This window comes from Carassius auratus, chromosome 35, assembly GCF_003368295.1.
Source record: "Carassius auratus strain Wakin chromosome 35, ASM336829v1, whole genome shotgun sequence".
NCBI classification, from domain to species: domain Eukaryota; kingdom Metazoa; phylum Chordata; class Actinopteri; order Cypriniformes; family Cyprinidae; genus Carassius; species Carassius auratus.
In genome coordinates, this window is record NC_039277.1 from 2501248 (window position 1) to 2645426 (window position 144179).

The 144179-nt window shown below is 36.6% G+C and overlaps 1 protein-coding gene across 2 annotated transcripts; it reads left to right on the forward strand.

Annotated features, from left to right (window-relative positions):
* The first annotated feature begins 8098 nt into the window (after window positions 1-8098).
* LOC113054027 (ephrin type-A receptor 5-like) lies at window positions 8099-110732 on the forward strand. Of its 2 annotated transcripts, none has more exons than XM_026219294.1 (17): window positions 8099-8601; window positions 12227-12291; window positions 35618-36281; window positions 61194-61349; window positions 62386-62721; window positions 76070-76194; window positions 78246-78405; window positions 79289-79394; window positions 92602-92669; window positions 95014-95139; window positions 96815-97000; window positions 97326-97387; window positions 98892-99101; window positions 99580-99729; window positions 107413-107606; window positions 109412-109567; window positions 109814-110732. In XM_026219294.1, exons 1-17 carry the CDS (start codon window positions 8517-8519, stop codon window positions 109917-109919), a joined length of 2955 nt encoding a protein of 984 aa, XP_026075079.1. In that variant the 5' UTR covers window positions 8099-8516; the 3' UTR covers window positions 109920-110732. The 2 variants fall into 2 exon arrangements, with proteins under 2 accessions (XP_026075079.1, XP_026075080.1); XM_026219295.1 differs by having other exon boundaries at window positions 8100-8601; window positions 79292-79394.
* The last annotated feature ends 33447 nt before the right edge of the window (window positions 110733-144179 follow it).

Sequence of the window (144179 nt, forward strand, 5' to 3'; positions counted from 1 at the left end):
GATGCCTAATCATAAATCAGCTGTCCAATTCTTTTTGGGTTGTGGAATTGATGTAAACCTCTTTTATGTACAATATCTTAGTACTTAATAAATATCATGAATATTATGTACAATATAATAGTACTAAAACAATAACCTTCCATTTAGTATGATCTCTTTTATTTTGTTAAAATTATTCACATTTTCACAGATTCTGCAAGGGTTTTCCAAACTTTCGCATGACACTATATATACACACACGCACATTTCAGATTGCATTAGATAACAAAATGTCATACCATGTTACGTAATTAATTAAGTTAATTAAGTTTCTGACTCTACTAAAGAATAAAAATACCATAATATGTTTGCAGATATTAAAGAAACATGCTAAGTCAACATACTTTAGAATTTGGACTGCAATACCTAGTATATGACGCGCTTCTTCCGAACCTTGTCGATAAAACATAATTTCATGTGTTCATACTTATATATAGTTAGCTGAAGTGTTATAATGCATATTTGGCATGCTGTCCGGGGAAGGGCTCAGCTCTTGAATGGCCCGAACCTGGATTACCCCCAAAAAGCAATAGCAAAAGAATAGCATTGAGATCTGGCTGGGGCTGTTATTTGGGAAGTCAGCTAGTTGGCAGGCTGGAAAAGCCTGCATACTCCAGTGGTAGAGACTTATGCATTGGAAGGGTAGGCCCTACCAGCTGCTGTCATTGGACTACGTGGTTTGGGGCACCCGTTTGGGAGGGCTCGAGTCGAACATTGAAATGGGTGAGCCCTACCGGCTGATGAGGGAAGAGCCGCATGATTGATTAGCCCAACTGGTAGGGCCCGAGTTGCCTTGACTGCAATAGGTCACGTTATTGGCGTATGGGACCTACTGGCTGATGAGCCAACTACTAATCAGTGGGCAAAGGGCAGATGACTGACTGAGAGGGCCCATGAAGCCTCCGACTGGAGATCAAGTCTCAGGACGATGGACGTTTGGGTCCTCTTGGTTGAGCAGATAAACAGGCTTTGGGGCGCCGACAAAGAGGACACCAAAGGGAGAACAATACTCAAGGCATCAGATGGATAAGACCTGCTTGTGGGCGGCAAATAAAGAAACCCAACCAGGAGTACTCTCACCAACATCTGATGGGAGATCAATACTCGCAGCATTGAACGGGTAAGCCTCGCTGACCGGAGAAAGGAAAAGGTAAGATTGTGTGGCCGAGAGACTCTTGCCGAAGGCCGATGGGAGCTCAATACCCATGGCATCGAAATGGTAAGATACATACATATATTTATTTATTTATTTATTTATTTATTTATTTATTTATTTATTTATTTATTTATTTATTTACCCGGAATGATTACTTTAAGTGGTTTGATGAATGATGAAGGATGATAGTTTGGTGGGCTTCTTTATTGTGAAACTGATTAGTTCTGATGTAGCTTTGATAAGCTTCTGAAGATCATCTTCCTAGAGTTTGATCTGCTGTTTGGAGAGGCCTTTTTGGGTGCTGATGTTGCTGCCCTGATGCAGAAAGAGTAGCTAGAGAAATTTTCTGATGGGATGCCCGATATTTGCAGGACGGATTTGAGATGTTTTGTAACCAGAAGTGAGTGACGGTGGCAGTGTCTGGCAGAGAAGGAGTGACCCTGGGGCCAGCAAATTGGCCAGAGTAACCGAAAAATTCCCAGTATAGACCTCGTCATCTAAATGGGAGAAGCTGACTCTGAGATAGAATGGAAGGTGCAAAAAAGATGCAATTCGAATGCTGATAAACCGTCAATCATCAATATTGTTTAATTTTCTTGTGCCAAATAACTCATCTCATGGACAATAAAGTTGATCACATTTTTCAAGGCCTGCAGCTGAACTTCATATGTGTGTAACAGGATTCGGCCTTATGCTGCAGGCTAATCACTTCAATGTGAAACCCGGCGGTCGCACGGGGGATGAACTGCCTTTGATGTCCTGTGTGTGCATTGGGGTCAATTGGCATCACACTCCCACAATTATCTGCTAGTCCAATGGCAAAGCTGGTGAACACACAGCAATTCAGTCCTTTGCCTTTAATAAAGCTGTCAGCGATGACACAGCGAGCCGGGGTCTGTGTGCGTGCGCATAACTTCTTTTTCTCTTTCATCCTGCTTTTAGGACAAGTGGGATTATGGAGATGAGGCTGTGTATTGTTATAGACTGGGGAACATTGTCTCTTTTATTATTATTATTATTATTTTTTCTCACAGAGCAGTCAGCAGCTTCCCCCCCAGTTTATAAATGCCTGCACTGATGAGCTGTATCTTTGGGGTAAAAAAAAAAAAAAAAACCTTACAAGGCTATTTTAGCTCAGCTGTTAAGTAGATGTGGCAGGCTATGGCAGCAGGAAACCATTGCAATTTTTTTCCATCTTTATTTCTGTCTGCCCTTTCAAGTTTTAATTTCAAGTGCAGCCAGATCCTTTGCCAGTGCCAGAAAAATAGCAATTACGCAGCATGCACACGACATGTTGCATATCATTTGAAACAATCTTTATTTTAGTAATATATATATATATATATATATATATATATATATATATATATATATATATATATATATATATATATATATATATGTGTGTGTGTGTGTGTGTGTGTGTGTGTGTGTGTGTGTGTGATTTGCAGTTGGCAGTGGTATCATACAGAAATGCAGTGTAGCAGACGTCTGGTCTGTTTCTCCTTTGTAGCAGCTCATATGCAGCTCACACACTTACCATATGCTGGAGTTTCACAGTGGTACCTCAGGATCCTCCAACATGCTCATGTAAAAGCATACTGCCATACAATACACTTAATACATCGGTCCCACTTTATATTAGGTGGCCTTAACTACTATGTACTTACATAAAAAAATAAGTACAATGTACTTATTGTGGTCATGTGGTATTGTAAACACTTTTGCTGCTATTGAGGTGGAATAGGGGTAAGGTTAGGGAGAGGGTTGGAGGTATGGTTAAGTTTAAGGGTGGGTTAAGGTGTAAAGTATGGGTCAACAGTGTAATTATAAATGTATGTTTTGTGTGGGTGTTTTTGTATATATGTGCAGGGATTGGCTGTCGCCGGTGGAGTCTGATTGGTGGATCTACTGATTGGCCGCTTTTAAAAAGGTGGCACCTGCTGAAGAGAGCGAGCTCATTCTGGCGTTGGCTTGTTGGCGTGAAGAGCTCTGGATTCATCCTCCCGTCAGCAGATCCCATAATCTTCTGTTTATTGTGTTTGTTTGTTTATGATGATTTAATTTGGTTCTGTTTTAGGGGCGTAGGGGTGTCCTGCCATTTACTTTGGTTTGGTTTGTGATTTGTTTATTTATAGGGAGTTAGAGAAGTTACTTTGTAATTTTGTTTATTCCCTGATTAGGTAATTTATATATGTTTGGTTATAAGTTTATTTTGTTTATTATTTTGGCCATGTGGCACCCTGAAGTCGTTGCTCCTTAATTTAATTATTCTTTCCACTTTAAATAAATACTTTTGTGGAACTTAGTTATGTGTTGTTGGTGATCTGTCGGCTGGGGTTGGTTTCCTGTTAGTATTAATAAAACGCTTGCCAAGCGCGTCCTGATAATAGGGGACGTAACAATGTAATTACAGAAATTAAATACAGATGTAACTACATGTAGTTTTTTTTATATATATAAGTACAATGTAAAAACATGTATGTACACAATAAGTACATTGTACTAAATTATTAATTAAAATGTAAGTTAAGGCCACTTAATATAAAGTGGGTCCAATGTATCTTTCATTTTATATTGAGAGACAAAACTGTGGCTTGTGCTTATAATAAACATAATTGTATTGTCTGTTGGTGCTAATATAGTTTTCATTATACTTATCTATAAAGTTATTGTTTATGCTGTGAATGAGCCTTTAGACCAGAAAGCAATCCCTCAGCAACTACCCAGAATGCCAAAGCAACTACAGTACCAAGCAACTTCATAGCAATGCTTTATAAACCGGTCATAACACCCTAGCAAACGCATAGCAAATTTCTAATAATAAAAAAAAAAAAACACTCAGTACACTTCCCAACTTCTTAGCAACACCCTGGAAACCAAGGACACACCAGCCAGTGACTTTTACATGGACAAACACCATTCAAATAGTAACTGTCTCATTTCAAAGTAATTTCATTAAGTAATCCTCTCGGTTTCATTGAAAGACCAAATCACCCTTGGAAATGGAATGTTTTTTGAAAGCTTCCAAACTGCTTTTGTTTTCAGTGTTAATGAAATCATGTTTAACAATGAGGTAATCAATCACTGTTGTTCTTCACTGTCACACTGTCAAGCTCTTTGAATAGAAAAATCTGTCTCTGTGAGCTCAATGTTCGTAGAATATCGACACAAAGGAAGTGAACCACACAATTAGCAACTTCAGCGCCACTTGCCAAGTTTACAAAAGTAAGGAGAACATAAGATGATGAAAACATTAAGATTTCTGTATGCGTTCGAGGCATGTTACTAAGAGCTGAGCAAAAATAGTTTGTAAGTAGCTTTAGAGTTGATAAAACAAAATATGTGAGTGAACCTGGACCACAAAACCAGTCTTAAGTGTACATTTTTCGAAATTTAGATTTATGCAAATAAGCTTTCCAGTGATGTAAGTTTTTTTATGATGGGATAATATTTGGCCGAGATACAACTATAAAATATGGAATCTGGGTACAAAAAAAATCTAAATATTGAAAAATATTGCGTTTAAATTTGTCTAAATGAAGTCTTTAGCAATGCATTTTACTAATCAAAAATGAAGTTTTTATATATTTATGGTAGGAAATTTGCTAAATATCTTCATGGGACATGATCTTTAATTTATATCCTAATGATTTTTGGCATAAAAGAAAACTCATTAATTTTTACCCATACAATGTATTTTGGGCTATTGCTACAAACATACCCCAGAGACTTAAGCTTGGTTTTGTGCTCCAAGGTCACATATAACCAGCCCGGTTTATATCAGGTTCAGCAGGTCCACAACACTCACTATAAACATTCAGGGATTGATGTAGAGTTTATTAATTGAGCACATGCATCTGAAAGTGTGACAACTACAGCAAACACCAAATTACATAAAACATGGAGAAAATCCGTTTTGATTCACTTCTTGCAAGACACACTATTATTATAATTGCTTGTTAGCCTGCATATTACCAGCATATTGGCTGTTTATTAGTTCTTATAAAGCACAAATTAATGTCTTCTGCATGAGCATATTTTAGATCCCTTAACTCTGCCCCATAACTAAACTAACAACTACCTTGCTAACTATTAATAAGAAGCAAATAAGTAGTGTATTGTAAATAGTCAGTTAATAGGGAGAGCTGGTCCCCACACTAATGTCAGGTAGATTTTCTACCTGATCTCTCATTTGAAAACTACTTTTGCTGATGTTACCCAGCACTGTCAGGTTAAATATGTAAAATAATTTTGAATCAGCCAGGTATTGTTGGAAATAAACCCTGATCAGCAGCCAGACATGAAGTACTTATACATTATATACTTAACTGCATAATATATGACTACTGACCAAATTACTGGGTATGAGTTGAAATTGTTGTATGGCATACATAATATTATAAAACATATATTGTCTGCATTGGAGTGATTGCATCATATAATTGCTTTTAATAGTGTTTCATTGTCTGGCTGACTACGTCTTGCATTCATTTTTTCTGAACATTTCTGTCATATGCACATAAACTGACAATCACCACTGATAAGCTACTACTAAATATTGTAGAAACGTAATTTTCTGTAAAGTTGCTTTGCAGTGATTTGTATCATAAAAAAAGCGCTGTATACATAAACTTGAATTGAATTGAATTGGACAAAAATATTTAAATAACAAAATCACTGCATAATGCACCACATTGCAGAATTCCATATTCCAGAAAATGTTTTCACAAGACATTTTTAATGTGTAAATGGTAATGTGAAGTGTCCTCTTATGCCTAACTGTATTATAGTTTGTATTTTGTCAGTCATGACTACCCACTGGCTTCTGAGTCACCCCCTGCATCCCACATTTCTCTGAGAATTTGTGTGCTGACTCTCAAATTGTTCTTCTTCCTGTACTTTTGTCCAAGTCCTCTCTCTCTTTAATGCCAGGACGTGATTATCAGCAGTGACAGCTCAGCTGTGTCTGCCCAAACTGAGCCTCCCCTCTGAGTGCGATGGCAAAGACCCTGCTGCTTCCCGATCACACAGGACTGGGATCCACTGTAGTCCATGACAAGTCCAGTTCACCCTTTCATTTAGTCACAGCCTGTTCATTTTAAAGTAGACATAACCAGGCCTGCATGAAATCTGTGCATAAAGTACTCCAATATATATATATATATATATATATATATATATATATATATATATATATATATATATATATATATATATATATATGTATATATATATATATATATATATATATATATATAACAAAACAGGCTTTTTTTTCATAAGTTTTGTTGCTTGTTAAGTCAAGCATCACTGACATCATTGGTCATGCTTCAAGCAATTAAACTAAGTCCAGCAGACCAAAAAAAATATATATATATATTGTCAGCTTTTTCAAATTCATGTTCGGTGGATTTATTCCAACATCACGACAGATGCAGACTTAACTGAAGGAAGGGCCTAAGACTCTGAAGTGACTTTCAGCAGCTCGTACAGCAGCAACCACCCATCAATGACTCAGCAATGGATAGGTGTACTCAGAAATCCACTGTGAACTCCTTAGATTAGATAGATTAAGTCTTTAATGCATTAAATCAGATTTAAAGACTTTTGCAGGGAGTTTGCTCTGTTCTTTACCTAGACAATTAGCATCAGGACCTGACCATGATTTTGTGACGGATGTTGTTATAAGTTTGTGTATCCCTCTTTTCTTCCGTTTTTCCCTGAAGACGAAGCCATCGATGTTGTTCTTTGTCATGTTGAACTCAGTAAGGCTTGGTCTGATGTCTGTGACTGGTGAATGAGGACAAGCGCTGAGGAGCGTGGGATGTGTCGGGAGGGCACGGCACAGGAGTATGTATAATCATGCAGATGAAAGAGATTGAGCTGCAGTCATTGAGCCACATTTATCTTGTGGGCGGAAGTGCTGCTTCGGCTTAAATTTGGATTTTAGAAATGCAGTGAAAAATAGAGCCACAGAATAAAAGGCCATGCGATCTTAAAATCACATTTGTTCTGTGAATACAGACCTGTTTTTGGAAACCTTTACATTTTTATGTTGCAAAAGCTTGTTGCTTTAGGAAGTAGTTATAGTTTTGTGTATGTCATATAGTGCACAATACTAGAGATATGTATTAAGTATTAAGTAAGTATTAATATATTAAGTATGTTTATGAAGTAATATATATATATATATATATATATATATATATATATATATATATATATATATATATATATATATATATATATATATACCTCAATAAATAAGGTATATAACTGATGCAACATACTGACATTTTTGACCAATATTCCAACTGTTATAGATGGATGGAAGGATGGATGGATGGACAGATTAATACACTGATTGAATGAAAGATGAATGGGAGGGAGGGTGGCCAGATTGATACATTGAAGGGGAAATGGATGATGGAAGGATGGACAGATTAAAAAAATGATTGAAGCAAAGAAGGATGGATGGATGGATGGACAGATTAATACATTGACTAAAGGAAAGAAGGATTGATGGATGGACAGATTTATAGATTGATTTCAGGAAAAATGGATGGATGGATGGATGGATGGACAGACTGATACACTGAATGGAATTTGTATGGATGGATGGACGTATGATAGATAGATGAAATGATGAATTAAAGGATGGAAGGATGAACAGACAGACAGACAGACAGACAGACAGACAGACAGACAGACAGACAGACAGACAGACAGACAGATAGATAGATAGATAGATAGATAGATAGATAGATAGATAGATAGATAGAATATGATTATTTGTAATGCTACTGTACAATGTTTATGAACAGAGTTACCGAATTTATCATCTTCACTTTAATACATATGATATTATATAGCATTTTTTTTTTTTTCACACGCAGGCTTAATAGAAAGTGTTTTCTGTAAATTGCAGTGTAATATTAGCCCTAACACAAATCAATATTATACGACGGACACAATGCTCGTAGCTGTTATTTCTTCTGATTACACCTTCATTAGTTTAGACGAGTGTCGTGTCATGAGCAGTCATTGATGTCTATTGGAGAGCTAATCGTTTACTCCTCCTCCTCCTCCTCTTCATGCTGTCGGCTGTGTGGGTGTCTGACAGCTCCGTGAGTCTCAAACCGGAGCGCTTCAACCCCACCGCGACGCGCGCGCCGCCGCTCTCCGCTCAAATGTGTTTTTCTTCTGCGTACCACCGTTCCGCGCTCCTCATGTCCCCCGTGACTCCCTCAGGATCGTTTTGGTGTTGATGTTAGTCCAGTAGATTCATTCATTTGACACATTTCTTCAGTCGGAGAGTATGCGGTCACGGTGGAGTTACATCGCCTGGATTTGCGTCTTCAGTCTCGGCGCGTTCAGGACTTTCTGCATTCCCAGTAATGAAGGTAAGACGCGGGATCCGGGAACGCTGTCATTTGCAGGAATTGATAGTTGACAGTCACTGGATTGCTTAAAGAGAAAATACAGTTCTGGAAATAAAGGTTCAGCAAAGAGCCCTCTTTTAATCAAGAACCATTTTAGGCTCCATTGGGTTCCTGGGTTGCCATGGTTGTTTGGAGACTAAAACAAAAGTTCTTATTGATAAATTAAAGGTTCCTCCAATCCATGCGCTGGTTTCTGAATTTGCTACAATATCAGGATACAGTGTTTTTATTTTATTTATTATTATTATTTTTTTTTTTTATGACCACAAAACATATATTGTTAAAAGTTGTGGGAAGAATGTAAAACGGTTCTCCAATGGCATTAGTCCCTTTGATTTAAATGCATCCATTAATTTATATCAAAAGCATATGTGAAGCATATTTTTAAGGTCATCAAAATGTACCACATATATTACAATGAATACATAAACAGTGTACATGCAGTATACACTTGGAGAAGTATCAATGCGTAATAACTCATCAGATCTTCTCCAGAACATTTTGTAGGTCTTTCAGTAAATTGTGTGGGTTATGACATATATGTCCAAATGGTTCTCCAACACAAATGTTCTCTACATGATGTGAAATGTCATGTCAAAAGTGAAGCATTATGTAATATATCTTCCATCAAGCCAACAGTGATTTCACACCAGACTGTTTAATGGAGCAGAAGTTCCTGAACATCAGTGATTAAAGTGCAACCAAACTCCCAGCCAGCTGGTTTTTAAACACGCTACTTCACTATTGCACATTGACTGAAAACGTGAATTCATAAAGTAGATTGTGAATTGCTTCATTGCCTTTGAACATGTTCAATGGGTCCCTTTAAAGATTTTATGAATTGTATTGTATTGTTCACTAAGAACATCCATTCACAGACGGCTCAGAAATCACAGCTCAGATCAGAATGAAATAACTATTCAACCGCCAAGCTTTACAAGAGTTATTCATGTTGATTCAATGGTTTATTTAAAGACCTGTTTTAGCTTATTCTTTCAAGACACAAATATTAAGCGGTAGATTATTGCAGGGAAATAATGAATGGCTATGATACAGCTTCTACAGACACAGATATAGATGATGCAGTTCAAATGAATATTTCATTTTCAAAGGTTAAATTGACTAAAATATCTGATAACTAAAATACATCTGTTGCATTGGACCCCAATGGCGCTTTTGGTAAAAATATGACATGTCTTTTTTTGTGAGAGCTGATGTGTATACACGTGGAGTCATGCATTTGCATTAGAGGCGTAAAGACAAAGGAAACACACACACACACACACACACACACACACACACACAGACACGTCTTCATCAAAGTTCCCTACATTTGCTTTGTAGTGGTCAGAGAACAGCAGGCACTGACTACAAATCATATTCCATATTTTACAGCTTTATTTCCCAGGGTACAAATCTGCATTCCTATGGAACCCTTTCAAGTTACGGGACGTTTTAACTAGCGTACATTAAAATGGATTTCATCCGGCATTACCTTGGGAAATGTCAACAAATTATCTACAAGTGAAATTGATGTGTTTATCTTTTGGGCTGAAGTGTGCAGACTATGGAATATGTAAATATTCTAATGAGCAGAAGTCAGCATATGGTTAGTGCAGTGACAAGTGTGGGGATGAGTTGATTGATTGTACGCTGATAATGGCACAATAAAAATGAGAGCAGGATGGGGGAGGGCGCTCGGGTGCCTACACAGACTGGCACAATGGCCCAGCAGACGACAAGGACAACGGGCCACTCCAAAACCACAAGAGCGGCAAGTCTAGAATTCGAACAAACCTGTCGATTCGGAGAGGTGCGACAAGCAGTGAACTGTGATCTGTAGGGAAATGCGCTTCCAAATTAACATTAACAATTTTTGCAGTTATGTTTGGAGAGCTTAACCTTGAGTATAAAAGGCAAAAACCCAAACAAATCAGAATATTTACTAATCTTCCAAACAGAAATGAATATCTTTGAGAATATTACTTCAATGTTTTCCTTTTTGCAGTTTTAAAATGTATTTGCGCCCCTCTTGAAGTTAGTTTTCCACATATTTATCCGGATGGACACAACCTCTCTTTTATCTATAGTTCAGAACTGTACTTCTGTGTGCTAATTAGATTTATGTGTTTCTCCCCAGGATATATATATATATATATATATATATATATATATATATATATATATATATATATATATATATATATATATATATATATATATATATATAAGCAAGACAATGTACATCAATTTCTGTCATTCAAAAGAAACACATTTAGATCTCATTTAGAGATTAAATAGGACACAAGGAGGTTAAAATGTATTTTTCTTCTCCTCTGCATATTTGTTCTGTTCTCACGAATCAGTATCACATTTGGGTTACATAACATTACAGATCAATAACCATCATTCACATCCAGCGTGTGGCCTTATTTATTAGGGCATGGCGTTTTTAATTTCAGGAGTTCTGATGAACTTACCTGTTTACATCTTCTTTTTGTAGCACCACTGGGATATTTGGATTGGTTTCTTATTCATTAGCTTGTTGTTGTGATTCCCAAAATGGTTTTGCTATTGTGAGTCATCTCACACATGCTAAACAGTCTCACCACACAACCTTTGATCAACACAAGGTCAAATTAAAATTCAGCTCTGATCGGACTGTGATGGTAAAGGTCATCTAATTAGCCGCGGCGGTACTCATTCGTAAAAGGTTCCAGCAGATAGAAAAGAACCTGTGCCCTACTCTGGGTATCAAATACTAGCGCAACAATCTAAACAAGACTGGATTGTTTAATAGACATCTCACATAGAATGTGCAAGGAGAAGGATTAAGCAATAGATATTAGTCCATGCTCTTTCATTATTTCTGTAGGGTACAGTTTCAGATGATCACCCTCTTTGTTCACAATAAGACAACGTGATCTCATTTGTTTTTGCAGGAATTCATATGTGAATTGACTGGGTGCGTAATATTTAATATAATTGGTTTTCAGCCAATTTTAGATGTGCATGTGTGTACTTTACTTATGAATGCCTGTGAAAAACAAAGACTCAATATGACCTATATTGTTATTAAAGGGAAAAAGGGACAAAAACTAGGTATATAGGACATATAGGATATAGGACAATTAATTTGATCATAATTGCAATTTAAGTAAATGTATTTAAAATGTAGAAAAAAAATCTGTACAATTTATGTATAGAAATTTATCTGCACTTTTTTGATGTCATAGTAATTAATCACAGTGTTATTAAAGTGTAGTTACAGTGTAATTACTGAGTAATATTGTTAACAACATGTACTTACTATATAGTTCGCATTTGGTTTAACAATAGTTGTTTGTAATTATGCATAATGTACTGTAATTACTACAGTAAGTGCATGTATTGTGTAACAAGGACACTGTCAAATAAAGTGTGACTGAAAACTACACTACAGATATGAATGAGATCAATTCTAAGCAAGCCAATACTGTGATAAAGAACATCTAATGTGATCTGTGTTCTGCACATAAATGCTTTTTCTGTATTGCTTTTACAACTCCAGATCATTGATTTGTCCCCGTTTCTCGTTCTCCCGCAGTGAACTTGCTTGACTCTCGCTCTGTAATTGGTGACCTGGGGTGGGTCGCCTACCCAAAGAACGGGGTAAGTTCCACACATCTTCCTGTCTCTCAGCACTTTGAGTTAAGAGCCGGCTTAGGAGAACATCTCAAGGTCTCTGATTCCCTAGACGGCAGGAAAAGACAGTTTCAAAGTGAAAATAACAGAATGGGGAGAGCGCAGCACAGAGAGAGAGGCACTAGAGAGGTCAGAGACAAACAGAGAAGAAGGGAAAGCCCTTCTTTGAGCTAAAAGAGGCACACAGACACACTAAACCTGCTGGTATCATTTGTTTGTGACACTCAGAATGTAAATCATTTCAGTCATGCCAGCTGATTGGTAAACCTGCTGAACAATGTGTTTAATTTTTTATGACAAACGGAGAAGTTTATTTATGTATCTGTTTTTCTATTTCCTATTTCCACTGAGAATAAAGTGAAGTGAAGAAAGCCATAGTGAAGAAAGCTGGAGCTACAGTACATGAAATGGTTTGTCAGCAGAAAAGGAATATGTGTTGAGTGTCTTGGTTGTTTTTGACAGGCTGACAGGAATAAGCAGCTTCAAACTTGAACAAAACATGAAAATAAATATTCCAGTATTGCTTCAGGTCTGTCACTATCAGGTTGTTTTCATACCCCTTAAAAACAAATACCACTATAATGTTATCTTCTTATCATGACATGCACCGACTAGGGCTGTGTAATATGGACAACAAATCTCCATATTTATTCAGGTTTAAAAATAATAATAATAATAATAATAATAATAATAATAATAATAATAATAATAAACAATATTTAGCTGAGTGTGTTTTTGGTTCCCTAGCTCTGTATATGGAAGGCCGTTTCTGACAATAAAAAAAAAAAAAAGCTTTTTATGCTTTATATATAAAGGGGATTTTTTTTTTAGCCTGAATGCACTGTAAGTCTGAATGTGCTCTGAATGCATGTAAAAGCGTCTGCTAAATGCATACATGTAAATATAATTGTATATATATTTGTTTTTCACTTCCGACTTCCACTACTGTTCAGACATTCTTGCTAACTGCTCTGCGCTTTGCTCCAGGGTTTCTGCAGGGTTTAATCAGTCAAATTTAAGACTTTTTAAGACCTTTTTATGACCATTAGGATTTGAATTTATCACCTACACAAATTACGATAAATAACTTCATTCTTTGAATGAAATGACTTTCATTGAAAGCAACAAGTCTTATTATTTAAAGAGTTATTCTATTATTTCTTAGGATTAAGAAACTCAAGCTTTCGCTTTCTTTGAGTATCAAGAACACAGGAGCACTTAACAATTTTAACATTGTAAAGTAACATTGTAAATTAACAATTATTTTATAGCATTACTTTCCAAAATAACAAGTGTTATTGGTGTTTGGTCCCAGTATTCAACACCCACACCCAGGGCCGTAGCTGGGGTTTGCAGGGCCCCGGTGAAGGTTGTACCAGTGGGCCCTGTTTGAAATTGTTTAATTTGTATTTTTATTTATTTTTGCTATTTACACAATCTTTAAGTTTTTTAAGTTTGTAGGTGTCCAGGTATAGAAACCGAATAATTAAATGTAAAATAGCACTGGATAGTCTTCAATGTAAAAATTAAATATACAATCAAACCAAAATTTATTCAGACACCTTGAACATGTCTCACATTATTACAGTTTATTTGCTATTGCTTCTAAAATGGTTATAAAATATGACAAGAACTTAAGAGTTAAACTGTGTCAGAACAAATTTGTCTTGATGACATAACTTTGATAGAAATGTACGTAATGGATTACAATCAACCAAAACTACAGAAAACTGTAATTATGACAATATTTACACTACCATCAATACTTTGTTGACCAATTACCAAGCAATGCCTCATTTTGTTTAGACTGTGGTGTGAAAAGGTTGCATTAGCAATTCAGAAAAAAAAAAAAAAAAAAAAAAAAAAAATATATATATATATATATATAGATAGATAGATAGATAGATAGATAGATAGATAAAATATTTATATCTATCTATAACTGGTACTCGATTGTGCCGCACATGGCTGCTTCAGTGCTTGGCTCTCCAGTGTTTGTGCTGTTTTTGTTCGTTTTTCCTGTTTTTTGTTTAACAAACATGATCAGTTTCACCACCAGAACACACCACAAAATATTTTAACGGATTTAAATTATTCAGATGTTTTACTGAACGTTGTTATCGGAGGAGCGGCAGCGATGATCAAGCGCTTCAGGTCGCGCAGACGGGGGAAGCGAGCGGGAGCGCTCATCAGACTCAGGAAGCGCGGATTTCGAACGCCGTTGCCTAGCATCCATCTCGCAAATCTCCGCTCTCTACCCAACAAAACAGACAAAATCCTTCTGCTCTCTCGGACAAATAAGGATTTCTCTCACTCTGCTGCTCTGTGTTTCACGGAAACCTGGCTGAATGACGCCATACCGGACAGCGCGCTCCATCTGCCGGGCTTTCAGCTGTTCAGAGCGGATCGCGAATCAGAATCAACTGGGAAATCGCGCGGCGGCGGGACATGCTTTTACATCAATGAACGGTGGTGTACAGATGTAACTGTGTTAAAGAATATGTACTGTCCTGATCTAGAAATGCAGTTTGTCAACTGCAAGCCGTTCTATTCGCCACGGGAGTTTCATTAGTTCATTCTGGTCAGTGTTTACGTCCATCCTCAAGCACATGTGAGCTCAGCTTTACAGAAACTCGCTGATCAGATTACAGAGACAGAACAACAACACCCGGACTCTGTTTTAATCATTCTTGGGGACTTTAACCAAGCCAATCTCTCCCGTGAACTGCCAAAATACAGACAGCATGTTACTTGTCCCACAAGAGACAGTAATATATTGGATCACTGTTACACCACAATAAAGGATGCATATCACTCTGTTCTACGAGCAGCTTTGGGACGTTCTGATCACTGTCTGTTTCATCTTATACCGTCCTACAAGCAACAACTTAAATCTGCTAAACCTGTAGTAAGGACTGTGAAGAGATGGACCAGTGAAACAGAGCAGAATTTACAATCTTGTTTTGACCTCACTGATTGGAGTGTTTTTGAAGCTGCTACCACCGATCTGGACGAACTCACAGAGACCGTAACATCCTATATTAGTTTCTGTGAGGATATATGCATTCCTACCAGGACTTATTTAACATTCAACAATGATAAGCCATGGTTTACAGTAAAACTCAGACATCTTCGTCAGGCCAAAGAGGATGCCTACAGAAATGGGGACAAGGTCTTGTACAATCAGGCCAGGAACAGACTGAACAAAGAGATTAGAGCAGCTAAAAAGACCTACGCTAAAAAGTTGGAAGACCAGTTTACTTCCAACGACTCAGCTTCATTGTGGAAGAGGTCTAAGAGCCATCACGAACTACAAGACACCATCCCCTTGCACTGAGGCTAATCAACGACTTGCTAATGACCTGAATGAGTTTAATTGCAGATTTGAAACCCCCAACACCCATTCTGACCATCTCCCTACACAACCATTAACAAATCCTGCAATCCCACCCTCCACACCTCCTGCTCTTCAAATCTGTGAAGATGATGTGCGCCAGGTCTTCAAGAAGAACAAAAGAAGAAAAGCACCAGCCCCAGATGGTGTTACACCAGCCTGTCTGAAAATCTTTGCTGACCAGCTGGCCCCCATCTTTTCAAAGATCTTCAACAGATCCCTGGAGTTGTGTGAAGTGCCTTCCTGCTTCAAACGCTCCACCATCATCCCCATGCCAAAGAAACCCAAGATAGCAGAACTTAACGACTACAGACCTGTGGCTCTAACGTCTGTCGTCATGAAGTCGTTCGAAAAACTGGTTCTGGCTTATCTGAAGGACATCACTGGACCCTTACTGGACCCCCTGCAGTTTGCTTACCGAGCAAACAGGTCCGTGGATGATGCAATCAACATGGGATTGCACTTCATCCTGCAACATCTGGACAAAACAGGGACTTATGTGAAGATCCTATTTGTGGACTTTAGTTCGGCTTTCAACACCATCATCCCAACAATCCTTCACACCAAACTGACCCAGCTCTCTGTTCCTAGCTCTATCTGTCAGTGGATCACCAGCTTTCTGACAGATAGGCAACAGTTAGTGAGACTGGGGAAATTAACATCAAACAGCTGCTCTACCAACACTGGTGCCCCTCAGGGATGTGTTCTCTCCTCTCTGCTTTTCTCCCTGTACACCAACGACTGCACCTCTAAAGACCCCTCTATCAAGCTCCTGAAGTTCGCAGACGACACCACACTCATTGGCCTCATTCAGGACGGTGACGAGTCTGCTTACAGACTGAAGGTAAAAGAGCTGGCTGTCTGGTGCACTCTCAACAACCTGGAGCTTAACACACTCAAAACAGTGGAGATGATCGTGGACTTCAGGAGAAACCCCCTGCACTCCCCCCACTCACCATCATGAACAGCACTGTGACTGCAGTGGAGTCATTCAGATTCCTGGGCACCACCATCTCTCAGGACCTGAAGTGGGACAATCACATTGAGTCCATTGTGAAAAAGGCCCAGCAAAGGTTGTATTTCCTTCGCCAGCTGAAGTTTAACTTGCCACGGGAGCTGCTGAAACAGTTCTACTCAGCCGTCATTGAGTCTGTCCTGTGTACTTCAATAACTGTCTGGTTTGGTTCAGCAACAAAATCAGACATCAGAAGACTACAGAGAACGGTTCGGACTGCTGAAAGGATTATTGGTGCTCCCCTGCCCACCCTTCAAGAACTGTATACGTCCAGATTGAGGAAAAGGGCTCAGAAAATCACTCTGGATCCCTCACATCCAAGTCATCCCATCTTTGAACTTTTGCCATCTGGCCGGCGCCTCAGAGCCGGAAATACCAGAACAGCAAGGCACAAGAACAGTTTCTTCCCCCAGGCAATCTACCTCATGAACAGTTAAATGTTCCCTACTTATGCTTATAAATGTGCAATATCCTTATATTTATTTGTTAACCCTCCATCCTAGAACATTCCTGCATCTCACTCAATCCTATTCCATTATCATTTATAGCACAATTGTTTATACACTTATTTATTTGCCAATTTGTAAATCTCTTTCTTTTTTTTCTTTTTTTTTTTGTCTGTGTGTTGTTGTCGTCCCTGTGTACTGGAAGCTTATGTCACTAAAACAAATTCCTTGTATGCGTAAGCATACTTGGCAATAAAGCTCTTTCTGATTCTGATTTCACTAGTAGTTCACTGTATGAAGAATCTTTGGGTATAATATGTCACAGTTTGCTTATACTCACTTACATACATTTATTAGTGTCCTGTACCTATTAGTAAAATATGTATATCAAAAATTATATCTGGAGTCTGGATAATTTTTGGTTTGACTGTGCATAAATTCTTGTTAAAACTACAAAGTAATGTAGTCAAGAGCAGTGAGTGATTTTTCTTTCATTTTCTTGGATTAACATTAATTTACAGCAGCCAGTAGCTAAATTAGGCGCGGTCACTTTAAGAGACCTCGAACGCATCTTTTTCCTCAACTGTTTACCTTTACTTAAGAAATAACTGACAAATAACTTAAAAATTTTTTTTTTTTTTGTCGGCACAAGAGCAAAAAGAAGCAAACTCGGTGTACAAACGTTTTGACGCCTTTCCTGAACAGCAGAACACCGCGTACTGAATTGGGCTCTTTCACATCCTTTTGTTTGTTCAAAACTGCGATTAGTATTTGTTCGTTCATGTGCAGGAGGGACTGTCCGTGATACGCGACTCTCTCTCCGCACCGAACACAGAGCGCGCGAGGAACCAGCAACTCAGTTCAGCTTTTCCGCGTCTTGTGTTTGGATGCTTGATACCGAGTGTTAGCGACGGGCTTGAGCCAGCTACTAAACGCACCGTTTTCGAGCCATAGATCGTTAAAGGTACACTTTCCCATTGTGATAGCCAGGATGATTTCAATTAAGCTAGTAAGCAGCGACTCAGTATGATACAGTATGTTCGGAGTTCACGCGGGTTTCTGTGAAAGTCCTTCTGACAAAGCTGTATGCTGCCGCATGGACCTTGTAGTTCTGGAACGCTGTGGTACCAGTGTGATACCACGCAGATTCCTCATACAGAACTACAACAGGCGAAACAAATGAATGCCATTGCCACTGCGAGCGCATTTTGATGGAAGAACAAATTAATAATGGACTAGCATATCAATTTAAGACATGGTTAAATGTTTTTTTATGACCTTGTATGGAAAATCCGGACGTTTTTATGACTTTTTATGGCCTTAAATTCTTATTGTTAAATTTATGACTTTTTATGACCCCGCGGAAACCCTGCGCTCCCTTTTTCTGTACCTTTCTCAGATTTTTTCCTCAGTACTTTGAGATATAATCTAGCAATTGCTAGGTATAAAGTCATAACTGCGGGAAATAAAGTCGCATTTTCATGTAATAAAGTTAGAACTGCAAGATATAAACTCCCCCCAAAATAGTGACTGACTATTTTCTTACAGTATCGAGTTTATATCGCACTATTCTGACTTTATAACTAACAACTGCATGTTGTTATAAAATTGTGGGACATAAACTCGTAATTCTGAGAAAAAAAAGTCACAAATGTGACTTAATTTTCTCAGTATCGTGGGTAAAAATTTCTCGCAATTACAAGTTTATCTCGCAATTCTGACTTTTTTCCTCGCAATTGCGTGTTTCTGTCACGTAATTATGATCTGGGACTCATAGTTGTGAGTTTTGAGATAAAAGGCAGAGAGCTCTGCTCATATTTTTGTATAATGATTATGATAATGTTTGAAAGCAAGGCCTGTCTTTATGAATGGCTCATTGAATCACTGACTCAAATGACTTGTTCAAACAGATTAATTCAGGAACAAGACACTGCAGTGTGCAGATTTGTTTGGAACTATCTTCATTGGTGAAAAATTGTCTAAAATGTAACCCATTCAACATTAATTTCTTGAACTGTTGTATAAAATTAATATCACATTTGCGTGCAAACGTTGTTATTTCTCCATTCTCAGTATCATCTTGCTTGTTCCAGCTGCTGTGTAGAGGCCTTTATTGTTATCTAGCGTGGCCTGCGTCCAGTGTTGACAGTGTGCAGTTATAGCTTAATTCATTTTCCTGTTGTGATGGTAAAAAAAGAGCGCTTGCATTGTGCCTACCTACACCTGCCCTCCAATGCAACAATACAGGCCGACAATAGATGCTAAAGTCTCCAGGCACGCTGGACAACACCTGCTATGGGAGATGATTATTTCTCCTTTCAGATGGAAATACAAATATCTTTGCGTGATATCCTGAATATGACGTGAAATCGGGGGCGCGCTAAATCAATGTCAGATATAGCATAGGGCTTTTTACATCCTCCTCGGTCATGAGTTATGAGCGTGCACATCCTAGACACTTGAGTAAAATGTTGATAAATAACTATACTAAATAACTAACTCTAAAAGCTTGTGCCGGTTGTCTGTGGTAGATTACCAGGTTCATATTTCTGAAATAAACAAGGTCCAACAGTCCAACAGATTTGTTTTTGTGGCATCATTCATTAATTTATTCAAGTCCATTAAATACATCTTTTCCAAAACAATTTCCATGGAAATGAAGGCAGTAGTAGGAAAATGTTAACAATCACAGACTAGATCACCAGATCACCATCCATATTGTTTTTAAACATTAAAAAAACAGACAAAAGAAAAAACAGAAAGTGATACTATGTATATGACCATACGCATTTCAGTGAGACAGAGAGAGAAAGAGAGTACCCACGTGAAATAAAAATAAAAAAACAACCGTTATATAATCCAATAGTTTAACTACGCAGTAAAGGTTTGAAAATTCCCAGGAGATTTGGGACTGATTATGTGAGTAAGGAGGAGAGACTCGGGATGTTGTTATGCTGTTAGAGTTTAACTACACTCACAATCATATTAATTCAACAGAGCGTCTGGAGTGTGAGATTTAGCAACAGCTCAGCAGTTTCAAGAGACTCAGTAAAGCCAGTCACATACACTGCAAATGTGAAATATGGCAGATAAACCCTCTTTATGTATCTAGGTATTGGTTAACAGTTATTTAAGGTTTTAACATATCAAGAGAAACCTCCACCTTCTAAGGATTAATATGCAGTCTTATATTATAACTCAAAAAAATGTCAGATATTTCCTTTGCTTTTTTTCTGCTATAATAATTTCTGTTAAATGTAAAAAAAGTATTTTGATGGCAGAATGCAATCAAGAAAATGTATATGAAAGACATTAAACATGAAAGAAATTATATTCTATAAATGTGCTTCTGAATACAGATGTGAAACACAAACAGTTCGTTGGGAGCATAGTTTGCTTTTTGGGTTAAAATAATTTCTTAATATGAAATTCGGATGATGTTACAATTAGAGATTAGACTGTACAGAAATTTAAATCTACATGCTAATACACTCTATACTCATATTTATGCAATGCTGATGTTGTTAACATTAATAGTTTGAGAATAAAGTTTACCAATAATAATAATTTGCAGGGTTTGATGTGATATGAGCTAATCGATCATTAGATTAAACCACCATTGGCAGTGTAATTTATTGTAATGATTTTTTCCTCAGTTGGTCAGAACAAAGCGTTGGCAGACCTGTTACTTGTTCAGATGACAATATATGGTAAAAATTCTTATTTGGGTGATATATTCCAAGATGTAGGCTAGAATCTGTTATTACTATGTACAGTGAACTGGTGTGGTGATTGACAGCTACACATTCACCTCGAAACAGATTCATCCACGCATGGAACATAATTCTGCAAGAAACTGCAATTCCAGGTTTTCAAGCATAGATGGTGACAATGAGGCAAAGCTTACGGACTGCAGCTTTAAGTAGGAAGTTCACTCGATTTTGGAGCAGAGCTGTTTAATAAGGACAGTTTAAATTCTTGTTTGCATGATTCATGAAGGTAATGCAATTAGGTCAAATGCTCGTTTTTGTAGACTCATAGGCTTTTGGATCTACAATCAGCAATCTGCACTGGCAGGCACATCACAAAACACCAGTGCTTTTCTTTTCTCCCCGGTTTGTTTGTTTTCAGCCCTGGCTTCATGCTGCTTTAACCGCTGTCAGAGCGGCCCAGATTTGCCAAGTCAACGAAGCGGTTTACAGGAGCTCAGCTAAATCCAGGCTTTGAGCAGGCCTAGGGCACCACTGGCTCACACCGTTGTCCTTTATTTCTGTCTCCTACCGAAAGGGAAGAAATGCATTGACATGATGCTCAACAGAGGAACCGATCCACCCACCCTGAAAACCCACATTCACGCGTGCCACCACACTCTCATGCAAAGACATTTAGCCAGAATCATAGCAGGGAGTTGTTTTCAACCCTGCTTGTCAGTCATGTCCGGCTCCGCCCCCTGTAGACCTTGGGCGGCAATGACAGGGATGGCTGGGTGATGGTGATTGGTGGGTAATGAGGGGTTACTGTTTGAAAGGCAGTGGGTCATTTTTGCTTGTTCTCTGTGGTGTAGCGCCGGTAATCAGCCGAGGAGGAAGGGCTCTGGAAGCTAGGGTTTGTGGGTAAATGTATGCTTGTAGCACACGCTTACTCACACTGGGACAATTGAGGGTTTTAGGGGCGGGAAACATGGTTAAATAAGTGTGCCAGGATAGTGGAAGGAAGGATTTAGATGGAGAGAATGAGGAAATAGAGAGGATCTCAGTAGGGAACGGTAGGAAAGAGAGTTTGAATGATGATTGTTCACAGAAATTTTGAATGAGCCAAGATAAAAATAAGTTGTGTGTGTGTGTGTGTGTGTGTGTGTGTGTGTGTGTATATATATATATATATATATATATATATATATATATATATATATATATATATATATATATATATATAGATTGTTTGATAGACTGTTTCTGACAGATAATAATATATAAGTAAAAGTAGATCTGACTGCTGTTGTTAAAGGGATAGTGCAACCAAAAATAATTTTTACCCATGTCGTTTTAAACACCTATGCCTTTTGTTCATCTTCTTCTTCTTTTTTTATTTCTTTTTTTTTTTAAACAAGCTAATGAGTTTCGTTGTGCATGTCAAGGAAGCACATTTGAGCCTCTGTTTACCATATTTGATGTGCTCTGTCTATGTGTGTTGATTAATGTTTATGTGAATAAATGTATAAATGAAACCTGTTTATTATACTGTATAAAGTCATTATTTCTCTTCAGAAGACTTGGATTAAATCATTAGATTCATATGCATTACATTTACAATCTCCTTTTTGGTTACCTAGACACTTTAATGTAGGGACAGATATCTTAATTTGTGTTTTCGAAGATGAATAAAAATCTTACGGGTATGGAATGACATAAGGGTAAAAGAGTAAATCATGACAGAATTTAGATTTTTGAATGAAGTGTACATTTAAAGTTCATAGAAAAAATCACCCTCATTCAGTACTTTCTTTTACAAAACACAAGAGGTGTTAAGTATGCTATTAATGCCACTCTTTTCTTTATAATAAAGGGATTCATTGACCAGAGAACTTTAAACAAAAGTTAAATATTGAGGTTAAATAACTCTATTATTATATAAGAATAACTCTGATCTGTTTCCTCACCGGAGAACGTCTTGGTTATGTATGTTATGTAGGGAACGGAGACGTTACGAATGGGGATCTCGCCCGAGAGCCCAATCACCTTCGAGTGGTACAAAACGAGCCAATGGTACACAAAGTACCTTGGTCTGCGGAATTTGCATCGCGAGCTCCGCCCCGCAGAGCGGGTATATAAGGAGCAACGCGAGCAACTCGCATTCAAGTCTTCACTGAGGAGCAGTGACCCGGCCGTTCAGCGGAACAGCGATGAGGCAAGGGGACGTAACGTCTCCGTTCCCTCCTTCAGGGAACGAGGGTTACATACGTAATTAAGACGTTCCCTTTCAGTCAGTCACGTTCGACGTTACGAATGGGTCCCTTACAAAACGCCACATGGCTGTCTTCCAGCGACCCGTGTGAGTGATGGCACCCTGTCGTGAGGCCAGTACGAGTGAGGGCCTATAGCTCGCACAGAATACACTGGGCAGCATATTCCAGCTGGACATATGCTATCAGGCTGCCTGCCCGTGGGAGGACTTACAGAAGGCAGGTATCTACCAAGGTGGTGATACATAAGAACTCTGAGGTACCCAGCCCGCAGGGTGGAAGTTTCAACGACAGAGCTGGCAAGGGGCTTGCCAAGGGAAAGACACATGCTGCTGAGAGACTTACTGTGGACATACACACGTGGGATTACCCAGAAGGGGAATCACGACACATGGAGACACCTAGTCCCACACATGGCTGACCAAGGGGCATGTACGCAAGTGTTGGACATCAACAGTGCTGGAGGAACCCAGGGTTCTGACTGAGGAACTCACCTGAGGGGAATAGCGCACGCATCCAGTCCGCTGTAAAAGCCAGACTTCATGTTGGCTGGAGGGACCGGCTCTATCGTGCCCTTTGCCAGCAGGGTCGTGACCTCCGCGCGCATGACAGGGGCATCTTTGCCCACCATCATCGTGTGGACACCCCGAATCCTGGGGGGATGCTGGGCGAACTGAATCGCGTAGCCGAGCCTGAGCGTCCGGATGAGCCAGCGGGAAGGCCTGGGGAGCTCTAGCCAGGCTCCCAGGAACCGAACCAGCGGGGTCAAGGGGACTACAGGCATACCCACAGTGGGGCAGCGTGGTGGAGCAGACAGCCTCGGCATGGGAGGCATAGCGTCCCTTAGCGGGGGCGGAGTGCGGGCACTCGTCTGACTCTGAGTAGCAAAGAGGGCATGAGAAGGCAAAGCGTTCTTGAGCCGTCTTTGCATGGAAACTGGCAAGGGGAGAGGAGAATGATAGCGGCGAGGAAGCACTCGGCCTGGCGTTTGGCAGGTTTAGGGGCAGAAACGGGTTGCGCCGCCCTTCTGCGGCCATCTCCTCGCTGCGGCCGGGGTGAAGGCTGCTGCTGTGGCCGAGTGGGAGTGGAGGAGGCCGCAGGGGGGCGCCCTCTGCGACGAGCAGGCTGAGGCGGTTGCGCCGGCGGCAGGGTGGAAGCAGCAGTGGGCCGCCAGGGCAGGATGTGTCTGATGGCCTCAGACTGCTTCTGGGCAGCAGAGAACTGCTGGGCAAAGCTCTCTACTGCGTCATCCTGGGAGACCGGGGAGTTGAGGAGCTGAGCCCGATCAGACTCCCTCATGTCTGCCAGGTTCAGCCATAGTCCGCTGTGCCCCGGACTATGGCTCCTGGACCACCAAAATGGACATCACCTGACCCAAGGAGCGCGCAGTGACCTTTCTTTGCCCGGAGAGCGAGGTCGGTAGCAGTGCACGCCTCCTGCAAAACCCCTGGGTCAGCACTGCCCTCGTGCAGCTGCCGGAGCAGCTTGGCCTGATAGACCTGAAGTATGGCCATGGCATGCAGGGCAGAAGCGGCCTGGCCCGCAGCTCTGTAAGCCTTGGCCACAAGCTTGGATGAGAACTTATAGGCCTTGGAGGGCAGCTTGGGACCACATTGCATTGCAACAGAACGCTCCACCGGGGGAATCCCAGCATACCCCTTGGCCGCCCCGCCATCGAGGGCAGTGAAGGCGGAGGAAGAACCAGAACGGTTTCGGGCAGTTAAAGGTGCCTTCCATGAACTAGTTACTTCCTGGTGCACTTCCGGGAAGAAAGGAACCAGAGGGGGGTGCTGGCGATCCGCATGAGCAGCCCCCAGGAACCAATCATCCAGCCTCGAGCGCTCGGGACAGGGTGGAGGATTTCACTCAAGCCCGATGCTCTCCGCTGCCCGGGAAAGCACGGCCGCCAGCTCGGGATCGGACTCGGACAATGCTGGCACTCCCGAGGGAGGCAATGCAGCCGAACCCTCATCTCCCGAGGACTCAAGCCCGCCTTGGGATGCGCCGATCGACAAACGGTCCTCTTCGCTAGCCCCGAATGAGATGTCAGGAGCCTGAGAGGGTCCAGCAAACTCATCCGGGAACTCCACCGGCTGCGGCGTATGTGAGGGGGGTGTGGCCCGAGAAGGTTCGCTCGTCCGGGAAGCCCACACATTAACCCTCAGATCACCCTGGCCACCAGCCGAAGTAGCCCTCTCACGAGAAGAAGAGCTAGAACGGGGTGTGGCAGAGGGGACTCTATACCTTTTAAGGTAATCGAGTCTCGATCTCAACGCCAAGATGGTCATGGTCAAGCATGCTGGAAGCCAAGACACGTGACACAGCGATTGTGACCATCACGAGGAGCGATATATCGACCGCACCCAGAAACACATGGGCAAAATGACATCTTTAAAAAGACGCAAATCGGCCCGTATCTCTTTTGTGAGAGAAATTGCTTTTAGGGGTGTTGAAGCACTCAGGGGAAAGCGGGAGCTGTCGCAGGAAACCCAGACGAACCGCTGAATCACGCCGTCACACCAACACCAGCTCTTGCTTGTAAACACTCCGGTGATTGCAGCAAGCGATGTGCTCGGCTCCGAAGCGAAAGCTTGAATTCGAGTTGCTCACGTTGCTCCTTATATACCCGCTCCTTTCCGCAGACCAAGTTACTTTGTGTACCATTGGCTCGTTTTGTACCACTCGAAGGTGATTGGTCTCTCGGGCGAGATCCCCATTCGTAACGTCGAACGTGACCGACTGAAAGGGAACTGGATCAGTGACAGACCCTAACGTCTCATACAATTACTCTGTTTTTACACAAGCAGCATTTGAGAAGGTGTTAAGGTGGAACTCTAGCAAACTAATTATCCATATAATTTTAAACGTAAGAGCCCACATGACCATTTTTACCTATAAAATTCAAGGCTTCTGGTTTCATTCGAGTTTTATTGAAAAAATAATATACTTAAGCACAATTTATTCATATGTACTTTAGGATATCTAAATGTATTTGTGGCACACTATAAATTGGTATACTTAAAGTCTGTTAAAATGGAACAACAAACATTGTACTAAATACATTTTAGCAGTCCTGAAGTTCAACTAAAGTTGTATTAAATCTACTTGCTTGTTCTAAAGTACACTTTCAATATCCACTCTTATATTTAAGTTTTGAAATGCATAATTCACTCAAGTGTAAACTTCAACATAGCCAGTGTACTTTCTTAAAGATGAATACATATTTAATCTTTCCCCACTGCACTTGTAAAGGTATACTATTTTTAAAATGATTTTGTAGTGCACTTCAAACTTGTGCTTGATGCAAGCATGAAATAATTACATTTAACAGTGCACTTTCAGTTAGTAGACATGTCAGTCTATTTTCATGAAATATATATTTTAAATACAGTTCTGTATCAGGGTAGTTATTTCACCTGCATGAAAATAGCTTCTGTGTAGAAAACAACAACAACAAAAGAGACTGCATTGTACAGTATGTGTCCTTCATAGAGAAGGTATTCACTTAATGCATCACAACAATTTATTATAACACAAACTGATTATAAACAGCTGCCGAAACATACTGTTAAAATAGTTCAGTGCAGATACAAATGTATTATGTTCTTAAGATTTGTGTGTGTTGTCATGCTGTTTGGAGCATTACTGTAATTTAGCATCATGCTAACCCAAACTGTTGAAATCAATGAGTGGATTCTTTGTGTGAATTGTTGTATTTGTATATTATAAATCAGTCACAAGGAATTCTTTAAATTTTCATATTTGTTTTTATGTAACAAGCAATGGCTTTATGGATTTACAGAATTGTAAGAAATGATCTGCATTAGCATGCACTAGAATACTAGTGCCAGCAAATATAGCAGGCTGATGCCCAGGTGTGCTATTTCAATCTTTGGCTTGATATGATTCATGTCATCACTACACAGATGTGACACACATCTCCCTTCTCAGTTTGCTTTTGTAATGAAAGCCTTTTCAAATTATCTATTCGTCTTCATCCATGTGTCAGAAATGTTGTCGCCCCAGAGTGCCTGGTATGAGAGGTTAAAACGAATATCCAAATGCCCTTGGATAACTGCATGATCCAAATTCGCACAGGTGCATTTTCATTTCAAATGTCCCCTTTCCCTAAATTGCAGTTTTGCCAATGCATTTTCCCAGATCGTGGCCATACTGACTTATATTCGAGAAATCTGTGACGCACACATTTGATGAAATTTTATGAAAGACACAAAATTTATGTTAATTTCATGACAATATGATACCTTAGTGACACATTGAACAAAAGAAGCAGTCCATAAGCTGCAAAACGATGTTGAACCCATTTCAGAGAATTCATACTCAACTAAAGGTGCTTTAAATGAATATTCAATGGAAACTGAATGGGTAACCATAGCATAGATAGGGATTTCTTAGTTACAATCTTGTTAATACAGTATTTACCTGTAACTGAAGAATATTCAGGGTGCTCTGTTGTGTACTGCATATTTTGACAAATTGAGTAACTTATGTAAGTTACTTATGAGCTTTATAAGCTTATGAAAAAGCTGTATTAAATTATATATTTTTTGTATTAAATTAACTACTGTATTACAATTGTAGTGTGCTTCAAATTTAAAAAGCATAAATAAATAAATAAGGCTTCATAAGTGTACTTAGAATACATACTTTCACGACTATTGCTTATCACACTTAAGAACATTTTTAAAAAGTAAACTTTGTAATAATGTCAAATTAAAAGTTTTTATCTTTAAAGTAGTACACTTATTTTAATGTGTTGATTAAAGGGGGGGGGGGGGGGGGGGGTGAAATGCTATTTCATGCATACTGAGTTTTTTACACTGTTAAAGAGTTGGATTCCCATGCTAAACATGGACAAAGTTTCAAAAATTAAGTTGTACATTTGAAGCAGTATATCTGTTCCAAAAATACTCCTTCCGGTTTGTCAAAAGTTTCGGAAAGTTTTTTCCGAGTATGGCTCTGTGTGACGTTAGATGGAGTGGAATTTCCTTATATGGGTCCAAAGGGCACGTCTGCCAGAAGAGCGCGAGCTCCCGTATAGCAGAGCACTGAGAGCACAACAGACTTCACTGATCAGAGCGAGAGCGTCGCGAAATGTCACAAAAGGAGTGTGTTTTGGTTGCCAGAGCAAGACAACCCTGCACAGATTACCAAAAGAAAAACAGCATTAAGGGACCAGTGGATGGAGTTTATATTTACAGAGCATCAACGGAGTTGTGCAAGTGTTTTTGTTTGTTCTCTGCATTTCGAAGATGCTTGTTTTACAAACAAGGCCCAGTTTGACGCCGGATTTGCACATCGTATATTTCTTAAGGATGATGCAGTCCCAACGAAAAAGGGTCACGATCGTGTGTTGGAACCGCAGGCGGTGAGTAAAACTGCTTCAAATATCTCTGTGTTGTTAACTTAGCTATCGGCGCGTAAGCACATCAAGTAAACAACATGCGATGTTGTCATCAAACTGCACTTCCCACATGTACAGCTTAAAAAAAAATATATAAATAAAAAGACGACAAAGTGGAACTTAGTCATTTTTTCAAAACCGCTAAGCAAATATATACAGTTTCAGTACATACCACATAGAGACATCGTTGCTGATGCTGCTCTTGTTAAATTTCAGCCTCTGGATCTGATTCTGGATCATAAATATATGCTGAATCTGACTGTTAGCCATGGTTTGTTTTGGTTGGTTTTGTCCTCACGGTAATGTCACAGCTTCCAAACGCTCTCAACGCAAAAGCCTACTGGCGCTCGTGATTCTTTAGCTCCGCCCACACGTCACACCTCCAGCCGGTCGCGTTTTTCCGGGAAAAATTGGTACAGACTATCTTTCTCTTATAAATATAATAAAACTAAAGACTTTTTGGAGTTATGAAGGATGCAGTACTACTCTATAGGTACTCAAGATTAACAGGATATTGAGTGAAAACGAGCATTTCACTCCCCCTTTAACATACTGAAGCTAGCATATGTAAAATACTTATTATAATTTTACCTGTAGTGTGTTTTTTTCAGTATTACATTGAAAGTAAATATATTTTAAATGTAATGAATTGCGGCTTCATCTTTACAAATGTGTACTTACAGATGCATTTAAAAAATATCACACACAAGTTTCAGTAGAAATTACAACAACGTATATTTAAGTTCACCATAAATGTTTGTAAGTACATTCAGGAGTAACACTTTAACCCTTTTGCAAAAGACAATAGAAGTAATTATAAAATTACATAATCAATTAATTACATCCTATAGTGGCTCAAAAAAGCACTCTAAAGTTCATCTAATTACATTTAATATTTATTTAAATTATAATACATTTAATTGCTATTAACATGCAGTTAAGTTATTGAAACATTATATTCAGTTCACACTTATGTATATTTTTATAAAGTATATAATTCAAAATAAAGATATACTATTTTTAAAAGCATATAAAGTGTACTGTTATTATTTTTCACAGGGTGTACAGTCCATTCAAACAAATACTGTGACAGAGCCGTATGAAATAAAGGCCATGTGTCTGATGTATTTAGTACATTGTATTCAGTACAAGTAGTTGTGACATTTCCAAAATGACTTTAAATTTATTAAATTAGAAACCATTTACTAACAGAATAACACTTCATCATAATTTGTTCACCTTCTAACAGTAAAGCTGCGGTGCATGCAAAATTTCGTCTGACACTGCAGCGGTTGCGATATTCCTTTCAACATCATTTCAATTCAACACATAACAAATGATCATAAACCCAAAATGTAAAAATCATTTAGTCCACTACACTTTCCTGCAGCACTGCAGTTTTAAATTCAGGTTCTTTTAATTCAGCAATGAGGTCATGCCGTGACGTATCGATCTTCTGTTGGTCACAAGAAATGCAAAACTTGTTCACATGAGCTTGCATTTCACTCTCTTTCATTCGCATGTGTATGGAAGTCAATTAAATCAAAAGTGCAGTGTGACCACACCTTAAGTTATACTAAATATAGACAATAGCTTTTTCAGTGTGTGAACTGCGAGACTCACACTGTTAGCACACACTGAATGACTCTCGGCAGTCCAGACTTCAGTTCTTTACTGTCCACGCAGCTCACAATCGCTCACATTCAGAGAGCATCAGGCAGAGGTAATACGAGGCCTCGGGAGGGTCTCTGTGGTCATTGACTGTGCGTTTGAAGAATGCTGAAGGGCCACTCGGGCCCTCAGGGTGCATTCTCAGGTCTTGCTTTGTTAACTGCCATGTTACAAGCCTCCTGACTGCATAGATTATAGCTTTCAGATTGTTTTTCCAATCTCTCTGCCACCTGATGTATTGATATTAAGCATCTCTATGGACAGCAAAACATTCAGCCATATTTTGATAGATGTGGCGGTTGTGGTGTTTGAATGGTCCCACAATGTGCTTCATGGGTTACCGTGCTATTATGTTACAGTACACATGCATAACGTTCCCTAACATGATTATATAAGTATATATGTATAAGTATTCAGTACGGTGTTCAGTGGAATTTTACTGGCAGAATGTTTATTGTTGTGTAAATGTTAACCTGTATTTGGGATGGGGCCCTCTTCTTCAGTGGTTCCCTACCCTGGTCCTGCAGTATCCTCAACAGTAGGTCTTTAGGATGTCACTTTTATCTGTCACATCCATTTTAAGATCAAAAATCTGAACTTGTAGTTTACACAGAGAATTTTACAAAGCATTGTTTTTAAAAACTTTGCACTTTGAAACCCATTTTCAAACATTTTTGTGCTCCCAAAATGATATTGTTGTCAATGAAAGGCCAAGACATAAAAAGTTTTCTGTTCTTGGTTGAAAATGGTGTCTCGTAAATCCCCCCTTGCAGGGCCTGAGTGGGTCTTTGCGAGGCCCTAGTGCAGGTTGTTTCCATGTTCCCAAATTTTGTAAATAGCACAAATAAACAAATAGAACACTTGCAGATGTTAAAGGTTTCACAGAATGCAAAAATCACTTTTATAAGGTGTTTGAACACAGTTGTGTGGCTACAGTGTGTGAAAACATCCAGCCTATAATGGTAAAAGTCCACCTACTCATTGTTTTATTATCCCAATAATTCATAAACAGTCTCCCCACACTAGCAGTACTAGGTTTCTCACTATTCAATTCAGTTCAGTTCAATTCAAATTTATTTGTATAGCACTTTTTACAAATAAAAATCATTGCCAAGCAACTTTACAGAAAATTCATGATTCTATAGTATTTAGTAGTAGTTTATCAGTGGTGATTCAGTTTATGTACATATGGCAGAAATGTACGGAAAATAAATTACACTATTAACAGCAATTATTATTGTTTCAGGGTTGGCATCATCTGAGGTCCTCTGAGTGGTTGGCATCATCTCTTCTCGGGTGTTCTGGATCCATACTTGAGCTTGTGTAAATCCTAGTTACAAAACAGAGAAACAAATAGAGACATAATTAGTGTAGCTGCTGTTCCAACCAAGTATAGATTTATTTAACCCAAGCTAAATAATAATAATGCGCATTTGATCAGATATAACTGCAGTACAAGATTATGAGATGCATTGTTTGAATGCTTGGCCAAAGAGATTTGTTTTCAATCCAGATTTAAACAGAGAGAGTGTGTCTGAACTCCGAACATTATCAGGAAGGCTATTCCAGAGTTTGGGAGCCAAATGTGAAAAGCTCTACCTCTTTTAGTGGACTTTGCTATCCTAGGTACTACCAAAAGTCCAGCGTTTTTTGACCTTAGGGAGCATGGTGGATTATAGCGTGGTAGAAGACTGGTTAGGTATGCAGGAGCTAAACCATTTAGGGCCTTATAGATAAGTAATAATATTTGTAACTGATATGGAACTTAATAGGTAGCCAGTGCAGAGACTGTTAAATTGGGGTAATATGAATATATTTGACTCTAGCAACTGCATTTTGGACTACCTGTAGCTTGTTTATTGAAGATGCAGGGCAACCACTTAGCAGTGCATTACAATAGTCCAGTCTAGAGGTCATGAATGCATGAATTAGCTTTTCTGCATCAGAAAAAAAGGTAAAAAGTTTCAATGCTTGGCAATTTTTAGAAGATGGAAAAATGCTGTTTTTGTAATATGGCAAATATGATCTTCAAAAGATAAGTTGCTGTATAATATAACACCCAGATGTTTGACTGTAGATGAAGTAACAGTACTTCCGACTAGTTGCAAATTTAATCTATGAGATTGTGTGTACTGTTTTTTGGTCCAATAAACTTTTTTTTTTTAACACTCCGTATCTCTTAGATAATAAAAAGTTTTATCTGGTCTGGATGAGATATATAGTAGAGTATCGTTAGCACAACAGTGGAAACTAATCCCGCATTTTCTAAGAATATTACCAAGGGGCAACATGTATATTGAAAATATCAGAGGACCTAGAGCAGATCCTTGTGCCACTCCATATTTCACTGGTGATAAATGAGATGACTCCCCATTTAAATAAACAAAGTTGTAGAAATCGGACAAGTAGGATCTAAAGCATCTTAGAGCCTGCCCTTGAATACATGTATAGTTTTGGAATTGATCTGTGAGTATATGATGACCTATGGTGTTGAATGTGGCACTAAGATCAAGTAAAACTAGCAATGAGATGCAGTCTTGGTCTGATGCAAGAAGCAAGTCATTTGTAATTTTAACAAGTGCAGTTTCTGTGCTATGATGGGGCCTGAAACCGATGACTAAAATTCTTCAAACAGATCTTTTTTTTGTTAACACTCCGTATCTCTTAGATAATAAAAAGTTTTATCTGGTCTGGATGAGATATATAGTAGAGTATCGTTAGCACAACAGTGGAAACTAATCCCGCATTTTCTAAGAATATTACCAAGGGGCAACATGTATATTGAAAATAGCAGAGGACCTAGAGCAGATCCTTGTGCCACTCCATATTTCACTGGTGATAAATGAGATGACTCCCCATTTAAATAAACAAAGTTGTAGAAATCGGACAAGTAGGATCTAAAGCATCTTAGAGCCTGCCCTTGAATACATGTATAGTTTTGGAATTGATCTGTGAGTATATGATGACCTATGGTGTTGAATGTGGCACTAAGATCAAGTAAAACTAGCAATGAGATGCAGTCTTGGTCTGATGCAAGAAGCAAGTCATTTGTAATTTTAACAAGTGCAGTTTCTGTGCTATGATGGGGCCTGAAACCGATGACTAAAATTCCTCAAACAGATCTTTTTTTTTATTTTTTTTTTTTTATTATTTTTTTTGCAGGAAAGAGCACAATTTTCCAGACACAACATTTTCTAAAATTTTAGACATAAATGAAATTCTGTAATTTGGAATGGGTCTGTAATTAACCAGTTCACTAGGATCTAGCTTTGGTTTCCTTAATAAGAGGCTTAATAGTCCCCAGCTTGAATGGTTTTTGGATGTGACCTACAGATAACGACGATTTAATAATATTGAGAAGCGGTTCTTCTGCTACAGGTAACAATTCTTTCAGTAATTTCGTGGATACAGGATGTAATAAACATGTTATTGGTTTAGATGCAGTGATAAGTTTATTTAGCTCTTCCTGCCCTATAGCTGTAAAGCACTGCAGTTTATACTGCAGGTGCAATGATTGAATTTGAAGTATAAGATGCTGTAGAATCTACATTTGTTATTGTATTTCTGATGTTATCTATTTTATCAGTGAATAAAAATATCAGAGTTATTACTATTAAACTGTGAGGGAATATTTAGATTGGGTGGCGTCTGGTTATTTGTTAATTTAGCCACTACTACAACGACATAGTCGGTGAAAGTCCAGCCCATTTGTGACACTCTCTGGCCTATTAGTATATACACAGCCCTAAGTGAGAAGCTGCCATCCACCATTACTGTTCTCTTGCTGTAGCTGCTGGAGGTACAATGTCAGTATCAAAGAGCCATTAAAAGTGTTGTGTGTTGGGATGCACGTAGGAGTCAAACGAATTAACATAGGTGTCTCCATAGACTGCTAAAGACCCCCCCCCTCCCCCCAAAAAAAACACCAAAAAAAAAAAACAAACTAAAAAGTCCTATACATTTGTGCTAACATTTTAGACCAGACTGCCTCACAAAGGAGGCTTTGTTCAGCGCTGGAGTTGTGCAAAGATTGGTTCTGAAAGAGGGATCGATACCAGTACTTTGTGCAGAAATGTAAAGACTAAACACAAAGTAAGCATCATGAAACAATTTTTTTTTTTTTTCCAGAAGAGCCTCTTGGCTCTCTGAAAGGCTAATTTAGCTAAAGCTACTATTGTCTCTGCCTGTTTTCACTAATGCTGCCTTCATGTGCTACCAGAATGCTCGTAAATAGGAATGTGGTAGTTAAAAATTGCATTTGGAAGCAATATGAAGTCAGTTACATGGTCACCATCAGTTACACTTTAACCTTGGTATGCCCCAAGAATGAGTTCTTGAAGCTCTGGCCAGGGTTGCCAGGTTTTCATAGCAAAACCTGCCTAGCTGCTAGTAAAAACTAGCCCAATCACATTTTGAGGGGGATCCCCTGGTAAAAATTGTATTCCGGTGGGGGAAAATACTTTTTTTTTGTGGGGTTCACCTGGTCAAATTTGCATTTTAGGGGCTAAATACCACGCTATTGGGGTCGCTTAAACCCTATGGGAAAACCATGGTCTTGGCAATACTGATGCTCCACACTCAGTAACTCATTTAGAGAGCAGTAACTCATTTTCATTTAAAGGGGACAAACACATATAACAATGTGTTTTGGCTCATACCCTAAAAGTGGCAATTTCAACAAGCTATAAGTATGAGTATTTTTAGATAAAACTTTGCATACACATTCTGGGGATATCAGAGAACAATTTGTATCAATGCATTCTATGGGACCTCTAAGCTTTTGTGACAATGCACAGCAGTGGCTTGTAAACTGTCCTGGGGTGCATGTCCCAAAAGCATAGTTGCAAGTTCTGTCATTAACAATAGAGTTTAATAGAATTAACAACTAAAGTTAGCTAACGATGCTTTTTGGAAACGTACCCCTGAGCATTTTTCATGATGGTCTCAGGCAGTCAGTTGAAATCACAGGCCCCTCCCCCCTATCTGTGGGCTCCATTAATAGTCACTACCTTTCTTACGACTAACAACGGATCTGCCCGCTTGGAGTCTTTACTAATGAGCTGATACATAGATTCAGTTGAGTAAGATTAAGAAAACATACAAAATATTGGAGTTACTCAAGGTCCAGGGTTGTGAACCACTGCTCTTCTACACAGAGATTCAATGAGGTTCTATCACAACTACTTTTGTCAGAGCAACAGCCTTGTGAAAAGTGCTCCAAAATATAATGTAACAGCGCTTTGACCAATTAGCGTTTGACTCCTTACTCCTGACAAAGTTTCCTGTCTTTGCTTGACTGTCCTCTCATAAAAACCTCCAAACATGAATGAAAAATTGACTCTTTTTGATCTGTTTTATTTTTTTTCTCCTTGTATTTCAGTGGGAAGAAATCGGAGAGGTGGACGAGAACTATGCACCCATCCACACGTACCAGGTGTGTAAGGTAATGGAGCAAAACCAGAACAATTGGTTGCAAACAAACTTTATATTAAACCAAGGTTCCCAGCGAGTGTTCGTGGAGCTCAAGTTCACTCTACGGGACTGCAACAGTCTCCCTGGAGGTCTGGGCACATGCAAGGAGACATTCAACGTCTACTATTATGAAACCAATGATGAGGAGAGGGGAAATATTCGGGAAAGCCAATACATGAAGATTGACACCATCGCGGCCGACGAGAGTTTCACAGAGCTCGATCTCGGAGACAGAGTCATGAAGCTGAACACGGAAGTTCGGGATTTGGGTCCGCTGACCATGAAAGGCTTCTATCTGGCCTTTCAAGACCTGGGTGCATGTATTGCACTCGTGTCCGTCCGTGTCTTCTACAAAAAGTGTCCTTTTGTGGTCAGGAATTTGGCCCTCTTCCCAGATACTATAACTGGGGGAGAATCCTCCCAGCTTCTGGAGGTGCCAGGGACCTGTGTCAACAACTCGGAAGCTGATGAACTTCCCAGAATGCACTGCAGCACGGAGGGGGAGTGGCTGGTGCCCATTGGGAGGTGCATGTGCCAGGCGGGCCATGAGGAAGTTAATGGCTCCTGTCAAGGTTGGTGACCATCTTCATTATTATGCAAATGCAAGCGCTGCCGATGCCACACATGTGTAACGTATCCCCTTGACCTGCATCTCTGAATGTCACACACACTGTTGAGAACCTGACCTCTTTGTTTGGTATGTGCAGACTGTGACATTCATTTCACAATCTAGTGATTTTACAATTTCATCTCTTATGTATTATGGCAGACAGAGTTTCTGTTTAAGATGTTTATAATAGTTGTGTGTATATTTAAGGCACTTAGCGCACTCGGCAGGTATTTAGGATGGATACTGGTTAGAAGGATATACATAACTCAAAGCTGACAGGCGGTGTTAATCATGGAGGAAATGGTAGAAGTGGATTGGTAGCGTAACAGCTTATAGAAAGTGTAAGAATGACAGGCAGATGATTCAATGAGTTGAGTTGAATGAGTTGAACAATACAGTGGACTAGGGGTGACCCCAGATAGTCGACGATTCGATGCTTTGATTGGAGGAACCTGATTTGACTACCAATCTAACAGTCGAATATTCGAGGGGTGTTATTGATTATGCCATTTTGACTATGGGGGAGCTCAAATGTCTGATTTCACATAAAACTACTGGTTTTCTCCCAATAAGTTAATATGAAGCCTATTATTATAAAGCTGTAAGAATCTGAAAAGAAAGTAGATTAAAATTTATATTTTAAAGTGCGTGAATAAATCCAACCACCCCTATAGATTTATGTTTCACGTTCCATAATCCGTGACACTGACAGAGGAGCATTTTAGCGGCAGGGATTTAAAACTTTACCAAGACTCAAACTGACACAGGCAGAGGCTGGATTTTTTCGAACAAGTAGGGTACAAGTGATTTCAGAAAATTTCAGCCGGTGTATATATATCAGGGATATATTATTTACCTGATATAAGATGCATTTGGTTTTGATTCAAGGGCATCAATATAGCGCTATGGTGATATCTCTTCAGTGCACAGCGCGAGCAGCTCAAACTACAATGCAGAATATTAATAACTATGACCGAGACTGTTATATACATACTATTATAATGAGAAGACCTTTATACTAAAATCATATGAATTTTTAGAGTTTAGCTGCTGTGTTTCTGCACATTATTTTGTGAAGAACGCGTCCACAAAAGGAGTTTGCATTCTGAGCCATGCAGATATGTTCAAGTGCATTCGGGCCCTTTTTGGTAAATAGCCTTTAAGTCTTAATATTAACGTTATGTTGTATAAATATCGAAGCGTATTCTATATGAAATCAAATGCATCCCTCTAACGTTACTGGTCATCTTCAGCGTGCGCAGCTCAAAACAGAAATGCAGAACATTAACTGCTAACTTTTTAGGCTAACGTAATAATGAGAGCACTATTGTTAAATAAAATAACATTGTTAATTGTTATGGTTTCACCGACTTTATCTGTCCTATCTGTTCATCAAAACATAAAACATTATTTACCCCGTTTATATCTGCAAGGTGTCCGTTACAAATTTTCAGTAATTTTGTTAAATGTCTGACTTGACTCTTGTTAATGTATTTTGCCCCACACCCAAACATATGATTCGACTATCAGTCGAATATCGGCGATATTCGAAAATTCTGATTCGACTATGAAAATCCTTAGTCAGGGATAGCAGCCCACTTCATGCCGGATATTGTAGAGTCTGTTGTTTTAAATGACTCCACTTATTTACACTGCAGCAAACTTGCATTGTTTCACAAATAATAACTTGACAAAGCTTTCATTTAGTTACTGTAGGTGGGATCAGTGTGTCTCTCAGAAAACGTATATATATATATATATATATATATATATATATATATATATATATATATATATATATATAATATGTATGTCTGTGTGTGTATATGTAAATATTAATGGCATTCTTTTTGTAAATGAAAAATTGTTGCCATGCTGAAATGGCAAGGAAACTCAAATTTGAAAGCTCACATACTGTACAGTACCCACAAATCAATGAAATAGTTACAAACAGAATAAATAAATCAAATTAACAAAATTAAATAAAAAGGAAAATTTTTGAAAATTGGATTTTTCAAGAAACAAAAATACAACTGAAACTCTACATGTGCTCTGCAATATAAATGAAAACAAAATATAATTATGAATTAATCATAATTATTAGTCATTATTATCATTAAATAAATAGTCCCGATTATTTGATCCAAGTGGCCTCAAATAAATTGTTGCTATAGGGTGCCATATAGTTTATGGCCATGCCAATATCTTTACAGAAGATTGACCAGTGACTTATATAATGTCAGTATGAGCATGACAATTTTATAATAGCTAGTAAAATATACATAAAAATGCTGAATTTACAACAAATAAGTGTCTACTCAAAAATGAAACCGCCAATCAAACGAACTGAGGGTAGGATGTCCATTTTTTTATTTTATTTTATTCTCTGTCTCTTTAGTAGAAGTTTTCTACATTTTTTGGATGCCATGCTTAAAAAAAAAAAAAAAAAAAAGAAAAGAAAAAAGGAACGTTTCCCTCAAATCCTTCTTCTTTTAAACACTTTAACCTTTCTGATTTTGCTTGTCAGCATCAAGTAAAGTTGAATCAGCAGGACAATGAAAGTATTGTTGATATGTATATTTTTTTTAATTCCCTTTGAACGATTTGCTTTTGAAATGCACATGGCTAGCAGATTGTTCCATCTCAGAAACTGAAATTTTACAGGAGTTGTTTCACATTACCCTACCAGTTTTAAATGAGGTGCCATTTTCTTTTTCATCTTTTTGAGTTTGTCTTAGTTTTGATGACTTTACCCAACCCCCATCCACACCACTGGAGCCCAAATGATATAATGATGGTTTGGATAGAGGAGACAGGAAGTGATTGAGGGGTCCACGCTCCATTGCTGGAGGAGGGCAGTGTGTCCTGTGAATGAAACAGTGCCTTCATCCTCACCCTCCTCACATCAGATTGCTTCCTTTGTCTGCTGCCTGAGTTGGCGCTTTGCGATAAGAATTATTTTTGAGTGCATTGTGAGATTTCTGTAAGAATTAATTTCCAGTGTCCTGTGCAATGGAAGCTTTACAGGGAGTTGGTTTGTGCAGTTGGCCAGGATTTCAAACAGACCAGGTGACAAAGGGTCAAATGCTTTCAGGGCTTTTGTTTGGTGGAGGAGCTGCAGCTGAGTTGGCAAAATGGTACTATGAGTAGTCGGAGCCATGGGTGTACAATGCTGTTCCTATTCAGATGTTTCATGTAGGCAATTATAAAATTAATATAAACATAACAGCCACCTGAGATAAAGAGGAAAGGGGCAGCCTGGCTGCTCTTTGGGGAGACATGCTGAATACATTCAGTTTGTCACACAAACAAGGACATTTTATCAGAGCAGAATAGAAATAATGCAGAGGTTGTTGGCTTAGATGAGAGTTTATACCTCTTGCAATTAGAATTGAATAAATCGTATGAGTTAATCTATGACAACTTGTGCAATTACCCAGCAGGAAAGGCCTTAAGGCCCATTCACACCAAGAACATAAACTGTACTGATAACTATATTAGCCTTCACACCAACAGACAATCTGAAAATGCTTTGAACATTATTCCAATCATATCTTTAATGTTTTAGTGTCTGCTCCTCTATTAAATTGTGGTCACATTAGTCAAATTTGGAGGGGAAAAAAGGCTAATCATCTGTGGTCGAAATTCAGATCGCTTTCAAACATGTGAAGGGAAATTTTTGAGCAGTTAACCAGATAATATGGATTCCAAGACTGCATTTCACCTGCAAAAATATTCACCAAATGGTGTTAAACGTGACTGCACCTTTAAATTTAGAAAAGTTTTACAACTTTGTGGTTGTATTTATTGTTCTTGGCGTGAATATGCTTTTAGACAATTACATTTCAATTAATGAACTTTAATTTGTGCTCATAGCTGTGACTAGTGTAGAGTCAAGCGTCCTTTTGTCTTCATCAATTTGTCTCACATAGCCAGACTTTTGACTTGTGGCATGAAGTCTGATCGGCACTGTGTCAAATTCCGGCCAATAACCACCCACTTGGACAGGAAATCCTGACTGACATGTAAAGTGACAAATTAAAAAATATGTATATTTATAAATTAATATTAAAGAGATTGAACCAAATCAATAGACCAGCATGGGGAAATGAATTCATACGATGCAGCAATGGTTACATAAAACATACTTATAAAAGTTGTGAATTTAGTCAATAAAGGGAATGTTTCTCCTGTTATGGTCAAAAGTTCCATCATTACTAAACATTTCAAAGACTTTAGATTTCCTAAATCCACAGTTCCAATGAATATTCAGAACTACAGCTCTCAACCGGTTAGAAGCAGTTTCTTTTTAAAATGACTTTAATAGATCATGCACTTGAGCCAAATCAGCAAATTAATCAATCAATCAATCACCTTTATTTATATAGTGCTTTAAACAAAATACATTGCGGCAAAGCACTGAACAACATTCATTTGGAAAACAGTGTCTCAATAATGCAAAATGATAGTTAAAGGCAGTTCATCATTGAATTTAGTTATGTCATCTCTGTTCAGTTGAAATAGTGTCTGTTTTAATTTGTAATCAAGTCAATGATATCGCTGTAGATGAAGTGACCCCAACTAAGCAAGCCAGAGGCGACAGCGGCAAGGAACCGAAACTCCATCGGTGACAGAATGGAGAAAAAAAACCTTGGGAGAAACCAGGCTCAGTTGGGGGGCCAGTTCTCCTCTGACCAGACGAAACCAGTAGTTCAATTCCAGGCTGCAGCAAAGTCAGATTGTGCAGAAGAATCATCTGTTTCCTGTGGTCTTGTCCTGGTGGTCCTCTGAGACAAGGTCTTTACAGGGGATCTGTATCTGGGGCTCTAGTTGTCCTGGTCTCCGCTGTCTTTCAGGGCAGTAGAGGTCCTTTCTAGGTGCTGATCGACCATCTGGTCTGGATACGTACTGGATCCGGGTGACTGCAGTGACCCTCTGATCTGGACACAGACTGGATCTGGTGGCCACGGTGACCTCGGAACAAGAGAGAAACAGACAAATATTAGCGTAGATGCCATTCTTCTAATGATGTAGAAAGTACGGTGTTATGTGAAGTGTTCCGGTTCCAGTTTACCTAATTAATGCAGCCTAAAAATCCTTTAACGGATTTGGATATTAAAAGCATATTAGTATGTTATGTGTATGCCAGGTTAAAGAGATGGGTCTTTAATCTAGATTTAAACTGCAAGAGTGTGTCTGCCTCCCGAACAATGTTAGGTAGGTTATTCCAGAGTTTAGGCGCCAAATAGGAAAAGGATCTGCCGCCCGCAGTTGATTTTGATATTCTAGGTATTATCAAATTGCCTGAGTTTTGAGAACGTAGCGGACGTAGAGGAGTATAATGTAAAAGGAGCTCATTCAAATACTGAGGTGCTAAACCATTCAGGGCTTTATCAGTAATAAGCAATATTTTAAAATCTATACGATGTTTGATAGGGAGCCAGTGCAGTGTGGACAGGACCGGGCTAATATGGTCATACTTCCTGGTTCTAGTAAGAACTCTTGCTGCTGCATTTTGGACTAGCTGTAGTTTGTTTACCAAGCGTGCAGAACAACCACCCAATAAAGCATTACAATAGTCTAACCTTGAAGTCATAAATGCATGGATTAACATTTCTGCATTTGACATTGAGAGCATAGGCCGTAATTTAGATATATTTTTGAGATGGAAAAATGCAGTTTTACAAATGCTAGAAACGTGGCTTTCTAAAGAAAAATTGCGATCAAGTAGCACACCTAGGTTCCTAACTGATGACGAAGAATTGACAGAGCAACCATCAAGTCTTAGACAGTGTTCTAGGTTATTACAAGTAGAGTTTTTAGGCCCTATGATTAATACCTCTGTTTTTTCTGAATTTAGCAGTAAGAAATTACTCGTCATCCAATTTTTTATATCGACTATGTATTCCATTAGTTTTTCAAATTGGTGTGTTTCACCGGGCTGCGAGGAAATATAGAGCTGCGTATCATCAGCATAACAGTGAAAGCTAACACCATGTTTCCTGATGATATCTCCCAAGGGTAACATATAAAGCGTGAAGAGTAGCGGCCCTAGAACTGAGCCTTGAGGTACTCCATACTGCACTTGTGATCGATATGATACATCTTCATTCACTGCTACGAACTGATGGCGGTCATATAAGTACGATTTAAACCATGCTAATGCACTTCCACTGATGCCAACAAAGTGTTCAAGTCTATGCAAAAGAATGTTGTGGTCAATTGTGTCAAACGCAGCACTAAGATCCAATAAAACTAATAGAGAGATACACCCACGATCAGATGATAAGAGCAGATCATTTGTAACTCTAAGGAGAGCAGTTTCAGTACTATGATACGGTCTAAATCCTGACTGGAAATCCTCACATATACCATTTTTCTCTAAGAAGGAATTTAATTGTGAGGATACCACCTTTTCTAGTATCTTGGACAGAAAAGGGAGATTCGAGATTGGTCTATAATTAACTAGTTCTCTGGGGTCAAGTTGTGGCTTTTTTATGAGAGGCTTAATAACAGCCAGTTTGAAGGTTTTGGGGACATATCCTAATGACAATGAGGAATTAATAATAGTCAGAAGAGGACCTATGACTTCAGGAAGCACCTCTTTTAAGAGCTTAGATGGTATAGGGTCTAACATACATGTTGTAAGTTTAGATGATTTAACAAGTTTATACAATTCTTCCTCTCCTATAGTAGAGAATGAGTGGAACTGTTCCTCAGGGGGTCTATAGTGCACTGTCTGATGCGAAACTGTAGCTGACGGCTGAATGGTTGCAATTTTATCTCTAATAGTATCGATTTTAGAAGTAAAGTAGTTCATAAAGTCATTACTGCTGTGGTGTTGGGAAATGTCAACACTTGTTGAGGCTTTATTTTTCGTTAATTTAGCCACTGTATTGAATAAATACCTGGGGTTATGTATGTTTTCTTCTAAAAGAGAAGAAAAGTAATCAGATCTAGCAGTTTTTAATGCTTTTCGGTAGGATATGCTACTTTCCCGCCAAGCAATACGAAATACCTCTAGTTTTGTTTTCCTCCAGCTGCGCTCCATTTTTCGGGCTGCTCTCTTTAGGGTGCGAGTATGCTCATTATACCATGGTGTCAAACTGTTTTCCTTAACCTTTCTTAAGCGTAAAGGAGCAACTGTATTTAAAGTGCTAGAAAAGAGAGAGTCCATAGTTTCTGTTACATCATCAAGTTGTTCTGAGGTTTTGGATATGCTAATGAATTCGGATACATCAGGAAGATAACTTAAAAAGCAGTCTTTTGTGGTAGAAGTGATGGTTCTTCGATACTTGTAACAAGAAGTAGAATTTACAATTTTGTCTATATGAAGTTTACACAGAACTAAATAATGATCTGAGATATCATCACTTGGCTGAATAATTTCAGAATGTCTATAAATGCTGATCCCAATGCATCTTTTTCATTATCGACATGGATATTAAAATCACCAACTATTAAGACTTTATCTGCAGCCAGAACTAACTCGGATGTAAAATCACCAAACTCTTTAATAAAGTCTGTATGGTGCCCTGGTGGCCTGTATACAGTAGCCAGTACAAACATAACAGGGGATTTATCATTAACATTGGTTTCTCTGGATAATGTTATATGAAGCACCATTACTTCAAACGAGTTATACTTGAAGCCTGCCCTCTGAGAAATCCTGAAAACGTTATTATAAATTGAAGCAACTCCTCCCCCTTTGCCTTTTAGACGCGGCTCGTGTTTATAACAATAATCTTGGGGGGTGGACTCATTTAAAATAATGTAATCATCAGGTTTTAGCCAGGTTTCTGTCAAGCAGAGCACATCTATATTATGATCAGTTATCATATTATTTACAAAAAGTGTTTTCGTAGAAATGGATCTGATATTCAATAAGCCAAGCTTTATCATTTGTTTATCCATATTGCATTTGTTTTTTATTTGTTGAACCTCAATTAAATTGTTAACCTTAACTTGGTTTGGACGTTTTTTGTATTTTCTAGTTCGGGGAACAGACACAGTCTCTATAGTGTGATATCTAGGTGAAAGAGTCTCTATGTGCTGAGAATTAACTGACCTCTGTGACGGGAGGCAGCCAGCAGACGGTCGGTTAAGCCAGTCTGTCTGCTTCCTGACCTGGGCCCCAGTTAGTCAAGTATAAACACTAAGACTATTTGCCATATTTCTAGACAGAAGAGTGGCGCCACCCCAGGAGGGATGAAGACCATCTCTTTTAAACAGGTCAGGTCTGCCCCAAAAGCTCGTCCAATTGTCTATGAAACCTATGTTATTCTGTGGGCACCACTTAGACATCCAGCCATTGAGTGATGACAATCTGCTATGCATCTCGTCACCACGGTAAGCAGGGAGGGGACCAGAGCATATTACAGTGTCTGACATCGTGCTTGCAAGTTCACAAATTAATGTAGTGCCTTGTTTGGGATCACTTCATCTACAGCGATATCGTTGACTTGATTGCAAATAAATGCACAGACACTATTTAAACTGAACAGAAATGACATCACTGAATTCAATGATGAACTGCCTTTAACTGTCATTTTGCATTATTGACACACTGTTTTCCAAATGAATGTTGTTCAGTGCTTTGACGCAATGTATTTTGTTTAAAGCACTATATAAATAAAGGTGACTTGACTTGAAGGGACTTAGGGGCTTCTCATCATTCTTATTCACATATCATTTCCCTCTGATTTAAAGTTAAATTATGGGTAGGGCTAGTTTTAGGGGTAGAGATAGGGTTAGGACTATGATTTTGGACAGGAATGTTGTTCTAGGATCAATAAAACATGTTGATCCAGGAACGTCTTAAGCTTTGTGTCCACCAAAGCTTTTTTAGCCAGTTGAAAATGCCAAACTCTGATCGCTTGAGAACTCTTCTGATGGACAGCATTTTTTATTTTATTTTTCATTTAAGATGCTTTGGCTGCTACCATACGGGATATCTGCAGAAGGGTAACTAGTATCTGATTTTGCATTTAGTTAATATATGAATATAAAAATGTTGACACAATATGAAATACTTGCTCTGGCCCTTGGTTTCTATGATTTTGTTCCATTGTTGTGCTTCTTGTTGTCATCTGTTGCGGTCGTACAAGACGGAAGTGGTGGTTGGTAGGAAAGGGCGTATCAGTCCTGAAGTATCAATATATTGGTATATATTGATATTTTGATATATCAATATGGAATTATCAATACTTAGATTAAAAAAATAAAATAAAAAATATAGTTTTTTTTTTTTTTTTTTTTTTTTTTACCTGTGATTTTTTTGTTTATTTAACAAAACATTTAATGTGTGCAATATGCATTGAACTGGACAAATAGCCTGTATTAGCGAACAATTGTGTAGGATATAACTATTTTCCAGCTCATCTGAACACACTCAAATGATGCAAGACAGAACCAATCAAAGCGTTCACTCCCTTCTTTTTATTATTATTATTTTTTATTATAATTTATTTGTTTATTTTTGTTCAACAAGCAAAATTTCATTTGCATCATTTTGCACAGGAAAGCATGAGACTTACAGGTACATACATACAATTGTACATATGCATGTACATACATAACCATACAAAATAAAATAATTACAAGATCAAAAAAAAAAAAAAAAAAAAAAGTATTACTTGCAATACTTCTGATACTGCATTCAAACAGGGCTCCATTAGCCAAAAGTATCATAAGAAAGCGATGATGCTTCTGGGAACAGCAGCATATAACAATACTATCAGAGGACAGGAAAAAAAGAAAAAAAAAAACTTTTGTGTTTCAGTTATATCACAATATATAAATAATAATAATAATAATAATAATAATAATAATAATAATAATAATAAATGAAGCTGTAGCCTATAGTTTGTATTTTTGTATTTATTTAAATTGAATGTTAGAAGTTCATATTGATCATGTTCTATTCTGTAGTGTTAATATAAATAATACACTGTCAGAAAAGGTTGCTTTTTATGTGTGCAACAGTCTATTTTTTTATGAAAATTAACCATGGTTTTGCTAAAGCGAATTCAACTATAGTATTTGTAGGTTCCATGGTTACTACTATGGTAAATATATTTTAACCATGAGTAAACAAAAATATAAACTGATAAATTGCAAATAAGGCATATTGAATTTTAAATTGTGTTTCAAATATAAAGTGGGTATCATTACCAATTTTACACATTAATTTAACAATACTAATAAAAAGTTAAGTTATCAGTATCTGTATCAATATCGGCGATACTGGCCTTTAAAAGTATCAGTATCGTATCGAAGTGGTATCCCTAGCAGTTGGTCGGTGTGGAATTAACTGGCAAAATCATTGTGCCTGGTGGCACCCATCATCTGTTATAGATCAAATAACATTGTCATTATGACACATGATGAGCACGACGTTACCATGGAAACAATAATGCGATACATGCTAAAATAACAGTTGCCTAAAAAACTCAGGCTGGGTGATCAGCTAGAACATTTTAAACTTGCATGAAGAACTAAAACAGCATTTTTAAAGAGCGTGCATGTGCGTACTTGCTCTAATACCATGGGGAAGCCTGGAGTGACGTGATGAAACCTGTGCAAATAAAGCGAAATGAAAGAACAAAAATAGCAATGCTGTTTTTTACAGAAATAATCTGACATAAATTTGATCTTAAGCTGATTAATTAGCAGAAGTCATCAACCCACCACCTCCTTGAAATCATAAACAGTTGTAACCAATATGGTTCGAACAACAGAATTTTCAGCATTTTTAGGAAACAGTCTTGCTAGTGGGTTAAGTGTGTTTTTGCACAGACTAAAAGCAGTTCATTTAATCTGAATGGAGTGTCTATAACACCTTGTTTGTGATTAATGTAAATATTTAACTCCTCTAGAATAATAAAACACATACTGGTTACTATTACTTAAAGTACAGTATCTCATTTGTGTTATGTTAAATGATATAGATTTTATTCCAGTAGATTCAGATAAATATAATTAATAAACCAAGAGCGACAAAGTATTTAGACTGTAAATGTACAGTCTCAATGTAATTTTTTATTGCCATGCCTTCTTAAAATCCTCAATGATTGTCAGACAAAAGATTAATAAAGTAGTGGAGACGGAATGGAAAGGAATCTGGTGTCTCGTGGTACTCAAATCACACGAGGCTGAACTGAAAATTCATGTAATTTGCACCAAAATGAACTGTTTGGCAAGGGCTGTCCTGCCAGGCCTGTGGAGGTGTGCGTGCGGGACAGAAGCACAGACAGAGATGGACTGAAATACAGGAGGGTGGTGGATGGGATTGTGTTCGTCTCTCTGTGGGATTGAGTTCGCTCTCCGGGCCGGAAGTCTTCTGAAAGAGCTGGATCTCCTCTGATCTCTCTCTATTTTCATTCCTGTCAGCCGTAACTGCTGCAGATGTCAAACTCCATTCAGTCACTCGCTACATACCAGGGGACTGATCTACTGTGGAGATATCTATCTATCTATCTATCTATCTATCTATCTATCTATCTATCTATCTATCTATCTATCTATCTATCTATCTATCTTTAATGGAAAAGAACAGCATTGACTGCATAAACAAACTATTTTTTAATAGAAGCCGAGTGAAAATAGCACCGCCTGAGCCGTCCACACTCTCTGCTGCATGTGAAGACGCCCGGGCTGTGTTTAATTCAGCATTTCCTCCTGCACACCATGTGTGGTTCATCCCATTCTACAGTGACTACAAGCATTTCACAGGTCAGACGTGTCTAACATGTCCCCGGTTTGCTTCGTGTTCCTTTGGAGATGGCAGTCGTGTATGGGATTAAGTGTGGGTGATGTGATTGTGTGGGTGAACACTGATCTGAGCAGACTGAAGTGTGGTATGTAGGTTGTTCTTGAGCAAACTAGGTCTGCATTGACACTAAAGAAATGCGAGGTCTTCGGAGGTTATTTTGGAGTTGCAGTCAAATGCAAATCAAGCACAGGGTTTGCCTTATTCAAACACACTGAGAAGCTATTGCTGTTTACATATAAGTTACAATGGCATTTGTTCATCTTTATATTTTTTTTCAAAAACATCAGAAAATAATTGTATTGGTTATTATTATTAGTAGTAGTAGTCAGGGGCGTAGATTAGGCGGGGGACGCGGGGGACGTGTCCCCCCCACTTTTAATATCATGGAAATTCGTCCCCCGCACTTTTTCAGTCTAATGTGTTCGCATAGATGTTTTCAAGAGCTGGTGTGAATAAATATAGATTTAAACTTAAAGAGACAGGATAGTCTGCGCATGACCTGATATTTTATTCGGACCCAGAAGCGCTAAACACTCCTGCAGTGTGTGTTTCATTCATCCTTGAAGCCTGAGTGCGCTCTCGCGCAGAAAGTCATTTCAGGAAACTCCTAATATGGGCAACAGCGTCCAGCTATCGCTATATGAAAACTTTTGGAAAACATGAAGACATTAATATACGATTGCGACAATAGATGTTTTTTCATGTCATCTCCAGCAGGTGATAAATACAGTATATCAACAAAACAGTGATAACTCACATAGATTTATTACAGTACCTATAGAAACTATTCTGCCTTATTATGTGATAAATAAGTTTTTGTAGAATATTTAAAACATCATTATTATTCGTTATTGTCAAGCAGTTATAGATTTCTAAGCAAATTAAAATCTAGAAATCAGAGAATTAAAGTTGCCTATAGAATACACTACCAGTCAAGTCTCTTCTGTTCACCAAGCCTGCATTTATTTGATCCAAAGTACAGCAAAACAGTAAACAGGGGTGTTTTTACTAGACTATTTAAAATAACTGTTTTTTATTTGAATATATCTCAAGATGTGAGATTTTAAAGCTTGCTAAATAAAAGTATTCATTTATATAATTTATTTTCCAAAAAATATATATATATTTTTGAATGATATACCGTATAATGTTGCAAAGGATTTTTATTTCACATAAATGCTGATCTTTGGATCCTTCTTTTCATCAAATAATGCTGAATTTTTTTACTCATATTTTAAATATAGATAATCAGCAAATCAGCCTATTAAAATGATTTGATTTCTTAAGGATGTGACACTACTGGAGTAATGATGCTGAACATAGACCTTTGATCACAGAAATAAATTACATTTTAAAATATATTCAAATAGAAAATATATTTCAAATAGTAAAACTTTTGCTGTACTTTGGATCAAATAAATAAAAAAATTGAGCAGAAGAGGCTGCTTTAAAAACATAAAAATCTTACTGTTCAAAAACTGTTGACTGGCAGGCTATAGATTGCAGAAGTGTTCTATTATAATGTTTTATATTATATTGTAATGTGTGTGTGTGTGTGTGTGTGTGTGTGTGTGTGTGTGTGTGTGTGTATGTATATATATATATATATATATATATATATATATATATATATATATATATATATATATATATATATATATATATATATATATAAATTTCTGTCCCCCTCACTTCTGAAAAGATGGCTACGCCCCTGGTAGTAGTAGTAGTAGTAGTACCGTAGTAGTACAAGCAACCAGTTTTTTTTTTTTTTTTTTTCAATAGATTTATAATTAAAAAATATATATATTTAGCTTTAAACTAAATGTAACTATATGTAAAAAAAAAAAAAAATTATATACTATATATAATTATATACTATATATACTATATATAATTATATATAGTAAAAATAGTTGCATGTTGTTATTTGTACTTAGCTTTTTATTTAATATTTTCTGTTCTTGATCACATTTGATCTACAGCCTGTATTTATTTATTAATTTTTTTGGGTGGTGACCCACCAGTTGACAATGAAATGCTGCAATTATGCGTAATTATGTCCAATTTTTGTTTCTATTGTATCCCCTGTGAATACCTGCAGCACCTGCACACACTTCCTTTATTCCTTTTACCAGCAGCACACTACAGTTTCTGAATACTAATCACTGCTTTTTAACATGTGTTTGGGGGATGCAATCAAAATGAATGATGAAAACCTTTATGAAAAGCTAACAATTGGTTAAATCATCTAAATGTTGGTGAAACACTGATATTTAATCTTTTACAGGCTAATTATGTAGATCAACATACATGATCCTTATGCTGCGTTTCATTCAAGACAGATTTGGAATATCCCCAATTTGAAGCAGATTCCATATGAACAAATGGCAATGCATTTGTTTCACAGGCATAAAATTATCAGAGGAGATCATTCATCATGTTTTCAGCAGACTCTCTGCAAACATCTGCTGAACAGGTTTCGCTGTCGTGTAAATGTGGGAACTTTGACTTCTTAATACATGTTATTTGCTTAAGCTGCAGTGTAGTGTGATTTCAAACACGGTTTCTTTGAGATTTCACGTGTTCCCTTGTTGAAATTTCAGTGAAAGTGAAGTGAAGTGACATTCAGCCAAGTATGTGACCCATTCTCCAAATTTGTGCTCTGCATTTTACCCATCCAAAGTGCACACACACATCAGTGAACACACACACACACACTGTGAACACACACCCGGAGCAGTGGGCATCATTTATGCTGCGGTGCCCGGGGAGCAGTTTGGGGTTCAGTGCCTTGCTCAAGGGCACTTCAGTCGTGGTATTGCCAGACCGAGACTCGAACCCACAACCCTATGTTTAGGAGTCAAACTCTCTAACCAATAGGCCACAACTTCCACGAACATTTCATTGTTTTGTTTTGTTTTTATTGTAATTCATACATCATCTGAAAGCTGAGTAAATATGTTTTCCATTGATGTATGGACAATATTTAAATTTTTTCGAAAATCGGATGATATCGAATGATAATACATTTGATATATTCACGGTAGTAAATTTACAAAATATCTTCATGGAACATGAGCTTTGGTTAATTTTCGAAAGATTTTTGGCATACAAGAAAAATTGATAATTTTGACCCATACAATGTTTTTTTGGCTATTGCTTCAAATATATCTGTGCTACTTATGACAGGTCCAGAATCACATTTTATGATGAGTAATTTTGCGGGTTGTGATGGACTTCTTAGTGCAAATGGTGCAAATGAAGCTTTGGTGCACAGTTTGCACCAAAAAATGGAGACAATCTAATTGATTATTCCTAGTTTTGTTCAGTAAATAGTGGAGCATTGCATCCCTTCTAAGTGCTTTTCATATCTCACCAACAATGGCATTTCTGATGTGTTTCCAGGCTTGCCTATAGCGGGCATCAGCTAGAGATGACATGCTGTGGGTATTAGCAGACGTCCAACTAGATGTCATTGATATAATGGAATTTAGACAGCAGATTTGCTATTCTATAAATCAGCTTCAGTCCGGCCCGCAGTTCGAACACAGCATTGAAGAAAAATACACAATTTGGCCTCAACAATAGCCGAGCACAAAGACCAACACTAGACGCTGCCAATCACATGTTTGCGTATTGTCATTTGAATGTATTGGTTTATAGTTGCATGTACTCACAGGACGTTAAACACAGGAAAAGGATGTTTATTGGCGGCGCTCAATAGCCTTCTGGGGTACCATTGTTACCGTTTACTTTGCTGTCTGTTTCTGTTTTAAAATACATTCTTGGAAAAGCAAGTTTATGTTTTCTCACTGGTTTTTGTTTGACATAGCGATGTTATCCTGGCTATGTTGAATAATATATCATAGATTTCAGCGAGATATATTATCCTTCCAGAATCTTTCCAGAATGTTTGCTAAAGTTCTGAGAACATTCCTTGTGAACTTACAAGTTCGAGAATATGTTTGACTGGAAATAGCTAGGTTATAATATCCATGCATTCATCAATCAGTCTTCAGTGTTGCACTGTATTTTGCTATTAACAGAAGCCAAGTGAGAAAAAAAACAAACATATCTAGACATCTATTTTGTTGTGTACTTAAAAGTATGCATATAAAATCAAAATCAAAACTGCTTTAATAGTATCTGTAGATTAATATTATATTATACAGAAACATAATATTAAAGAAATAAAAGGGGAAATATATTAAAGAAAATTCACTCTCATGACTGTTATCTCTTATAACACTTAAGTATACTTTAAAAAAAGTTCACTTTGATGTGTTAAATTGACACATTTATTTTAAAGTATATTTTAAATTGTTGATTCATTATACTTTACACTTATATTGACCTATTGGCAAAATATTAAAGCTAACACTCTGAAATATGTAACTGAATATCATTTTAATTGAATTGTTTATTCAGTGTCACATTTAAATATAATACTGTATATTTTAAATGCACTAAATGATTGAAAATGTATAATTATAAATATATTTAAAAACAAGACATTCAAGTTTCAATAGAAATAACTTTAAAGTATATATGTTAATTTACAATTAATGTTTGTTAGTACATTCAGAAGTTACATTTTAACCGTATTTCAACAGACAATAGAAGTAATTATGAAATTATATTACCTACTGAAAAAAATTATTCTAAAATTAATTTATTGCACTTTAACTGCAGTTAACATACACATAATTGTCCAAAAAATTACAATCAATTCACACTTGAGTAAATTCATTATTATTTCCGTAATTAGTGCTTTTGTTCACATACTCTCCCTCTTATAATGAACATCATGGTTTCCATTATTGGACATATCTGCTATCAACGCTTGTTTGAAACACTTTTTCTCTGGTAAATACAAAGGCTTGTTAATCATCAATTCTTGTCTCAGAATGTTTAAAGGCACACATATTGGGATTCTTGCTACTCTTTAATTGCCAGGCCCACCTATTATTATTGTAATAACTACAACTAAAGCACTGAAACAAATGAATACAAAGGATAAATAAAAACTGTATATATATATATATATATATATATATATATATATATATATATATATATATATATATATATATATATAATATTTATTCTATACTAAAAATACAAATCATTAAATGCAGACACACACACACACACACACACACACATAATATTTATCATATCAATTATTGTTTTGTAATTTATTATCATTTATTATGTATTAATTCATTTATTATATAATTTTATTTATTAACTTCATGTAAACTTTATTTTTTTTTATTTTTTAGTACTTTTGTCATTCTACAATCTATTCCTCAAAACATATTCAACATAATATATCTTCTTATGTGTCATATTCAATGTTCCAATGCAATTACAATTCCATGTAAAAATAATTCATTGAAAATTAAGATGTTCACGTTATCTTAAAAAATAAATAAATAAATAAATACCAGAAACAGGCTGTCCCATTACAAATATTGATACAATATTGATTACTTTAATTTGATTAAGTAATGAGCACATATTGTAATTAGTTTGATTCAAATGTTTAAATGATTGACAGCTCTATTTTAGATATAAATTTTAACCAAGTTCTTGGCTTACGTTTCTGCTGTCATTGTCAGCTCAACATGTGAACAAACGACAACAATGAAGTCATGTTTCTGGTTTCACAGGCAAAGAAAAACTGATTGGCTGAGACATCTTTGGCTCTCTTGTGTTGGAGAGACACAGAGGTGATGATTGAGTTACCACCCAGCTGAAGTGCGATAAGTGTGTGTGTGTGTGTGTGTGTGTGTGTGTGTGTGTGTGTGTGAGCATTGAAAGAGGCGGGTGACAGTGATGAATCGAGCTTGTGACCAGTTCTTACAAAAGACTGAGCTATTGAGAGGTGTTAAACAGAGCAGCTGGCTATCAGGTGTGTGTGTGTGTGTGTGTGTGTAAAGGTACTTGTTGGCTAACAAGCTTAGACTAGAATCCTTTCTAAAAGATCAGGAGAGCTCCTCATAGAACATAACTGTGTTAACTTTCATAGAAACTATACGGGAATCAGAATTTAGGGTTTTGTTTCAATTAATATTTAAAAACTTAATTGAAAGACTGGTAACATTTGTCCCTTATATATATATATATATATATATATATATATATATAAATATATATATATATATATATATATATATATATATATATATATATATATATATATATATATATATATATATATACCATGCTCTAACTACCATGCAGTCAGCTCCATTTGAAACATGATTGATGATTTTCTTTTCATTTTTTAACAATATATATATATATATATATATATATATATATATATATATATATATATATATATATATATATATATATATATATATATATTTATACATGTTGAGATAATGAGATTTATCGATTAAAATGCCAAGCCTATGACAGCAATCAGAGAGGAATATCCATTAGAAAGTGATTGTTATCTAAGCCTAGCGATGCGTTTCTCTATCTAACGATAAAATGATGCAGCTCATATAATGTCTGTGTGTGACCCAGTTTCATTCTTTAATTCTGATGTTATATCATCGACTGCGTTATGTTTCTGTTATCCTGGGGTACATCTGGGAATGCTTTCATTTCTGCTTTGTTATTTCCTCGCCGCTGTTAATAGGCTTGTCAAAAATGCAAAAACAAATCGATAAAGTCATGGTGTGATAAAAATATGATTATATTCAGTTTACAAATCAATACAAAGACTTCCATATGCTTTCAGAGCTAGACATCTATGCTAATCACTAAGTAGAATGAAAACAGCCAAAGAAAGAAAGAAAGAGAGAAGATTTCAGTGTTGTTTCCTAGTCTAATGTTGCATGCATAGAGACTGAGTTTCTGTTGGTAAATCAGTCGAAGAAAAAGCCCAGTTTGCAAAGGGAAAAGGTCTTTGGAAATTAAATAAAAACTTAACATACGACTACAAAATCCTTCCTTTTGGAGCTGTGGGATTATATCTTCAAGCACTTTTGTAAACAGAATGCATTTTTTCCTTATTCTTCATGGAGGCATCTGCACGGTTCATGAAACAATTTCATGAAATATGCATTTTTAGATATTTTTAAGAATCTGTTTGTGCAGAGCTTGTCAGAAAAGATATATACTTGTCTTGTGACTTCATTATGCAGATAAACTGTTGAATAATCTTGTCACCTGAGCTGTTCATTTAATAAAGACGTGTGTCCGATCGAATGCACACTAACTCTGTGTGTAATGCAAACAAGCTCCATTAGTGCAGCCCAGCACCGATGCTTTATTTAATCAAAACTCCTCTGGTTTCCATTAACATGGGCTTTTAGATCATAATGCTGCGTGTCATTTTTCGGGATTGTGTTGTATGGAGTTGAGAGAAGAGTGGAAAAATGTATTTGGCCACGTGGTGATCTGTATCTGTCAGCTTGCCATCTCATCTCATCTCATCGACAGGCTGAATCTAATGCCCCCTATTCTGGTCTAAACTCATTATGATTACATTCAGTTATGTAATATAAATATTTTTTGGAAAATAAAGGGTTGGTAAAAAAAAAAAAAAAAAAATATATATATATATATATATATATATATATATATATATATATATATATATATATATATATATATGTTATTTTATTTTGAAAATTCTTACAAAAGGCTGCATTTGTTTAATTAAATATACAATCTGTAGAGAAATCTATGAAGAATAAGAAATCTGTGAAATTATGAATAACAAAAGTCTTTATTGTCACTTTTAACAAAATAATACGTGCTATTTTGTAATATTTGTTAAATTTGTATCATTTTATATGATTAGAAACAGATTTATAAAAAATATTCTAGATTTAAAAAAATATATATATTTATTTTTATATTTCTATTTATTTATTTTTTCATGTGTACAAATAAACTTGAGCCCAAGTTTATTTGTACAGTGCATTACACACTTTAAATAGGATATTAGTTTAGGTATTTCTAATAAACTAAATTTTATTATGAATGGCACTTTACTTTGTTTATATATATATATATATATATATATATTAGGGGTGTAACGATACGCGTATTCGTATTGAACCGTTCGGTACGACGCTTTCGGTTCGGTACGCGGTACGCATTATGTATACCGAACGGTTCGTTGGAGTAATTAATTATATTTGAAAAAAAAAAAAGAGAGAGAAAGAAATATAATGATATGCGTTCAACAAGGTAGCCCAATAACCCAAACAACGTAACAGGCAACGCCCCTGACACTCCCGAAGAAGAAAAAAACACCATCTTATATGTTTATGTTAGGCTACTCAGCAGGCGCTCGCTCACTCAGTACGCGCTGAAGGCTCGTTGCAAAATAGCCAATGCGTTTAACAGACTAGAAATGAGAAGATCCTCCAATAACCAACAGGTCTGGTGTTTGGGTGCACTTTGGATTCCCTTTAAGCTATAATGGTGATGGCAAGAGAGTGGTGGATAAAAAAACAACGGTATGTCGCATCTGCAACATGACAGGGTACACCAGCGGGAATACAAAAAAAAAACAAAAAAAAAAAAAACAGCGGGAATATCTGGGATATATGCGTCAGTACTATCTGGGAAAAGACGAAAAAAAAGGAGAAACATGCACGCAGCAAACTATCCCTGCAGCATTTAGACACTATAGCTTACAGGGAATCCAACCCAAACACCAGACCTGTTGGTTATTTTAGGATCTTATATTTCTGGTCTGTTAAATGCATTCGACATTTTGCAACGAGCCTTCAGCGCGTGCTGAGTGAGCGAGCGCCTTAGGGGCCGTTCACATATCGTGCCTAAAAACGCATGGAAAACGCTAAGCGCGTCTTTCTCCTCCTTTCCAAAGCGCTCGGGCAGAAGCGCTCATGAGGCGTCTGTCTTTGCTAAGCAACAATGACGTGCTCTCTCCATGAGACGCGGAAATTTCAGCGAAGGATAAATGGATTTGCAGCTCTAAAAATCGCTTGCAGTAGCTCTGCTACTGAATTTATTTCAAAATTGCAATCCATATACAACTATGATCAGCTGTTCCTTCATCTTGGCTGAGCTCTCAACGTTGTTACGGGAAAGGATGAAGCTGATTGGTTGGTTCTTGTCACATGACCCGCGGTGCGCTTGCGGCATTCTGAAAAGTTGAGATGTTTTTACATTTTGCTGTATCTAAAACGTATCGAACCGAACCGAACCGAACCGTGACATCAGTGTATCGTATCGAACCGAACCGTGAATTTTGTGAACCGTTACACCCCTAAATATGTATATATATATATATATATATATGTATATATATATATATATATATATATATATATATATATATATATATATATGTATATATGTATATATATATATATATATATATATATATATATATATATATATATATATATATATATGTATATATGTATATATATATATATATATATATATATATATATATATATATATATATATATATATATTCATGTCTATTTTTTATGAAAAATTTTAAAATTAACCTTTTTTTTTTTCTTACAATATCCAGTGACACTAGTGTCTTAGGGTTCAGTTCATTTCAAAATTAGTTTTATGTTATTATTTATTTGAACAGTGGGTTTCACAATACATATTGTTTTATATAAATGTCATATATTATACGAATGACACATAATCTCACTAAAACACATGCTGTTGGAAAACTGTTAACTCTTTCATGGCCATTTAGATAATAAAAAGACTTTGAGCTTTAGAAAGCGTCAGTATTTTCCAGCCGTATGTAGGTAAATTGTATAATTGCAAGGTCACTTAGAGTTGTGTGTTATTAAGAGTCGATCTCTGTTCTCTAAAAGAACATCAGGGCAAGTAAACAGGGGATTTTAAAGTTATAGTTACCTAAAAATGAAAATTATGTTATTAACTCAACCTCGGAACATATATGCATCTTTATTCTGTGAAACACAATCTTTCACCATATTAACCTGAAACAAGCAATCCATTTAGCTCATGCAAGGAAAGTCTCATCTAAACGCTGCCAATGTGGCAAAGATGATCTATTTACGGCCTCAGACAGACGGCTACAGCTGAGCAAATCTCGTCTGGAGGCCACAGCAGCGCAACTCTGAAAAAGATGGATATGTTGCTCATGCAGAAGAGAAAGACATACTTGCCATACATTAGTTCAGGTGATGTGGCAACAGATGAAGAGAGAATTGAGCACAGAGATAATTAGGCTACAGAATATCATATCAACCTAATGCACAATAACCTAACAATAACTTAACTGCAATACGCATTTCCTTTTTGATAATATTTTAAAACATTTACTTCATGTTTTTGTCCATTTTGGCAAAACACATTTGCCAGTCACTCTGAAAGATTAGAATTGCAATTCAGTCTAATATTTTACAGAGTATCAGTGTAAGGGGTCGTTTACACCAAACACGATAACTATAATGAAAACTATAACTATAAAGGTATAAAAATCTATCTAGTTATATGAGAACAGGGAAGACCACATCATAACTATAACAATAACAATGCAGCGGAACATAATGGTTCACTTACAAAATGTTTTTTATTTATTTTTTATTTTTTATTTTTTATTTTTTACTGCTGATGAACAATAAAAGCACTGACAATCAGAATCCACTTGACTTTAGACTTTTAAACACGTGTTATTTCTTGGGTTGGACACTACAGTAGCATAGTTATTGTTGTAGTTATCTTTAGATGCATCATTGTTTGCGTGTATGGGCCATAGAGCGGTTGGCATAATATTATAGTAATCTGACACATTTTCAAGTAAAATGGGTTAATTCAATAATAAGAAGAAGAAAGTAATGAATTTATCAATCCAATATTGATTAGATTGTAACAAGTAAGGCTACTTTCACATTAATCCAGATGCTTTAACTTACTACGTTTACTACTTGAACTTCTCTACATTTTTGGCATTTTGTCCTCCCTGAGATTTAATTTTTGCTCAGAGCAAAATGTTTTATGATGTGGATGAATCCGCAAATACCAAAAACCTAGATACCAAATACCAAAAGTACTAGAAACAATAGCATGTGTTTAGTCATGTGATGCATGTAGGAACCATATGCATATATATGCATATATGACTGCAGAAAAAATAAATAAATAAAATAAAATAAAATAAATAAATACATTCAAACCTTTTCCTATTTTATTCCACCCCCTTTTGGAAACAACCGAGGTATACTAAATGATTTTAAACATGATTTCTAGACTCATATGATTAAAAAATAAAAATAAATACCTCAAAAATAACAATATACACACACACACACACACACGCTCATATATATATATATATATATATATATATATATATATATATATATATATATATATATATATATATATATATATTTTAAGTCATGTTGACTTTTATGGCAAAGTAGCAAAACTACATCTCTTCTCCTGAACTTCAGGGAAAAGCACAAATACTACAGAAGTGCTGAATATGGTGCATTAATAATAGTTAAATGCTGAATGATATTATATATCATATTATTCTGCATGAGCTGCCTCTTTCAGCTTGTTCTGGCCGTGGCTCAGAGTTGGGTTGAATTCACAGCGCACCTCTGCTGTCTGTCTTTTAATGCACACCAGGGAGGCTTTTAATTAATGTCTTTGTGTGCACTTTGGACTGCCAAGGCCATTGATAATCTATCTCCCTCTTTCTCTCCTTGGCAATACATTATCTAAATGTGTTTTGCGCTGACAGGATGTCTGCTGTGCATAAGCACCTGTCCTGAATGGAGAAGCATTTAAGTAGTTACAAAAAAAACAGATCTAGTGAATCCATTTGTCCCGCTTGTGGGTGTAACATTGTGAATTGTGGTTTTCATTCGTTGTGGGCATGTTGTTGTGTAAGAGGTTGGATGAGTGTGATGTTTGAGTGAATGTGAAGATTTATACATGAAATTGTTTTTAAAGGAGTAGTTCACCTAAACAATACAACTCATGTTAGTGTTTATTTACCCTTGTGTCAATCAGAAACCAAATGAGGAAGTTTAGTGAAATGTTCAGGCTGCTCTTTCACAGACAATGAAAGCATATTGACGAAAGTCTGTTAAGCTCCTAAAATGACACCTGTATACTATTATAGTAACTTTGACTGAGGAACGGACTAAAAAATAAGCCAATTGCCCTTCACCATACAATAACTTTCAAATGTTATTTATCATAATTGATGCCAAACCTGTTACATACATTTTAATGTTCCATATGCAAATTAGATTTCAGAGATGCATCTCACCCATAGAGTAAGATTTTTAGCAATATTGAATTATTATTATTATTATTATTATTATTATTATTATTATTATTATTATTATTATTATTCATTTAATTTGCTTGACAGCCCTGTCCAAGCATGAAGAGCAGCATGAACATTTTGCTAACTGTCTTTATTCATGAATGTATATTACCATTTAATTGTTTTTATCAGTTTTAATTAAATGAATGCTTTATTCAGTAAAAAATGCATTACATTTATCAAAAGTTACAGTAAAGATATTCACAATTTTACAAAGATTAGTCGCATCCGAATTTGAAGACTGGAGTAATGATGCAGAATTTTTTTTTTTTTTTTTTTTTTTTTTTTTTCACAAAGTATTGTTTTTACTGTATTGTTGATCAAATAAATGCAGCCTTGGTGAGCAAAAGGGACTCTTGAATACTTCTGTACACATATATTTTCTTTCTACCTGTTTGCCTTGCACATCAACAAGAATGACATTTAAAATAAACAGATGCTAATTATTAGTAATTCAGAAACATAAAAAATGGAATGTTTCCCATCATTTATAAATCCAGTAAAATACTAATGTTGGCCTGATAGCCAAGGAAATGAATATAGACTCCACTTCATTAACCTATTCATTAAACCCTGTGTCTTCAAAGCATCATCTCTCTATTGAAATAAGCACCTGTTCTTTCTAATGAAGTTGCTGAATGTTTGACTTTAACGACTGAATTTTCTCATCAGCTCTTAACAAGCAGTACGCCAGCACTGATCGATGGCATCAGTAATGTAATCACCTCCCTTTGTGCTTTACATCTCTGCAGTGTGCAAGCCGGGCTTTTACCGATCAGCTCTTCAGACCAAAAGCTGCAGTAAATGTCCTCCCAGAAGTTTCACCAGAGCTGAGGCCTCCACCTCCTGTCAGTGTGAGCAGGGATACTACCGGACCCAATCAGACCCCGCCAACATGGCCTGCACAAGTAAGAGCTAAAGGCATAATTAACCCAGAAATGAAGATTTACTCTTAATATACTCACCTTCAGGCCGTCCAAGATGTAAGTGACTTTTTTCTTCAGTAGATTTTTGGCTGTGACCATGGTCCTTGGTGATTCATAAAAAGTCAATGGCTACCGTCGCTTTGAGAGTAAAAAAAAAAAAAAGAAAAAACCTTTACAGGCAAGACAAAATTAATAGCCGTGGCTGTTGATGATATATTGAGGTCTTAAGAAGCAAAATGAAACTGTGCAAGAAACTGAACATTATTTACAACATTAATGAGTGATGTCCAGTTCACAAACCATCACAAATCATTTGAACTGGTTCTTTTTGGTGAACTAGTTGAACCAGTTCATTAAAACAGTTCACTGCTGGAGCAGCACGGAAGTTACTCAATCAAAACTCACTTGCAGACGCCTGATCAGCAGCGTATCTGATCCTGGGATGAATGAACTCATTCAGTGCTCCAGTTCCTCCAGGCATCACTGAACTGAACTGACTCGATGAGCTGCGTCCATTATTGGGTGCTTCAATATATTATGTCATCGCGGGATTATGAAAACAAACCGGTGAATCGGTTATTTGAACCAGTTTAAGGAAACAAGCTGTCTGAAAGAACCAGTTCACAGAAAAGAATCAGAAATCCCTGATGGCCTAAGGCAGGCAGTGGTGTTGAAAATCATATTCAGACCAATCATTTTGATTTTTCTTAGACCTTATAAGATCATCAGGAGCCACTGGTATTAATTTATGTGTTGCCTGAGTTGTTTTTGTTTTCTTTTGCTTCTGAAAGTACTGGTACCCATTGACTTGCATCGGGTATGTATGAATCACCAGGGTCCACAGTTACTGCTAAAAATCTGTACTGTTCTACTGAAGATAAAAAGTCACCTACATCTTGGATGACCTGCAAATGTACATTTTTGTCTGTACTGCTGAACTATTGCTTTAAGTGTATTCTCATGCTGTATTTTTGCTACAATATTTAGAATTTCCTCTTCATAATGTATTGTCTTGCAGAGGCACCTTCGGCCCCACGTAATGCTATTTCCAATGTGAATGAGACCAGCGTCTTCTTGGAGTGGAGCGCCCCGGAGGAGACAGGCGGTCGGAAAGATGTTCGATACAACATTGTGTGCAGTAAGATCAGCACAGATTCGGGCCAGTACGAACCGTGTGGAAGTCATGTGCGATATCTGCCTCAACAGACGGGTCTGAAGAACACCTCCATCATGGTCATGGATCTCCTGGCTCACACCAACTACACCTTTGAGGTGGAGGCTGTGAACGGGGTGTCAGAACTAACTGCCCCTTCACGCCAGTACGTCTCGCTCAATGTCACCACCAACCAGGCCGGTGAGTAGATTCATCCCTCGGGAATATTTGCCCATTACATGCTAAAGATTTACATGACTGTCCATACTCTCTGCAAGAGCTTAAAATGGCATTTGCAATTTATTTAACTTATGTAATGAGAAACATTTAAGAGAGAAACTGAATATTTGGCTTGAAATAATTATTTTATATATATACAAACCCGATTCCAAAAAAGTTGGGACACTGTACAAATTGTGAATAAAAACAGAATGCAATGATGTGGAAGTTTCAAATTTCAGTATTTTATTCAGAATACAACATATGTTGATGACATCAAATATTTAAACTGAGGAAATGTATAATTTTAAGGGAAACGTACGTTTATTTTAGATTTCATGGCATCAACATGTCCCTCTTCTTTTTCTAACAGTCTGCAAACGACTGGGGACTGAGGAGACAAGTTGCTCAAGTTTAGGAATAGGAATGTTGTCCCATTCTTGTCTAATACAGGCTTCTAGTTGCTCAACTGTCTTAGGTCTTTGTCGCATCTTCTTCTTTATGATGCACCAAATGTTTTCTATGGGTGAAAGATCTGGACTGCAGGCTGGTCATTTCAGTACCCGGATCCTTCTTCTACGCAGCCATGATGTTGTAATTGATGCAGTATGTGATCTGGGATTGTCATGTTGGAAAATGCAAGGTCTTCCCTGAAAGAGACGACGTCTGGATGGGAGCATATGTTGTTCTAGAACTTGGAAATACCTTTCAGCATTGATGTTGTCTTTCCAGATGTGTAAGCTGCCCATGCCACACACACTCATGCAACCCCATACCATCAGAGATGCAAGCTTCTGAACTGAGCGCTGATAACAACTTGGGTTGTCCTTGTCCTCTTTAGCCCAGATGACATGGCGTCCCAGTTTTCCAAAAAGAACTTCAAATTTTGATTCGTCTGACCAGTTTTCCTCTTTGCAACAGTCCATTTTAAATGACCCGTGGTCCAGAGAAAACGGCTGCACTTCTGGATCATGTTTAGATATGGCTTCTTTTTTGACCTATAGATTTTTAGCAGGCAACAGCGAATGGTTCGGTGGATTTTGTTCATCGACAATGTTTTCTGGAAGTATTCCTGATTCCTGTTGTGATTTCCATCACAGTAGCATTCCTGTATGTGATGCATTGCTGTCACAGGCATCCAGTATGGTTTTCCGGCCTTGACGCTAACTCAGAGAGATTGTTCCAGATTCTCTGAATCTTTGGATGATATTATGCATTGTAGATAATGATAACTTCAAACTCTTTGCAGTTTTTCTCTGAGAATCTCCTTTCTGATATTGCTCCACTATTTTTCTTCGCAGCATTTGGGGGAATTGGTGATCCTCTGCCCATCTTGACTTCTGAGAGACACTGCCACTCTGAGAGGCTCTTTTTACACCCAATCATGTTGCCAATTGACCTAATAAGTTGCAAATTGGTTCTCCAGTGGTTCCTTATATGTACATTTAACTTTTCCGGCCTCTTATTGCTACCTGTGGCAACTTTTTTGGAATATGTAGCTCTCATGAAATCCAAAATGAGCCAATATTTGGCACAACATTTCACAATGTCTCACCTTCAACATTTGATATGTTATCTATATTCTATTGTGAATAAAATATAAGTTTGATATTTGTAAATTATATGTATATTATTTTACTCACAATTTGTACAGTGTCACAACTTGGAATCGGGTTTATATATATATATATATATATATATATATATATATATATATATATATATATATATATATAATAAGCTGGACATGAACGTTATATATTAATGAAATAAAAAGCCACACAGATTTATAGTATACTAATTTATTTATTGACATGTTGAGTAATACATTAATGCACATGTGAAATACTTGGTTATTCAGTACATTTAGGTTCAGCTTCATCTTTAAAAATTTGTATTTATGAATATATTTATATAAAAATATATGCTTGTCAGTACATTCAAAAGTATGTTAACCATATTTCAAAATACAATAGAATAAATTATGAAATTACGTTTAATAATGAAGTCTTACTTCTTAAACTCTTCATTTAATTAAGTGTCAGAAAAAAACTGTATTTAGTTTGAACTAAATTTCTAAATTATTTAACATTTAATGATTTCAGACATATTAAATTAATATTCTGTTATATTATAATATTTTGGGCTTTCTAATAATAATAATAATAATAATAATAATAATAATAATAATAATAATAATAATAATAATAATAATAATAATAATAGAAAAGGAAAATCACTTCAGGGATGGTGGAAGTCATCAGATTTTAGGAAAGCACAAGAAAACAAACATTTTAATTTGGAATAATGTGCATAATAATACTACAATTAAATAAGGACAATTCTTATAAAGTAAAATTATATTGTTTTGATTTTTTTTTTTTTTTTTTTTTTGCGCTCTCTGACCAGTCAATTTGTGGAATTTATGCCATTTCTCATGTTTGTTGTGTGACATCTTTATCACATATGTAAGTTCAGGGGTGTGTGGATAACAGGGGTAACCAGCCCTAAACCCTTTTCAATACAAAGGCACCTTTTCTGACTGCTATTGACTTTACATTAAGCTAATGATGACCCTAATGGACACTGAAGTGTAATCTGCTTTACCTGAAAGAGAGCCTGTAATAGCTTTGAATTGGCAGAGATGGCGGGGAGGGACTCCTCTGTCTGTGTGTGTGTGTGTGTGTGTGTGTGTGTGTGTGTGTCGAGTCTGTTGTGTGTATCATGAAGGTTTTAGTGTTGATAAGGCTTCTTTGAAATGAAAGGTTTTCCGTAAGGCGAGTGCAGGTTGCAGCAGAATATAAGCGCTCTGCCGCTGCGGTCAGGATAATCGGTTTGGTCTGTGTGTCGAGAAGCCGTCATGTTTTATATGATCTGGATGGCTGGAGGCTAAACGAGAGGTTTGGCTGGAGTTCTGAGACCAGATGTGCTCACAAAGGTGCTCGACTGTCTGAACGGGAATTGCTATTGAAATATTGAGGGGGAATACAGGCTTTTATGTGTTTTCTGACTGAAAATCACTTTCCTATTATCTTGCTTTTGTCTTCCCTCGTTTGAAGCACAGCTCTATTTGAGGATCTTTTGTAGGCCAGAATTCAAAGCAAACGCATTATGGGACATTCCAACAATGCAGTGCATTGCGTTTATGTCTTAATATATTGTATAAAATATTAAACTGACAACCTTTCATTGCCATGGTATCGTAATTAAATCGGTGTTGTTGTTGTTTAAAAAAAAAAAAAAAGTTAAATACCATAGATTCAAAATAACTAGTTTCTTATTAGCGTGCTTATTACTAGTATATTGTCTGTTTATTAGTACTTATAAAGCACATGCTACATCAACTAGTTTATTGAGGGAAAACTCTGAATAGTGAATATATGTTACGTATTTTTTTTTTTTCGGTAATCAAACTAGAACAGATAGTCAAGAAAATGTTTTTTTTTTTTTTTTTATTAGAAATGTGGCATTGGGATCTAACTGAAAAAAAAATGTTTAAGTTGACATAATAAAACTACTACTACTATTGCTAAACACATAAATACAAAGTAAATATAAATATAAACATAATAAAAATATCAAAAGCACATAACATTTCTAAGAAAAAAATTGTAATGTAAAATGTCTATGTAACTTTTACATGTATTAAAATGAAAACTAAAAATATAAAAAAAAAGCTTATTCAAAATATTAAGAAATATTAAGTAGCCTACATTAATTTAAAAATAAATGTTAAAATATTTATACATAGAATAGTATACAAACCATATAAAAATATCAATGAATTAAAATAAGATATGTTTATTATATTATATGCAGTTTATTAAGCAATACTCTAGCTTTCTATTATTTTTATTATTATTTAAATATTTCAAATCTAATTGTTAAAAGCAAAACAGTTGTCTTGGGAATTTAGTTTAATTTTTGGAGGGAAAACAAACATCAGTATTAGCAATGCGTTTGATGGATTTATTTTTTTTATTTTTATTTATTTATTTATTTTTTTGGTCCAGTAGTTGATTGTATCACACTCTGTAATGTTTGATATGATCACACAGTTTGGTATTATAATAACATTGTGATGACAATGCAATAATAATGGTAAAATAACCAATATGACTCAGAAATACCTTCTCAAACATTTGCAATGTGTTCTTTAAGTTACAAAAGAGAGACAAAAGGATCTTGATAACATAAAAGAAATACTCCTGGCTGTGTTGCATTGGTCTGTCAGATTCTTATAGTCATTATTGAATGCTTTGACGATCAAAGCAATGTTAAACACCATGAAAACTTCACACCGCTAGTGACCTATAAATCAATATTAGAAAAAGGGAAGAGTCGCTCCAGCTTACACACCCACAGTGCTGCAACACAATAACAGACGCAGGTGCCGTCAGCCTTAAACATTTATTTTCACTTTGCCCAATCCATTATCCTAAACTCTCAGGTCTTTCTTGCAAACATTTACGCACAGCCACTGCATTCTAATTTAGGGAGAAATATTTTACATCATATTTGTGCCTATTTCTGTGCCGATGCATCTCTTTCACAAAGCGCAGCAGATGCGTTTACAAGGCGTACAGAAACAGTCTTAAGGTGCTAATTTATTTCACTGGGCTCGTGAGGCTCCATATTTCCCCTCTGAAGAGGCGACTTCAACATCTGCTCAGCTCATTAAGTTACTCTCAAATCAACAGAGGAATTATGCTCTTTAAAACACTATTAATTATGACAAGCAAAATGATAATTTTTGCAGCACAAGGCGAGCTGCCACGCATAGTCAACAAAGCTTGTGTGCGGAACGCTAGCTCGCTAATGTGAATCTTTACAAAGATGTAGATGACATAAATTCTGTTTTTACTTCACAAGTGGAGGGATTTTTTAGAACTGGGAGCAGACTGTACGGGTCGATCAAATGCACGCTAATTTCTAGCATTTTCGAGCGGGATTTCAAAACAAACTGGATAGTTTGCAGGTGCGAGTGATTAGCGTGTAGCATTGGCGTGCCTCTCAAGTGCTTTCCATGATAAATGACGACAGACGCATGAGTGGAGGCATTTGTGGAGCTCTTTTTGACGAATTATTTTGTGAGCCTAGACTATTTTCTCATTGACAGCTGAGTGCATGACGCATCGGTCTGAAAAGAGTTGTGACACTAAGTATTCTCAAAGCCTCTCAGCAAAGCTCTTCTGCCATGCGGCTGGGAGCACTTGTGATTTACTAAACTCAGCACTTCCGTCAATGGATCGTTTGAGTCTTTGTAGATGGTGACCTGATCAATTTTAGGGATTTACTAGTGAAACTAAAAGTAGAAGCACGACTAACTTTCAACTGGTTGACAGACTTTTTTTAAATGGTGTATCTTTCCATTAACACATGTTCACTTTCACAACTAGTAGTGTCACATTATATTGCGCAATACGCATACAGCTAAGTGGGCTAATATCAAAACATGCTTGCTTAACGTACAGTTTCTCACATACAATGTCACAAAGTGCCTTTAACTACGTTTCTGCAAAACTTAAATTAAAAGAAAAAAAACAAACCTCCCTTACCGTACAAATTTCTGCAGTTTCCAGTTGAAATGAACACTAGAGGCAGGAAAATTTAGATACATTTTCCTTCTCACACGAATGAATGATTAATAGGGCTAGAGTTTCAGTTTTCAGTTTCAATTCATTGCACAATCTTATAACTTAAAAAAAAATGTCTTTGCATGAAAACTGATACTTTAAATGTTAGTCAAAAATACAGCTTCATATGTATGGGTTTGCTTGGTAACTCTCGCGATATATCTTTGCACTTGTGAGGTGAAGAGTTCAAATATGAATCCTGTGAAACTATAGTTTAACTAAATAGCTTAAACCTAAATAGAAGGAAGTTAAAATAGTATGGTTGCATAAGCAAATGTATATTTAAATAACATTAAACGTTAAAATTATTGGGTAGGTTTAGTGTTTGGTTTGGTGTAGAGTTTATTTTCAAACACGATAGAGCATTCAACCTTTAGCAACACTGAGCAACTGCAATATGTTCCTGAAGCAAAATAATAAAAGTGGTGCAATAAATGTCTGTACCAACATAATAAAAAGTGAGAAAAGGACTTTTCATTTTGAAACTTTCGCAAATCGTTCCATAAAGTACATAGTATCAATGTTGTGTCACCCCCAGCATGTATTTCCAATGAGCCTGGGTTTGTAGTGTTATTTTGATAATCGATTAATCTAACAATTATTAGAATGGTAAATCGACTAATCATTGATTATTTCACTGATTAATCAATAGACATTTATTGATTATTCAGCTTTTGCAATTAGCTAAAATATTTATTTATACATATTCTAAGAAACAAATTACGGTAATCACTTCAGCTTTTGAAATTAATGTTTTGAAAGTTATGTAATTACAATTAATTAATTTGTGGCACACAAAATGAGATGACCGAAAACCCCTCTTATTCACCATTTAATTAGCTATATGAAAAATAACTGAATGACAAATCATTCTGCCTAGCATCCCCTATTTTAAGTCATGTTATGGATAAGAAATAATATTAAGGTAAATGATAAGACGTTTTATTATTATTATTATTTTATTCACAACATAATCTCTCTTAAAACACCTTGTTAAAGCTGAAGATCTTTGCGTTCGGGCTTAATTTCTATCATCTTACACGGGCTTGCTCCGGGTTTGGTGCTCGCGCTCCGGTCTGCGCGGTAAACGAGCGGTCATGTGATGTGTTACGATTAGCGCAAGAAAGATGCGAAAATGCATGCTGAGTAGGTGTAACGGAGGCTTGCCTCTGGTGATTACGTTTTGGTTGCACCAGCAACTAAAGCAAAGTCTGAGGTGTGGAAAAGTTTTGACCATGTTTATAATGAGAATAATGCGTGAACAATGACGCACCATCAGTGAGCGCAGGAACACACAGAAGACATCTACAGTGGATTCAGTCATTTTCCTCCACAAAAACATGTAGACCTAGCCTAATCTCTGTGAGTGAAGGTTTTTCAAATGATAACTAAATATTCATTGAGTCTTAAATGCATAATGTTGACAGAGTATTTACGCTAATGTTGGCATTATTCTTTTATTAAATATCATCTAGTGCAAAGCAAATCCGGCGGAGTCTTTATCTTAATTTCGTTATTGCAACTTGCAATCTTAATTTAAAATGTATCATAATTTTTATTTTTTTATGAATAAATTATGTTAAAACATGAATAAATGACTCAATGTTGACAAAAGGCAAAAGAGCTGTGTGCATGCGCACATTTGAATAATGTCGGGCTGTAAACAGGTTCGGGCTTTAAAAAAGCTGTCAATCAAAATATACTTGTCGGGCTCAGGCTTAACTAACCCTTTAAGCCAATATATTGCACAAAGTAATAAGTTACAGTATATAAATAAACGTGAGGTGACTGGACTTTACTGGAGTACCGAACGGCAGCGCTTGTGTAACATCCACATTGCTGTAATCAGATGCTTTCTTAACTGCTGCTTTCACACTGTAGTCAGTTTTGTTGTGTTTATTTTGTTATTAAGAGGAAAGCATTTCATCCAAACATCACTCTAACATTTGCTCTGAACTGAAGCACTGTTTTCTTCTCTTTAGCTGCATCCAGGAGGGCTGCATTACAGTCTTGCGCTACAGCGCCACACTGGTCAAACCGCATTATTGCAGGTTCTCATTAGGTCTTATGAGATCAAACAACTACTTGACAATCAAAAAAAATTGTCAATTGTTTTGTTTTTTTTGACGTTGTCGATAATGTCGACTAATCATTTCAGCCCTTTTGTTTTTTTTCACTACCGTATTTTCCACACTACTGTAATATATATATTTTTTTTTGAGAAGGCCTTATAATCCAGAGCGCCTTATGTATGGATCAAGGCGCTCTGTCATAATGTTGACATTCTCTTTAGCACAGCTCCATCTAGTGGATGCATAACGCAAATCCAATCAAACGTTTGACTGCAGTATCTTCTATTCTATGCGCCCTATAATCCGGTGTGCCCTATATATGAAAACAGTTCTAAAATAGGCCATTCACTGAAGGTGCACCTTATAATACGGTGCGCCTTATAGTCCGGAAAACACGGTACTTAAAATGTTTAAAAGTAAAAAATAAAAATAAAAATAAAAAATATAATATATTTATATATATATATATATATAATAATATATATATATATATATATATATATATATATATATATATATATATATATATATATATATATATAATTTTGTAGTCGTAAATGAAACATCGATTATTGGAGTACAATTTAAGTTTTCAAGTTTCAAATCTATTTTGGTTTCAAGCTGTTTTTTTTTTTGTTTTGTTTTTTATGGAAAACAAACGTCCTAGAATCTGCACTCTTGTTTCTAGTCAGATGTTATAAGGGCAGATTTGTTTGGCAAAGAGTTAAGGTTGTGTTTTGTAGATAATAGTTCTCAGGTCAGGTCTGTGGCTGGCACAGGAATCTGTTGGCATGAGTTATGTCTCAGGCCTAGATTTGGCTGATGGGCCGCTCTGCTCTGCCAGGGGTTTTTCACTTGTTTCTCGGCAGGGCTCCCCAAACAACACTTGTTAAGAAACACACAGCCTGTTAAGATCCTGGCGTTGGCAGTCATTCAGGGCCAGAGCGGAGGAGATGACCTTTCTTACCATGGCCCGGCATGCTTACTTCAATTAAATGACATGCAAATATTTGCTTAGAAGGTTTCACCAACACATAAACCAGTGCTGCCTGGAGTCAGTGTTGTATAGCCAGGAAGTGATCCAGATTTTTGATGCTGCTCACGCTAAGCTGGATTTGTGTTGGCAGCTGCAATTAACCAAGCTAAATCGGCTCGGGTTGTGAAAAAAATACAAAAATAGCTTGCTACATGAGTGCTGTTTTGTCGGCTGGCACAGATATCAAGCCCTTTCGAGTTTGAAGATTCTCACACTAGATGAAGGCAACACTTCCCATTTGGAGGCATTAATCAGAGTGCTATCATCACACTTCCTCTGACACGCTTCCTAGAGAATGCTGCCGTTCCATCTGTTAATGAACTGAGAGGTGGCACTTTGGCGGGACCTTTGCACTATGAGTCTGTCGAGGACTTTATTACCTTTGCATATAGCTAACTGTGTTTTGTAACTCACTGTTTTACCACTGTAAACTGTTGTGAATTATTGACAACTTTCTTTTTTTTTTTTTTTTTCGGAAACTCAAGCTGTAACAAACAGTATCCAGATTTATCACACTTATTAGATGGTCCACAATGTACTCTGTGAAGCGTGGTAGATTAAATCTCTCACTAAGCTAAAAATAGTGTGACATTTTACACAGTGGAAGGTCGTTTAGGTCTGCACTAAATCTGCACACATTTTTATATTTTCTGTGTTGTTTTTTAGGGGAATATCTGTGGAATTAGATGGATTGTCATATATGGTGAAAAGGGCTTTACACTTACATGTTACTGAAAGTATGATCAAATCAAGCCAAAATACTCTACGTTACAAACCTGCATTAGATCTAATGGGACATTTCATGTCATTCCACAGTAAAATACAGTTTTGTGCTATTGTGTGTGACGACTTGGAAAAGCTACTTATGATTAACTTTTATTTATCATGTTACTTTCTCTTTACCACCTGTGTTTTTAAGGTGGATTTCAGTTTATTTTAAGAAAGATTTAACACTTTACAATAGTCTTCCTTGGTTAACGATATTAGTGAACTAAGTGAAACATGAACTAACAGTGTACAATTATTCTAAAGCATTAATTAATCACAGTTAATGTTAATTCCAACATGTACTAATATATTTTGAATATATAATGATTAATGATTAACTGTAGTTTGACTACATTAAGCTATCTACAAACTACATTTATTTATTTTATATTTGTATGTAACGTTCTGCAATCCACAGAACTTTTTTTTTTTTTTTTTTTTTTTTTGCTTTAAACTTTTTTTGTTTGTTTATTTGTTCGTTTACAGTGTATGACCAGTGTATGAGTTCATGCAAAAATGAAAATTCTGTCATCATTAATGCACTAATATATATATATATATATATATATATATATATATATATATATATATATATATATATATATATATATATATATATATATATATATATATATAATTATATATATATATATATATATATATATATATATATATATATATACACACACATTTGTCATGATGTGTCCTGCTGGAAGCACGCATGAGACATGTCTTTAGTGACAAAATACAGGAGACAACCCAACATGGAAACTAGCACAGACACATGTAACCAAATAGTAGGCGGGACGAAGAACTGAGTAACAGGGAGAAACTAATATACACAGGACAATAAAGCACAGGTGGAATAATCAATTGACTAAACCAAATACAGAAAACCAGGAACTAAAACAGGTAAAACAAGTAAAAACAAAAATCCAAGACACTGACATAACTCCCCCGCTTTGGAGGCCCCTCAGGACAGACACGGGACGGTAGGCCTCCAGAGTGGTTATCCGATCCGGCACCCATTGGGGATCAGGGAGTTCAGGCCACCATGGCAGAGCAGACAGTTCAGGAGGCTATGGCGAATCACTCGGCCCAGACCCTTACTAACCCCCTCCAAAAAATCATTGTGCAGAATATCGTCTTTAGAGGTCCTCCATAGGTCTAACTCGAGAGCTGTGGCCCTATCTGGGCTTTATTTGGTGACTGGTACCCTCCTTGGGCCGGATATGGGGAATGCATATCTTTCTTGATGCTGGTCTGGGGCTAGAGGCATCTCTCGACTCAGGGGATAGAGCTGATACTCGAGCGAACTCAGGAGCTCAGGATTTTTACAAAACACAGGGGAAAATCTAACATGGGAACCAGCAAAGACACGTGTAACCAAATGGTAGACCAGACGAAGAAATAAGGAACAGACAGGAACTAATAAACACAGGCTAATTAAACACAGGTGAGCGGAATAATCAATTAACTAAACAAGGACATGCCAAAAAAAAAAAAAAAAAAAAAAAAATGTATATATATATATATATATATATATATATATATATATATATATATATATATATATATATATATATATATATATATGAAAAAATGGTTAACTAAAATGGGTAAAACAAGTCCAAAACATTGACGTGTGTGTATATATTTGAAGCTTAAAAATGTTGGTGTCCATTAATGGATGCACGGAAATTAATAAAAAAATATATATTCATTCTGAAAATGGGTAAGTAAATGCTGTTTTTGGGTGAGTTACCCTTTTTAACTTCAGCAGAAAAATCCCATAGATTTACGTTACAAAATAATCTCATGAGAATATAACATGTGATTTCAGGCATTCAGATTCTGTGTAAATCTATGGGAGTGTGATTCCGTGGCCAAAGATTTTGCGTACCTACCTGTTTTCGTGTATTTGGATATATATTCTCACTCACTGTCACACAGCATGACTATTTTGTTTGATGGATCCCCTGCTGATGTTTTTGTTTCTTGCCATCACCAATATACATCAAAATTCCCTGTGCTGACCTTAAGGATTATTGAGAATCAATAACTCAAAGGGCCGTGTCTCCAGCCTGACTGAACGTCAAACATTTAACAGTCTGCCAGACCGTTTAAGTGGCCCATCTACCCTCCACAATACCTCTCTTCTCCTCAAGGCCTGAAGATCAGGTTGCCAAGTATACCGTTTCAGGCTTTTAAGATAGGAATGATTACAGTTTTGTCTGAGCAAAAAGGATACAGTTACTCTTTGTTTGGGAAAGAGAGGATGGGGAAAAGGCTTTTCTTTTCTTTCCTATCATGGGCTTCTATTGAGCTATTGGATCAGTGCCTGAGGGATCGTCCAGAGAACTTAAACACGATTTATCTCATGGACACAGTCCGACACTTCTGTAAAGGAATATAAAGCCGGGTTTGATTTCAGCACTTCACATATAAACAGATAGGAAAGGTATTCATTTTTTTTTTTTTTTTTTATGTGTGCTATAAGTGACACCAAACACAGCCGTATGGGAGGAAAACTGAGGCATGAAAGAGAGAATTTGGAAAATCAACAATTGAATTTCAAGTTTTAGTTTGCAATATGTTTTATGTGTTTATTCTACACAGGATGTGAGTTTTAGGATCTTTTCTTATTTCTTAATCCCTACAGTGCAACAGGAACTAGTAACAGTATAAAGTTTGTCTCAAATGTATTGGCCTATAATATATAATAACCCAGGCCATTCTCATCCCAAGGCATCATATACTGACACTTTTGACATTCCGTCAACATCCTACGCACATGGCACCCTCTAGCGTCAATATTAGACGCATATAAATATGGGTCAGAAGGCCCCTAGCGGTCTAACCCTAACCCTAACCCTAACCCTAACCCATAATCTGCGTCTAATATTGATGCTAGAGGGTACCGTGTGCGTAGGATGTTGACGAAATGTAAAAAGTATATGATGCCTTGGGATGAGAATGCATTAAATATCCCAGATATTATTAGCACTGTAGCCATACAGCTGAATGTATGAATTATGGCATAAGACACACACACACACACACACACTAAAATGATACCTAATTTTAACTGGCAAAAAAGTATGCACAAACACTAAATATCTATATAAATATATACTTTATAGTGATTTTAAGATACAAAAAATGACTCTTACCCAATGAAATATGTGTAATGGTTTATTCAGAAATATGCACTCAATGTGTTGAGTTTAAACTCCATTTGAATTGTAAAACTATCATCTAACATTGTGAATATTTAACAAAGTTATTTTCTAAGTAGTATCAGTGTTTTATGGATAAATTGTATAAACCATAACATAATGTCATGCTTGTTGAGTGATGTAATGTCTGGGACTTTATGGCAAGAAGGTAAATCAGGACAGATTACACCATGCATTTTTCATCTGCAGTAATTAGGTTGGACAAACATTGAAGTACGTCATTGCCTGAATCCACGTTCAAAGCGTTTTCTTAAAGCGATCATCGAGTTAAGATGAAAGACATTCTGTCTGATTGTCTCTACCACTGAAGTTTAGAATATTTCATATTTCTGGATCACTATTCCTCTGAACAATATGAAACTCATTCAAGTAATTAGCACAATATGATATTTTCATTCAATTAGGAATTGCTGAGGGGTTAGACTCATCTAATATAAGTCTCAAATGTATAGACTTGGAAACTTACACATGACAATTACAGCACATTGCATCAGGGCTTTACTGCATCACGCAAGAAAATACATTTTCTGCTTGATTTGAGGTGAAAAGTAAGCTGAGATGTAACTGTTTTGTTCTCAGCCCCGTCTCCTATCACCGTGGTGAAGAAAGGCAAGACGGCGAAGAATAGCATCTCGGTGTCCTGGCAGGAACCCGACCGACCCAACGGCATCATCCTGGAGTATGAGATCAAGTATTTTGAGAAGGTAAATACCGCATGATGTAAACATGCACAGGTTACATTTCACGCCAAAATCAAAAGAAAGAACAAAGTAATAGACTAGAATATTTAGAGAGGTGTACAGTACAGTTCAGGTCAGAGGTCTTTTATGCAGGACTGCATTTATTGGATAAAACAATACAGTAAAAACAGTATTATTGTCAAATAATGTCACTGTTTAGAAGCTGTTTTCTATGTGAATATAAGGCGTTTCTCAATATCAAGGATACATCCTTGATAGGACTGATCCTTCCAAGGCATTTCCTTCAGAGGCTAGGTGAGAGTCCTCTTTAGCATTTGGAGAACATGTAAATGGAACAGGCTAGCAAGTGCGTCATTACATCAGTGAAAAGGTCCGTTTGAATAACGCTGTGAATGGTTTCATTTAATTACTTTGGACAACTTAACTAGTTATTTTTAAAATAAATGCCGTTGACGCAACCAATTGTTAAATGACAGGTGCGGTTCAGTTAACCATTTGTATTTGTATAATTTACAATATCAATAATTTGTACTGGCATTTAAACTTCAAACTTTACTTATATTTACTACAGTTATAACAAATGTTTGGTAACGTAAATAAAAACCGTTAAAGCTCCGACTACGTTAATGTTCGACATTTTTTAATTTTTGAACTAACGTTAGATAGCAAAGCTGCGCGCATAGGATTGTGGGTGATTTGAGAGCGTGAAGAGCGCCAAGGATAAACATATGAATCCTTTCCTGTGTATGGGATATTCTTCGAACGAAGGACTCAGTCCTTGGTTGAAATTCCGAGGATCCTCGACATTGGAACAGTCCTTCGACGGATGTTGATGACGTAGCATCCTCGAAATACTGGCTTCTGAGGATCCTTCCTTGACATTGAGAAACACCTATACACTCACCGGCCACTTTATTAGGTACACCTGTTCAATTGCTTGGTGACACAAATTGCTAATCAGCCAATCACATGGCAGCAACTCAACGCATTTAAGCATCTAGATGTGGTGAAGACGACTTGCTGAAGTTCAAACTGAGCATCAGAATGGGGAAGAAGGAGGATTTAAGTGACTTTGAACATGCAATGGTTGTTTGTGGCAGACGGGCCGGTCTGAGTATTTCACAACATGCTCAGTTAATGGGATTTTCACCAGATTTTCATCCAGTAAAAGGCGAAAATGCCTTGTTAATGCTAGAGGTCAGAGGAGAATGGGCCGACTGATTTAAGCTGATAGAAGAGCAACTTTGACTGAAATAACCAATCGTTGATCTAAGTATCTAAGATTTGTTTACAGAAGTATCTAATTTATCAACAAATCATTATTTAATTTGGATATTTTGAATGAAATCCAAAAAACTCAGTCTGAATGTTTCATTCTTCTGGTCCTGTAGTGATTTATTGCTCCAGTTCCAGTAGTTAACTGCTCACTCTTCAAGCCTGACCTCTCTAGTCCACAGTCACTGTAAATGCATGGAAAAGAGCGACCAGCATATGATTAAAAATTATTCCAGAAGATAGAAAGTAATGCATCTGTACACCACCATGATGAGCAAATGATGACAGGATTCATCCTCTAATGAAGTGATGTTACCAGCAGCAGGGTTGGGCGTCTCAGTCTACCACCCCACTGGCGACAACCCTCACAAAGCACGAAACTAAATCTGCTCTCCGATCGCCGTCTCTGATTGCCCCTCACCTTGCAGCGTTTGCCGGTTGCTTTGTTGAGCCATTTAAAAACCGAATATGGCTGAAAACGAGCCTCTGCTCCTCATGACCTCAGTGTTTTGGACTGTTCTGTGAAACCCTGATATGATGCACTTAGAAAACCTAAAAGCTATGACGACCCACAGCCACTCGTATGGAAGCTAATGGACACAGCACTTAACGCATGTCTTTAAAACAAAGCCATTGAAGACCATGAAACCGATCCTCACTACTGGCCACAACACATACACACTTTGCCTTTCTCTCATGAGATGCAATAAATGCCTTCATCCCTCGTTTTCTCCCTCTCTGACGGTTTTGTCTTCTCTTTTATTCTGGTGGTTCTGTAGGATCAGGAAACAAGCTACACCATCATCAAGTCAAAGGAGACGGATGTTTTGGTGGACGGCCTTAAACCTTCCTCGGCGTACATCTTTCAGATTAGAGCTCGCACCTCTGCGGGCTACGGAGGGTTCAGTCGACGCTTTGAGTTTGAAACAAGCCCGTACTGTAAGCGAAACACAAAACAATGAACTGATTCTGATATATGTAGCCTACAGTGGCAAGAAAATGTATGAGAACCCATTGGGATCGATTGGTTTTCTGCATTGATTGGTTATATAAAAATCATTTGATCTTTATCAAAGTCACAAGTATATACAAACATGATCTGCTTAAGCTAACAACACACAACCATTATAATATCTCAAGTCTTTAATAAACATGCCCCATTCATAGTGCTGTGAAAAACGTATGTGAACTTAATCGTGCTCGCATTTTTCTATCCATCATTTTTCTCCATTTTTTTTTTTTTTTTTAAGCATTAGTGGATGCTTTTCCCCTTTATAATAATTGAAGGTAGCTGTATGAGTCCATCAATTATCACCAGTATGAAAATATGGATCTCAAAATAATATAGTCACTATTGCAAAGGGTTAATATATGCAGAAAAAATGCTACATGTAATGCTAAGCTTGTGACTTTGATTATTGATTATTATAGTTATTTTATGCACACACACACACACACACACACACATACACACACGCACACACGCACACACAATAATAATACAAATATCCCAACAGGTATCTGAAGATGCAATCACCTACAAAGCAAAGACGTATAGGATGTTTTGGAAGATTGTAGCTCAACACTTGACACACAAACTTGTTGAATTTTGATGCACATTAAAAGAGCGTAAAAAAGGATGAGCTCTCCAAATCCTGTAAATGTTGTATTAATATGCTACATAGTGTTGGCTGTGTGTAATAATTTTATATTTTACAGTAATTATCTATGTTTTTAGCAGGAGACTAGGTAGTGATTGTGATGAAACGGCACGGAGCTGCTCTCAAGCCGTGCTCTTGTCTCTCTTGTGTCTGTGTTCCAGCAGTAGCGGCCTCCAGTGATCAGGGTCAGGTGCCCATCATCGCCGTCGCTGTCACTGTGGCTATCATCCTCATCGCCTTGGTCACAGGTTTCCTGATGAGTGGCAGGTAAGAAGACTCCATAACAGGCATTATCACATCTGTGCACTGTGCACACAAAATCTCAGTCTGTCATGTTACTTTAAAGTAGTGAATTAGCATATCTATGGACAAAATGCATCTGGAAAACAAAGCTTGCAAAGTGAACTGCTACAGGAATAAATGATGAGACACACTTTATATCAAGTGCTTCAAACAAACTCCTGCCTGTCCTAAGCCCTGTCAGGTGCTTAGACAGATATGTGTGATATTTGATGCATTTGAGACAAGAAAAATTACATCTTACGATTGGATTCTTCATCTGAAAATGTTAGAAAGTCATGTGAGTATTTCCATTTATCTGATAAACTTCACTAAAACAGCACAGCTCAAGAGGAATAAAAAATATATATATATATATACATTTTGCTGCATTTAATATGCAGTTTATAGAACATTAAATGTATTCATCCATCCATGCATCCCTGGAGGATTTTTTTTTTTTTTTGAGTAAATAAGTCAGAAGTAAGCAAACAAACAAATAAACAATAAATAAATAAATATGGCTTTTTGGAGAAAAAAAAATCTGATTAATTGAATATATAATTAACAAATTTAAAAAAATGTTGTCAGATCTATTATTATAATCATACAATAATAAAAAAAAATTTAAAAATCACGAAAATCACAAAATGTTTTTTTATATATATTATTTTATTATTATTATTATTACTAAAGTTAAACTGTGGTAAGTTTTAAAATTACTGGATGATTGTCTCATGACTGAAATTGTACTTATTATACACTAATAACGGTGGTAATTGCCTGAAACTAAGGTTCATACAAAAGAGAAGAAAAAAAAGATAAAATGAGAATGACATAATTATTTAATGTAGGTTTACACCATCACCATCTTGTGAATATATCTGAACATATAAATGGGTTTAGCTGTCTGTCATCTCAGAAATCCAGGCGTCCATATCTTCATCTCTGATCATTGACCACAGTTCTACAGTAGGAAAAATATGGTCCTGTTTGCATCTTAATGTAAATAATGGGAGCGGTGTTTCCATAATCACAAAACACAATGGCAAAGCAAGACGAGGAGCCAAAAACAATATCCTGTTTCATACACACTGTCCTATTTAGCATTTCAGCCACAACATTTTAAAATGAGACAGTTATGCATGCTATTGTCCTCGCTAGCTGGAGGAAACAAACAGGGCCATGTTCTGTCTATCTATAATAAACAGTCTGCAATTTACTGGAATTATCCTGGAAGTGCAGTGGGTGCAGATGTAAACTTGTTCATTTTGGTTTGTGCTTATGAAAATGCTATGGTAAAATAAAATAGATAGAATATAGTTTCAAATTGAAAGAAAAATTCTCTAAAATAATAATAATAATAATAATTTCCTGCATCCAGGGGTTATACTTGAAGTTGTAAAAGTTTGATTAAACATCTCCATCTTACTGATGACGAACATGTTCTGTTAGTGTTAGAGTTATTATTAGCATTGGAATCCATAAGCATTTCCAATCTTTCCTGAATGGAAACCTCAAGTATTATTTTACATGGCCATTGAATTACTTCTACATGGCCATTGAAAGGTAAATAATTCTATTGTCATTTATATGTAGCTTAAAGAGTTATTTCACCTAAAAATGAAAACGTTATGTTTATCTGCTTACCCCCAGGGCATCCAAGATGTAGGTGACTTTGTTTCTTCAGTAGAACACAAACTGGGATTTTTAGCTCAAACCGTTGCAGTCTTATAATGTAAGTGGATGGGAATCGTGGCTAAAACATATAATAAAACATAAATAATACATACACCATACACAAACAAAGCCAAATTAAATCGGATCGTGACAATACATTGATATGTAAAGACACAAAATGATCAGTCTGTGCAAGAAAGTGAACAGCATTTATATCGTTTTTTTTTTTTTTTTTTTTTTTATGGTGGATCGCAGACTTTTAAGTGCATTAGCGCCACCTATCTCTCAAGTGGACCATTGACACTCTATCTACAATCTCAATTAGGAATGGCAATGGTCCATTTGAGAGATAGGTGGCACTAATGCCTTTTAAAAGTGTACTTAAGTGTGGTAAGAAAATCATGAAAGTGTCTCTCTTAAATGGCCTTTTATTTTATTAAAATTATATTACATGCAAGTACTTTTTTATACAATATACTTGAAATGCACTACAAGAGCACATGCAATACAATTAAGCAACCTTTTGCAAGGGTTTGAATGTCTGTCAGTGGAGAACGGGCTAACTAGCCAATGCTAACCTCAAACAATGTTCCCCTCTCCTCACCCCTCACCACTGAACCCAGCCATAGCCTTTAAATCAATGCTGTCAAGTCCTCATCGAGATTGACAATTGGCACCAGAGCAAGACCTCAAACAGACATCAGCTGGCTGAACTGCTTAGAAGCATTGAAAGGCAGTTGAATTGTTTAAGCAAGGGTTAGGATGTCCCTCAAGAGCGCGGTCGTTTCAGGCAATTACTCTTTAAGTGTATATCAGTGTATCAGGCAGACCACAGCCTTGACACTTCTGTCACCTTTCATGTCACAGATGGGTTTGAAGCACGCTTTCTCCTGCAGGAAGCAATCAGGGTTGTTAATAGTCTTCTTGGCCTTACTAGGTCAAGACATGTTCATGAATGAGCTGCAAGGGCACCGTCAGAAGCCTTTTCCAGCAGGCTGACTGGAGAACAGGCTTCTGCAGGACAGGGCTGTTAGTAAAGCTGTCAGAGAATGATCCTCGCAGACATCTGAAGGTGATGGTGCGAAGGTTTTGGATTGAGTCGAGGACACTGGCTGAGAATGCACACAATATCACACTTCTTCACATATGCAAGACATATTAATGTACAGAAAGGTACCAAAATTCTGCCATCATTAAAGGTACCATTCAAAAGTATTGGGGTTTGGAATATTTATTCATTTTTTTGTTTATTTTTTATTTTTTATCTTTATTTTTTTTCCAACAAGACTACATTCATTTAATTACTATAAAAAAATAAAAAATACTATTAAATATTATTATCACTTATAACAGTTGTAAGGGAAACAGGTCAATTTAGCTCAAAGGGAATCATTTAAGATTTTAAAGGGAATTTGAACAGAATCACTGTTTCACGGCTGTTCACGGAGACGCGCCTGCGGTTCAGTGAACGAGCCATTTAACATCAAATCTGCGCTGGATACTAATATCCAAACTATAGTGAAAACACTATCAATTAGCACAGTAACAAGATCGGCAGTTTAAGACATTAACTTGTAAGCACAAAACACAAGATACTTCTCTTTTCAATATGAATAAGGCTTTATGAGATAAATCTAAGACATATAAACTAATCTAACACATAAACACACGCACACACACATTCACACAAGTTGCAGGAAGGTCGAAAGTTAGGGAAAGATGAGTTTAAGAGAATGGAAATATGGAATCCCAAGTTAACAGCAATACGTTAAATTGCATAGACATGAACAACCATCAATCACGTAATTAGCGCTCGCATTGAGTTCCTCAATGGGGTTAAAATTATATTAGATACACCAGCACAACAAATATCTGGGAATACGTTGCCTTCGTTTGCTGTGAAAGGGACTCCCGTTGAAAGGGGTATCCCGGTGTCGCTGATTGGCTGGAAGTTCAGTTGGCTGAAGTGACGTCTTGGGGAGCTAAAAAGCAGACTAAAAGCCGACATGGCTAATAGCAGCAGCCATTGACTAAAAGCAGACTAAAAGCAAGGCATGACTGATAGCACAAGCAATGCTAGAACTAAAAAGCCAAATTTCATGGGGTCCAAAGTATTTAAAACTTCCTTGTTGGCCACCCCTCAAATGTTGCCTTGACCAATCAGATATGGTCTTGAGTCTGGGGTATCATAAATCATTTGTTTATCTTACCAAGCATGTGGTTCTTGCCTCACAGGGTCTAATTTTGGACATGATTCCTATAACATGATTATGATATATTTTACAAATAAATGATTGTCAGGACAATATCAAGCAAGAAAATTCGATTACCTCAATACTAGACATGACTATGTATCCTATAGTTATCAAAATACATACACAATAAGTGATTATACATGATAGTCAAATGTGTGGGTTACACATAAATGAATATGGAGCTAAGCAATGGAACGATTCATTTACAAGTCTTTTTGAGTTCATTCTGGTCCATATATAATGTATAAAAAGCAGTTTCTTTGCCATTCTCTGGAAAGGGGACTTTTCTGTGAAGACAAAGGTTTAAAGCCCTTCCCCCTTAGGAATTTCAGTCTGGTTTCACTGGCTGGGGGGGAAGTCAATGCAAGTATTTAACTTGATCTCCTGGGTTTACATGTGATGTCCAGCGTTGCATTCCAATCACGAACAATAAATTTGACAATCTCTTCTTTGAATTAAAATTGCCAATAATTGTTATATTGGTGTTAATGTTGAAAGCTGTTGTGTGAACAAGTTGGTTGGTTGGTTATCTTGCTTGGTTCTTGTGGCACTAGAACTGATTTATGACTTCCTGAGGAATTCGGCTCTCGTTTCAATGCACACAGCTCTGATAGACTCTTTGATTTGTCTGATTCGACTCATTTCTGCTACATATATCCCCCTTTCGATCGGCGAGGTGTTTAGGTGAAGACATCGTCGATCGCTGGAGAAACAAAGGCAGAAGAAGCAGACAAACACAGCAAACAGCAAGACAACACCTCCATGACAGTTACTGTACTGGTGCAGGCATCAGGTTATTTAGGTACACGTGGTTAAGTTCAATTAGTCAATGTAGTTTAGCACATTGAGGATAGTTTAGATCGTCTTGGAAATTGTTTTTATTTTGATTCATCAATCAAATTTGTGGTTAACTTTGTTTGGTTCTTCTAGGTTGTCTTACTTTACATGTTTACCATTAGTTTTCTAGTAATTTCGTTTTCAATTCAATGGATTGACCTATCATGCATGGAGCTCTCTGGCTTCCATTCAGTTTAGAGTGGCTGGCGGATATTAGGTGTTGCGAGTCAATCCTAATATCAGACCTTCGACCCTCGCAGGGTGTCTAGGCGTTTCACCTACTCAGGAAAGAGGGGAAGGAGAAGGATAGGTAAAAGAAGAACAAAACAAAACAAGGCTGCTGTGGGCTTTCCTAGCATGTGTTACAACTACTATTGAGCTAGGATGTCAGGTGCAGCTAGTGTGTCGTGAACCTTAACTTAGTGTCAGGTGTTCTACCTATTGTGAGGATGGCTGCACGTTTCTTCATGGTGGGTATGTGTAACTTTGTTACGCTAAAAGTTGAATATTCTACCTGTGGGAAGAATATGTTTGTTGACTGTGTTATCAGTAGATGTGTTTACCTCTGGGTGTAGGTAATGTTGTGTGTTACTGGTGTAGTGCATGTGTGGTCAGATCTGTTCAAGTCTGTGTTGTCTCCCCCTTTTTCTATCATGTCACTGAAGACTGGCTCTCTGCATCCTTGGCTTGGATGAGGGCATGTCCATGGTCTAATGAGGGGTCAGTCCAGCAAGTCAGGAAGTTCTTTAGCAGACAGTCGGAGGCAGTTTGGCATGGCTGTGTGAAGCTGGGTTGCAAAACTTTGTCTCCTATGTTGTATTCTTCTTGTGATGCCTTCTGGCTGTAGCAGACTTTCTGACCTTCTGTGCTCTGGTGGTTGCTGCTGCACAGACAGGGAATGTGGTACTTGGAGTTGGAGTTAATTTGGACAGTTTGTTAGTGACTGAGGTGATTTCCTTTAGTACCTCAGATTTTTCATCAACAGTTGGCCGTGAAAGACTTGTTCATTCTGGGTTGTTGTTGAACAGGTGCTTGTCATCTCTGATGTGGTGCACCAGGTGATCACCGGCCTTCCGTGATCACCTGAGGTGGGTTTTGTTGTGGCTTACCCACACGAGTTGCTCTTGGATGAGTCGGGTGATTACCTTTGGATATCTGGTTAGGTTTCCAGATGTTATCCTTTTGGTTTCTTGAGAAGCGTGGCTGGTCCCATGGATTTTTTCCAGCAGTTGGGCTGAAAGCGGTCGTGGATATGGGCGTCACGTTCTCTGTGCTCTTGATGGAAGACTCTGGTGTTGTGATGCCACTGGGTGTCATCCAGTGCAAGGCTTGAGTCTTTGTTGACAGAGTTCAAGAGTGTGGATGTTTTGTTACCTTTCTTTGAGGCCAACTTCTGCTTGTTATAGGCCTTCTGTGTTAGGTCACGCAACTGTTGGATGGTCATGGAGTTCGGACAGGCCATGACACCTAGATAGTGACTGACTCCGGGGTGCAGATTCTTTAGGAAGAGGGTTTTGAAGTTCACATCCTCTTCAAGGTCAGAGTTGTTGTGTGCACCAAAGTAGGATTGTCGGAGTCGGTTGTAGTAAGCTTGTGGAGTCTCTTGACGACCTTGTTTGGTTTCCAAGGCAGTTAACAGTCCATGTTCAGACTCTGGGTCTGTAAACTCTTTAATCAGGACCTCACGAAGTCGCTGGTAGTTTGACTTGGTTTGATTGGGCTGTCGATCTAGAAAGTTTTGTACCTCGGAACTGGACGTGGCTCTAAGGAGGTATAACCAGTCTCTGTCAGTCACATGAGGTCTCACTTCCAGATGGAATTCGATATCTCGCAGGTAAGCTTGGATGTCGGGGCTCTCTGTGGAATTCGGGTTGAACCTGCTGATGTTTTTAGACAGCTTGTTGAGGTCTTTGATGGTCATCCCGTGTGCAGCTTCAAGGCCTTGGACGGGAGGTTTTCTTTCGTTGGCAGGAAAGGTCTGTGTGGCGAAGGCAGGTGAGGTTTTGGGTTGTGGCCCTTCGCTCCTTTCGTCATATGCCAGTTCTTGGACGTGGGACTCTGCTCTGCTCAGCAGTGATGAGGCTAAGAGAGGTTTCTCTTTCCTTGGCTCTAGTTTGTGCTCGTAAGCATTTTGGAGTTCTTTTCTGACCATGTAGAGCTCATCGTTGGTATCATCTAGTTGTTGGGTCAGATTGTCCATTTCAGTTCTGTACCTTTCAAGGTGGTCTTTCAAAGCACTGATTTCAGAGTTCTTGTTTCTGATGTCTAGCTTGGCTTTCTCTAGTAGCTGTTCGGCATACTGGAGTCTGTTTACCAGGTCTTTCTGAGCAGCCGTTGTATGTTGATGGTCGAGCTGAGCTGCTGCCAGGGCTGCTTGGAGCTTCATAACTTGTTCTGTTGTATCCTGCTCCCTCTCGCTGGGTGCTTTGAGTTGATTTTGAACTTTCACTTCCAGCTTGTCTATGCGACAACGTGTCAGCTCCTCTTGAAGGTGGGTGATGTGCTTGTCGCTCAGTTTCAGCTGGGTTGTGAAGGCATAGCTTAGTGAGCTTGTGATCTTGACTAGCTCCTCGTGGTTGTTGTTCTGGCTTGAATCTTGTGTCAGGAATCTTCTCAGGATTAGGATTATTATTAAAAATAATAACAGTTCAAATGTCTTTGGAGTGAGGCTGTCTGTTATGCCTCTCAGCCAAATGTTCACATCTTCCCCATGGGAAATGGGGTCTGCAGTCCGTGGCATGTTGGCACGCTGGGGAGAAGAGAGACTGACACAGATCTGTGTGGAGTAAAAGCCTATGTGTGGTGGGACAACTAAGTGTTGTATCAGTGATTGTGAACCACTAGTGAAATGTGGTGATGACTGTGTTGGTCTCAGGGTGTCTAAGTAGACTAGAGATGCGAAGACTTTGTCACTCTAATGAGGAAGAGGAAAAGAGAGACAGAGGTGAAAAACAAATTCAAATGACAAGCAAAATTTCTGTTTTTCAAATGAGGAAAATTATTTTTTCCAATTAAATGCTATCAAAACGTAAACAATATTATTATATTTATTTCTTTGGAGAAAAGAATACAATAATAATTCTGATATCTCTTTTCTTAGTCTGACAGGATTGACACCGTACACCTTTCAGTTGGATTGCTCACCAGGGAGGCTGCGAAGGCGAAGAGTTGTTCAACACGTATCTCTATTAAATTGATCTCAACGTTGGATGAGATGCTAAAACTTGGATTGCGTTTCCAAATGTAGGGAGGTTAGGAAGAACAAATGAGAGGATGATTACAATCAAATTCATAAGGATGATTCGTCGTCTTTGGCACGATTGTGTATTTACTTCACTTAGAATTGATTGATGGTTCTTACATGTCCTACAAATGTAAAAAGAGAAGAGGAAAGTAAAGGAGAGAGAGGACGGAGATGGTAAGTCTCAGTAGCGGTTATCTCAACTACAAGGAGAGCGTTGTGTTAGTTGCTGCACAACTAATCAAACAAAATAAACTTTAAGTGAAAGAGAGTTGTCTTTCTAATTTATTTGAACTCGTAGTGAGGGATAACAATGTCTCCTTTTAGGGCTCAGGTTTATTGTTCCCAGGCTAGGATACACAAAGTAAAGAAATGGTAAGAAAAAGTAAAATTAAAAAAATTAATAAATGGGCAAAATATGCAAAAATGAAATTAAAAAGAGGAAATCAATAAGTAAAACAATAGTGGTTAAGTGTATAACCAAAATAGGAGGAGGGGCAAAACGCATTCAAATAAGTAAAGGTCTGAATATAATATATTCAGATGGGTAATAAATAAATTAGGAAGAATAAGTTTACTTAACTTCCAAAGTTCAAGGCTTATTCATTCCTAAAATAATTAGACCCAAAAGAGAATACTAGAAATAAAAGATCATATGAAATGATCTGAGAGGGAAATTTTAAATGATTCAAAATAAATTTAATGTTTCAATTAAATTTCAATTTGACAATTAATAATTGTGAGTCAGTATTTCCCTTTCTAGTAAAATGAAAATAAGTGGTTTAGTAAGGAAAGAGAGCACTAAAGAGAAAGAGACTAACAAGTGTTAGTTAAGATGTTTAAAATAGTTAAATCTCGTCAGCGTTGCCCCAAACACACATTATTCTACCACTGGATGGTAATGCTAACGGCTAACCTTTGAGGCTAGTGGCTTTAGTATAGACTTCAATGTAAATGCAATGGTTTCGTTAGCTTAGCGACACCGCGGAGTTTGTGCGCTGCGCGTGCACAGTTCAGAGTTGCTCCGGAAGTACGTTAGGCTTCCGGGTCACGGTCGTCACTATGGCAACCATAACACATTCTAGTGGATTAGCACATTAATCGTTGCATTGTTGCAAATACAGTTAAGCATGTTACATGAAATGTCGGCTCATTTCAACACTGTACAAATAACACCGCCTTTCAGTTGGTTTTGCGATGTGGCACTTAAACTCTCAGTTTGTATAGAGTTAAATTTATCTTAATTCAAATAGCAGCTTCCTGCTGTAGTTATTATATCAATCTCAGCAATTTGATTCTCCGTGCCAGTTTTTCTGGACACAAACATAAAAGTTTTCCTTCGCTGTTGGTACACAGTTAAAATTTACTTGATCAAGCTTTTAAAACACTCCCATTCAAATTACTCTCGGACACACGCAGTGTTACGCGAGATTGCATTCACTTTGTGAACGGATACAAATGGGCAAACATTGTTCTCTAATGTTTAACGTTAACTTAGGGGAGTCGAATATAAAATTTGATTCGGCAGTGGAACACGCACTGGCAATCAAACTATATGAAATATGAATACGGGGACTTTGATACATAGATTGAGGAACCCGCTCAAAACTATTCTTTATTCACTGATTTATATCCCTTTTGAAACACTAACAGTTTAGCTCCATTCAGCAAACAGTGACTGAGATAGCGTTTGAGACACTGGAACACGCAGTGAAATCAAATCAGCTATAAAACAAGGCATTACACAAATGAGGAACACGCTCAATTTCTACCTTATTGTACGATCTCAGATGTTTACTTTTAAGTTCACTTACTGCTGTTAACATTGAAGAGACGGACTTGAGTTAAAGTCTCCTCTAGTTCCTTTCATTCAAGCGGGAGGGCGCGCGCTGCTTACGTCACGCAAACACACACACATACTCAGGTCTCGCATGCTTCTCATCTTTCATTCCTTTAGCAAAATCAAAGATTAAATAACTTGGTTTATGCTCACAATTTAGATTAAACTGCCCGCATTCTCCACCATTATAATGTAAGGGAAACAGGTCAATTTAGCTCAAAGGGAATCATTTAAGATTTTAAAGGGAATTTGAACAGAATCACTGCTTCACGGCTGTTCACGGAGACGCGCCTGCGGTTCAGTGAACGAGCCGTTTAACATCAAATCTGCGCTGGATACTAATATCCAAACTATAGTGAAAACACTATCAATTAGCACAGTAACAAGATCGGCAGTTTAAGACATTAACTTGTAAGCACAAAACACAAGATACTTCTCTTTTCAATATGAATAAGGCTTTATTAGATAAATCTAAGACATATAAACTAATCTAACACATAAACACACACATTCACACAAGTTGCAGGAAGGTCGAAAGTTAGGGAAAGATGAGTTTAAGAGAATGGAAATATGGAATCCCAAGTTAACAGCAATACGTTAAATTGCATAAACATGAACAACCATCAATCACGTAATTAGCGCTCGCATTGAGTTCCTCAATGGGGTTAAAATTATATTAGATACACCAGCACAACAAATATCTGGGAATACGTTGCCTTCGTTTGCTGTGAAAGGGACTCCCGTTGAAAGGGGTATCCCGGTGTCGCTGATTGGCTGGAAGTTCAGTTGGCTGAAGTGACGTCTTGGGGAGCTAAAAAGCAGACTAAAAGCCGACATGGCTAATAGCAGCAGCCATTGACTAAAAGCAGACTAAAAGCAAGGCATGACTGATAGCACAAGCAATGCTAGAACTAAAAAGCCAAATTTCATGGGGTCCAAAGTATTTAAAACTTCCTTGTTGGCCACCCCTCAAATGTTGCCTTGACCAATCAGATATGGTCTTGAGTCTGGGGTATCATAAATCATTTGTTTATCTTACCAAGCATGTGGTTCTTGCCTCACAGGGTCTAATTTTGGACATGATTCCTATAACATGATTATGATATATTTTACAAATAAATGATTGTCAGGACAATATCAAGCAAGAAAATTCGATTACCTCAATACTAGACATGACTATGTATCCTATAGTTATCAAAATACATACACAATAAGTGATTATACATGATAGTCAAATGTGTGGGTTACACATAAATGAATATGGAGCTAAGCAATGGAACGATTCATTTACAAGTCTTTTTGAGTTCATTCTGGTCCATATATAATGTATAAAAAGCAGTTTCTTTGCCATTCTCTGGAAAGGGGACTTTTCTGTGAAGACAAAGGTTTAAAGCCCTTCCCCCTTAGGAATTTCAGTCTGGTTTCACTGGCTGGGGGGGGAAGTCAATGCAAGTATTTAACTTGATCTCCTGGGTTTACATGTGATGTCCAGCGTTGCATTCCAATCACGAACAATAAATTTGACAATCTCTTCTTTGAATTAAAATTGCCAATAATTGTTATATTGGTGTTAATGTTGAAAGCTGTTGTGTGAACAAGTTGGTTGGTTGGTTATCTTGCTTGGTTCTTGTGGCACTAGAACTGATTTATGACTTCCTGAGGAATTCGGCTCTCGTTTCAATGCACACAGCTCTGATAGACTCTTTGATTTGTCTGATTCGACTCATTTCTGCTACACAGTTTTCTGATTTAATATATAGTGAAACATAATTTATTTCTTTAATGCAAAGCTGAATTTTCAGCATCATTACTCCAGTTGTCAGAGTCACATATTCCTTCAGAAATCATTCAAATATGCCAATTTACTGCTCAAATAAAAAAAAATCAGCTCAAAAATCAGTTAACATTTCATATTTTTGTGGAAACTCAATTCTGAACAATACTTTTAACATTGTAAAATAGACTACTAGTGATTATTTCATTCAGTAAAACCGTAATAAAGTAAAATATTATTACAATTTAAAATAACTGTTTTCTAATGTAACACATTTTAAAATGTAATTTATTCTTGTGATGCAAAGCTCTTAATCATACATGCAGCCTTATAAACATATAAAGATTATACTACTGAGAAGAGTGGCCCTTCTTCCAGTTGGGATTTTGGTGACAGCACAGAGGTCCAATCATTTTCTCAGAAGAAAGTGGACCACCGGAAGAGGCGGGGCTTCAGGGTTGACATGCTGGTCAGACTCATCAGCTCTGCATGTGTATTCCCTGAGACTGCAGCCATACAGCCAGATCCCACGGGATTCACACACATTCATTCACACTCATTCACATCTAAACAGAGAAGGGGCGGCCTGAAAGGGAAATGGCTTGTTTGGAATTTGGGCCATAAACTGGGCCATAGACTAACATTCATAGTAACATTTTTGCATATCACATACTGTTTTCCTGTCAGCATGCACTGTATATTATCCAGTACATGTGTGTTTTTGAATTAAATGCAGAAAATGTCAATACTGTAGCATATTGCAAAAAATATTAGTAGTATGCAGTTCAAACACTAGAATAACATTTGGAACTGTTATTATTAATTGTAACATTAATAACAATCAACAATGTAATATGTTTAAAACTGTGTTATTTTATTATTTTCTGCTGTTATTATAAGTTTATTACATAGTTATACATACGTTTATTATATTCGATTTAATTTCAGTTCAATTTGTTTGTTTATTTATTGATTAGTTAGTTTGAATGTTAGTTGTCAGCTTTAATCCAGAATTAAATGTTTAATCAAATTAATCACAGTACATTGAAATTAAATTACAAATAAAGCTCTCTCACATATATAACCTTATAGCAATAATTTCAATTCAGTCATAAAATATATTTTATATTTCTTGATAATTCATATTTTATACACTTATACAGTAATTTTATTTTCACTTAACTTATTTGCAAAATAGAAGATGAAATACAGTGATCATATACTGTATATCAGCTCTATAGTGGATATTGCTTTGTTTCTGCAGCTCATTGTGTCTGAATGTTCACTTTATTATTACACACATACAAACACTCTGCTGGCGTTTAAGCTGTCATACTCCATGTGTGTGTGTGTTTGGATAGTCTCCTCTGGAGGATGCTTGTGTTGAAAGCAAATAAAAACCATTACCATCCCCTTATCCACTCTTTCAAATAGCAGCATTACATATAAAAATGAGAATAAATGAGTTCATGGTTGTTGTTGTTGTTTTTTTGTTTTTTTTGAGAAATGGCTTTTAGAGAAAGACAACCGTGGTGTATAAACAGTAACACAGCTCTTCTTTGTCACAGGCGTTGTGGCTACAGCAAAGCCAAGCAAGATCCAGATGAGGAGAAGATGCACTTCCACAATGGACACAGTAAGTCTAACCGAAAGAGACAGACACTTCTGGGTTCAGCCAGAGTTCAGTGGGCTATAATCTTGTTCTATCATAAGCGTAAAAATCATCCCAGGACAGCTTGGCATGAATGACAATTATTTTTTTTATTTGTATTATTTTTACAACCCATCATCCTATTATATATATATATATATATATATATATATATATATATATAGGTGCATCAAAAAAAAAATTGAATGTTGTGGAAATGTTCATTTATTTCAGTAATTCAACTCAAATTGTGAAACACGTGTAATAAATAAATCCAAAGCACACAGACTGAAGTAGTTTAAGTCTTTGATTCTTTTAATTGTAATGATTTTGGCTCACATTTAACAAAAACAAAAAAATATCACCAATTCACTATCTCAACAAATTAGAATACTTTATAAGCCCAAATAAAAATAATGTTTTAGTGAATTGTTGGCCTTCTGGAAAGTCTGTTCATTTACTGTACATGTACTCAGTACTTGTTATAGCCTCCTTTTGCTCGAATTACTGCCTCAATTTGGCGTGGCATGGAGATGATCAGTTTGTGGCACTACTGAGGTGGTATGAAGCCCAGGTTTCTTTGACAGTCACCTTCAGCTCCTGTTTTTTGTCTCTTGTTTCTCATCTTCCTCTTCACAATACCCATAGATTCTCTCTGGGGTTCAGGTCTGGTGAGTTGCTGACCAGTCAAGCACACCAACACCATGGTCATTTAACAAACTTTTGGTGCTTTTGGCAGTGTGGCCAGGTGCCAAATCCTGCTGGAAAATGAAATCAGCATCTTCAAAAAGCTGGTCAGCTGAAGGAAGCATGAAGTGCTCCAAAATTTCTTGGGAAACGTGTGCAGTGACTTTGGTTTACAAAAAATAAAATAAAAATAAAAAAATGGACCAACACCAGCAGATGACATTGCAGCCCAAATCATCACAGACTGTGGAAACTTAACACTGGACTTCAAGCAACTTGGGCAATGAGCTTCTCCACCCTTCCTCCAGACTCTAAGACCGTGGTTTCCAAATGAAATACAAAACTTGCTCTCATCTGAAAAGAGGTCTTTGGTCCACTGGGCAACAGTTTCTTCTTAGCCCACATAAGACGCCTCTGATGTTGTCTGTGGTTGAGCAAATTCCTTGACACGTCTGATGGACCATGTTTTTCCATCAGAGACCATCAACGTTTTGAGTTGATCAGCTGATTCCCATGTCATCATATTCTAATTTGTTGAGATCGTGTATTGGTGGGTTTTTGTTCAATGTGAGCCAAAATCATCACAATTAAAAGAACTAAAGACAAGCTTCTTTGGCAATGAATGTTTGTGGCTTACCCTCCTTGTGAAAGCTGTCAATGATTGTCTTCTGGACAACTGTCAGATCAGCAGTCTTCCCCATGATTGTGTAACCTAGTGAACCAAACTGAGAGACCATTTTGAAGGCTCAGGAACCTTTGCCGGTGTTTTGAGTTGATTAGGTGATATAGTGATATAGTGAATTGGTGTTTGTTTTTTTTTTTTTGTTTTGTTTTTTTATTAAATGTGAGCCAAAATCATTACAATAACCAATGACTTAGACTACTTCAGTCTGTGTGCATTTAATTAATTTAATACACAGGCTTCATAATTTAAGTTGAATCATTGAACTTTTCCACAACATTCTAATTTATGGAGATGCACCTGTGTATGTATAGCAAAACATTTTAAACAAAAAATACTAATCATTTAGAAAATATAAATACATTTTAAAATATATTTTCACATTATTAATAATCATTATTAACAGTGCATGCAGTGTTGCATAATAATAATAATAATAATAATAGTAATAATACTGTTTTATAAATACTTTGTATTATTACTGTTATTAACATGATAATAATAATAATAATAATATTATTATTATTATTATTATTATTATTATTATTATTATTATTATTATTATTATTATTATTATTTATTTATTTATTTTTTTCACTGATTAAAGACTTTAATTCTTTGTTTTGTAACAATGCAGTTACTAGAACACCCATCTGTAATTCGAAAACCTCACTGGTCCATTAGGCAACAACCACACTAACCATGTAGCCAATAATACAGTGACACAGAAGTGTGGCATATTTTGGTTTATTCTTATTATATAGTCCTAAAGCAATCCATCAGTGTGTTGTGCTTGGCGCAGCAGGGAAGAACAAACATGGTCTCTAGAGATGAAACCTCAAACAGCATCTCCTGTGTTCACCCGCTTACGGTACATCACATAACCCAACCACAGAGCTGTGAAGGGCCCCGATTCAACATTTCCTCCTCTATCTCTCTGTTTCTTGTCCTCTCTCACAGTCAAATTCCCAGCGGTCCGCACGTATATCGATCCTCACACCTACGAAGATCCCAACCAGGCCGTCCACGAGTTCGCCAAGGAGATTGATGTGTCCTGTATCACCATTGAGCGGGTTATTGGAGCCGGTGAGTGAGTCGTGAGTGATTAAAACAAAACAGGCCTTAGGCACAGAATTACAGTTAGCTAACTTGGTGAACATTTACTGCTGAAAAGTTTTATGTTGGATAAAACATGCTTGATAAACTGCCTAACAACACCACAGCAACCACTCAGAATGTCCCGGCAACCACATAGTTACTTAAAGGAATAGTTCACCCCCCAAAAAAGAAAATTTGCAGTTAATTTATTCACCCTCAGGCCATTCAAGATGTAGGAGACTTGTGTTCTTCAGTAGAACAGTAAAGACAATTTGCTCATACTTTATTTCAAGGTCCAATTCTCCAAACCATTATCTATGACTTTAGCCTCAATAAACTCCTAATTTTCCACTTATTAATAGTAGTACGGTAGTTACTAAGTTTATATATTGATTAGAGATGTAGAATTTAGTCATTGGTAGAATATATGCTTTAGAAATACAAATAAACAGGCAATATGTTAATAATATTCATGCTAATAAGCAACTTAATAGAGAGAATGGGTCTTATGTGTTATGTCTTATGTGTAAACTAGTGTTACCAAAGATTTGAAACTGTGGTCCTTGATTATTCATAAAATGTATAGGTGGTTCATAAAAAGCCAATGGCCCATCTTTAAGAATGTAAAAAAGCATATATCAGACAACACAAAATGAATACCCATTGCGATATATTGACGATGTATTGAGATCCTATAAAGCAAAGCACATGAATGTAAGGGAGGAATTAATGTTTTTTTTATGGTTTCTCATTGTTTATGTAAAAAGGTGAGTTGATGAAGACTTGTTATTCACTTTAAATGCTTTAGACATGTGAAACATCCCCATTTGACATCATTACTTGCTGCTTTAATAATATAATATAATTGTGTAAACATAAACAAACCAGTGAACTGAACTATAGTTCACTGAAACGAACTGTCATAAAGAACCAGTTCGCAGAAAAGAATCGGACTCTGAGGCTCTGGATTACAGGTAATAATGTTACAAATAATGTTCAGTTTCTTGCACAGACTGGTTGTTTTGCTTCATAAGACCTCAATATATCACCAAGAGCCACAGGTATTAATTTAGTGTTGTATGGTATGCTTTTTTGACTCTCAAAGTGCAGGTAACATTGCTTTTAATGAATCAATAAGGGCCAAAATCTTCAAAATGTGGAATCTGAGGGTGCAAAAAAGAAAATCTTCTTTAAATATATCCAAATTAATTCCTAATTACTAATTACTGATTACTAATCAAACATTTAGTTTTTATATATTTACGGTAGGAAATTACAAATTATATTCATGGAAAATAATCTTTACTTAATATTCTAATGATCCATAATTAAAATCCATATTTTTTTTATTTTTTTTGGCTATTGCTAAAACTATACCCCAGCGACTAACGACTGGTTTTGTGGTGCAGGGTCACATATATAAGCATCCTAAAAACGAGAATTGGGCTAAACTTTTGGTTTCACATCCCACTCTGGAAGTGTCACATTATAAATACTGGCGTTCGCTGGCAGATTTTATTCATGCGTTCAGAAGGAAGTTCATCCCTCAGTAGCTTTGCACTTTGTCACCTTGCGAGGGAAATCTGCCCAAGCACAATGAGGCGTTTCATTGTCTGGCTCTTTCCTGCCACGGTTCACTGATGGCTCTGCCTCGCGGTTGCAGGGGAGTTCGGTGAGGTGTGCAGTGGTTTACTGCGGCTGCCAGGAAAGAGAGAGTTCCCAGTGGCCATTAAAACTCTGAAAGCCGGTTACACCGAGAAGCAGAGGAGGGACTTCCTGGGGGAGGCCAGCATCATGGGCCAGTTCGACCATCCCAACATCATCCACCTCAATGGGGTCGTCACTAAGAGTGAGTGCCTGGAGCTCTTTTGATTATGATTGTCTTTGAAAATGATTGTTTCTGTATTTCACTGTAAAAAGTGTTGACATGCAATTGTTATCCTAAAAGAGCGGTTTATACTTGATTTCACCCCTCAGTTTAGCATTGTTGGTGTAACGTAAAATATTAAGTTTGAAAAATAATATTAACAAATGTTTTTGATTTGAATAAAAGCCGTTAAATGAGATGTTACCACATTTTTATGTTACCAGTTTTGTGTCTTGTTTATGTTTCATATAATAATAACATAACATAAGACCTTGGAGCTGAAATGTGTGTGTTTTATTTCTGCAAGGTAAACCAGTGATGATAATAACAGAATATATGGAGAACGGATCCCTGGACACCTTTTTGAGGGTACATTTAGCTTTTCTCAGTTAACAAATACACTAATGTGACATGTTTATTGACCAGTGATGGCCAATTTACTCTGAAAATGTAATCAAATGACTGATTACTCATTTTAAAAGATATCACGTTACTGTTCTGATTACTTTATTTCAAAAGTAATTAGTAATTACTTACATTACTTTTTTCTCCATTAAATTGATGAAATCCCAGCATACATGCTCCTTGTAAATATTTGTTAGTGTTCTGTGAATGTTCATAACAATGTTATTTTTTTTTTCTAACTAAAGCAAGCGGCTGCTGCGTGCGTGGTTTAGTTTGGCAGAATGCCATCAAAGAGCGTTGCGTTTATAATCTCTAAAAGACATCTCAGTTCATCGCAATCTCACAAATCTCTGTTATAACACAATAAATATATGCTTGATGAAGCTTTCATAATGTCTACAATTCGTGTGTTATAATGAGAGGATTTGTGAGCACGCAAATCTCAGCACTGCATTTTGCTCAACGCAGCAAATATGTGTTTTAGCCTAAATAGAAACTCTGCATACACTTCTAAATGTTAAGTGTTTATATTTTATATTAGTTAATGTTGCTTTTGTACAATACATTAATAACAATTCATTTGTTTTAGATATTTTATGTTTAGATATTTCTTTATTGCGGGAGTCCCGTGAATTATTTTGTTCTCCCTCATCCCACACACACACACACACACACACACACAAACACACAAGTGTCTACCCGAACGCACGTCGGGTCTCGCATGTCATGAAAAAAATTACAGAGATGATTAGTTACACGTTATTATAAACACGTCCCTTGTTACAGTGTAATTACACAAATTACTAAGTAATACCAAGTGTGTTATAAATGAGGAAATCCATAAACTTTTTTATTATATTTAAAGTGTCACCATTATATATTTCATGTTTAGTTTTTGTGTATTTCATGAAATTTATCAAATATTTATTTATATTATATTTTTAATATTTTATTTTACTAAATTCACACACACACACACACACACACACACACACACACACACACACACACACACACACATATATATATATATTGCACAATTATTTTTTACCTTTACTTTTTTCATTTTCCTTTTTACTTTATAAATTATATATAATTTAATTAAATTTTACGTGTGTGTGTGTGTGCGCGTGTGTGTGTGTGTGTGTGTGTGTGTGTGAAAAAGTAATCTGAAGCTGTTTAACATAAGGCAGCAACATAAAACATGAAAACAAAGAAGGGACATGAATACCTTCGCAGGTTAATGCATAATTAAGTTTGAATTAATATATTTATCATTTATTTTGAATTAATTTATTTAAATTCACCAAGCACTTAATAGCATATTATTATGTGCACTTCACCTTTCTGAAAAATAACTGAAAAAGGGCCTCGAGTGCCCTTAATTTTTTTCCAAAGTATAAACATTTAGTTTGATTGTTGTATTCCTCTCATATTTGTGTGTGTTCTATCTTCACTGCTCCAACAGAAGAACGACGGTCAGTTCACTGTCATCCAGTTGGTCGGCATGCTGCGTGGCATTGCTTCTGGCGTGCGCTACCTCTCTGAGATGGGCTATGTGCACCGTGACCTGGCTGCCCGCAACATCCTGGTCAACAGCAACCTGGTGTGTAAGGTGTCCGACTTCGGCTTGTCCAGAGTGCTGGAGGACGACCCAGAGGCGGCCTACACAACCCGCGTACGTGCTACAGAGGATAAACACTGAGTCATGCTAACAGCTAACCTACCACTCATTGAATCTATTAGCCGCCTCACAGCAGGGCTTTGTTTTTAACCTAGTGCCACCAGCAGCATACTTTTTTACTTTTTACTTTTTTTTGTTTGGTGGTGACTGACATAATTAGCATAGCATAGCGTTCTTTGTCATCTGTCTCTTGTTTTGTTGTGTCACACTGAGGGAAGTGTTTTATGGCTGTGTGAACTGTCGGCAGGTTAATTAAGACATGTCTCCTCAGTGCTGTCAGAGATGGATAGCACTCACACCGGAACAGTCAATAAGCGATTAGCATGCAGCAGCCGTCCACAGACCTAATGCTTCCTGTCACATTTCACAGCCTGACACCATTCCTTCCCAGCGATAATCACCTGTTAAGATGCTCTGACAAGACCCGTTTCTGATGTGAGATGTGAATGTCAGCGTGTTGTTTGTTTTGCAGGGAGGGAAGATTCCCATCAGGTGGACGGCTCCTGAGGCCATCGCCTACAGGAAGTTCACCTCGGCCAGTGATGTGTGGAGCTACGGCATCGTGATGTGGGAAGTGATGTCGTACGGCGAGAGACCATACTGGCAGATGAGCAATCAAGACGTAAGTCAAAACGAGCCCAGAATTCTATTAAACTGAGGTTAATCTGCTTTTATTGGCACTGCATTGTGTCTTCATAAGTGAAAGTGTGTTAAATTATGTACACAATATTGTCAATAGTGTATGTTTTGTTCTAATTTCCAAACAAAAATAGTTCCAGTCAACACAGAGGAATTGTTGTCTTTCCGAGCAACACAGAAGTGTTTAGTTACTGAATGAATACACAGTTTTGAATGAATCAAGTGAGTCAATGATTCAGTGACTCAGTCGTAAAGACAGAAATTTGCTTCATTTCACAAGAATAAGAATGTTCTATTATAGTATGAATGTTTGTAGTATGAATGTATTCCGGACGAACTACATAACCCATCCTATCATTGTCATGTGACCCACCAGCATCAGTTGCATCGTGTCACTGATACTCATAAATCCTCTCCCATGGCCTCATGGGAGAATAAGTGTCCATTATGCACACTTCAGAATGACGCCTGGATAATTGTTGTCTGCTCTTTTATAAGTAGCTACTGTGAATTCAGACATACTACTTTTGTCATGTACCTTTTTGAAGTATGCAATTTCAGATGCAGCCAGTCACTTGCTTTGTTTCGGAATGAATCAGCCATTTGAATGAATCAGATGAATGCATGAATGAATGAATCATTTATTAAGGCAGTGACTCGCCGCCACTTATTGGTGTTTTTTTTTTATTATTTTTTTTTTATCATTTCATATTTCAGTATGAAAATGATTTCTTAGTTAATGTGCAATTCATTTTAATTCAAAATGTAATTACTTGACATCCATAGTGTTTGTTATTTTTATACATATAATGATATAATGTCTAGTGATGATATAGTATGCTTTTATGAAAAAGATTCAGTTTCTGGGCAAGAGTAAAGTCAAAGTGCAGTTTTCCCCTGCAGTCTTTTAACACTACACCACAATAATTGCTTCCCATGGCTGTTTTAAGCGCTCACATGCTCTCTCGTATTTGCCTCAGGGGAAGTGAGAGCATTAGAATGCTGATGTCTATAAATAGATCAGGAAGTGAGGGTAAAATCTGAGCTGAACTGACATATCGAACGCCGTCAGCGGATTTTGGGGTTGGGTTGGGGCTGGATAAACTCTTTCTCCCACCGCGGCACATCTGCCTGCGGTCCAGTCAAAGGTCACCTGCTCAACAGCAGAATAGGAACACACAGGATGCTGGCTAATGGATATCAGGGTTAAAAATGTAAGTTTCAGGTTTTGCCCATGAGAATTTTAGGCTACTCTTAGCATTTCTGCACCGAAAGAGCATCGGCTCTTTGTAGACTGATATCTGCCAGCGTTATGGAGTTCGGCTCAGACATAGTTTCTTTAAAAGACCTTATGTACAGTAGCTTTTTACCAGAAGCTAACGTCATCTATTGTTCCCTTATCTCTCTCTAAATACAAACATGATCTCGCTGGATAGACACCGATACATTCAGTAAATAATATCAAATGAGCAGCTTATAAAGGTTGTTTTTTGAGCCAGCATTTCTCATTTTCCTAACTGAAATAATAATAATAATAATAATAATAATAATAATAATAATAATAATAATAATAATAATAATGAAATATAAATATATAATTAGTCATATATAATTAATTAATATATTAATTAAGAAATAAATATGACAAAAACACAATCAACTGGTAAAAAAATGGAAATTGAAAATATAAACATAAAAATAATAATTCAAAATACTGATAAACACAATAATAGTATCTCAGTTATACTAATATAAAAACCGGTTGTGTGTAATATTATATTAGACTAATAAAGCCTAAGATGTTTATGAAACCTAGACAATTACTAATACGTTATCATGAATGTTAACATTTAGTAAATTTAAGTAAAATATTTATTTATATAAATATTAACAAATTATGCTTGAATAATTTCCCAGTTAAGTAAATATTGATTTCATTAATAATTCAAGTAAACAGCCATTCAGTATAAAAATTAAATTAATTATATATAATAAATGTGTAGTTGATTGCTGTGATCAGAGCAGTATTTTCAGCATCATTCCTCCAGTCTTCAGTGTCACATGATCCTTCAGAAATCATTCTGATATGCTGACTTACTGCTCAAGAAACATTTCTGATTATTATTAACAGTGCTGCTTCATATCTTTTTCAGGAACTCTCTGACCCCAAACTTGTAAACGGCAGTTTATGTATCATTGTCTATCCAAACAAACCAACATATGGCCTAAATGTAAAATATGAATACCTACAAATGTTAATGCAGTAAAAACTCTGCATCTTTTTAACTATTATTAAAGCACTGCAGTCTCAGATACTGGAAAACACGCAGTACACGGCAGCCAGCCACCTCTCTGCCTTTTGTTATGTAGATGCGCATGTCATATGTCCATGTATGAGATGACAAGTATATTTGCAGGCAGAGATGAAACACACGGCGATGCCTGAGTTTTCCCAGCATATCCCAGAAGGAGGTGCACATAGCAGTCATGGTTTTATCAAACACGACTGACCTTTTTTCCTCCTTTACAGTTGTCAGTGACGGCTTCATCTCGTTCTGTGCTCCATCATTAATCTCTTTCACAGACGCTTGGGAAGGGAGAGTTATTTGATGTTTTATTTAGCAGTTTCTTGAGGGTTCCCCTCAGATCTCGGCTTCCTCGGCTCAGTTAGACGCTTGTGTGTTTCTCTGGCTCTGTCTGTCTGTCAGTCGGTCTCTTTCTCTTTCTCTGAGTCTTTTCCGCGAGGGATTGCTCTCTGAGCTGCTGGTGTTGTAGTGCTGCTCTTTGTGATGTGAGAGTGGGGGGGGGATTTTAGAGAGAAGATGCTCTTTGTTGATTCAGGGCTCTGATTTATGCTGCCAGAAACCTATCTAATAGATATATCATCATAGATATATTCACCCTGCAACACAACAGGACATCTTCTTTAATTATATATATTATCTGTCAACTGATACACTACAATAGCACATACACCAGTCAAAAGATGATTCTCAAATAGTACATAAAGTTTTGTAGTATATATATATATATATATATATATATATATATATATATATATATATATATATATATATATATATATATATATATACACACACACACACACACACACACACATATACTGCTCTACAAAGGCAAAATACCTTAACTTAAGTGTGAAACTGAGAAAAATGACTTTAAAGTTTTTTAGGACACTGGAAATGTAACAATTAGATGTTTTAGTTATGAAAATTATCTACATTTAAAAAAATTGTGAGCTCACACTTGATTTTTTCCCCATTTTGAAGTTAATGTAGTCTGCCTTTGCATTGTCTGCAAAACGTGAGAAGTCACGCAAAGCCAAAAGGCAGTAACTTCCACATTGTCAATATTTGGTTGCTGATCACAATTTGGAATAACATTGTTATAGTAACATCTGTATAACATCTAGTGATGATGATCAATTGTAAAGGCAAGTTTGTTTTATTTTCACTGCCTAAGAATGAAGATCAGAAGAACTAATGGCTAAAATTCAGTTTTACCACAATACCAGAGCAGTACAACAAATCCTTGTTGTGTTCACAACATTTCACTGATGACTGCATTTCTAATCTCGGTGAGTACAAGGCGGGATTTTCAAAGCGTTTGGCCATAAAAGATGGTTCATTACCAACTTTATTTAGACCAACGAGCATCTCCGAATCACAACGCGAAGTATGATTATGAAGTTATGTGTTTGTTTTCTCCCAAGCGTCTTATCAGTATGTGTGCTGTCTGCAGCCTTTGTCTGCGCTGATCGTCATGTACAAACACGTCATTAAAATGAAGTGTAACAAGTGATGCTAACAGATATTCTGTGATAAAGTAATCCATATGAAAACAACGCAATGTCCGTTTTTCACGTTTCCATTCATTATATCTAATGTGACCACGCCCCCGCACTGAACGCACTATTCAGATTCAAACCGAAGCGCGGCTTGAATACACACACACAGAAGAAAAAGCAGCGAGACTGTTCAAGTTTTTTTATTTTTCTGTTTGCTTCGCGATGAGAGGAATAAGACACAATTCACCCCAAACAGATGCTAACGCATAGTTTACCGTGGAGGTGTGTGCGGAACAACCAATCAAAGCTGACTATTACAGTTGACCAATCAGAACACAGTATGCTACCGAAAGGTGGGGTTTAAGGAAACTGAATCTTTTGAACAGCTACGCACGAACCATTTGGGGATCTCTGAGAATTGAGGTAATTTTAAAATGATATTTTGACAATGCTTTTTTAACCTTGGGTGGATTTAAACCTATTGTACAGGACTTATAAACAGTGATAGGAAGCTTAGAATTTTCATCTTACTGGCTCTTTAAGGTTTTCTTTATGTTTCTTTTTTATTTTATTGTAACAAGCAGACTTTGGGCCCTATCTTGCACCCAGCGCAATTGACTTTGTACACCGACGCATGTGTCATTCCTATTTTGCACCCGCGCAAAGCACGCTTTTCCCTCCACAGAAGCACGTCGCTAAACTAGTGAATGAACTTGCGCTCCCTGGGCGGTTCAGCGCAAAAAAGGAGGCGTGTTCCGGCGCAAACAATCCCTGGTGCTATTTTGCTGTTCCATTAAACAATTGCGCCACTGACCAGAAAAAACCTAGTCTAAAGTCAGTGGCGCGTTGCGCGTTGTTCATTATGCTATTTTAAGGGCGCATGCTTGACCATAATGTATAGCGTGCACAACGCGCATACACTTTGCTCATGTGATCTACACAGATGCAACAGTTATTTTTGCAAATCATAAATTGTTACACTAAAAAAAATATTAACCTGTTGGCCAAATAGTGGCAAGACATATGTGTATATAAGTACATCTGACAAATTGTGGCTATTTCCTCCCACGCCTGTTTAACCGACGCTATTTTGGGTGGGTTTCTCCCATCCCCATACAACACAACTTCTCTGTCTTTCACTGCTCTTACAAGAACATCAGTCTCCTCGGCTGTGAACCGCTCCTGGCGTGCGCCTGGTAAATACGTCATAATAATAGCAATCCATAATGGAACTTGCGCACCTGCTTTTAAAGGGAATGTTGGATGAAGTTCTGATTGGTTTATTTCACGTTACGCCCAAACCACACCTATGAATAATGAAGCTACTTAAGACCAACCCATTTTAGATTTTCGCCTGGCGCAAGAGCCATTTATCCCGCCGGGAAAATAGCAACAGCGCCGAGACCCGCCCACAAAGTTACTTGCGCTTCGCGCTTTGACACTTGCGTTTCAGATCGTTAAAATAGGGCCCTTTAAGTTAGACATGAGTGGATACTGTTGATATCAATGATATCAAAATAACGTAAAATAATCCTAGACGTAGCAGAATTGCTTTTATATTGACTTGTACGAAATCTAAATCTAAAAGAACGATTTGTGGATTGATGTGAATGCCAACAAATGGGAGCAATGCTCAGAATGCTTGTGGATTAAACATCTCCCAAGATGTTCATTGCCATGTATTGATTTTATTAGGTTACAAGAAAAGGTAGGATATGGATTTAATTGCGAACTGTTAGTATGCGACTGATTTTATGATTGATCATGCTAGCTGCGACATTCAAGTCCACACTCATCCAAATAGAAGTGACAGCCTGATGAACAATCTGCATTACAAAAAGAAAATAAAAATCTTTAAAGGTTATTCAAAATTACATATTGCTGGCAAGGTAGGCCTATCTAGTTTGCTAATTTTATGGAGCTATCTAATTTGTTTGTCTACTCCTTATTTAAAATGCAGCAGACTATAATGGCCAGTAAAACAAAGGCAGAACACTGTATAATTCGAAACCAACACCGTAACTTCATATTGACGCGTGGCTAAACAAATCCAGAATGCCGTAACTCAATTTGAGCGTTCCAAACAAAGTGAAATAGAGGTAACTGGTGTTATACGGTGTTCTACCTTGGTTTCAAGATACTTGACTCAAGATACTTGTACACATTATAAACGATGTCTTGAATGTCCCCAGAATATCAATAACCCATTTTCAACAAAAATCTAAGTTGCGGTCTTTTGTCTTTTCAAAAGCAGTATATTATTGATGTAAAAAGTATTTGTTTATTTATGTTGTATTAACTTTTAATAAAAGCAACTTTACTGTCACTTTTGATCAATGTAATGTAAATAAAAAAGATTAATGGGCTATATATGTATGTGTGTGTGTGTGTTTATATATATATATATATATATATATATATATATAATATATCTTTTTACAAATATAGGCATATATTTTTATTATATATTCTAATAATAATTAATTCAGTACTGTTACAGTATTGATAATATTAATTTTACATTTAAATATATACAATAGAAAAGTGGAAAAGAATGTTCAATAGAATGTTACATTCATTTTTGATAAATTTATTATAAATACAAATAATAATTTACTAAATAAAAGTACTAAAAAAAAGAAAAAAAAAAAAATCTGACTCCAAACATTTAAATGTTTATAATAAAGGCCTATATATATATATATATATATATATATATATATATATATATATTAAATGTTTATAATAAAGGCCTATATATATATATATATATATATATATATATATATATATATATATATATATATATATATATATATATATATATATATATATATATATCATTAATAATATTACTATTAACAATATATTACTCACTTTTCACTCCTGGTTATATTTGCTCTATATGATTGTGTATGTGAAGAATAAAAATCTTGAATCTTACTATAGTACTAATTTTTTATATTAATGATGCTGTAACAGTACTCTAACAAACATTACATAAATACAATATAGTAATATATATAATAATAATTAGCAAAAAAAATATATATATAAAAAATCTTACTATAGGTAATATAGGCCTATATTTTTTTATTATATGTTATACATTTTAATTGTATTTTGTTTAGTACTATATGAAGTAATATAGTACTGATATTAATATTACTATTAATAATGATTTAACTGATCTATATATATATATATATATATATATATATGTGTGTGTGTGTGTGTGTGTGTGTGTGTGTGTGTGTGTGTGTGTGTGTATATATATATATATATATATATAGTGTTCCTGTAGCTCAAGCAGTAGAGCATTGCGTTGTGAAGTGCAAAGTTTGGGGTTTGATTCCCCGGGAAGACATGATAGGTAAAAAGTGATAGCCGGAATGCACTGTAAGTCGCTTTGGATAAAAGTGTCTGCTACATGCATACATTTTAATGTAATTTAATATATATATTAACATTTTACATGTAAACATTTTATTTATTTATTTATTTAATTTTTTTATAATGCTCATTAGAGCATGGACTTGTTAGCCAAGAGTGGAGTCTACTGTGTACTTCATATGAGTAGCATCATACTTTTTACAATGTGTAGTTGTTGCTGAAGTAGAGCAATCAAAGTGTTTTGTCTTTTTTTTTTTTTTTTTTTTTTTTTTTTTTTTTTTTTTTTTGAGGTTCTGGTTCACTTAGAAGGCAGCTAGTAGACGGCGAGGTCAGTGTGTGACTTCACCACCTGCTCTCAGCAGCAATCCATGAAGCAGAACAATCTGTGTTCGGACACTGAAGGCACATCATATATTTATTGTGGAACATGATGTAAAGCTCCTGTAATCTCTTCTGTTGTCTCAGGTGATAAAGGCGGTGGAGGAGAACTACAGGCTGCCGGGTCCCATGGACTGTCCGACCGCCCTCTATCATCTCATGATGGACTGCTGGCAGAAAGACAGGAACAGCCGGCCAAGATTCGAGGAGATTGTCAGCATACTGGACAAACTCATCCGCAATCCCAGCAGCCTCAAGGGTCTAGTTAACCCATCAAACAGGTAGACGACCAGCCGTTATTGGTTGTTCCTTTGTTCTTGTTCTTTATTGTTCCAATCAGAGTATATAATTATGTTGTTATTTACGGCATGTGATTAATGTTGACTGTGAGATCACAAATGATGTCACGTCTGTGAAGCATTGATAACCGAGGGTTAAGCACCCTTGTACATGGTTGTCTCTTGAAATCAATGTTTAATGACACTTATGACAAAAACGTGCTCACATTTAATGATTTAATGTTGCGTTAAACTGAAGTGACAGTGTGCAAATGACTTCCAATTACTGTGATTATACGTATAGAATACATTTGGGGTCTGTATTCTTACATGATGGAATCATCTATTATCTGTAATTGTGTTATGCAATTATGTCCAGGTATAATATGAAATTGATTTTGAGTCTGGGAATGTTTTGTTGGCTGCTTTATTGCACTGTAATTTTCTTTATTCGCCTTGGATAATAGTCTTAGCAAGTGTGTCCAAGAGATCACTGATAGGGCTGCACGATATTGGGAAAAAATTACATTGCGATATTTAATTTTTCTGGGATATATATTGCGATATGAAATATAATCAATTTTTTTCTTACAAACAAAAATGGGGTGAGCACACTTACATTCTTATTTTAAATGATTTAAACTTCGACACCATCGTGTCAATTGATTAATTTGCGCGAGGGAGAGAGCAAGACAGCGCTCGTGTTGTTTGAAGACGTTGAGCGTGCAGCCGACGCTCACTCTCTTGCTCTCTCTCTCTCTCTCTCTCTCCCTCTGTCACGCGCGCACGCTCGCTCGCTCTCTCTCTCGCGCACTCTTTCTCTCACACTCTCTCTCACGCTTGCTCTCTCTCTCTCTTGCGCGCGCGCACTCTCTCTCTCTGGCCCATACAGTTAATGAATAACGGATCAACTACAACAGCCTACATCGGACATCCTGCGATGTGACTATCGTGGATTCGTACATCGCGATATCGATGCTTAAACGACACATCGTGCAGCCCTAATCACTGATTATATTAATATCGATAGTCATAATACGCCTTTTCATTTAACATGCAAGTGAAAGCAAAATTATAAGTTTCATACTAATATTCGGTTGCACTTTATTTTACAGTACGTGTACTAACATGTACTTATAGTGTACTTACAGTGTATTTATCTAAGAAAGTTCTGGTAATACAAGGTAACTACATGGGGTAGGGTTAGGTTTAGGGGTAGGTTCAGGTTTAGTACCTAGTTATTACATAGTTATTGTAATTACTATAATAAGTACATAGTATGTACATGAGGTACATGACTGTAAAATAAAGTGCTACTAATATTTCCTCTGCATTTTTTTTATGTTTTGTCAAATAGCAAATATAGAGTACTTTAAAAGTTTGAGGCCACATTTATTTGTATTCATTTTTTTTTAAATGTAACATTATTTGCAAATGTATTGCAAATTCCTTTGAAATTTAGTCATAATATATATATATATATATATATATATATATATATATATATATATATATATATATATATATATATTTATCTCAGTTTTCCAGTTTAGGCTCGTGCTTTTCAGTACTAGCAAAATTATTAAAATATAATAACACAGTTATTATAGTATTATAACACAATTATTATCATATTACACATTTTGAGGTGGAAACTTGCATCATAAATGTACTTTAAGCCGGTTAGATGGTGCATTATTCTTTGAGTCAACGCAGATCTGTAATCTTTGTTATTATTATCCAGCCTTCAGCTGTAATGTCAGGTTGATACATCTATTTGTTCACCACTGTACCTGTCTCTCCCACAGAGTGTCCAATTTATTAGTGGAGCACGGGAGCCCTGAGGGCTGTGTATTCAGATCGGTGGAAGAATGGTTAGAGGCCATAAAAATGGGTCGATACACTGAGCTTTTCATGGAAAGTGGATACACTTCTCTGGATGTTGTCACTCAAATGACCTTGGAGTAAGTCATCTGTTGTGGAGGTCATGGAGCCTCTTTCACGTACTGTTAAGAGTGTATTGAGAGTGTTTTTATCAGAAGGGAATTTTATGATGTGAAAGAGATGCAGAATAATGTACTGTAATTTAGGTAATGGTTTCCAGAGATGAAATGTAACTTTTAACAATAAAAACAAAAAGTTAACAATAACAACTTGTTTAAACCACATATGACATAATATATATAAACTGATTTTTTGTTCTGTTGCAGAGATCTTAGGAGGGTTGGAGTCAATCTGGCCGGCCATCAGAAAAAGATCCTCAACAGCATTCAGGAGATGCGAGTCCAAATGATGAACGCCACTATGCCCATCTGAGAGCGGCCTCAGAGGAACCTCCAGGAGTAGCCTAGCACTTTCTACAGACACTTATTTATTGAACGGAACTATTGAAAGAAAGAAACGAAATGACCCTGATGAAAAAAACTAAACACTGGATAGATGGACAAACGGTTACGGTTTCGTTTGTGCAAAGCCTCCAAACTAAAATGACAAGAGGAGCTGGACTGAAATGCTGAGTGAATATTTTGGAAAAGTGTGGCACATCTCCAGGTAGGACTACTGACTTGGGATCAAGTGTCTCTGGGCTGAATGTATAGCATTTTTCCATGACCTCATTCAACAATCTTATTACCTCTGGAATACCACGAGAGACTGCGGTCACTTTCAGCTCGGATGTTTTTCAAAACAAGTTCTCCTAGGGCAAATTCAGACAGTAAGACTGAAGTCATATCACGGGCTGAGGAAATGTACAGTGTGGTGGTGTTAAAGCAATAGTAGATTTTGAGCTTGATGTTGATTTTACTTCATTTTAAATGATTGCTATCTTGTTTCAAAAAGACGACAGAGCTATGGACAGGATGGTTTTCCTTTTGCACAATATGCGGGTTGTGAAGGGCAGAGGAGATGTGTTTGTTTTTGAAAATGTCACACGTTTCAAAACCACAAATTAATTTTAGTTCCACTGATGTTTTGGTGTTTTGTGTATAAATAATGTACAGTTGTGTTGTTGAAGTGGGGCTCAAATGCATCCATTGATGATCATGTGAGGTTGATTTTCTCTTAGTGCACAGGTGGGCTAACATACTATGTATATTCAGTCCGGTCCGGTCAATAAATGTTTGTATTGCCTTTCAGTGCTTCATTAGATAGAAAAATGAGTTGTTTTACCGTCAATGTGCGATCTCTACTGTATTCTGCTACCTATCATTTTGCCTCGCTCAGTTTTCACATCTAGGAGGATATTAAAGTCAACATGAACCCCATTCACTATCTTAAATCAGATTTTGGGTTTTACTGTGTGTAATGATATAACCTTTGTAATCATCGGGAAGAAGGAGGCGGGAACCGGCGCACAATCAATGAAACTTTAATAATTCAAAAATAAACACAAAACAGCGCACCAGCCCCTCACGGACGACTGGTGTGCATAAATTCAAAGCAAAACATAAAATATTGTCCAGGCCTGGTCCTCTCTCATCCTTCACTATAGTCGCTCCAGTTTTATATCCTTCCATCTCCTACGTGGGACTCGATACCGGCGGTGGGGCGCAGGTGTAGCTCACCTCCAATCACTACACCCTCGTTCCCACGTCTCTCGGCCCCGCCCCACTCGCCACACTGTGCACAAATAATAATTGTTTTCTGGATAACCTTTAATTTGCTCCATATTAAACAACATTCTTTTTTTGGCTAGTAGCAAATAACAATACGTCATGATACTGTGAAATACGTCACATTATGGAAGCAAAATGGATTGTGATTATCATTTCATGTTGGCTTTAAGCTGGTTCAGTATGTCAGGCATTAGTAAAATCAGTGAGAATAAGTTTGTGTGCCACATCTGAGGCAGCCTGTGGATTACTGAAGACAATCATTTTGACTCGTCCCTCTGTGTACAGACAAGCTGTGAATTGTGTATATTTACAGTTAATAGACTATCAATCTTATCACAAAATTATTGATCTGTTTGACAGTGATGGTTCACAAGACATTTTTATTGTGATGGTTTTATCAGCTGTCTGGAATCTCATTCTGACGGCACCCATTCACTACTACATCTTAGATGTCCTGAGGTTGAGGACATTTTCAGCCAATTTTCATTTTAGGGGTGAATTATTCCTTTAAAAGTTATTATTATTACAGTTTTATGGTTGGACAACTTATCAACATAATGACACATTTTACTGAACATCTCCAAAGCATTGCAAATGTAGTAGATGACGATAACGCAGTTAGCCTAGCATGCTAATGTTATCAGTTGCCTTTGTGCTTTCCCGACCTCTCAAACTCCAGGAGTAACTCTCAAACTCTAATGTGTCGCAATCCCATTTTCTTCCATCTGTATGTACACTGAGGTACAAGTCGAAATTATCGTCTGTGGTAAAAGGCAACATGCCACACATTACAGATACTACTCTATAGATCTCAGAATAAAAATAAATGTTGAACGTTAGGACACATAGTCAGAAAGTAATCACTCAAAACCAAATTCCAGACATTAGGTCATTTCTACTCATATTTTAAGGCCACAAATATTACAGCAAATGCTGTTAACACTTTGTTGAAATCTTGAAAAACATCTTAAGAATTTCTTCAAAGTATGGTCAGTATAATATTTTCAATAAGTCCAGTCTGGTAGATTTTTTAATTTTAATTTAATGAAATTTAACCTTAGTAACCTAATGCTCCTAATCGAAAGTGCTCAAGTGCCTGTGAATGTGTGAGTACATTATAAAAATCCATAAATATCACTGAGGAGCTAATCATAGGTTCATTGCCAAAATTAATAATGATCAAAAATCTTAATGGCAAAGTTAGTTACAAATTTTCAATGAATCTGATTTTGTCTTTTTTAGTAGTGTTAATTGTTGCGATGAATGTCACTACTGACATACTGGGAAACGGGTCTTTTACACAATGCATTCATTTGGTATTTTACTGTATTTTCAGAATAAGAGCAAATAGTTTTACAGATGAAACTGTACACTGAAAAACATTGGTTACTCTTTATTTTAAGGTGTCCTTGTTACAGTGTGATAATACATTTAAGTACTGAGTAATATTAATTAACTACATGTACTTACTATATGTTAAGGGTGAGGATCATGGTTTGGCTTAGGGTTACTTGCATGCAATTATTAATTAAAAAAAAAAAAATGTTATTATAATAGTAAGTACATGTAACTTGTGTAATAAATACACCTTAAAATAAACATTTTAGCATAACCAACCCACACACCAATATTGCAAAATTCTTGAGTTTTTTTTCAGATTTGTGGCTGTTGTTTATTGTAGTGATATTTCTCCATAACCATTGATCATATCTGCCAGAATTCGTCATGTTTTACAAGCAAGTTTGACCTATTATCAGCTTGTTTTCTCTGAAAATATATGCATTTGGATGATTTCAATCTGTAGTCATTAACATAGAAGAGATATGCCTTTCATTTGACATTTATGATTGTGGTTACACAAAATGCATCTAATTTACACATGGAGCTGCAATTAAGATCCTTTCAGGTTAGTTCAGTGTTTCTGAATAACAGCAAACACAAAGTAACACAATTAACTCCTACAACCTATTTGATCTATGTGAAATTAGCTTACCATCCTCCAAAAACACATTTAAAACTATGACTTTAGCATAAATGAATCGTTTCCAAACATTTATGCTAATACAAAATTATATGAATGGTATTGGTGGGCTGTGGATTACAAATGCATTTTATCAGCATTAATGGCTGTCATTATTATTTTTGGTCCAATAAAGAGAGGGAAATGAAAAGCACAGAAAAAAAGTAGTTTCTATGTGATAATTGTTTGTCCATTACCTTCTGCTGTGTTTTGTTGTGTAAATGTCTTTTGTAGTGTAATATCACATTTTATATTTTTTGGAATAAACTGGTGAGAAACCCAATATTGCTGAGTTCTTTATGTAATGCGGCCTTGGTTTTCACGATTTTTAATGTTATAAGTGCAAGACGCCACTCAAAATTCACTTTCAAAACATATCCAGGCTCAAAACATACACATTAGTTCCAACCCTGATTAAATGCTATGGCCTGTAATGTTGCATTAACCCTTAAGACTCTGATGAACTTGTCGAGGGGAGTTTGATCAGGGTTTGTGTTAAACTCTGCAGGACAGAGAACCTCGGAGTAGAACTGAAAAATCCTAGCATAAATGGTTCTCTACGGTCATTTTTCTCTTTCAGGTTGACTACTGCCATGGTGGAGCAACAGTCTGAAGTTTGCTGAGCAAGTTAGTCACAGTTTGCTACACTGTACACATGCTTATATCTGGCTGCTGAATAACCCTATCGCCGCCTTGAGTACTGAGATTATTTAAATACTGTACCATTCAATATGGCTTCACATTTGAAATGCATTGCATTTGTTTTTTGTGGCCTTGTAAAAAGTACTTGTAGCAATCTTACAAGTCTATTTAAAATAATAATAATAATAATTGCAGATAATATAATATTTATGCAATACAAAGCCCCTTAAGGCACCTTTATTTATATAGCGCTTTAAACAAAATACATTGCGTATGAACAACATTCATTATGAAAACAGTGTTAATAATGCAAAATGATAGTTAAAGGCAGTTCATCATTGAATTCAGTGATGTCATCATCTCAGTTCAGTTTACATAGTGTCTGTGCAATCATTTGCAATCAAGTCAATGATATTGCTGTAGATGAAGTGACCCCAACTAAGCAAGCCAGAGGAGACAGCGGCAAGGAACCGAAACTCCATCGGTGACAGAATGGAGAAAAAAACCTTGGGAGAAACCAGGCTCAGTTGGGGGTCAGTTCTCCTCTGACCAGATGAAACCAGTAGTTCAATTCCAGGCTGCAGCAAAGTCAGATTGTGCAGAAGAATCATCTGTTTCCTGTGGTCTTGTCCTGGTGCTCCTCTGAGACAAGGTCTTTACAGGGGATCTGTATCTGGGGCTCTAGTTGTCCTGGTCTCCGCTGTCTTTCAGGGCAGTAGAGGTCCTTTCTAGGTGCTGATCCACCATCTGGTCTGGATACGTACTGGATCCGGGCGACTGCAGTGACCCTCTGATCTGGATACAGACTGGACCTGGTGGCTACGGTGACCTCGGAATAAGAGAGAAACAGACACATATTATGAAATGTAGGAAAAGGATCTGCCGCCCACAGTTGATTTAGATTTTCTAGGTATTATCAAATTGCCTGAGTTTTGAGAACGTAGCGGACGTAGAGGAGTATAATGTAAAAGGAGCTCATTCAAATACTAAAGTGCTAAACCATTCAGGCCTTTATAAGTAATAAGCATTATTTAAAAATCTATACGATGTTTGATAGGGAGCCAGTGCAGTGTGGACAGGACCGGGCTAATATAGTCATACTTCTTGGTTCTAGTAAGAACTTTTGCTGCGGCATTTTGGACTAGCTGGAGTTTTTTTCTTTTTTTTTTTTTTTTTTATCAAGCGTGCAGAACAACAACCCAATGAAGCATTACAATAATCTAACCTTGAGGTCATAAATGCATGGATTAACATTTCTGCATTTGACATTGAGAGCATAGGCCATAATTTAGATATATTTTTGAGATGGAAAAATGCAGTTTTACAAATGCCAGAAATGTGGCTTTCTAAGGAAATATTGCGATCAAATAGCACACCTAGGTTCCTAACTGATGACGAAGAATTGACAGAGCAGCCATCAAGTCTAAGACAGCGTGTACACGTAAGTGTACACTTTTTTATGATTATTTCCTGACACACTTAAGTAGACTATTAAAAAGAGCATATTGTAATAATGTCAAATTAAACATTTTACGAATTGTGATTGCCCGAGTACCTCAAGCATGTGACGGAAATGTTACGCCTCTTAACATATTGTGATGCCCTGTCCAGCCGGAGCGAAGAGACATAAACATAAAACCCATTGTAAACGTGATATAAATCTGATTTCTAGTCGTTTTCTTTTGAAACGCAAAAACAAAGTAGTTTCGCTTTCTCAACAAAACAGCGTCACACACCGTGGCCTTGAGCGAGCAGAGGCCAGAGGCCCAGATTGAGTAGCGGATTCTATGAACGAGCGTCCGTTGGTCTTGTGACGCTTCGTCCACGGTGAAAGTAGATTCGGCGATCCACAGTGCAAAGTTGATGTATTTCCTCAGCAACCACGACAGATCAACTCCAGGCATGATAAAGTGGATATAGTCCTCTTTTGGAAGGTCAAACAAATTAGTTTCGCTTTAACAGTAAAACACATAGCTTCTACACGACATGACGGCGGGAACAACAATACTACAACGAGAATAAAATGTATGCCTTCTTTCTTCGCGTGAACATCTGGGTGGTGTTATGCAAATCTTCCCACATACTGACGTAGACATGTGGGGGGCGTGTTAGAACGAGCCGTTTCAGGGGGGTGTGGACGAGTGTTTGCTTTGATAAAGAATATCTTCTTGGGTTTGAGACTTTAGTCTTTGGAACTTTACAGATCTTCTTTATGCACCAAGAGCTTGTAACACTCCAGAGTGAAAGGAAAAATGTAAATCGCATCATATGAGCCCTTTATTGATTAAATTGCAACTTCTTCATAACAAATGTGTAATAACAAATATATTTAAATAGTTGTATGTATTTTAGTGAAGTCACAAATGTTTTTCAGTCAACTACACAGTACACTTTAACCATATATTTTATATGCAAAAGACTTATGAAGTTTCATATAAGTGTGCTCAAACATTGCCTTTCATATAAATGTATACTATAATATATTTTCAAGTATTTGCAATAAGCATGCCCAGAATATTTTAAAAGTATGTTAAAGTGTGCTACTTTTTCACAAGGGTGTATTTGCATATAATATACGTGCTTAGAAGTTCGGTCTCCGCTGATTAACAGGTGGAAAAGTTTCCAGACTTATGGATACATCTATAAACTATATTTAAGCTATGTGAAGGATCTGTGTCATGAGGTGTATAAATAATTATTTTAAAGGGACAGTAAGTAGGAATTACTCCCATCTAGTGGTGAAATTGTATTTTGCATTCAAACTAATTTTGCTCTCCAGCGCCTCGCTTTTTCAAATGCGCGTTGCATCTACGGTAGGCGATATGTACCAAAAAGCTTTGACAGGATGTCTTCTAATAGCACTTCGTCGAGTTTTCCTTCAGGTGAACAGGTGTGTTATTTCAAACAAACTGCAACATGACAACTAACAAACGAATGTTACAGTATAATAAGAATGCAATCCAGACTTTTAAACTTGCCGGTGCAGTTTCAAGCGCCTCTCACTGCTCTGCACCTGTGTTTCTGGCTCTGACCGAAAACGCGCTGTGGAAACGCGTTGGCTTAGTACTTTTTGTCCCTCTCTGCTATTATAGTTTTGCAAGATGGCGGAACTACATGGAAGCCTCCGTCGACCTACCCGTCCCATGTATATAAAGATAATAAATTCTTCATTTACAAGGATTAGTTTAAACATTGGCATAGGTATTTGTACACCATTGAGGGCATATTTATGAATAAAAATATTGATTTCAGATAATAAAATACCTAAAAAGTTACTTATTGTCCCTTTAATCTTGCATGAATCTCTTACATGAAGTTATAGTTTTTTTTTTTTTTTTTTTGTAGCCATATATGACCGACTGAAATTCACAAGACTGTCTTGACCCCATTGCTGAAAATGTATCTGAATCACTTCATTAAAATGCTTGGAGTGTGTATAATTTCAACAGCGTGTTATGAATAAAGTGCAGATGGCTGTTGTAAAGCTTCATTCTGGCAAATATGGGTATTATCTGCTTCACTTCTTTCAATATATCTAAAACATGACCAATATGTTTAGATTCGAAAGATTTACTGCTATTATTCCACTTCATTAAATGATAGTTAATAAAAAAAATTTAAATTCAATAGCAATCCACGTAATCTGGAATTCTGCTATTATTTTTTATAAGTCATTATCTACACATTTTTGTTATTTGGGGACACAAAAGGCACCAATTTTGCACCAACGTCAAGTGCTTCACTTGTTCTCTTCACCACTCGCTCCCTTAAAGTACCAATAAATGCAGGCTACTATATATGTTAATATCACCTATTTTGTATTTCACACCAATCCAGTTGTTTGTAATGGCACAAAATCTCATCTAACCAATGCGCTCCTTTGGGAAATCACATTGCTAAACATTGCCTTGGGTGTTAATTATCAATCCATGTTTCTCAACCTCAAGGGCATCGTCATCATATCAAATATCGAAATGGCCAAAGATTCCATATCAGCAAAACAAGAAACCCTTCTGTATCATTCATCTGCTAGTGCTGCCTTGCCTCACATCATATTTGATTGCTCCTTTGATGGCTCACTGCTTGCGGCACAGGATGTCTCTGCTAAAGCTGGAGGTGCGAGTCTCTGGACAGTGTCTTTGACTAATAATGCAATTTTCATGTATAGAGGTGCCACTAGACCCACGATCCCTTGGGTCATTTAGGAATCATTTGGATTTTAATCATTATGAATGACCTTCATCACAGTGTCTTCAGTCCTGCCAGAATGGGGGGTTTATATGACTCGATTCTGCTAAGAGCTTATTTTAACTCTCTTTATATCAACTCATCTGCTCTATAAAGTCTTTTTTTAAGATAGACTCTTTTGAAAAAAACTTTCCAAAAGCATACCTATATATAGAATTCACTCCAGCTTCCAGCTGCAAAAAGCACTAGAGCAAGTACAACACAAACACATGTGTTAATTTCCACACAAATTATAATTAAAGGATGAGATTATTGAGTATTAATCACTTTTTGTTGTGTGCTTCTTTGCACAATGCTGTTATGGCCTCAAAAGGCTTTCACCATAAGATTTGTAAACTAATATATTTTGATGTTTAAATAATGGGGCAAAATATGTCCACCACTTGTACCCATTGAGATCCTTCATTCCAAAGGGACTTTTGAAGTAGCCAGTTTTGAGCACTTCTGTTTGGAGCGACCCTTCAATATGGCAGTCATGATTGTTCTTACTACAAAGTGCCCTTTGAAGTAGATTACAATAGGTAATTCCTTCACAGTCCAGAAGATAAAAAAGTAAATAAATAAAGAGCTTAAAATATTTATTGATATCTTACAAAGATTCAATTTTACAGATAGTTTATACTTTTTTATTAAGTACATAAATCGGAGTAAGGTGGGCATATTTAGATAGATTGTGGACCTAGTTTAGTTTTAATACAGTTGAATATAACATTATATTTGTTCAATCAATCAATCAATCAGTAAATCATTCAATCAGTCAGTCAGTCAATCAATCAAGCAATCGGTGTAACATGATTTTGTAGAAATGTTTTATTTTTATTTTTTTATGTGTGTTTATTTTTTGTGCTCTTATATAATTAAACAACATATTAATGTAATAAAAATGCATTGCAAGTTATTCAAGCACAGTGATTTCTCCTGTTCTACACAAAAGGCAGTTTTGTAGAAAATGTGTTTTAGTAACACATTCACCAAAAGTCTCTACACAACACTTCTTTACATCGCAAAATGTAAATCCGCTCCAATATTAGCTTAGCACTAAGCTACAAAAGGAAGCTTTTTTAGCAACAATTCTCTAAGAAATGACCTAAATGTACCATTTATCCCACAGTACCACCAAGCACCAACAACCTTTGTGATTCATCTTATCTTGCAACCAATTATCCAGCGACCCTTTTGTCTAGTGCATGCTAATCTGCCTGTGTGGCTAACATCCCTCCTGCCATAAACAGCCAATGCATGCTATTTTGCTCCAGGCTCTTGCGTTATTTCCCTCTTATTTACCCGCCAATGCTCTCGTATTGATCTCGGCTGTGACATGTGATCATAATAATTCTGGCCTTTGGCGCTAGCCTGTGCTTGCCAGCCCATGTCATGTTATGGGAGCCCGCAGGCCCAGGCCCAGGAGAACCTGAAAGCTGTGTGACGAGACCGCACGAGTGTGTGATGAGGGTCATTAAGTGTGTGTCACTTCAGCGGAACTCTCAAGGTCTCCCGTGTTTTAAAAGTGTGCTACCCCTGTAGTAAGTGTGGGCGTGCTAAATTGCTATTGTCAGCAGGGGAGCTGACAGCGTTATTAGGTATTTTCCGCTGGAGGTCATCCCAGGTGAAATTAAATAGTAGATAACCTTTGACATCCCTGAGCTAAGGCATATTAATAATGGCCAATGCATGTAAGGAGCGCCATTATTTCGTTCTAATGAGCATTGTCAGTGGAGTTCAGAGGGCATGGTAAGTGCTGCTATCTACTCCCTCAGCTCTTCTATTTAGATTTACGCTCTTTTTCTTTGCTTCCTTTCTGTAAATCATAAAGGAACACTAATGTGTTGAAGCCATTGTGTGCAACTACCTTAACTTATACTGTAGGGAAAGTTCACTCATTTCTTTATTGATTTCTTTATTGATTTCTTTATTGATTTATTTATGCAACAATTTGTATTGTAAAAAGTGCTATACAAATAAAATTGAATTGAATTGGACTGGATAAACGAGTTTTGCATCATCATAGTTCACAGTGGTCAAGTGCACTAAGTGTATAATAAATAATTGTAGTATAGTAAATTAATTAGTTCATAAAAAAATATTTATTTTAAAATGTAGTAGGAGTAAAATATAAATAATGAAAGAATTTCCATTCTCAGTTGAACTTTTAATCTACCATACCAACCGTCCCATAACCCAGTGTTCTTGCCTTTGAATTAATCTCAGGCGTCTACATGCTTATAAAGCTGTTTTTTTGCTGAATGACACAGCACTCTGGCTGCGGTGAAGCAAATGTGATTGCAGCCTACTAATTCTGCCCCGCTACCCAGAGACACTCAGGCTTGGTTGCGGTATGCAGACATATTCAAAGTAATGAGCTGTGTGGACGTTCTTGTAGCAGAAATCACTTGAGAGCACCGGTGGCAGCCATAAGCCACAGCATGAGTTCACAAATGATTGTCCTCATTATACTGATGAGCGAGGGGAGTTTTCAGAGCCAGAGTGGTCCGGGACGCTCCATCATCTGTCAGCGAACTCCAGATGGGAGCACTTTCAAGAGCAATCAGGGACGCCGTGTGATTCATCTGCATGGACTCACAGTTATCCTTTAAAATGCTGTTAAAAAAAGGGTGATATTTCAGAGTAGTAGTGGAGGATTTGACTGCACCTTGGGAACTTTTATTTTTTCAATTTACTGTGTTGCAATTTAACTGTCCTGGAATGGGCATCAAGAATGCAAAGGTCTTACACATCATTAGAACCTATTATATATTTCACGAGTTCTCGCTTACATATAATTCCGGGGAAGGGCTCTGAGATAAGGACCCTATAGGACCCCTATATAACAAATACTTACAACATGCACATTTTAAGGCAGCTTGTAGTTTCATTGGCGCTTTAATATGAAATTATAAGCACACGCCACTGCATTTGGGCATCCAGTTAAAGAGCTCTTTTAAGAGCCCAGAATGACTGCTAACAGGTCAGGAAACTTAGTTTTTACTGACATATGGCCTGACAACATCTCATCTGACCACAGTTCACTGTTGTTCTACTGAAGCTCCTCGTCATCTGAAGCTTTCCGCACTCGTTTCAGTAGAGCCTGGTGCTGAGGCGAAGTTGGAGTGCGTGTCTGAAAAGTCTTCCATTTGATATGGTCATAAAGGAGACAGTAGCAGCAACTGATGGATGGAAGGATGCATATAATAGCAGAGATCAGTTTTTGTAATATTAAGAACCATCACTGATATCTGAGCTCCAATAATGATTAATAATACTGGAGTATTTCGGAAGGATCATGTGACATGAAGAACTGTGACCTCCATGATGGAACATTTTAACTCCAAATGCCTTAAATGATGAATTACTTTCCCGTTCTGACATCTTGACCTCGAGGAGTGGCTGTGAAGATTTGTTTCTTGAGTGGTTACCAATCTGGAGTCAACCAAAATATGCAATGCTTAAAGGAAGGCAGTGAAGCAAATTCAAAGCATTTCACTTCTTCTTAAATGTTTTAAATATTTTATGACATGCTTTTGAAATGACACAACATCACTGGCATTTAATGAATGATAGCTTGGGAAGTGTCGACCAGCTGTGGTCCAATCAATGCAGCATGGCGTAATTCACCTTGAGTCACCTGACAGAGAGAAATGAACTATGCCACAGTTGAGGCCAGAACCAGAAGGTTAACATTTCATCACACTTTGTGTTTGCTCTGTTCTACAGTAGTGCCACTAATGACTGCAATCCATCATCCAAAAAAGAGTGTAGCGATCTGGGCTGACTTTCCTGCAGCAAAACACCATTATTACCCCCAAGCAAGTCATCAATTTAGTTAGTTTAATCATTTTTAAGCATCTTTGGACTTTTAGAGGTTAAAATTTGATCTTAATATATATATATATATATATATATATATATATATATATATATATATATATATATATATATATATATATAGTGAACTATTATAACTTATATTATTAATATGTATTTTTTTTTATTTGTTTGTTTATATAACAGTATTTTTAAAATTAATATTTTTAATAATTGTTATTATTAATAACATTACTAATCAATTTAATATGTCCTTACTGAATAATATTATTGATTTATAAAAAAAGATACTATTATTATTATTATTATTATTATTATTATTATTATTATTATTATTATTATTATTATTATTATACAACAATCCATCCCTTTTGAAAGTCAGTGTTTAATTTGTACAGTGCCTGTGTGGTATAGTCAAGTACCCCATTTGAGCTTCATAGGCACGATCCTTCTGTTGCTTATAGCATCATGTCAGTAGAACAACATAATGCTCCATGAGTTTTCTACAATCTTGTAGAAGCTTGTTGTCATTCTGAGTTCATTTATGCAATCGGGAACAACGTGCAATCTAAGTAGATGCTTTGGGCCTTAAAACAATAGCTTAGTGGATTGTTTATTGCATTTTCTCAGTGACGCAGCATGCCTATTAATGTGCGAGGTGTAATGGAATCTGGGGAAAGGTAGAGGCCAACACAAAAGTGCCTATGATAGGGATTCTTTTATCTAGGTCTTGCTTCTGGCACCTCATGAAACATGGATGAGTTTTTACCCATAAAAGACTCAATTTCCCTTTGATTTATACAAGAAATACATTCTGAAAAGGTGAAAAGTCCAAAGGATGCATATTTTATGTGCCTTTGCATGGACTAGTGCCTTTTAAATAAGCATCCCTAAAATAGAAAAATAAGTATGGTAGAATAGAGTTAGACATTCACACAAACTCTTTCTTACGTTTGATCAGTGATTTGTTTGGGGTTTTCTCAGAGTGTTTACTGTCCCCCTAGGGGGGTGCAGAAATATTGCTGTTTGTTATATTAGTAATGACATTTACGATTTTTCAATGGTCAGCTGTAAGGGGCCGCCTCAAAATGTGGGGCCCCAGGCAATTGCCTGCCTTGCCTGCCCTATTGCTATGCCTCGGGATTTAGAATGTATCTAAAACTGATGTCTGAAAGTTGTCTATGAGATGTTTGTACACAGCAGATGATTTCCCTGCCCGCCATATGAGCCTGAAGCAGGACAAAAAGTAAGGAATTTCTTCGTACAGTCGCGCTTCGAAACACCAGCAGCATGACATTTAAAGCACAAGTGTTCAGATCTGCAATGGTCAATTGTCGCGTGTGTTGTGTCCTTCAGTCCTTTAGCAGCGCCATCCGATTCAACCTGGACTGATATTTTGCATTAGGTTTTAGATTTGACAGATCCGCTAGGTTTCCTGCTTAAAACCTATTAGCACGGGCTCAGGATCAACATTAAGATGTTTACAACTGTGCATAGAAATCTGTGCATTATTGCCCGACTGCACATTCATTTGTTTTTGCTATTGACTTGCGGTCACGCTGGAAACTGTGTCAGTAGTATTTAGGTTTAAGTCCCGAACGGGATACAAAAACATGTACACACACACTCACTCACTCTCACACACAATCAGAATCAGAATCAGAATGAGCTTTATTGCCAGGTATGTTTACACATACAAGGAATTTGTATTTGTGATAGAAGCTCCACAGTGCAACAGAATGACAGCGACAGAACAAAAAAACACAGAGTAAAAAAAATAGTGTAGTGTGTTCCACAGTTATTATCAGCTGTTCATAAGATGGATTGCCTGAGGGAAGAAACTGGTCCTGTGTCTGGTCGTTCTGGTGCTCAGAGCTCTGTAGCGTCGACCAGATGGCAACAGTTCAAAGAGGGAGTGTGCAGGATGTGAGGGGTCCAGAGTGATTTTGACAGCCCTTTTGCTCACTCTGGATTAGTACAGTTCTTGGAGAGAAGGGATGGTTAGTCTTCTGAGGTCAGATTTAGAAGCTGAGCTGAACCAGACAGTTACTGAAGTGCAGAGGATGGATTTGATGATGGCGGAGTAGAACTGTTTCAGCAGCTCCTGTGGCAGGTTAAACCTCCTCAGCTGGCGAAGAACATCTTGGAGTCAATGCAAATGTCCCACTTGAGGTCCTGAGAGATAGTGGTGCCCAGGAACCTGAATGACTCCACTGCAATCACAGTGACAATAGACAATAATATCAAATTGGTTGGCAAAATGGTTCTTTTATAAATAAATCTATGTTGTACCAGCAAAAGGGACTTTGGTATGGCTTGCTTGTAACAATGGACAAGGTAGAATTACAAAGACTAATTGGAATTTGTTGGGAAGGGGAAAAAAGCCTTTCCGACGTACAATTTATCTGAGCAGGAGATTTATTTCAGGTACACAAACTAAAAGACATAGCAAGACACCTGAACATGCTGTATAAGTGCTGTACATACATGCACATTATATAATATAAAAACTGTTCTTGGTTCAGTGAGCAGATCAGTAGCTCAAGAAAGATCCTCAAGGACTGAGTGTGATTCTTGAACAAGTCGTTTGGACTAGACAGAAACGTTGGCATTGATGATGATGTAATCTGAAATAAGTTTCTTAAATAAAATAGAGAACATTGAGTATATGTGCAGTTCATTTTCTGTGCAGATGCATTTTAATTAGCCCTCACTTTTCAAGAGAATAAACAACATAATTAAGGAATCGTGCCTCGATTGAACTTCTGTCATATCAGATGTGATCAGACTGCACAGTCTTGGATGTTTCCATCTTTTACTTGAATACATATCAGAACATTCTGCCGCTTTTATGACGTAATGGACTTGAAAAGCAGTTTTATTTTATTTTTGTTTTTGTTTATCTTTATTGTGTGTTTGACTAGGACTGAATGGTATGAGTGGCAAGAAAGACAGCAATAAAAGTTTAGGTAGTTTTGAATTTACAAAAAACATCTGAATGTGCAGCATATGAATAAATTTACTAAAATTGTATTAACTTGTGCTAAAGTGCAGCGTGACTCTTTTATGAGTAAAATGTAATGGTATTTCTGAGCATGTTCTTTTTATTTGCATGGCCGTCTCAAATGGCAGACTTGGTGGAAAATGCCATGTCAAAAAAAATCACAGTATTTTTGAATGTGTTCTTCTCTGATTTTTCTTTGCATCCTTCCATCTACATGTTTGAGCCGCTATAATGGTAAACATATAATTGTATTAGCTTGTGTAAAAGTGCAGCCACACAGCAGTGAACACACACACACACACCCGGAGCAGTGGTCAATGTTTTCATCATTCCTCTGTGTAGCTCTTCTCTTTTCACACTCTTGCAGCGGGAATTCTCACTGTCGAGTTCACACTCAAGTGGCTTATGTGATTATCTTCCTCCTTCCTCTCAACAAATGTCCTCCCTTTCTCCTTGCCAGTTCTGCTTTTCTCTGCTCCCCCAAATGCTGGGTAGGACAGTGAGGCAGCAGGGTTTGGAACTAATGACCTGATGAAGAGGAGGATAGTAGATGAAGGTTCACCTCCTCTTGGGGAAGGTGCAACGATACTGCCGTCTCTGCAGTTACCACACAATTAGTGTTTTCAGCCCTCTCTGACAGACACATGACAGAAAAGAAGAAAAGAAAAAGAAATAGCATGTACTGTTATAATATTTTATGCCAGCCTGCGCTGGTTTGTCCAAGAAGCCGTGGACTTCCTGTTGTGGTGCATTTATCATCTTCAGCTGAGTAAAATTTACAGATGTGTCCCCTCCATAACCCATCCCTGACCTTCATGATTTCAAAAATGCCAGTAAATGAACTAGACAAGGCACTGACATTGGAGACACCACTGGTGACACATTGGGGAACCCTGAGTGCAGATAGAGTCATAGCAAACATTATTAAAAAAATCATCTGCAGGCCAGATGCCCTTCCATTAGAACATATGGACGAGAGTCCTGGCTAATAACAGCCGCAGCTACACAAAGGAAGACATCTGCCTGTCTCATAAGGGGATCAAATATACATCTCCAGCCAGGGCAATATCAGGACCTGTGCAGGCCAACACCTGGAGTTTGGACTCAATGTCTGCTGGTGCACGCACAAACTCTGCAAGGTACAGGCTGTGTGTGCAATGGTGAACCAGATAGTCATTTAAATGATTTTAATTATCTTAATAGGTGCTTGTAATGCTGGAATGGGTCTTGGAGGGAATATATTTCATTTTTTATCCTGAAAAAAAAAAATTATTTTTTAAAAAAATATATATTTTGGAAATTTTGTGGAATATATATATATATATAATCTAAATATAAGCATTTATATATGATTTTTCTTTTTATGAGGTTTGCGATTTTTCTGTTAGGAAAATGTCAGTATACACAAATTTGAAACAGTATACTTTTTTTTTTTTTTTTTTTTTTACGTTTGCACCAATGTTTTTTTATTTAATATTTCTATTTTATTTTATTTTATTTTATTTCAGCTTTGAATTCTAATATTTATGTATTGATTGATTAACTTACTCTTAGTTTAGTTTGGAAATGGTACAATACCATAGAATAGAATAGAATTGCATTGGCATGCAAGCTGTCACCGGTTGACTGAGCAGGTGGGGAATGACCATCTGTAAATGAGATGTTTCGCTCACAACAATGAAAAGATTGATGCAATTAATTTTTCATGATGTGCCTACACCATGAATCCTAATCATTTCAAATAGTGGATGTGAGGAGCAGAAAAGTGGCATTTGTAACAGTGCTTTCAGACAGCCCCAGTGGGAACTTTTAAAAGGCTTTATTATTTTTTTTTCTTTCACCTGGGCTCTGCGATGAAGCCCTGTGTCCCGATCAGAAGCTACTAGTGCAACTAGTGTGTTTTTTAATAAAGAAGACTTTTGGGTGTGAATAACATTCATATTCCTTCTCTGGTCGATTTCCTGAAAAATGCAGCATGTACAAGAAGTAAAGAAGTCAGACCTGTCCCAAAAGATCAGTGAGTCTAAAGAATTTTTTTTTTTTTTTTTTTTTTTTTTTTTTTTTTTTTTTGGGCAAACTGCAAAGGTCAAAATAAGTTTATTGCATCAGCTTAAACTTTTGACAAACCGAATAAGCAATCTGCCAGACCGAGTTCTGGAGAAAAGCATATAATATTCACTTGCAGAAGTGCCCTATAGGTGGCCCTCAAGAGACAGTGCTCTGGAAGAAATGCCTGAGGAAATATAAGTGGAAGAAATACGGCAGAAGTCTGCAGAACACATCTTCATTATGTGTTGCCTGTTTACACCAATCACTGTAACAAATGATGTTATAGGAATAGGAATAGTTTGCTACAAAAAAAAAAAAAAAAATGGTTGTAATTTACTCACTCTAAATTTACTTACTTGTTGTTCCGAACCCTGATGACTTCTTTTCTTCTGTTAAACGTAAAAGGAGGAGTTGGGCTTAATGTTTCAGCTTCTGTTTTCCACATATATATATATATATATATATATATATATATATATATATATATATATATATATATATATATATATATATATATATATGTATATATATATATATATATATATATGTATATATATATGTGTATATATATATATATATATGTATATATATATATATATATATATATATATATGTATATATATATATATATATATATATATATATATATATATATATATATATATATATATATGTATATATGTATATATATATATATATATATATATATATATATATATATATATATATATATATATATATATATATATATATATATATATATATATATAAAGAATAGATCCTGTTAGGCTCTGCAAAAATGCACCTTAAAAGAAAAGTGGTCAATGCATATCCTACATGAAATGTATGAAGCTAGAAGTTTCTAAAGGCATCTTATTGGTCTTTTTTTTAACAAATCATCAATGTGCATGTTTTATTTAATAATAATAATAATAATAATAATAACAATAATAAAAAAATATATATAATAATAATAATAATAATACTCATTGTATGGGTCAAAATTGTCATTTTTATTTAATGCCAAAAATAATTAGGATATTAAATAAAGATCATGTTCCATTTAAATATATGGACAAATGTATAATCATTAGTAATAGTTTTTTGGCAACCTCAGATTCCAGTTTTTTTTTTTTTTTTTTTTTTTTTTTTAATCTCTGCTAAATAGTGTCCTATCACAACAAGGACACTTAAATGTAAATCTTATTTATTCAGCTTTCAGATGTATAAATCTCAATTTTAAAAATAAATAAATTAATAAAATGGTTTCGTAATATAGGTTCACAAATGTCATTACTAGATCTTCTGATGAAAAATTATGCTGGAGTTCTCCAATCATTTAGTCCCCCACCCCTCCACATAACAAAAAAAAAAAAAAACAAAAAAAAAAAAAAACAATAAAGGTGCTTTATTGATATCACTGGTTCCCTGAAGAACGTTTAACTCCATTGCACATAAAGGTTATTTATAGTGGAAAAAGTTATTCAGATTTTTAAAAGGGTTTAAGAATATTAATCAAATAAATGGTTTACTGTTCGCTGAAAGTTTCTTTTGGAGAAACATACATGTTGATATCATAAAGCTATGGTAAAATGCCCTTTATTGTCATTTTTATTTAATGCCAAAAATAATTAGGATATTAAATAAAGATCATGTTCCATTTAAATATATGGACAAATGTATAATCATTAGTAATAGTTTTTTGGCAACCTCAGATTCCAGTTTTTTTTTTTTTTTTTTTTTTTTTTTTAATCTCTGCTAAATAGTGTCCTATCACAACAAGGACACTTAAATGTAAATCTTATTTATTCAGCTTTCAGATATATAAATCTCAATTTTAAAAATAAATAAATAAATGAAATGGTTTCGTAATATAGGTTCACAAATGTCATTACTAGATCTTCTGATGAAAAATTATGCTGGAGTTCTCCAATCATTTAGTCCCCCACCCCTCCACATAACAAAAAAAAAAAAAAAAAAAAAAAAAAAAAAAACAATAAAGGTGCTTTATTGATATCACTGGTTCCCTGAAGAACGTTTAACTCCATTGCACATAAAGGTTATTTATAGCGGAAAAAGTTATTCAGATTTTTAAAAGGGTTTAAGAATATTAATCAAATAAATGGTTTACTGTTCACTGAAAGTTTCTTTTGGAGAAACATACATGTTGATATCATAAAGCTATGGTAAAATGCCCTTTTGTAAGCTTTATTTTTAAGAGAGTACATCAAGAGTACAAGTGTAAGTCTTCTAAGGCCATTCATAGCTTTGAGTTATGAGCAGACTGACATGTTTCCGTTTTCCTAATTCAAGTTTAATATGTGTTAGTTAGGCAAGAACTAAGGGTGAAATTTAAATGGATGTGGTCTGCTGTGAATTGTGGGTAATAAGATACAGTGCAGAAGCCCTAGAGCAACAGATCAGCAGCATGTCTAAATCCACAGTCATTTGCATCTTGAGTGTAAATCTCACTATGGTGTGGTCGTAACTCATGAATACACAGCAAGTGTGAAAATGCTTGTTTGTGTCAATTAGACTGCTGATATAATGAATTTGGACTAAAATGATAGTTAAAAATTATGAGGAGTTGAAGGAAAATAAAAAAAAAAAACACATAAATAGACAAAGGCTAATTAGAAGAAAGCAGTACAAGATTCATTTTATGGACATTCATTATATGAATGCAAAAAATGATAACTTCCCATTTTAGACATTGTAAAAATAACTGGTTATTTATTTATTTATTAATAAATGTAATTAAAATTGTTGTTGGCATTTAAAACTCAATAGTAAGAGATATACAGAACAATCTGAACATATTACAGATAAATAATTAATAAATATAGAAAAAGTAGAAAACCCAGAGCAGAGCCTTGTGGAACACCCACAAATTCAAACTGATGTCTACGTTTTGGGAGTTGGTCATGCTAACAAGGACACTAAAGACCGTAATCATTAACATTGCTAGAGCACCTCTTGAGATCAGGGGATTGGGGTTAACTCGCGCAGCTCTTACTGGCTGGCCTCCGCTACGTGTTGTTCCAAACCTGTATGATTTACATTCTTTCTGAAACACAAAGGGGGGAAATGTACTGATTGCTTTTTTTTTCCATGGAATTAGTCCCCCATGGGGGCTGATACTTCAAAAAAGAATGCCTAAGCATCATAAATGTTTCACAAAAGTAGTCAATTTTATTTGTGTAAAAGCTATAAGGTTTATTGGAATTATAATTCCATATTATTTAACAATATTATATAACAATAATAACTAATAATGAATACAAGTGCACATAGTCTTAATGTTATATATTGGAATATATTATACTGTATTTCAGTTTGAATTTAGGAGAACATGAATTCAGTTAATGCAATAATCAATTAATTAATTCAGTTTTAATTCAGTTTTATAATGAATAAAATATAGTTTATAGTGGTATAACTAAGTCAAGTCAGGTCAAGTTATCTTTATTTATATAACACATTAAACAAAAAGATTGTGTCAAAGCAACTGAACAGCATTAATTGGTAAAACAGTGTCAATAATGCAAAATGACCGTTAAAGGCAGTTCATCATTGAATTCAGTGATGTCATCGTTCATCTCAGTTCAGTTTACATAGTATCTGTGCAATCATATGCAATCAAGTCAATGATATTGCTGTAAATGAAGTGTCCCCAAATAAGCAAGCCAGAGGCAACAGAGGCAAGGAACCGAAACTCCATCGGTGACAGAATGGAGAAAAAACCTTGGGAGAAACCAGGCTCAGTTGGGGGGCCAGTTCTCCTCTGACCAGACGAAACCAGTAGTTCAATTCCAGACTTCAGCAAAGTTAGATTGTGCAAAATAATCATCTGTTTCCTATTGTCTTGTCCCGGTGATTGTCTGAGACAAGGTGTTTACAGGGGATCTGTATTTGGGGCTCATCTAGTTGCCTTGGTCTCCAATGTCTTTCAGGTGTGAAGAGGTCCTTTCTAGGTGCTGATCCACCATCTTGGCTGGATATGTACTGGATCCGGGTGACTGCAGTGCCCTCACTGATCTGGATACAGACTGGACCTGGTGGCTATGGTGACGTCAAAATAAGAGAGAAACAGACTAATATTACCGTAGATGCCATTCTTTAAGGATGTAGCAACCTTTAACAGATTTGGATATTAGAAGCGTATTAGTATGTTATGTGTATACCAGGTTAAAGAGTGTGTCTGTCTCCCGAACAATGTTAGGTAGGTTATTCCAGAGTTTAGGTGCTAAATAGGAAAAGGATCTGCCGCCCGCAGTTGATTTTGATATTCTAGGTATTGTCAAATTTCCAGAGTTTTGAGAATGCAGTGGACATGGATGACTATAATGTGACAAGAGCTCATTCAAATACTGAGGTGCTAAACCACTCAGGCCTTTATAAGTAATAAGCAATATTTTAAAATCTATACGATGTTTGATAGGGAGCCAGTGCAGTGTTAACAGGACCGGGCTAATATGGTCATACTTCCTGGTTCTGGTAAGAACTCTAGCTGCTGCATTTTGGACTAGCTGGAGTTTGTTTATTAAGTGTGCAGAACAACCACCCAATAAAGCATTAAAATAATCTAACCTTGAGGTCATAAATGCATGGATTAACATTCCTATATTTGACATTGAGAGCATAGGCCATAATTTAGATATATTTTTAAGATGGAAAAATTCAGTTTTACAAATGCTAGAAACGAGGCTTTCTAAGGAAAGATTGCTATCAAATAGCACACCTAGGTTCCTAACTGATGACGAAGAATTGACAGAGCAGCCATCAAGTCTTAAACTGTGTTCTATGTAATTACATGCAGTTTTTAGGTCCTATAATTATCATTATTATAATTATTATGTTTGTTTTTTTGTTTGTTTTTTTAGAATCTATCAGTAAGAAATTACTTGTCATCCAGTTTTTTATATTGACTATGCATTCTGTTAGTTTTTCAAATTGGTATGCTCGCCAGGCCACAAAGAAATATAAAACCGAGTATCATCATCATAACAGTGAAAGCTAACACTGTGATTCCTGATGATATCTCCCAAGGGTAACATGTAAAGCGTGAAGAGTAACGGCCCTTGTACTGAGCCTTGAGGTACTCCATACTGCAATTGTGATTGATATGATACATCTACATTCACTGCTACGAATTGATGGCAGTCATATAGGTATGATTTAAACCATGTTAATGCAATTCTGTTTATGCCAACAAAGTTTCCTAGTCTATGCAAAATAATGTTGTGGTCAACAGTGTTGAACGCAGTGGTAAGATCCAATAGCACTAAAAGAGAGCTACAACCACGAGCAGGTCATTTGTAACTCTAAGGAGAGCAGTCTCAGTAATATGATGTGGTCTAAATCAGGATTCAGGACCCTAAGGAGGATACTACCTTTTTTAGTACCTTGGGTAGAAAAAGGGAGATTCGAGATTGGTCTGTAATTATCTTGTTTTTTTGGGGTGAAGTTTTTTTTATTTTTATTTTTTTTTTATGAAAGTCTTAATAACAGACAGGTTTTGGGGACATATCCTAATGACAATGATGAATTAATAACAGTCAGAAGAGGATCTATGACTTCTGGAAGCACCTCTTTTAGGAGCTTAGATGGAATAGGGTCTAACATACATGTTGTTGGTATTACATGATTTAACAAGTTTATACAACTCTTCATCTCTTATAGTAGAAAATGAGTGGAACTGTTCGTCAGGGGATCTATAGTCTGATGCGATACTATAGCTCACGGCTGCATGGTTACAATTTAATCTCTAATAGTATTGATCTAAGAAGTAAAGTATTTCATAAAGTCATTACTGCTGTGATGTTGGGAAATGTCAACACTTGTTGATGCTTAATCTTTCCTTAATTTAGCCACTGTAAATACCTGGGGTTATGTTTGTTATCTTCTAAAAGAGACAAAAAGTAATCAGATCTAGCAGTTTTTAACAGTTTTCTGTAGGACAGGTTACTTTTCCATCATGCAATACAAAATACCTCTATATTTGTTTTCCTCCAGCAGCGTTCCTTTTTCCGGGCTCCTCTCTTCAGGGTGCAAGTGTGCTCATTATACCATGGTGTCATTTTGGTTTCCTTAACCTTCCTTAAGCGTAAAGGAGCAACTGTTTTTAAAATGCTAGAAAAGAGAGAGTCCATAGTTTCTGTTACATCATCAAGTTGTGTTGTCTTTTGTGGTAGAAGTGATAGTTCTACCATACTTGTAACAAGAAGTAGAATTTACAGTTTTTGTCAAGTCAAGTCACCTTTAATTATATAGCGCTTTAAACATAAACACATTGTGTCAAAGCAACTGAACAACATTAATTAGAAAAACAGTGTGTCAATAATGCAAAATGACAGTTAAAGGCAGTTCATCGTTGAATTCAGTGATGTCATCTCTGTTCAGTTTAAATAGTGTCTGTGCGTTTATTTGCAATGAAGTCAACGATATCGCTGTAAACAAAATGTCCCTGACTAAGCAAGACAGAGGCAACAGCAGATAGGAACCAAAACTCCATCGGTGACAGAATGGAGAAAAAACCTTGGGAGAAACCAGGCTCAGTCGGGGGACCAGTTTTCCTCTGACCAGACGTTTCCTGTGGTCTTGTCCCGGTGGTCTTTACAGGGGATCTGTATCTGGGGCTCTAGTTGTCCTGATCTCTGCTGTCTTTTAGCTACAGGTATATGAAGTTTACACAAAACGAAATAATGATCTGAGATATCACCGCTTGGCCTCATAATTTCAACACCATCAACATCAATTCCATGTGACAGTATTAAATCTAGAGTATGATTTTGACAATGAGTAGGTCCTGAGAGTAATTACATATATTATTGAACTGTTCAAAATAATGGTAATAATGCTAACTAGCTAAATAATTCAACTAAATGTCAACATCAGGTGTCAAAGGCCAAGGATAAATTAATTAATTTTATTATTATTATTATTGTTGTTGTTGTTGTTGCTGTTGTTGTTGAATTCTTAGCGGAACTAATAGTTTTTGACCTGCAGCTTGCTGTCAGATTTTTCTGTAAAACCATAAATCTATGGTTATTGCTTTACAAAGGGGTTATTTCCCAGATTACACGCTGATGTTCATTACAATAGCCAAGCTGATGTTATCCATTACCATCGCACACATCCTTGTTTATTGATAAGCGCACATGTGATTCTTCAGCTTTGAGCTGTCGTGGAATGATAGCTACTAACCTGCAATTTGAACAGTTCCTATTCAGGGTATCCATTAAACATAAGAAAAGCTGCCGATTGGAGGAAACATAAAACTCTCCTTCCCCACCGGCAAGGGGCTACTTTGTTGGTGTAACCATACAGCAGTGGATCAATACTAATGGCAGCATGGTGTAGATTAGACATTTAATTACACCTCCATCTCACTGCTATAAACAAACATGACAGTGCTCAAATAATCTTGGCTGGATTTTTTTTTTCTTCTTCTTCTTTTTAACATAGTTGCTCACCCTTGATTTATGTCCATGTGAATTTCGTTTTTTTACTTATTTTTATGTAAACAATTATAAAAATACAATACTGGAGTATAAAGGACATTTGTTTTTTTTACAGTTAATGTTTTTTTTAAACCAGCAAAACATTCCTAAAGAAAAAAAAAGCAATTGTGAAAATAGACTTGTTTTCACCCTCTTTTAATATGGTATTTTAAAATATATAAATCTGGAAACTTTTGGAAACTGGAACGGTTATAAAGTATTGCAGATGGACACACTAGTTACTCGGACAAGTCCAAGACAGACGTTTGAAGTAATAGTCAACACTATTAATGTACAGTAATTGAGACCAGACATCAAACACAGGAAAAGAATGAACTTACGTACTAACCAAACCAAGGTTAAATAATGACACACAGCTAAAAACAAATAACTAATCAAATCAGAAACCATGACAACCAATAACAAGTGGGAAACAATAGGCAACTAAAGAATACAAGCTAAAAGTCCATAAAACTGAAACTAAAGGCGCAGACTCACACTGTGAAAACAGAAATGGGATGAATGGTGGGGGCTTTGGAGGTGGGAGAGGAAATAGTGCAGGGATAGCGAGAGGAGCAGGCAAAGGGATGGCATTCACAGATGGTCTGTGTGATTTTGCCAAGCAAGACGTTCTCCATCTTTTGTTGATCCTGGATCAACATTACTTTCCAAAAATACAGACTTAACCCAATCCCAATCCCTACCCCTAAACCTAACCCTACCCATAATATATTCCTAAAATCAGTGGGAAATGATGGCTGATTAACGAGGGTGTAGAAGCACCTAATCCTGATTGTAAGCCTAAAACTGACATTTCCTGAAAAGTTATCTCTCAATTTTGTTTGGTTGATTGGAATGATGTTTCTGGATTCACAGACCGAGCACCAGCAACAGGCGGAAGACAAAGCCCCAGTGGAGGTGATGGATGATACCCACTGCAGCAGAGCACAGCAGGGATGTCAGCCCACTTCCTAGTTGACAGAGGGAGGAGCCATGGTGGAGTTAAGGCTTAAGACACCAGAGCCCCTTTCACACTGTGATTCCGGCAAATACACTGGTAAAGTGTTCCGGCAATTGTTCCTGGGTCGCTAGATTTTGCACTTTCACACTCCCAGTGATTACCCGGAATATGTGCGTGCATTCACACACAACCCATAAAGGTCCCGTGACGACACGTGACATCAGGGCATGACGTGTAATGTACGAGTCAAAAACGTTAGGCACGTTATACTTTCACTGAAGCTGGCGAAGGATCTCGGCATCAGTGTGAAAAGTGATGATCTCTGCTTCATTACAGTTTGCATATATATTTTTTTTGTGAATCTTGATCTTCCTTCAAAACACCTGGTAAAAGATTCACGCGATAATGTGCATCATCACTACGACACAGCATTAGATCTGGCTTTTGTTCACACAGTGCTCATCCCGGGATTGAACCCTGCAATGTTACTAGGTCCCCAACCTGGGTTCAATGCCGGAATCAATCCCGGGACATGTTTGCTTTCACACAGAAGGCGACCCGGCAATGTTCCGGCAATTTGCCGGGTCTGACATGCAGTGTGAAAGGGGCTCAGGATGCCAACTGACAGAGATAATGCGGGAGGAGACCGAGGAAAAGAAGGAGAGCTGAATAGTCAGGATAACACAGTCGGTCTGGAGGGCCAAAGCAGAGTTGAAGGTCATGTACTGTAACTGAGTCTGAGGCAGAGACCTGGAAGACCTTTGTGTCTAAGGACCAAGGTGGAGGTGGAGAGAAGGAGAGGCCAAAAGGAGCAAGAGGGATGGTGGGATGAGGTGAAGTCGGAGGAGTGGAATCCCGAAGCAGAGGAGGGTCGACAACTGACCAAGGCAGAGCCACAGGCACAAGGGAGCGCATTGGAGCCAGTGGGATGATGAGCCACGGCGGAGATGAGGGAGAAAGGAGCCAAGGTGGAGCCAATGGGTGGGAGGACCAAGATGGAGTCCATGACTCGGATGCTGGAGGCATTGACAGGGGACCCACAACCCATGGCAGAGCTGGAGAAAACCTGAGGCGAGACAATTAAAGTTCACCCTCAGTGGCGAAATTGTGGGTAGGGCTTCTTTCCATTCCCTCATACTTTAATAAAACTCCCTGAGGCACCTGTTCAGACGTGTCATTAGGCTCTGGCAGGCTCAGTTGCATCCTCTTACACTGACTCTTCTGTCGCTCTGTCTCTGGTGGTCTTGGACAATCAGATCAGGGATAGATGCTCTCCACCTAATGTTGGCTTCCCTCCAGTCAAGTTCTGTGGTGTCTGTGAGGTCAGCGAGATTGAGATAGTTGAATAATGAAAGGTTGGGCACTTGCATGGGCACTTATCATGGAAGAGCATGCGCAAACATCAACCAGATATCAGGAGCACACCCATTAACATGCTCAGATTTTTTGCCAAAGTTATTTTACTTAAATTACAGTTCTGTTCCTGTTTTATTTATGTTGATGTCACAGACTGAAGACTAGTAAAAAGCATCCGCATTCTTATCCTTTTTATAAGCCAGTTTCTGAAGCATTCTCGCTTCTCAGGACCTCCACTGATAATCACATGAGCACAGCTCTTTAATAGCGCTAGTCAAACACGCTCAAACCACTGTAGCCTAATGTAATCTACGCACATCATAACATTTTAGGCAAGTACCATGTTATGTTATAAAATATTTGAATGAGACTGATTTTGTATTTAATCTGATAACGTTTAATAAAAAGACACTTTAATAAGCTTAGTATAATGCCGCATGTCCACGGTTATTCAAGCAATGCACAAATTATACAGAAAACAAAGAAAATTATCAATGAATTTAGCCTAGCGCATACAAGCAAAATTCTATATATATATTATAATGTTTATAACGTCCAGTTATAATAAGTAAAGCTGTCTGAAGTGTACGATCAATGAATCTCTTATTTAGGTTATATTGCATGTACATCTGCACTTTTGTTTCTGATTAGAAAATGCTCCAAAGTGAAGAATTCAGTCAGCAAACGTGTACACTGACCAAAAATTTGCGTATCAGTGATGTTAATATTTAGTAAAAATCCCCTTAAATAATATAAATATTAAAGAAAAAATAACTGAACTAAAATCACAAAAGAAGAAGTCTTCTTTCGGTATCCGTGTTACAGTGCAATTATACTGAGAAATATTAATTGACAACATTCTATAGGATAGGGTTAGGATTATAGAGTCACTTGTTCGTAATTATGCATAATTTACTGCTATTACTATTGAGTAATGTAACAAGAACATTGTAAAATACATGTTTAGCTTTTTAAAGACATTTCAAGCTAATTAATAACATCCTTGTCATGAATAATCCCCATTATGACTGCTTATCTTAAAACACAATAAGCACTTTTAAAACTTTCTCAAGCTAGACTGAACATAGGCCTAAAACATTCTTTCACCGTAAAATGTTATTTTCAACACTTGACTATAACTCACTAAGTCTTAGGCTCGAAACAAACTATACTGCAGGATCAAAAACTGAAAACATTGTGTGATTATGCCAGTCCAATTTAGTGTATTTAGCACAAAATATCTTCAGTTTTCTGCCATCGCAATGCTTGCAATTCGTTAGCCAAGCATTCACATCTGCATTTAGGTTATTGTGTAAAGGATATTTATTGTCTCTGAGATTTCTACCACTGTTATTTGTACTTTTGACACTTTCATTAGCATAGAAATCCTGAATCAGAGCACAGAATGTAGAAGAGTTAGCAGTTGTAGGTTCATTTAACATGGTGTGCAAAATTCGCGTTTGGTCTGAAGGTATATTTAATCGTTGCATTTGGTGTCAAACAAATATGAAACTTTTAGGATTTCCTTTGGATGTCTTGCATGAAACTCTTCTTAGCCATTCTGTTTGACCCAGAAAAGTAAATGATGTGTTCGGCTTCACGTTCCCAGCTGGCTTAATTAGAGAGCATCAACTCCTGGTTGAACTCCATAACCTTCAAATCATCTTTTGCTCCCTTAAGTTCTGTCTTCTCCCTCTACCACGTCAGACTATCTCCTCTACTGTGAGACTCCACATTTCTCATGCTTCTTAAGGAGCGACATCTTAATCCAGTCGGTCTGGTCTTACGCAAGGTGAATGGTGCGCTGGCGTCAAACAGAGCTGAAATGGAGCGACCAATTAACAGACGGTAGGTCGGCTCTGAGGGGAATAACTGCATCATGAAAGGCTGGTTGTGGTGTCAGCATAGTTCATTCTCAGGTTTTGAAGTCTTCTTAACTGTTACACGAGAAAGCAAAAATACAAAGAATTCAGAACTAAATGTGTTTTCTGGGGTTTAAAGGAGACAGAGGCTGCGATATGAAGCAGAACTCGATGTTCCATCCTTCACACTTCTGGGAGTTCACCATAGGGTGAGATATTTGAAATGAAATATGTCACAATATTTTCATTGGAGCTCCCTTATTTTGAGATCGGCAGGCTGCGGAGAGAAAAATCCATTGCTGCTTGAGGTAAGATTGAGCCAAAAGCTACATACCGCCGGTGGATTTCACTCGAAACGTCAGGATTCATTCTCTTGAAGTACCAGACACCATATGGTGGATGAGTTTAATTAACCTAGTTAATATTCGGAAATTCTAGATTGCATACACAGTAAAATGATTTACCTAAATATTCCCAATGGTCTGAAAATTCTGAAATTAAATTCCTCAGATGTATTTATTTTATTTTTATTATTAAATTAATCAAGCAGCTCTAAACCTTAAAATGCCAGAGTCGCAGAGCCTTATATTTTGACCTTGATAGAAAAGTATCAAGCGCTTTGAGATGTGAGGGACAGTAAAGTTTCAGTATGGTGCACCAGCAAATGGTTTTCATCTTATTTGATTCATAATGCTCCAATGGGATGTTGGATCCCAGCTGCTCCTGAGGTGTCCTCATCCATGACCTCCAGGTGACCCCAGATGCAAGTGTCTGATGATGCGGTGCACATAAGTGGTCCGCAGGTCCAAAGAAAAAATGCATTATATAAATATGTTCTGACAGCACATTTGCGTACCGACATGGTTGAAAGCTGTTAATACACAATTACCATTTTAGATCACATACTGTACTATATAAGTTTTATTTTCAACCTGAAAGCATAAATCTAGGCTATGCCATGTAGTTTTCAAAGCACAATACAAAACTGTGACATACATCCACTGACGCTCTTTAATCTGCAGCGCTTAATCCGGAAGCACGTATACTGCCGGCAACCTGCCAAAATAAAAGCCTGCATTTTAAGTTTGAATATGATGAAATTATTATTTTTATTTATATTTAGACTCTTTTATCCAAAGCGACTTAATATTGGGGATTACATGAAGCGATCCTAAGAGGCAAATAAAGAAAGCAGTAGTAAATATTAGCATTTTATGTTTTAAGTTTACTATAAAATAAATGTCATTGTGTTTAATACCAGGACTGCCTTTTATTTTTAATAATATTATCACACACTATTATTTATTTTATTTACTGTTATTTTATTATTTTATTTTATACCTATTATTAATTCATTTTTATAGGTATATTTAATGGGTCACACATTATAAAATCTAATTATTACGTAAATAAAAATTTATTGGTTCTTTATTCAGCAGGGATGCATTAAATTGATCCAAATTGGTAGCGAAGACATTTTTCATGTTACATAAGATTTCTAAAATAAAACAAAGTATATCTTGTAAACTTGGATGGATGGATGAATTGATTGATTCGGTTTTGGAATCACATGAATAAATTAAATTTTATATATATATATATATATATATATATATATATATATATATATATATATATATATATATATATATATATATATATATATATATATATATAATGTAATTTATTCATGTGATTCCAAAACTGAATCAATCATTTATATATTTTATATATATATATATATATATATATATATATATATATTACAGTAGAAATTGTAATAATATTTTGCAATACTGCTGTATTTCTGATCAAATAAATGCAGCCTTGGTTAGCATTAAATACGAAATATTGCGAAATCTAAAAACATTAAAAGACATACTATACTATACACATTAATTATACAGTTAATTTTCTATTCATGCTATTTCCATATCAATGCTAACATTATCGTATGAAGAATTTATATTTATATTTTAGCAATAACAGTTCAGAGAAATAAACTTTTATTTGGGGGAAAAAAAAAAAAAACATCATGAAGCACAGCTTTCAAAAACAATATTCATATTAAAATATGAATAACATAAAAATAAATTAGAGCATGGATGCATACACAAATACATACAGACTTTAAACAATAATCTTTATTATATAAATCAATTACATGTTTTATTATTATTATTATTATTACATTTACAATTATTTTTACTACTCTAGTGTACAATAAAATATGTGCAATAGAAGTGGACCAGAATAAATATAATATTAAATATACAACATACAGTCAGTCTTATGTTCAATAAAACACATTACTAAATATACAAAACTGTATATAAAATATAATGCAGTAGACCAGACTAAGCATAATAATACTTATATGCATGTTATGTGGAATGAAATACATTATAGAATACATGTCCACATGTGTATTCATGCAGTACAAAGAACATGGAGCAATCAGAGTTGTGTTTCTGCTGTTTGGTCCACTAGATGGGGCACAAAAGCAGGAAGTGTGACATGTGCTTGTGCCATGTGAGTCAGCCAGAACTGCACTGAAGGACTATTACGCAAAACCTGCTGAAGAAAAAAATACAAATAAATCATGACTCACTAATAGTATATATGCTTCTATGATACAAGAAATCACAGCTTATCATAAAAGACTCTGTCCATTGTGTACATGCCTGTAAGATCCCATCAATCCTATGCTGAAATGTTTATATGCTATGTGTTTATATGCACATTAGGTGGCTCCAGATAATTGAATGGTGTAAATCTGAAAAGCATCTTTCCTTTAGCTCCATGTCCTAGTTTTTACGAGCTGACGTGAGCTCTCAGGCTGATCGGGTCACTGAAACAGCGTTTCATGGAGGGACTGTATAAAAACAGCCGTCCCAGGGAACTCCCATGCTGCCTTTTTGCAACTCCCAGCCTGAGTTAAATGATTCTGCAGGGTGTGAGGTAGCTGTGCAGGATTCCAGAAGGTCTCTGTATTTCAGTTTACGTTGCTTGCCTTTGTTTCGGCCCCTGCTTACAGCAGGAACAACTGAATTGGTTATTCTCTGAAACATGGGAATATTAAAAGGTCACGTCCTTTGTAAAACAAAGAAACAGTGAATGTCGCGTCGACACAGTGTAGAGTCATAAACAAACCTGAATTATTTACTGTCTGGACCAAGCCAAGTGTAACTACATGTTAGTTAAATGTGCTAATGAAGCATAAAGCTTGTTGTTTTTGGAGAACAGTCTGGTGACCTTGAGAGGCGAATTTTGCTGTTGTTTTCGTGATTTCTTATTAAATGATACCTTTGCTGGCTGTAAAAATGTCAATAAATTATCCTGCATGAAGTCAAATAGGTTTTCAAAGACACTTCTATTTGTAGCAGGAATAGTTTTAGGAAGAAAATCACTTGTTTATGCCTCAATTTTTACTTCTTGACAGCAGTGACATTAAACGGAGAGCAAATTGGGGCTTTTTCCACAGGTTATTGCTTCCCAGACTTTTATTTTTCATTTTTTATAAATTAATAAAATTTTGCTCAGCAAGGAATTATAATACTGTTCATGAAAGGATTCTGAAAAAAACTCTCTCTCTCTCTCTCTCTCTCTCTCTCTCTCTAATATATATATTGGGGATATTATATATTAGGGCTTGGCAAGTTAACGCTTTCTTATCAGGTGTTTTTTAATATTATTGTTATGAAAGTCTTGCTCACTGGCTCTGAATACACATACAGACAAATCATGTGTCACTGGAGGGGATGCTCCTGACCAAATCATTTAGGTTAACACTCAGCATTCACAAACCACTGTCCATGGTTATTTTAAACAGAAAAGAATGCAACGAGCTCTTAGTCACGACTGCATAAATGGGAAACAGGAAGTTTCTAATAGCATGTGAAGACAGCAGAGAAGCGCTTCCTCAGCACAGTGGTGTGAATCCTTTTGTTGACTTAGTGGTTTATTGTTTTGAGTCATATGGGACACGGTAACACATGCTTCACATCTATCTCTTTGGCCGCTCAGATATATTCACGCAATCATGCAGCACGTATCAGAAGATATTCACTCTGGCACAGTTAGCGCTCACACTCACTGATCTACATATAACTGAACCACGCTCTTGTCCACCTCTTCCAACCGAGTCAGGGACTGCTAAACAGAGCAATCACAAATACACTACTTTTGAAGTAGTAGAATATATACATATATATGAAGCAGTTTTGAACATAGCTAGATAAATAAGCAAACAAATAAATAAAAAGAAATGTTTCTTAAGCATCAAATCAGCATATTAGAATGATTTCTGAAGGGTCATGCGATACTGAAGACTGCAGTGATGATGCTAAAAATTGAGCTGTGATCACAGCAATAAATATAAATAATTAAATAAAAATAAATAATTATTTTTATTATTATTTATTTTATATAAATTTCAACAAAATATTACAAGAGCAATAATATCCATACTAATTAGAATATTAAAATATAAATGTATATCAACAATCTCATATTTATTTTCTGTTTATCTGCTAATATTCACATAGCAATAAACTCTCATGAGCAATAAAAGTTAAGTTGGCAAAATCATCATTATGAAGCATATCTAGGGAGGAATTCCCATGAGGAAAGACTAATGTGATGAAGTTTGGTGGTTTGTGGAAAAGACAACAATACACTGTCATAACGGCTGGTGGTGTAAACATCTTGTTCCAAAACACAGACTCCCTCAGGCTGGCTCTCTTCAGGACCTCGCTCAACAACATGTGTAAATTCTCATTCGTTGAAAAATACAGATTGTCATTTGAATTTGATGCAAGTGGAAACAGGATATCCATCCAAATTTCAGATCAGGAGATCTGATAAGTTTTCTTTATTTTTTTGTTGATCCTCATTGTCACTGGACTAAACAATATTGCAGTAGATAACCAGTGAAAGGGCATTATTATAAACTCCTCTTATTGTATCGTAAAAAAAGGGACTAGGGTTTGACTCCTAACCCTAGGGTTGTGGGTTTGAGTCTCGGGCCGGCAATTCCACGACTGAGGTGCCCTTGAGCAAGGCACCGAACCCCAAACTGGTCCCGGCACTGCAGCATCAATGGCTGCCCACTGCTCCAGGTGTGTGTTCATGGTGTGTTTGTATGTTCATTGCTGTGTGTGTGTGCACTTTGGATTTGTTAAATGCAGAGCACGAATTCTGGGTATGGGTCACCATACTTGGCATTGTGGCACATCACTTTTTATTAAATAAACAAAGAAAAGATTGGGTAACAAGCACAGCGAATCCAGTGTTGTGTTCCCATCCAGATCCATTTGTTAGAGGATATGCAGTTGTTTCCAGAATGGCATGGACAGACAATACTCCCCTATTCTATGGGCATACAGCACATTCTTTGACTAAGTAACAGTTGCGTGGGCAAAGTCATGCTCAGCTCTGTGAATTCAGAGACAGCAGGTGTGCGGCAATGGTGAATTACTCTTCTGTTTGACACCG

Coding starts and splice junctions, on each gene's coding strand:
- LOC113054027 (XM_026219294.1), top strand. CDS start 8,517: ATGCGGTCACGGTGGAGTTACATCGCCTGGATTTGCGTCTTCAGTCTC. Junction 76,195..78,245: donor AGATCAAGTATTTTGAGAAG/GTAAATACCGCA, acceptor GTGGTTCTGTAG/GATCAGGAAACAAGCTACAC. Junction 95,140..96,814: donor TGAGCGGGTTATTGGAGCCG/GTGAGTGAGTCG, acceptor TCGCGGTTGCAG/GGGAGTTCGGTGAGGTGTGC.